At 35.1% G+C, this 144,179-nt stretch overlaps 8 protein-coding genes, 1 non-coding gene and 1 pseudogene across 12 annotated transcripts in view; 2 read left to right on the forward strand and 8 right to left on the reverse strand.

Annotated features, from left to right (window-relative positions):
• Positions 1-1,644, reverse strand: part of LOC113754267 (ribonuclease P protein subunit p29) — a 17,520-nt gene extending 15,876 nt beyond the window's left edge. For all 4 annotated transcript variants that reach the window (XM_027298645.1, XM_027298646.1, XM_027298643.1 and 1 more), the window contains exons 1-2: positions 1,517-1,644; positions 1,234-1,318 (exon numbers count right to left, since the gene is read on the reverse strand). The gene's annotated coding sequence lies outside the window, so the exon portion shown is untranslated. The remainder of the gene's footprint in view (positions 1-1,233; positions 1,319-1,516) is intronic.
• A 38,734-nt stretch (positions 1,645-40,378) lies between these two features.
• Positions 40,379-41,739, reverse strand: LOC113753354 (protein SLOW GREEN 1, chloroplastic-like). The gene has a single exon (XM_027297486.1). The coding sequence runs from the start codon at positions 41,646-41,648 to the stop codon at positions 40,623-40,625; it is 1,026 nt and encodes a 341-aa protein (XP_027153287.1). The 5' UTR covers positions 41,649-41,739; the 3' UTR covers positions 40,379-40,622.
• Positions 41,740-48,200: 6,461 nt separating this feature from the next.
• On the forward strand, positions 48,201-49,472 carry LOC113752178 (annotated as a pseudogene).
• Positions 49,473-65,131: 15,659 nt separating this feature from the next.
• Positions 65,132-66,450, reverse strand: LOC113754322 (protein SLOW GREEN 1, chloroplastic-like). The gene has a single exon (XM_027298705.1). It carries the CDS (start codon positions 66,392-66,394, stop codon positions 65,459-65,461), a length of 936 nt encoding a protein of 311 aa, XP_027154506.1. The 5' UTR covers positions 66,395-66,450; the 3' UTR covers positions 65,132-65,458.
• Positions 66,451-78,005: 11,555 nt separating this feature from the next.
• LOC113752179 lies at positions 78,006-79,075 on the forward strand. Its single transcript, XM_027296309.1, has 2 exons — positions 78,006-78,015; positions 78,123-79,075. The coding sequence occupies exons 1-2, from the start codon at positions 78,006-78,008 to the stop codon at positions 79,073-79,075; spliced, it is 963 nt and encodes a 320-aa protein (XP_027152110.1).
• A 2,305-nt stretch (positions 79,076-81,380) lies between these two features.
• On the reverse strand, positions 81,381-83,899 carry LOC113752180 (zinc finger MYM-type protein 1-like). The gene is made up of 2 exons (XM_027296310.1): positions 82,058-83,899; positions 81,381-81,968 (listed from the first exon to the last, which is right to left on the reverse strand). Exons 1-2 carry the CDS (start codon positions 83,897-83,899, stop codon positions 81,381-81,383), a joined length of 2,430 nt encoding a protein of 809 aa, XP_027152111.1.
• Positions 83,900-89,379: 5,480 nt separating this feature from the next.
• On the reverse strand, positions 89,380-90,984 carry LOC113752181. The gene has a single exon (XM_027296311.1). The coding sequence runs from the start codon at positions 90,982-90,984 to the stop codon at positions 89,380-89,382; it is 1,605 nt and encodes a 534-aa protein (XP_027152112.1).
• Positions 90,985-99,333: 8,349 nt separating this feature from the next.
• LOC113754506 (Fanconi anemia group I protein homolog) lies at positions 99,334-100,347 on the reverse strand. The gene is made up of 3 exons (XM_027298952.1): positions 100,266-100,347; positions 99,968-100,158; positions 99,334-99,858 (listed from the first exon to the last, which is right to left on the reverse strand). The coding sequence occupies exons 1-3, from the start codon at positions 100,276-100,278 to the stop codon at positions 99,349-99,351; spliced, it is 714 nt and encodes a 237-aa protein (XP_027154753.1). The 5' UTR covers positions 100,279-100,347; the 3' UTR covers positions 99,334-99,348.
• A 3,968-nt stretch (positions 100,348-104,315) lies between these two features.
• Positions 104,316-104,477, reverse strand: LOC113754671. Its single transcript, XR_003465348.1, has one exon. It is a non-coding gene; the product is annotated as a U1 spliceosomal RNA (small nuclear RNA).
• A 30,436-nt stretch (positions 104,478-134,913) lies between these two features.
• On the reverse strand, positions 134,914-135,624 carry LOC113752182. Its single transcript, XM_027296312.1, has one exon. It carries the CDS (start codon positions 135,622-135,624, stop codon positions 134,914-134,916), a length of 711 nt encoding a protein of 236 aa, XP_027152113.1.
• Between the last annotated feature and the right edge of the window lie 8,555 nt (positions 135,625-144,179).

Consider the following 144,179-nt stretch of genomic DNA (forward strand, 5'->3'; position numbering starts at 1 on the left):
TTATTGAATTGCAGCTGAACTAAACATTTTAACAACATATTTAGATCTAAACGCCACTGTTTTATTAAACAACATAAAACAGGCATAGCATTTTGGACACCAATAATTGCTATAACCGACAATCAGAAGAAACTGCAAATAGGGGCAGTTGGACCAAGTTGCTTGCAAGCTGCCTGCAACCAGCTTGGTCAACAGCTCAACTCAACTCAGAGTTGACCAAGCTTGAGTTGAGCTAGAATGCAGCTTGAGCATCACTTGAGTTGAGCTCATAATTCATGAAAAGTTTTTTCTATCTATTCTTGAGTAAAACTAAAATCCATTATTCCATAATGATTGAGCTCAATAGGCTTGAACTCAGGCTCAAAAAGCCTTGACTCGTTCTGTAGCTTACTCAAGTTGAGGTGGAGTAAGTTAATTTGTCCTTTTTTAATCAAATCAACCTTGAGCACAAGTTTAGGAGCTCGACTTTGAAAATTCAACTCGAGCACTCCAATTTTGGTACAGTTGACTCGGCTCATTAACACCCATATGCAATGCTAGCCATGGTTAGACATCGGTGCATTCAGCAACATCAAACATCACAAACACAACCACAAATATATATATATACACACACACACACACACACACACAACATAACCACATCTTAAATGTACAAGGAAAAAATAGATCAAAGTTTCTGACATAGCATATACATCAAAAAACCCAGTACACATTTTTTACATGTGCTACTAATTAAAATGGCACATTTATGACATCAGAACAACTAGTTAACACCTAGCCAATGTCGCCTTTGATTTGGATAAAGAAAATAACTTTCCTCTAAGACTTGTTGTACTTCGTAGATAAACAGCTTTAGGTTTCACAATATGAAATTCAACAGATACCTAAAGAACAAATCTCGTAACTGCTTTCAATATCTTCAAATTTATAAACTAACAGGAAAAAATAAACATAAACAAGAAAAAAATATAGAAATTGGAAAAGATACAACAGAAGAAGAAACATCAAGCCAGAGCATCACTCCAGCTTCTTGGCTTCGCCATTTCATTGAAAAGACAAAAAGAAAAAGAAAACTTGAGCTAGTACTTACAAACTAGTAATTATCCAAGTTCAAGCAACTAAATCCATACTTAACAAAAGTACATCAAAATCATAACTTTTCAGAAACCCTTTATAGAATTTAGCAATTCCAAGATAAAAGAACTTGACAAAAAGCAGATGAAGACCTACCTTCTTGCTTTTCAAGTAGGAAAAATTGTCTGATCAGCTTAAAACTGAAGTCTTTTGATCATCTAAGTAAACTTAGCACAAAACCCTGCAAGATTTCAACCAAACATACACAAGTTTAGCACTCTGTAAAGACAGCAATCTTTTTGCTGCTGATGGAACAATAAAAATTCAATCTTTCTGTTTTATTGACAAATAAATGCAATGTTGGGCTCAAGTGAGAGCAGTAAAGAACAATAGCATCAAAGGATATCTACTAGTAGCATATTAACTGAGCATAGATTACCTTATTTCTTGTTTCCTCTTCTGCTTGGACGAAAAATCAAGAGCAAAGTCAAGGGAAAGCAGAGAGCTGAAATTGAAAGAATAGGGGATTTTCAGAAGAGGGAAAGAAAAGGTTTTTGTTTCGAGATAAGAAAGTGGGCGCTTATATGTCTTTGCAGTTCCCACAGTTTCTCACATTTATGGTAGGAGGAATTACTGTTTTAGTCCTCAAAGTTTTGGACCATTTCACTAGGGGTCGCAACGGGGTCGGATCACGGGTTGGTTATTCAGGTATTCTAAATAACATGTTAATCCAAATCCGATTCGAAAATTTAAATTGGTCAACTTTCTTGACCCGAACACGGCTCGTTAATTTAGCAGGTTACCTGCACTAACTTGAATAACCCGTTTATTTAACTTTGTTTTTATTTTTTTAACCTTCTTACTTTGGGAATATGGTGGTTTTTTTTCAATAATGGAGTTTCCATAAGACTATAGAAAATTGCAGCCCAATCTCATAGTAATTTTTTTATTTTTCTTTTTGTACAAAAATAAAATCATGAACAAAAACAAAACGACTATACTTTCACAAATAAAATACCTTATTTTTGCATAATATTCATGATTCTGTTCTCGTAATACTAATTTATAGCCTTAGTTAGTTTTCTTTTTATTTATTTTATGCCTCTAATTTATTAATTAAATTATAAAATCACATATTAAACAGATCAGACTAGTCAAACGGGTCAACCCTTGTTGACCTAAATTTGACTTATTTGCTTAGTGGGTCATTCGAGTTTGACCTGAATTTGATCCGAACTCATGAAGAATAAACCCATACCTATTAATTTCGTGTTAGATTCGAATCGTGTTTTTGGATCGTATCGAAAATTGCCACCCCTATATTTCACTCTAGTACTTAAGTTTTGGTATTTTGGGGAAATGAGTACTTTGAGTCAAGATGTTGAGAAATAAAAAAAGGAGAATGGTAAATAAATGAATAATCAAACCACGTAATCTGAAATTTTATTTAACTAAAAAAGTAAGAAAAGATCTAGCATCCTTCGAAAATTAAAATGATGTAGAATTTTATTTGTTTTAACCTTAATAAACTTTTTAAAATGTTTATTAAGGTTAAAAGGAATAAAATTCTATGTCATTCATAACCAAATAATGTATATGTCAAACATCAAAATATATAGGGAAAAAGCAACCTATAGAACAAAATTTACCGAAAAGCTAAACACTTTTCATGCTAGCATAAATGGTTTGATTGTATTCAATAGGAAAAAAAAAGATTAATTGTGAATACTTTGATTTTTTACTATGCATCAATACATTTATGTTATTATAATCTAAAGAATATTTTGCATTGTAATTAGTATTATTTTTTCCTAAGAGATTATGGTGACTCCAAAATTATGTCATGTACAAATGCTTAAATTATCGATCTTTTTGATGATATAATTGTATAATAAAAATAATTTAAATTATAAAGTCAATTATTGATATCTAATCTTCTTTTAATTGAAATTCTATACAATCTGCATTATTTGCAACTTTAATTTTCTATACTATATTTGTTATTGTGATTAGAGAACCATTAGTGTATGTTTCATAGTGTGATCTATATTGACAAAGAAAACATCGATTGCTCAATAATGATTATTATACACCCTTTTTTTTTATAAAAATTTAAAAATAAACAAAGTGTTCCAGTATCAGATAATGGTTTGATTGTATTCAATAAAAAAAGGAGATTAATTATAAGTACTTTGATTTTTTTTATAGTGATCTATGGTCATTATACACCCTTTTTTATATAAATTTTAAAAATAAACAAAGTGTGCTAGTGTTAGATGATGGTTTGATTGTATTTAATTAAAAAAGAAGTTTAATTATAAATACTTTGATTTTTTTAACCCTCTTTCTACCCTCAACTGTTAGGTGAAGGATTCGAACACCAAATTTGAGAGCAAGAAAAACTCTAAGATCCCTTCCTTAACCACTAATCCGACCCAGTTGTTATAAGTACTTTGATTTATTATTATATATCGATGCATTTAAATTATTATAATCCCTTGATTACTATACACCTATGCATTTACATTAGCAAAATCTAAAGAATATTTTGCATTGTAATATGTATTAATTTTTTTTAAGAGACTATAGTCATTCCAAAACTATATCATGTACATATGCTTAAATTATCGATGTTTTAGATGATATACTTGTATTATAAAATAATTTCTCAATTATTGTTCTCTAATATTTTTTTACTTGAAATTCTGTACAATCTGCCTTATTTGTGACTTTAATCTTTTAGGATTTTTCTAACGGGTGCACATTGGATACTTGTTAATACAGTTAAAATCACATAACCTACCATATAAATACACATACTAACAATTATTACCTTCCTTTGCATTTATATAATTTACCTATTTAATTTTCCCTACCCTCATTTGTTTCTATTTACTTTCCCTAATTAATCTTATATTTCCAAAAGTACGACACCTAAAATATATTTTAATAAGTGTCCAATGGGCATTCATTAAATAGACCCAATCTTCTATATTATATTTGTTAGTGTGATTATAGAACGATTAGCATATACTTCATAATGTTATCTTTATGGTGTAGTCGCCAAAATTGCGATAATTCATTTTTGTTATCTTTATTTTTTACCTTTTATTCTTATTTTAAGTAAAATCTTTCTGTTTGGTTGGTTTTTGTAGGAAAATGAAGGAAAAGAGAAAAAAGAAAACAAAAAGGAAAAATGCAGTTTTTCAAAAAAAAAAAAAAAAAATCGCACGCGCGCTTCATCTACTCCAACAAAAAATGGGAAAAACAAACTCGAAGCTGGAGCAAATTTCTAAGATAGCAAAGTTGAATATTTCTTCTCTTTCTTTTCCCCCAAGCATACCAGTACAAAGTGCCACCTCATTTCTACAAGAATCATGAAGAATTCTCTGGAAACAAAGCCATCAAATGACCCAAAAGACACTAGCAAAAACCTACTTCATCCTCACCATTGACAGGAGGGTTTTGATAGCTTAGGGCCATTTAAAAAGGAAAGAAGGCGTTTCTGGAGAAGGGGGGGAGAAAAAATGGTAGAAAAAAGAGAAAAAATTGAGAGAGAAAATTTTCTTTTTTCTGGAAAAATTTTCCAGAAACAGGCTGGTCATCCGGCCCCCTTTGGCCTCGATACAGCTTCGTCCAAGGAGTTTTTGACTTCTGCATAATCTAGGAACTTGGAAGAGCAAGTTTCGTTTAGAAACTTTTTGGAAACAACGTCCAAAAACCCTTCGAATTTGGCCCTAAAGTTGCTGCTTCGACATTGTTGATGTTTTCCGCAATCACGTTTGAAGCCTCACTAATCCGCTTCCATTTGAGTTTTTCTAACTTCTGTGACACCCCCACTTCTCCCTAAGGCAAACCAAAGGGTATCCGTGGGACGCCTGTTCAACTCTCGCCAGGACTCAAGACAATATCCATTCAAGCTTAATACAATAGTTCTAAAACGATAAGACAGAGTAAAGAAGTGCGGAAGACTTCTTTGGATGATATCAAATACTACATCCCAAGTTCATGATACATGAGTTATCCAATCCTTACATCAGGATCTCCAAAAGATACATTTAAACCCAAAATATGCAACAACCAAAAGTTTAGTCAAGTACATAGCAAACCCTATTACAAAAGTACATCAAAAGGGAGTTCCTTCGAATCTCAAACCATGCCCAATCCTGTTAAGGAAAACAAATCTATAGGGTGAGCAAAACGCTCGTGAGGCCAAGAACACACATGCAAGCACATAGTCCAAGTAGCAAGCCCAAATAACAGGTCAAATGATAAAGTGCGAGTAATTAACAATTTCAATGAAATGTAACCATAAACAATTCAAGAATATAGTAACTCTCAAGAGCTAAGTTCCACATGCTTTGTCAGGGCATTCGTATACCTTCCCGCGATGACTCTCCATCAACCAGGTCGGTATTTCCAATCCGTAGATCTCCACTTACTTCTCATGTCCGTCCACCTTACAACCCCCCACTGGACCCGAACGTCATTTATAAGGTGATACTCCACAAGTATGCCAAACAAGATCTCTTCAATAGATCAAACTTATCATGTCATTCTCATGGCTCACCAAGGTTTCCGACCAAGCCCATGCCGGCTCGAGTTCCAAGGTCGGCCTATGCGTTTGGGCGTCCCCCATGTACATTTGAGTGTCGAGGAGATTCACTCCAGCGACGTATGCAGCCATAGCATACTATTTCAAGTCAAGCAAGCATGTGATATATTCAAGCATTCATGTCATGTCCAGCAGGTCATTCATTTCATGTCAAACAAGTTAATCATGAGTCATTGGTTTCAAATGAGAACGAGTGCGATAAAGTGTACACTCGTCTCCATTTTCAAAATCTCAAGTCATGGATACCAAGTAAGCATGTATCAATTCACAGGAGTTCAAGTAATCATGCACTTCACACTCACCATGTCAACCAAGGAGAATGTTACTTGAAGTTCAAGCGTCTACCGTAGAATCCTCTTGAAGGTCCTCGTGCGAGCGTGAGCAATTAATAATAAGTTATCATTTATAAGTTTCCATTATCATGGAAGATCGTACACATGTACAACCTAGAAATATCGTGAAGACGGGTCACAAATCTTCTTGTAAGTCGAGGGTTTAAAGTAGGGTTCATGAACACAAGAAAATCCGACTTTCATCCTTAGAATCATTGGATGGAAGTAAGTAGATATGAAATCATGAAAATCGTTTTCCAAACGAACGACCGAAGTCGGAATGAGAAGTGCCACGTCACAATCCGGCCAAGATATCCGGCTAGATTTTTGGCCGGATTCAAGGCAGAGAGCAGCTCAATTTTTTTTTCAATTTTCACCACCAACCTGACCAACTATCTGACCAAGAACTGGCCGGATATACGGCCGGATTCTGTGAATATGTTTCCCGTGCGAAAATTTTCAAAAAGCTAAGAATTATTGAATTTATGGGCAATTTTTGGAAAATTCATAACTTACACTTTGAAAGTCCAAAATTGGAAAATTTAGTACCGTTGGAAACTTCTTCCAAAGTACTAAAAGTTCTGAGAATACACTTTTCCATGATTCCAAATGGAAGGTATTCAAAAATTGGCTCAAAGTCGCTGTTTTAAGCTTGCTAGACAGTTTCGAGCTTGATTTTTCGCCAACTTTGGAAATTCGTTGAAATTCACAGAATTTGAACTAGCCTTTCAAATTTGAAACTCAATTAGAGTTGCATTCAAAGTTTAAAACAAATAAAGCGGAACAAGAATCGGAGTTTTGAGCACCAAGTTATAGTAGCTCAAAGTTGCTGAAAATTTGAGACGGTTGGGCAATTTCCAGATTTAAGTTACAAACTTTGGGACTTTGTTTGAGTATCGAAATGGACTCGGAATGGCACCAAGATTAGTAGTATTATACTACCATATAAGGGCTATTCCGCTGTAAAATTTCATAGAAAAATACGCATGGAAAGTCTGTTAATAAAACCGCTAAAGTCCCAAGAAGTTCCAAGGTAAATCTGCCTTGGACTTCCGTTATTCCGTTTTCAAGCATTTGGCTAAGGAAATTCCCTCAACATGGTTCATTGGTGTATAAAAGGTCTAATAAACATTCCAAGATAGGTTTGGTAGGTGATTAACACCAAGAATCTCAAATTTACAAGTCTCAACCAAGTTTAGTAACAATTCTGCCCAAAAGGAGGGTTTTCCTCCAAGAAGTCAGTTTCGAAATATGGCCACAAATCACTCAATTCAACTCGGAATTGGACTTGGTTGATGGCTTTGGAAAACACATTCATAAAGCTACAATTTCTCAGAAGAAACCATTTTCAAAATCTGTCCACAACTAGTCCACATTGGAGTCTCAAGTTGTAGTTCATGTTCTGCCTTTCAGGGAACTAACGAAACAGGGCAGCCAAGTTCAAATGGTTGGTACGGATTACTCATGTGGAATCAGGATGTGCATTTTATACCGTTGGAAATCTGGAAATGTCTAGTTTCCAGTGCCGCAAACGGTACTCGATTTTGACATCAGAGTAAAAAGTTATGGCCGAAAGAAAAGGACTGCCTGGGCAATCCAGGAAAATTTTCCAGTTTTGCTAAACCTTTGAAATCACTACAATTGACCAACCAAATCATGTTATTTTTCAATGAAACTTTCTACACCATTCATATAACATGTATACATCACAAAAAAGTCATTAGAACCTCAAAATTTCGTACCAAAGTGCATGAACATGGCAGGGGTAAAATGGTCACTTTTGTTCATTGCATCTTCCTTGAATTTCTACCAACAACCCAACATTATTCCACTAATTTAAGCACTAAACCAACATTAATAGCATCATCATTCATCAAATCAGTCCATCCAATCCAAGTGGGAGTTCATAGAGCCCACACAACAATTTTTCCAACATAAACAAGCTACCCACATGCATGCATGAGCTTATATGTGCACTACTACTCCCATAAATCAAGATTTTCAAGGTTGATCGTCCATTACCTCTCTTGATGAGCAAACAGAAATTTTCGGCCCCTCCTTAGCCCAAGAAAACCATGGAAAGCAGCCCCCTTTTGTAGCTTAATGTGGTCTCCAAGTGATTAGTTAAGTGTGGTGTGAATTTGAGTTGATTTGTGTAAGAAATGAAACAAGATTTGATAAAGAAAATGGAAGAGTTTCTTGGTTCCTTTTTGCTCTTGATGGCCGGCTGTTTTGGAGGGAAGAGAGAGGGCAAAATCTGATGGAACTAGCTTCTTAAAGGAAGCTTAATGGTTAAGTATTTTGTGCACAAAAGTCAACCGCAAATAGTGCGCGTACGCGCGCATTTTGTGCTCGATTCCTCTTAAATTTGTTGCACTAGTGCACTAAACCTCTGATGCACTTACATTCATATCATCATTATTTACCCTTAGTAGTCCCAAAATAAAAATCTAAAGTCCTTCAATTAATCACGTGCGTAAAAATGCATACTTCTGATTTGTGCATGAAGCGAAATTTCTAAGAAATTCTTATAACGATAGTATAACTAACTAATAATTGAGCACTTAAACATAAAATTACCTATTTTGAGACTAATGTACAAGTTTCCAATTTTTCAAGCTTATTGTATCCTGGATTCAATTATTTATTCCAATCGCGTATTCACTATTTTCACTTAACGAGCCTTCAGAAATTAAATTTTGAAACGAATCACTTTAAAAATCTAACTAAGCTATAGATCCATGTATTTAGGTCTAACAAGATTAGAAAATAATATTCGGGGCAATTGGCCAAATAAATAATTAAATAAGCTAGAAATAGGAAATTAAATAAGTAAATTTTGCGAGTCCTCACATATTCAATCTAGAACGAAAGCAACCTCAAGTACTCGCAACTTTTCCTTATTCAATTCGATGTTCATGCAAGGGGGTTTGAATGTGTTCATGAGAGTTTATGTTCAAGGAGTTTAGATCTCCATTTTTACATGATTTTTTTTAGTCTTGGATTTTGTTTGATATTTGGGTGGGTTTGTAACGCAGTGGGCTTCACGTATATGAAAGATCTGGTCTCAAGGGTTTGAAAAAAGAGGTTCCGATGAGATTCCGACCAACTCGGTCAGAATTTCTCTAGTTTCTTGATGTTCTTGATGTTTTCTTCTATATTTATGTTTCTTTTATTTTTTGTTTTGTTTTGTTTGCTTTTTAGCCTTAGCACGGTGTTACCCCTCTATAAGAAGAAAAATTGAATCACGAATTTTAGTTTCTCATATCCGTTATGTTGCATTCCTCTTCTTTTAAATCATGAATATTTATCTATATATCATAATTTTCTTTTTTTGAGTATCATCTTTTGCATATTCATGACCTCTTCAAAAGATCATTCATAGACATTATAATTAATTTGACTGGCACCAATTAAATTTTGAAAAGACATTTCGCTCTCTCGATACTCTCTTAAGTCTAAATTTGCATCCATATAAAAGCATCCAAATATGATAAGTTTATAGATTAGATTAGGAAAATTTTTGACTAAATCTCGCATGTAGACACCAAATTTTTGTCAATTTTTAATATTTTCTTGAATTTTTTCTATTTATTAAGTTATTTATTTTCTTGCATTTTAATGTGCATTTTTCTCATTTTTTTGCAGGTTTGTTTAGAAGAAAAAGAAAAAAAAACAACAAAAACAAAAAAAAAAGAAAATTAAAAATAAATAAATATCATAATCATTTTTGTTTCACCAAAACCACTATTAACCTATTTTACACTCCATGTTCCTATATACCTTTCTTGTCATTTGATGAAAATCATCATTTTTTGGACTAACAACTCTCCACTTTTACCCTCCCAACCTCACTTTGCTCTCTGGGCACTTGCACACTTGCACAAAGAAAAAACCAACTCCCCACCTTTTCTCCCAAGACATCTCTCGGCTCTCTCTCACAGAACAAGAAGAAGAAAACACTCCCTTCTCTCTTGGATCTCTCCCACACACACAAGCTCCACTTTGGCTACAAGTCTCTCTAGGCTCTCTCTTGAAAAAAGAAAAAAAGACACAAGACAAGAAACAAACAGACACAAGAAAAAAAAAAACTCTCTCGGCTCTCTCTCTTGTCTCAACCGAAAAGAAGAAGAAAAAAAAGAAGAAAAACTCCTCTCTCCCTCTCGGCTCTCCTCTCTCTCAAATTTTTTCCAACACATTTGCACACAACAAGGCAGCAACCGGTTGGATAATTGGAGCTTTGCATCAGAAACTTCAACCAAGGGATTGCCACCTACATTGAGGTAATTTTTAGTTTTGTTTAGCACATTCAATCCATGCTTTATTGTTTAATTTTCTTTTGCTTTTGCTGGTTTCTTTGGTTGTTGGGTTGCTGAGTTTTTGGGACAAGTCATGCACAGAACTAAGAAAAAAGAAACGGGCACATGAATGCATGTCAAGTGTTTGTGAAAATGCCAAAATGAAAAAAACGAATTTTAGGGGCTGTTTTGCTTTATTCTAGTCTCTTTATGTTGTTTTCTTGTCAAATTAAAGTCATAGTAATATTGTATAAGTTGTAAGGAGTGTTATGGTATATTTTTTTTATAATTTTTGGTGAAAGATAGGGTGATTTGAAAAAATAAAAACCGCGGCTGTTCTTTGGCCATTTGACCACTTTTGGGTCATCTTTTGTAAAAACTAACTCCGGAAATGGAATTTACGCGAAAAATGGAGTGCGTAGGTGTATTTTGATAATTTTTTGTGATTGAAAAAAAATCGCCGACGGCAGCCGGCACGACTGCCATGGCTGCCAGAAGCTTCACCCTGCCGGAGAAGGAGAAAGAAGAAACGAGAGGAAGGAGAAGAGAAGGAAAAAAGAAAGGAAAGAAAAGAAAGAAATGAAAAACGGAATGGGCCAATGTTTTTTTTTTGATGGGCTTAAGTTTATTTTTTCGTTGGGTTTTGGGAATGGATCTTTGTTTATTTCTTTTGGGTTTCGGTTGGGTTAGAAGGTCAGAGCCCATGCATGTTTTTAGTCGGGCTCGAGTGATAAAAGGAGGGGCTGAACTGCTTATTTCTTTTGGGTTTCGGCTGGGTTTAAGTAGTTTTCGGCCCAAAAAATAAAAGAAAGGCCCGATGGCCTTTTTCTTGTCCATATCAGAAATCAAAACTTTCACTTTAGCCCCTGATCTTTGGAGTAGTTTCACTGCAGCCTAAAACATTTTAACTTTCTTTCACTTAGGTTTTTAAATTAATTGCACTTTGATCATTGAATTTCATCTTTCATTTAATTTTAACCCCTGAACTTTGGAAAAATATAATTTTTGTCCCCAAAAGTTTTTCAATTTTGCAATTTAATCCCTAGTGAATTTTGACTCTCTTTATTATAATTGTTTCTTTTCTTTAATAACTAATTATGTTACTTTTGAGTATATTTAACTTGTAATTTTAGATGTTCTTAAATTTCTTTACATTTGACTTGTTAAGGTTAATTTAGTATTTTTTTTATCATTATTATTATTTTCAATTAAATTGGTGCCATGATTCTTTTGTTCATTTTAAGTATAAATAGGGTAATTTGACTCCATTTAGTCACCACTTCAAAAGGGAGGTACCCCTATTATTATTTCAATGTCAATTACGTGCTCCTATGTGCTCCTACATGTTCCTATGTGTTTATATATTTTTATATGCTTTGTTTATTTGATTTGAATGTTCATTTAAATATTCTTATGTTTGTTTTAGTTAATTTTATAATTATTGAGAGGCATTTAAATACCTCAAAAATGTAATAGATAAGATAATTAGATTTGTTTTATTTTATTTCCTCTTTTAGATTGTAGTTAGGCGCTCCCCGATGTAATAGGTAGGTTGTGTGTTTATGTGACTTATGTGTTACGTGCCTTACCCGCTTTCCTTAGGATTTTTGCATCTAGATATTATGCTTATGTGTTACGTGCTACGTGCTCTTATTGTTTATTTGTTTTAATTTATGCCTACTTGTCTTTTTATGTATTAAAAATGCATGACGTCACCACACTAGTCCAATGCTAGTTGTGACTTTTCCCCCTCCGCTTACTTGCTAGTCCAACGCTAGTAAAGATTTTTAGAAATGGGTTAGTCCAACGCAAGACTCTTAGATTGTTCATGCGTTAGATTCAGCTTTGTGTGATATTCATTACATTTTCATGCATATTTTTATTTTTAGGATCTTTTCTCATTTGCATGATATTTCCTATTATTTTACCCCTATCCTCTATATGTGTTAATCATATCATTTAGAATTGCATCTCATTCAAGAAATTGTAGAATGTCGCGCCCCACTTTTTGAGTATGTGAAAGTAGTGTGTGGGATATGTATGTGAACGTGTGTAAAAATAAAAGGTCGGGGGATTGTGAAATGCGACGGTTTGGCCAAACAAAGTTCAAAAAGGGTTTTTGAATGGAAAATGGAGTCGCCACTTGGTATAGAGTTAGGGTGTACCAAATCACCCAAAAAGTGATTTTTTGGAAAGAAAAGTAAACAAACCCTTTTTAAAGAACTCTTAGGTCTACGTAACCACAGAAAGGGATCGGGGGTCACATTTGATAAGGGAGAAGGCAAAGGCAAAGCCTAAGGCACTCCCTCATCCTAGCCAAAGCTAGTTGCGTGATTTAGCCCTTTTTTTCTTAATTCTTCTACCCAAAATATGTGTTGCATGTTGGATGTGACTAATGGATATGAAAAAAAATGCAATCCTAAATCTAAGATGTCTCTTATGAGGCTTTTTGGTCCCAATCACATGAGTTGTGATGGCCAATAAGGAAAACTCTCATAGAGGTCACGGGTAATGCAAATGAAGACCCAAATATGAGTGCAAGTGTGAAAATGTAAGAGGAATGCAAAATAAAATAAAATAAAAATACAAATGTAAGTGCAAGTGTGCAAATGTAAGAAAAGTGCATGTGTGCAAATGTAAGAAAAGTGCATGTGTGCCAATTGAGAAAATGAAGGTGTAGGTGTGCAAGTGGATCAAAATATGGTATAATGGTAGTAAATGCATCTAAGTACAATTGGGTGCAATTTGTGCGGTAGAAAATAAATAAGTGATAGGGAAAGAAGAGAAAGTGTATGAACATGGCATGTGGAGTAAAAAATATAAGTAGTGAGAAAATGTAGATGAAAAAATGATATGGTAAAATGGAGGTGCATGATCCTAGAGGAATGCATCAAGTCGGGTACGGGAATGACTTCTATCTTCATGATTTTAATTTTCCCTTTGATTAGAAGGAAGAACTAGCGTGCTAAGGCTATTTTGTAGCCACACTCGCTCGTTTCCTTTACCGAAAGGGGACTCTCAAGCAAATGTACCCTATAACTAGCATGAGGATGCAAAAACCTAAAATGAAGGGGAAAGGATTGGAGGAGCATGCCAAATGCTAGAAAACTAAGAAAAATGTATGAAATGTAATGAAACATGCAAGTATGCACTAACGAGAGGGGACAGCCTATTGGGTCTAGCATTGGACTAGCTCTTTTCTAAAATTTCTCACAAGCATTGGACTTGCGAGAGCTCGAGGGGAAAGACCATGGCCAGCGTTGGACTAGCCACGGTGACGCATTCATCCATCACATTCATCTATGACTATAGAAAGCAAGTAGACATGCCAATCACCTATAAACACGTAGCACATAATACTTAACATGCTCGACTAAATGCAAGAGTCTAAGAAAGCAACTTAACACGTAGCCACAAAAGCAAGCAATCAAGCTAATGAACCTATTACATTTGCTAACTAAAACAAATGGGGAAGAGGAAAAATGAATAAAAATGCTCTCCGAACCCTATCTATTACAAGCCAAGAGGTGTACACATACCCCATAAATAAAAGAATGACTTAATAAAAGCAAAAGTAAATGGAATGAATCAAGGAAAAGCAAGGAAAGCAAGCAAAGTGGACATGCAATTCTCACTTAGCACGTTGGATCACATAGGGGAGAGACAAAAAAGATAAAAGAAGTCATACCTCCCTTGAGTTGATGCCCTAACGAAGTGAAATTACTAATTTACCCTCCAAAAATAAAAGAAAAGGTCAAGACATCACTTTAATCAACAAATAATCGCATGAAATGAAAATAACATGAAGTTGAATCGCTCAAGGTAGTCAAACAAACTAAACAATTCATATTCATCAAACAAGGATCCCATTGAAAGGAAAAGAAAGTTCAAGGAGGGGTCAATTTGATTGGTTTTTCCAATTACTAGGGCCATAGCAGTATAAACCAAAAACCAAGGAGTGGAAATACAATTATTGAAACATTTTTTCATGCAAACCATGCAAATCACGAAGGAAACAACAAGCTTCTGCAACACCCAAAAGGACTTCGGCAGCTAAGGTAATCTATCCATAAAGCTTCATCCATAAAACCTTTAGCAAACAAACTTGCACTAACTCTAATTTAAACATGTCTAAACACCTTTCAATCAAGACAAATCTTAGAAGAAATTCACGCAAATTTCATGCAAAGAAGGAGCTTTTGCAACCGAAAGACTGTTCTGCAACTTCTTACTCATTCGATCGAAAATAACATCCATGCACATAACTCAAACACCCCAGTCATTCAAACACAAAAATGCAAAGACTTAAAACAAATGTAGGGGGAAGATCTAGTAGGCTTTTGAACTCAAGGAAATGCAATAAAATGACCTGGAAGGCATGCTGATTTTGAAGAAAATAAGAACTTCTGCAGCTTTTCGGTTTCTTATTCAAGTGACAAAATTGACTCCTTTCATTTTTGTCATGAGCAAAACAACTTATATACAATCAAGCCATCCCAATGAGATAGGTAAATGAATCCAAAACCCAAATCAAAACATTGCAGTTTTACCTAGTTCGAACATAACAGAGTATGAAAGACAAAAATGAGGAAGATAAAAACCACAATTTCCTTGCTAGTTTCTGGCGGAAGAGAAATTTCTGTTGTTAAAGACATCATGTCCATTATGCACCCATTACATCATGCTACACCCAAAATAAGAAAAAGGACCAATGCGACCCAGGAATAGCAGCGAATATTAAGAGCTGAACAAACAGAAACAAGCTTCAGCAACCCAAGAGAAGGAATAAATCTGTTCGTGTAGCTGCAATATGGTCGAGGATGACTCCTGGCTCTTCTAAACTTCGAGGTAATAACCTAGAAAGGACTCAATGCAAGTCCTAACTTATTTCAGCACAAACACTTGAAACAAAAGGGAGAGGAAGATTCAACAAAGCTCCTAAACATGACATGCGGCAAGGCCATGGAACGGGTTCAACCAATCCTAACCGAAATACGGCAACAATGTAAAATGATATAAACACCTACTTACCCCTGACTCAGGACTCCGAGAAAATATTCTAAAACCCAACCGAGACAACAAGCAAGATACTAAGAATAACATGGAAGAGAAAACAGCAAGAAATCAGCAATAAAACCTTACTACATATAAACAGCAAAGAGGAGATATCGATCAGAATTGCCCAAAAAGTTTTATGCCATTTTTCTGGATTTTGCTTGTTCAACTACACAAAGATCAGTCATGAACATCAAACGAAAGCTTCATGGATTCATCAAAATATCCCCCACAGCTAAACGGGAATCCCTGCCCCTCCAAAGCCCAGTCAAACCCACGCATTAGCCGTAAACCGAAAAAGCAGAAAAACAACGGGAAAGCTGATGGAACTGGAACAACATCAACGACACTTAATCAGGAAACAAACAAAAAGAGACCTTGCTTAACCCATACCCATGGATTACAGCCCTTCTTCTTTCTCCTAAACCCAGCTATACCTACGAATTTTCGCTCCAACCAGATTCGCAAAATAAACCAGCATGGAAGATGAAAAAAGTGTAAAAGGCAAAAATTTTCAGCACTCTAACATAGCCCAGCAACTCATAAGCAACTCCAAAGTGGAAAACCGTTACCTTTAGTTCTTAACTGAGGCTTGATGTGATCAAAAGATGAAGCCTTTACTCTACCTTCAACCGCCAACCAGCTTTTCTGGTTTTTTTCTCCGCCGTTGCCTCCCGGTTCTCTGCTTTTCCTCAGCCGAAGTCCTTCCTCCACTCTTTGCCTTGCCTTCTGGTTCTTCTTAGCCACCCTCAGCCCATTGTCTCTCGTTTTTCTGGCTTTTCTTCCCTACCTGGTTTCACGAAGCTCCCTCTTGCTCACATTCTTGTTTTCAGACTTTCTCCCTCAAAGCCCATCTCTCGGTTCTCTCCCTTTTGCCCAGATTTTCCCCCCGTGAGCTTTTCCTTTTTCCTCTCCAAAGCTGCTTCTTTTTTTTTTCTAAACCCTAGCCATTCTCTGCTCCTTCTATCCTCTCAAACCCCCCCAGTCTTTCTTTTCCTCAGCCGCCAACAGGTCCCTCTCTTTTCAGATTTTCCAGCCGTCACTACCCCTCTTTCTCTAAACCCTTCGCTCCCTTTTATATCAGGCTCCACACCCTAAAACCTCATCTTGATGGTTCATAAACAGCTTCAGGTCACCGTTTCTCTCTCAGCCATCGGATTGGCCACAACTTCTGAATTGTTTTCTGGGCTTGTCGATGAAAGCCAGGTGTAACAGTACTAACATGATCGAAGGGAGCTAAAAGAAACAAGGAAAATAGCTGAAAAGATGCGGCTGCAAACCTGCGACTTTATTTTCTGCTGATACGATATCAAGGAGAAGCAGCGAGCGTGCCTAGCGATTTTTTTTTTTCAATTTCCTTTTATTTTCCCTATTTCCAACAAAATTTCATAAATTGAACTTAAAGGATGAAAGTATATTTTTGTGAGTAATTTTCTCTTTTCTGATAAAAATAAAAAGAAGACAAAAATAAGTAATGATAACTAGCAAATAAAAATGAACTAAAAATTTGGTGTCTACATAGAATAAGTTAGTTCATTTGCTTGTTCATATTAGGAGAATTATTTTTGGACATGGAAATGGGGGATTATAACTTTTTAGTTTAAATACCCATTAATCCTTGTATAAGAAAAGTATATCACGAGTTTTTGTCTCCCGTACCCTTTATGTTGCATTTCTTTTTTTCTTTTTTTTTTCGATCACTTATATCTATGTATATAATTTAATTTCTTTTCTTTTCTTTTAATTTCATCATTTGCATACTCGTGACACCTTCAAGGAATTATTTTGACTTTCGCAATTAATGCGATTGGTTCAATTAAACCCTTGAATGAACATTTTATCCCTTTCGATATTTTTTATAAATTTAGATTTGCATCCATGTAGGAAACATCCAAACGTGATAAAATTAAGGGTTAGATTAGGAAAATTTTGACTAAATCTCGCAACTAGCTTAGACTAGGTTGAAAGGATGCCTTAGGTTTGAGTTAATCGAACCTTTGCCTTCCCTTTCTTCAACCGTGACTCCCGAATCCATTTTCTCTTATTTTTCAAAGACCTGAAGTTGTCGAAAAGGGTTTTATTTTATTTTTGTCAAAAAATATTTTTTGGGTGACTTGGTACACCAAAATTTAATACCAAGTGGCGACTCCTCTTTTTCTTAAAAACCCTTTTAGACTAAATTTTGGACCCAAATTGTCGCATTTTTTTGAAGTCCCATTCTAGGTCCTTTTTCACTTGTTTTAAAATAAAATCACATCTTTTATAAACACTTTACATTATTTATTTTCTATCGCGAAAAATGAGGCGCGACATCGCAATTAGCCTCGGTTAAATTGAAAGGGTGCATAAGATCAAATTTTTTGCCTTCTCTTTCTTTAACCGTGACTTCTGAACTCTTTTCTCTCGTTTTTAAAGATCTAAAGTCGTCTAAAAGGGTTTTATTTGTTTTCATTTAAAAATATATTTTGGGTGAGTTGATACACTTAAATTCAATACCAAATGGTAACTCTATTTTTTTAAAAACCCATTTTAGACTAAATTTTGGGCCCAAACTATCACACTTTCTATGTCCCATTTTAGCCCCTTTTTCTTTATCAAAAACTCATTTTTCTAACACCATTTCATTTTCATCTTTTATTTGGAAAAAATGGGGCGCGACATATGGATACGAGAAACATCCACTGCTCAATAATGGTTTTTACATACCCTTTTCCTTTATAAAAATTTTTAAAAAAACTAATTAATGAACTCATTAAGTATATCACTGGTTCGTTTTGTGCCAAAAAAACACGAAACTTTTCTCATTTTCCATTAAATGAATGCATAGGCATCAACTAATAAATCACCAAATTTGAGATTTTCTTTTTATATAAGCAAAGTAATTTGATTGCAATAAATATGCATTTATGACTAAAAGTAATTAAACATGCAATGAATACAAATAAATCTGAAAATCACTAGATACAACATATGTATGAAATATTAAACAAAAATAGAACTATAAAGTTTCACAAAAAATCTTTCCACATGAGATGAATCACTCCAGGCCAAATATGTGCATGTTTCAAATATCTAAATCTAATGTGAAACTACTCTCTCTCCTCTAAGTGAGAGCATCTCTCTCTAGTTGAGAACTTTCTCCTTGGTGCAGGAGGAAAAAAGTGTCTGAGTTTTAGCAACATTTCAAATTTCAAATCCCAAAAGCCAGTTTTCATCAAAACTTGAACATTCAAAACAATAGTTCCCCAGAAAGTAAACCCAAAATCCTGTGGCAAGGAAGTGCGAACTAATCAACTATACTAATGGAGTAAATGTGTCTGGTGGCCTCTTCCTCTCTCATCTTCAATGCAGAAATTGAGGAATAGCAGTTGGAAAGCATGGAAGTGTAAGCTGCGGGAAATAACACTATTCTTGCCTTAAATCTCTTTTTATTTCGTTTTAGCACATTTTAGTCTTTTGTCTGAATCAATAACTATGTCTTAGCTAACCTTTGTGCCCTGTTTTTGTTAGAATTGTATCCTGTCTTTAACCACACAGGTGCTTGTGAGGTGTTTGATTTTGGGCATTTTTCACGTTTTTTTCAATAGGTTGGATTCATATCTACCTTCATCAGATATTTGAAGACTGTGAAGGGAACACCTTAGTGGCCCTCTAATGGGGGCAAGAGAGACTGAAAGACTAAATCTGAATTGGGGAGATGTGGCAGCGAGCTTGGAAGAATGTAGACTCAGTTTGGTGGGGAGAATCATAGAAGATAAAGTGACAAATTACATACGGGTGAAGAATTTTAACCAACCATGTGTGGGGATACCCAAGAAACAATAAGGTAACTGAACTGGGGCCAAATGTTTTCCAGTTCAACTTTGAGAAGGAACAGGATAGGGATAAGGCATTGAGGGCAGACTGTGGCTTTTGGATAATCAACTGCTAGTCCTAAAGCCATGGAGGGAAGGAATTGAAACAAATCAAGAGATGTTCAACTCCTCCATGTTATGGATGCAAATGTGGCACCTTCCAATCCACTAGATGTGCGGTGCAGCGGGGCTCAAAATTGGTGAAATATTCAACTCGGTAAAAGAGGCAATAATACCATCAAGGGGTGGAAAAGAAGGAAAACACGTGAAGATTCTGGCAGAAGTGGACATGTCCAATCTCTCATGAGGGAAATACCAATGAAACATAATGGTGTCAAAGTCTGGGCTGAGTTCAAGTATGAAAAATGCCTAGATTTCTACTATAAATGTGGTATAATTGGACATGGGGACAAGACATGTAATTTTGAAGAAAAAACAGGAACACCACTTAGAGATGGGTAGTATGGAGCTTGGCTCAAAGTAGGGAAAATCATGGCTTCGCCTATGGAAGCAAAAAGGGAAGAAAATGAAGCAACTGAGAAGGTTAGTAAGGGACAAAATCAACTGAAGTTGCTAACACAAGAGGCGTATCCAAAGATAAATAACCTGGAAGGTAGGAAACAGGCACAGTAGGCAACATACAGAAGCCTGAACAAAGAGGAGAGTTGGAAAAAACAAGAGGAAAACAAATTGGAAAAACAGATAGAAGCAAGGGAGATGAGAGAAGGGATAGGAAAAAGGGAAGAAATGAAAAAAAGAGGTGGAAAGGACCGGAAAAAGGAAGAGATGACGCCAAAAACATTGGACACCTTTATGATTGAGGGGGAAAAGGAATAGGGAAGGACAAATATAGAAGAAATGGTGGTAGATAGTAAAGATGAGTAAAATGTGGGTGACAGTGACAAACAATACATAAGAGTTGTAGGAACCAAAAACAATGTATAAGTTAAGATAAACGGGAAAGGAAAGGTGCGTCAACAAATGAGAATACTGTACTAGGAAAAAAGACCAGGGGCCTTAAAATAATCTCAAGAAGCATGAGAACTCATTTAGCTGAAATCAACTCACCAATGGGGGAAGAGAAGTTGGGAGAAAAAAGAAAGTTCAAGTAAAGAGATAAATCTAATGAAATGCTAATGGACACAGAATCAATGGAACATAAAGGAAACAAAGTGATGAAGGTGGGACAGCAACTAGAAATGTAGCAAAAGGTGACAGAGGCTTAATGGTCCCTCGCCCCCGCCCCGTTGTCCACAACTAACCCCCGCCCCGCCTTGCCCCCTGCGGGAGCAAATAAAAATGTCTCCTATAATTGTATTGTGATCAAATTTTAGTCAAAAATTAAGTACTAAAAATATTAACACATGACTAAAGCACTATCCATTGTAATTTCATAATTAAATCTCATAAAAATAACAAAATAAAAGTTATTTGAATACAATTCAATAGAATGAGATAAATATAACTAAAACAATCAAATTTTCACTTTTGAATTTTAATAATCATTTTATTAAAACATGTAATTAGTCATCAAGTCTTCAATTTCCTCCTTCACATGTCACGATACCTTTTCCGTTTCCTTTGTAAATCTGATAATAAATAATTTGAAACATCATCAAACAACAAAGAAAAGTTAATAATGACAAATAAAAAAGCAAAATTAAGAATGACAAACATCATCATGAACATGTGAAGTAGAGCAACATCATCAAATTTGTGAACATATTCTGTAACACAATCAATATCATCTTCTTCGTCAAACGAAGTGGAATATGAACTCCCTTCTAAAGTAGAGCAAGTAACTGCCAAAAGATAAACAAGTAGTCACATAATTAAGAAATAAAAAATGCTACAGAAATTATACTATTTCAAGATTAAAATTTAAAACTTATATTTACCATTGACTTCATTTCATAACCAAGTGCGAGCGCACATCAATGCTTCCAAGGTATTATGATGAAATCTACATCAATGAGGACCAATTAATCTTTTATAAGTTCTAAATGCAGATGCCGATGCCACACTTGAGACAGGAATAGCTAGAATATATTTAGTCATCTTTTACAAATTAGGATACTTAACCCCATGTGTTTTCCACCAACTAAGAATGTCAAAAGTTGGAACTCTTGGTAATTTTCTTCCAAATAAAAATCTAATTTCGACTTAGAAGTAACATCTAATGAATTGGAAGCCACAAATTGATCAAAAGCAACAAGGAGATCTATTTTAACCTCATTCAAATTGGAACTCCCCAGAACATGCTCATTTCTATTGGAACTCCCGACAATATGTTTACTAGAACGAACTTGATATTCAAGCAACAAAGAATAGTAATTTTGGCGAATTTTCTCAATTTTCATGGAAGATTCAATACCATAAATGATAGGAAAATAATACTCAATCAATTTCACTTTATATTTCGGATCTAAAACCGTAGCAATGCCAAGTATCACATTACAATCTTCCTAATACTTTTGATATTTTGACATCATCTTTTCAACCATCACTCTTATTAAACAATTAGAACTCTTTATTCATTGAGCCAATGATACCTTGACATCACAACTTTTTGCAAAAAATTCATTAGATATACGATATCGAGTGCCAGAAAATATTTCAGTTACTTGATAGAACAATTTCAACTTCACACAAATATCATTACAAACTATCCAATCCTCATCACTTGGCAAACAAGTGTAGTGTTTTTCACGCACTTTAACCCGTGAAAATACATCTTTATAAATTAAATCTGTTTGCAACATCAAGAAGGTTGAATTCCAACGGGCTTTATAGTCTAAGCACAATTTTTTAGTACAAGAAATACGCAATTGACGAGCAGCTTCTTCAAAATTTTCAATTCTAACAGTAGAAGCAGTCCAATACACAATACTATCACGAACTTTCTCAATAGCATTTATATCATATCTAACCCATCTTTTACAATCAAATTTAGAATATGAGCAACACAACGCATTTGAAGCACCAAACCATCTATCATTAAATCACTCACATGCAACTTATACAATAAACAAGTGATCATAGCATCATTGGTGGAACAATTGTCTAAAGTATTTGTAAATATCTTACGATCAACATTCCAATCCATCAAAGAAGATAGCAATATATCACTCGACACATATTTGGTATGAGGGACAAGAACATAAACAAACCTAAGAAATAGAAAAAAAAGAAGTAAAGACATAGTTTGCTTATGTACATTATCAATTAACATAATTTAAGTCTTAAAATTTTGAAAAACATACCTCGAAATTTGAGACTGTAAAATCCAAGAGTCATCAATGTAATGTGCAGTAATGGACATGAAACCTTTCTTGGTATTGTTAGAAGTCCACATATCAGTTGTAATTGCCACCTTGCTTTTGAACTTCTCCGAGAAGTCACAAATTTTCAATTTCTATGATTCATAGATCTTCAAATTTCTATGATTTCAATTTCTTGAAATCACTTTAAAACATGACTGCAAACTATTAACAAATCTTCAAAAACCAATATGATTAACAATAGAAAATGGATATTCGTGCAATATAATTGCTATTGCAAGCTCATTGCGTGACAGTTGTTGATCAAAAACATGATTATGCAATTCTTGTTTGCCATCATCTTTTTACTACTATCCCGGAGTAACATTTGTCTAATGACTTGATTAGGCCTTTTGGCACACCTTTTAAGATGATCATGCAAGTTACTTGTCCCATGAGTACTACCTGTTTTGTAGCTTTTTTTTTTAACAATACTTACATACATCCAAATCAACAATATCATCACCTATTTCTCTAACAAATGAGTCCACACTTTTGATTTCAATTTCCTTTTACCTCCCACAACTTCATATTCTTCTTCTTGAGTGTGTTCTGATTGATGTTCTACATCAATTGGCTCCACATTGATTGATTATGGAGTTGGAGAATTATCTCCTTGTTTGGACTGATTTTCTGGTCGATTCACCATTGTGAAACTTCTACAAAATAGATAAATATGATTGATCAACACTAATTTTACATGAACCCTATATATGGACAGCAAGCATGAAGTAAATTTTGTCAAACTAGAAAAATATTCTACCAATCATTGTGAAAAGGTAAACATTTAAAGCAATGGCATACAGGTTATTTAGTGTCTCTAAGAGATGGTCTAATTGGTTACTTTGATAGATTTATGGTATAACATTTGCAGCTTTCATGCTCCTATTTTAATGATAATGGTAAGTATTAAGAGTCATGAATATGTGATGGAAGCTAACCTTTCTAAATGTTTTACTTGTTAAGAAAAAGAAAAAAAGAAATCTCCTATCACATTTATTTCAACAATTGATAGGATACCAACAAGTATAGTGAGATACACTTGCTTCACCAAACAAATATACGTAAGATACGCTCATTTCACTAGACAAGCAATAAAAAAATAAACCCCCCCTCCTCCAAACCAATTCGCCAATTTCTTCCCAAGGAAAAATACTGCTACATCATATATTAAATCACTAGTACTACCAATTGAATACCTATTACTAACATGTATACTAGTAGTAGTACTTATTATTAACATGTATACTTATTGCTAGTAGTAATAACTAGTAAGTATTACTAACATGTATACTTATTGCTAATATAGTAACTAGCAAGTATTACTAACATGTATATATGTATTAGCTACTCGCAATTTTGCCAAAATGGCCAAACAACTCGAATGTGAGGATAATCATCTGCCAAAATTTTATGTAGAGGAACTTTTGATCAAACCACAATGAATGCTCACAAATATGTAATTATTGGTGTAGGACTTATAAACTTGCTTGTGAAAAACACATGCAAATTTGACAGAGAATTAAACTTAAGGTAAAGCGCTAATAATCAAACATGTTATATGCTTTATATGCTAATTAATGAAACTTGGAGAAAAGTTAGCATGTTTTGGCCAATATATTAACTCGTTTTGCATATATTATTACTAGCACTTTGACTTTGTGCAATGCACATATTCATAATTTGAAAGAACAATAAAATATCTGTATAAAAGCTATTTTTTTAGTATCAATTTATATCAAACCGTGTTATTATAAACAAAAGAAAAGGAAAAAATAATAATAATAAATGTTATTTAAATATAGGCTACATTTTTTTCAATAAAAAAGAAAAAGCTACAGGCTACATGTTAAAAGCTATAGCCTACTTTTCTTAAGGCTGTTATATTCCAGGAATCTCCACCTTAATATGGATACATAAACCAAAAAACTGTAAAAGGAAATAACCTCTTAAACACATTCAAAGACCAAGTATCTTAAATCACAAAATTGCGGTTGTTAGTATGCTGCTTTAATTAATTAAATACATATACTAGGAGTATTAAATTGTCACTTGTCACCTCCACCTTAAATACAATTTATAAGTACCTAAAATTAATTGTTGATTCATAACTTCACTTTTTTATTTCAAGTTTGTTTTTAATCTTTAAAACCTTTTAAACAATACAAAAATCATAAGCTTACTTATGACCCCATTCCCCAAAACACACACAGACACCCACACAAAAAATTATGACTGGATTTTTGTACCTTGAATACCACAGGTCACCGGGGTACTATGACGGACGCTACTGGACCGTGTGGAAATTGCTTCAATAGCTTTGCTGCTTCAATAGTTCAATTGAAAGAGAGGAACAAATGAATCAAAATATGTTGGGGGTTTGTCAGCTTTGGCTGGCCATTTGGAGATAGAGGAAGAGTGCCAGAGGAAGTAAGGATCACTAAAAAATATATCCTCTCACTATTTTAGATTGAGGCCGTTTGTTTGCCAGAGGAAGTAGGGAGGTAGAGCCAAAGTGCCTTTTTGGTTGGTTGTTTTTTGAGGAAGTTAGGAAATTGCGAGCCTGTGAATTGTGAGATGTGAAATTATGGTTAGTCAAAAGTCAATAGTCACTGTGTACTAGTTAGTAATTGGAATAGTCACTGCGAATTGTACTAATTAGTAATTGGAATAATTAGTATTAGTAAATTTAGTATAACTAATTAATAAATAATAATATTTTTAACTAATAATATGTTTATAACTAATTACATTAAATATTATATATTTTTTATTTTTTAATGAGTGGCGGGGCGGGGTTGTGTACCCCTACCCCCTGTCCCGCCCCATCCCCCGCCCTACCCCCAGCCCATTAGCCTCCCGCGGGTACTCGTCCCAATTGCCATCCCTAATGAAGGCAATCCCAGAAAGGCTTCCATTATGTCAATGAAGGTTGCGATGTGAAATTATTGAGGAGCAGGAAGCCCCTTGACAGTTCCCTAACTAAAGGAGGTATCATACTTCCACTTTCCTAGCATTGTCTTTCTGAGTGAATCAAAAAACCAAAAAAAATTCATGGAAATTGTCAAAAAGAAACTACAGTTTGATGATAGTTTCATAGTTAATTCTTCTGGAAAACCTGGTGGATTGGCTTTATTTTGGAAAAATTATGTTAGGATACTAGACATTGAGGCAACTAACTTCTACATAGCTGCACACATATTGGATACATGAGAAAGATATGAGTGGTGCTTCATTGGTATATATGCAAGTCCAGAAGATGCAACTAGGAGGATGCAGTGGAAGGAACTGAAAAGCAAAGTCAGTGGATGGGGGGAAAATGGATGATGGTAGGAGATTTTAACGATATTACCTCAATTGAGGAGAAATGAGGGGAAGAGTAAGATCAATGGAAAGTTTCCAGGATTTTAGAAACCTTCTAAGTAGCATGGATGCAATTGACTTAGGTAATGAAGGAAAGCCTTGGACTTGGATGGTTCACTGGGAAGGACAGGAAATTAAGCGAAGGCTAGATATAGTAGTAAACATAAACTAGCACCAAGCTTTTGAAAGGACAAAATGTATGCACATTGGAGGCCTCTGACCATTGCTTACTCTTGATTGATATAGGTACAAAGGAAAAGAAGACTGGAGAAAGATTCTATTTTGGTAAAAGATGGGGACAAAATGCTGTAGCTCAAAATCTGATATCAAAAGCATGGTCAGTACAGTAGTAAGGTTCTCCAATGTTCAGGCTAACAAGGAAAATTAAGGAATGCAGGTGGAGCTTAATGAAATGGCAGGAAAAAAATCAGAATGAATTCAGGAAGAGAGATTAAGCAATTGAAACTGCAAATTCAAGAAGGAAAGGAAGGTGACTATAACTAGAACAAAGGGAGAATTGAGGAACTGAAACTGAATTGGGATAGGCATGCAAGGAAGAGGAATCCTTTTGGGCACAAAAGGCTAGATGCAGATAACTTCAAGAGGGTAACAAAAACACAATGTACTTCCATGCAAGGGTGATGACAAAAACGAGAAGAAATAGGATAACATCCTTAGAGAATGAGGAAGGGAAATGGTGTGAATCAGAGCAGGATGTTGAGGATGAAATCTGTGGATTTTACAAAAAAAAACTTTTTACATCTTCTCAACTAATAGAATTTGAAGCTGTCACTAAAGGTGTTCCTCGCACAATCACAAATGAAATGAATACAATGCTGATCAAACCAGTTGAAGAGATGGAGGTGAAAAATGCTTTATTTTCAATGCACCCTAATAAAGCTCCTAGACCAAATGGTATGACCTCTTATTTTTTCCTAAAATTCTGGCATGTAATCAAAAGGATATTGTGATTGCTATCAAAAGTTTCCTGCATAGTAGCCACTTCCTTAAATCTATCAATGAAACTATAGTAACCCTTATCCCAAAAGTGGAGCTCCTATTAATATGTCCCAGTACATACCTATTTCTCTTTGTAATATTTTATATAGGATAATTGCTAAGGTTTTGGCTAATTGGTTAAAGAAAGTCATTCCCAAGTGTATTAACTATGCCCAATTAGCCTTTGTTCCTGGTAGACAAATTCTTGATAATGTCATCTTAGCCCAAGAGATAATCCACTTCATGAAAAATAAGAGAAAAGGCAAGAATGGTTTTATGGTCCTTAACCTTGACATGTCAAAAGCATATGATAGGGTGGAATGATAGTTCTTAGGGAGAATGATGATGAAAATGAGTTTTTGTCCAATTTGAATTAGATGGATCATGAGCTGTGTATCTATTGCCTCTTAGTCCTCTAATATAAATGGGCAAAGAACTAGCTATGTCAAGCCTTCCATAGGTCTAAGATAAGGGGACCCTCTTTCCTCTTATCTCTTCTTTATATGTGCCAAAGGAATATCAAACCTAATGAAGCAGAATTTGAACAACAGATTAATTACAGGAGTAAGAATTGAGAGGGGATGCCCTGTGGTAGGGGTGGGCAAAAAAACCCGCCGATCCGAAAACCCGATGAACCCGATCCGATCCGATCCGAAAAATAGGATACCCGATCCGATTTTTCTTAGCGGGGCAGATGAGGGTCGGGTACCCGAAAAATCGGGTACGGATACGGATCAGAAAAATAAAAATACCCGACCCGCAGGGTATATTTTATAAATATTAAAAAAGTAGGGATCATTTTATAATTTTGTAATTTTTAATTCTAAGTGCAAGTGAAGTGGCTCGCAGCCTCATATTCTAATCCTATATGATCTACTCTTCTCATTTTTTTTGAAGAAAGCGAATATTCTCGGTGAAACATGAACAAAATGAAAAAAAAAATTTGTGAAACTCTGTTATAAAAATTGTTCATCCCTTTCATCTTTTTTATTTTTATTCTACCTCCATCGATCTTTCCTGCAAATCTTGCATCAATTCAATCAAAGATTTTTGTTTGGAGTTTCAATTTTCTGTTAGCTAGATAATTAAAATATTTGTGTCATTCATTTGCAATTATATCTCTTTAATTTGTCTCTTTTATTTAGTGTAAGAAATTTATTTTTCTTTTTCATCACCTTAATACCATAAGGTCTATTCCAAAGATGTAAAGAAGTTGGGGAAGATTTTTAACATTATTTTGGTTATATTTTTTTCAAAAATAATTAGTTCTATTCAATTCTTTTCCGAACTTGATTTCACAATTGACTTATTTGAGATGCGGTCTTGTACCATATTATCCTTGGGGAAGTTACCAAATACTTATTATCCTTGTGTTTGTTGTGTTGTAGAAGTATGAAATGTGTGAAAATGGTGATGTACTCAAAATTATTATGAAACTTCGTTTTGTCTATTAGATATTCTAATATGTACTAAATTTATGAGATCGATTTGATTATTGGATGAAATGTGTGAGAATGGTGATGTATGGACTTTAATTACAATATCTCTACCAATATTAATTGGAAAAGCATGTTTTTTTTATTGAAAAACATGTTGATATTAAGTAGAAAATAAATTTTTTTTTATTGAAAAATAGTTTTTTTTAGGGGCGGGTACCCTATGACCCGCCCCTTTTTTTCGGGTACCCGCTATTCGGGTACCCGAAAATATTAGGAGCGGGTTAGGGTCGCAAAATGGCTGATCCGATATATTAGGGTCGGGTCAGCCAAATCATGTTAGGGGCGGGTACCCGACCCGTGCCCACCCCTACCCTGTGGTGTCTTATCTTCTTTTTGCTAATGATTCTTTGTTCTGTTGTAAGGCTAGTACAAGGGAAGCAAGACAAATGAAAGACATGCTGGCCACTTATGAAGAGACGTTTGGACAGATTATAAATTATGAAAAATCTGCTATATTTTTAGTGCTAACACTTGCAGGAACCTAAGGAAGAAAATCTGCTCAGCACTAGGAAATATGACAAAAGCATGGAGTGGAAAATACCTAGGCCTACCAATGATGATAGGAAGATCTAAACAGCAAGTGTTCGGATACATTAAGGATAGCCTACAAAACAAAATGCAGAACTAGAAGAGGAACCTACTCAAGCATACTGGAAAAGAGGTGAGGATTAAGTCAGTTTTCATGGCACTCCCAGCATACACCATGTCATGCTTCATGCTCCCAAAGAATCTATGGAAAGACATATGCAGGATGGTGGCAAGCTTTTGGTGGGAAAAAGGAGGAAAATGTAAGGAAAATACACTGGATTAGTTGGACTAAAATGACCCAAGTTAAAGGCAGAGGGGGACTGAGATTTGGAGACTTGGAATGTTTTAACAAAGCTCTATTGGCAAAGCAACTTCGAAGAATTATCACTTATCCAAACCTGCTAGTCAATAAAGTTTTGAAGTCAAGATACCTTGGGAGAGGCAAAGCTAGAATAGAGAGCCTCCAAAAGCAGCTTCTTGGGGTGTGGAAAAGCTTAATGGGAGGAAAGCAATTGCTAGACAAAGGGACGAGATATAGAGTGGGGGATAGGAGAACTGTGCAAGTGTGGAGAGACAAGTGGATCCCAAGTGATGAGGAAAGAAAGATCAAAACAGTAAGATAGAAAGTGTGCAATATAGAGAATATGGAGGAACTAATACAGGAAGGGGAATGGAATCAGGAGCTGGTAAAAAAATGGTTTGAAGAAGAAGAAGTGCAGAAGATTCTAGCCATCCCACTGAGCTTGATAGGGGGAAGGGATAGAATGTATTGGAAATATACAACTTCTAGACAGTTCACTGTCAAATCTACATATGCAGCAGAAAGGGAAGGAATTGGATAGCAAGGTGAACTGGAAGACAGGGATGGTACTAACTACCTTCAGCAGAGATCCAGAAGGTGGAAAAGCCTATGGTCATTGCAGATGAAGCACAAACTTAGGTATTCTGTATGGAGATGCTTGTTAAACAGCTTACTAGTAAATGAACAGATACACAAAAAATCAGGGAAGCGAGATGAATTTTGTGATTGTTATGGATAAGAGGAGGAAATAGTGGAACATATACTATTCCTTTGTAAGAAAGTTGAGCTCACATGGAGAATTGCCCCAATAACTTGGGATGGGTTAAATGACATGAGAAATAATTTTGTCAGATGGTGAAAAGAGATATTAGATGCAAAACAGAGGGATAGGGGACAAGAACACATTGCTTTAATTGTAAATATTATGTGGTAGATTTGGAAAGCAAGAAAGAGGAAGATATTCTTGGATGAGGAGGTAGATGCTAGACTCATTGTACAAAAAGCATAGAGAGAGTGGGTAGCATTCATGGATGCCCAGAATAGTGGAGGAAAGGAGTACATTGAACAAATAGGAAACTCAAAGTCAGCAACTTGGAGACCACCTGGTAAAGGAGTGATAAGGATTAACACAGATGCTACATTCTCAATAGGAATGGACAAATATGGATTAGGAGTGCTAGCAAGGGACTAGAAAGGAAGGATACTGAAAGCATGGGCAAAATTTGCAAGGGAAACTAGTGAACCACTGGTGGAGAAAGCTGCAGCAATCAGAATGGGAATAATAAAGGCACGGGAAGCTTATTGGAAGAAAGTAGAGTTTCAATCAGACTGCAAAGCAGTAGTGGAAATGATAATGGAAGAAAACATCAAAGGATTCCAGAGTTGCTGTCTTACTAGAGAGGACATACAAAACATGAAAAGTCTATTTGACAAATATACTTTTTCTTTTGTTAATAGACTAGGAAATGGATATGCACATAATATAGCAAAGTTTGTTGTCAAACTTGTTGGAGAAGTAGACTAGGAAGAAAATTTTCCCATGTGGCTGAAAGAGAGCACACAAAAAGACCTTTTGAGTTATGTTTTCAGACTCGGACCGGGGATCAATTTAGCCGATCTTAGAGGTCAGGGGTCAATGTGTTCGATCGTGATTGATAGGAGGTTGAACCGAATGACGTCATAAATACGTCATATATATTAATAATAAATAAACAAAATAATATATAAAATTTATCCTTAAATTAGTGGTTTACAACTTCATTTACATATTTGAATAGTTTAGATTTAGTCCAAAAGGATTCAATTTAAAAAATTTTAAAAATTACAGGTAAAAATGTAACTTGGAAAATATATTAGATTATTCTACACTTTGTTAAAATAATACAGGGCCAAAATGCAATTAACATAAACTTTTAGGGTATTCATCAATGCTAACAATTATTAAATCTAATCCATCTTCTTCCTTATTCTTTCTGGCCGTCAATTCCTCGTCTTACTCCTCTCTCTCTCTCTCTCTCTCTCTCTCTCTCTCTCTCTCTTAATTTTCCTTTTTTCTTCTTCTTTCTCTACACCAAGACAATATCTTTTTCTTTCATGACACACAATAAACAAACATGAAAACTTTCTTTTCTTTTTTCCTCCTCTCTCTTCTCCTTTCTTTTTTCTATTTTTCCTATTTAATATGAAATCTTTCAAGAACTTAAAGAATTTAGAGAATGGAATTTTTCTCTTAATTTGGGTTCTTAGTGAAACATTTTAGATTCAATAAAAAGAACAATTCACCTAAGCCATGAATTGATCTCAGATTCAAGCAAAGAAGAAGGGAGCTCCTCCTTTTCCTCCATATTCTATAAATGACAGCAGAGTTGAGAAGAAAATGATGTGTGTCCATGGCATAAATCATGCGACGATCTCCAAGTGAATTGATTGACATTCACCATTTCATTTGGATTTTTCGGTTGTTGGAAAGTTGCAGAGGTATGAAACTCTCTACATGGTGAAAGAGTCAAAGGAAAAAAAATAAACAACCATCAAGATAGAAAATTGGAAAAATCAGGTTCTAGTCGGTTTTGCCGGTTTTCGGTGAGTTTTTGACAACGGGCTTTTGAGGAAGACTCGGACTGGACACTTGGCCGGTTCGCGGGTCCGACCAGTCCGGTCTGAGTTTGAAAACATGGCTTTTGGGTAGTAATCTCGTTGTAACTGAGCTTGTGGATTCAATAAAAAGAAAATGAAATGTAAAAATGCTAAGACCATGAATCTAATGTGAAATTGTGCCAAGCAAAGAAGAAAGGGAAGCTCCTCCTTTTCCTCCATATTAGATGACAGCAGAGTTGAGAAGAAAATGATGTGTGTCCATGGCATAAATCATGCGACGATCTCCAAGTGAATTGATTGACATTCACCATTTCATTTGGATTTTTCGGTTGTTGGAAAGTTGCAGAGGTATGAAACTCTCTACATGGTGAAAGAGTCAAAGGAAAAAAAATAAACAACCATCAAGATAGAAAATTGGAAAAATCAGGTTCTAGTCGGTTTTGCCGGTTTTCGGTGAGTTTTTGACAACGGGCTTTTGAGGAAGACTCGGACTGGACACTTGGCCGGTTCGCGGGTCCGACCAGTCCGGTCTGAGTTTGAAAACATGGCTTTTGGGTAGTAATCTCGTTGTAACTGAGCTTGTGGTATCAAGTTAGCAAATGAAATGTAAAAATGCTTTTGACGAAGAAAAAATCTAATGTGAAATTGTGCCAAGTCCAAAGTGAAAGTTTAGATATAACAAAAGAGGTTTCAAAACTTCTAGATCTAAGAACAGAAATCCAAGAAATTTTAGATCTAACAAGAAAAATAACAAAAAAAAAAGAGAAGAAAACCAACACAAGGCACCAATTTGGCAAATTTAACGCACCAAGTGTATCTACTAATACAAATAAAAAAGAATTAAGCAATCCTTTAGAATTAAAAATTCTAAGTAAGAATAGCTCTTTGTTAATTTTTGCAGAAGTTCTATGTGATATCAAAAAGTATCTTTTAGAATTTGATGCATCTTTTATAATTGTGAAAGTAAATGAGTTAATTGTCATTAATCTAAAGCTTTGAATTGACTTATATTTAGCTTATCAAGGCTCATCCAGTTGAGCTAAAACCAAAATGAGTAAAATATGCAAAAGTAGTTTTCAATTATCTAATGTTGAACCTTTTTATATATTGTGTGCCAGAAGTAAAAATCTGGTCTCAATACCTCAAAACTAGCAAAACTCGTTCCACTTCTTTCCATATCTTAAACCCCTTTTTTCCATTTGTTGAGAATTTTAACTGTCATTTCTTCCTTTGGGGTAGGCGTGGAATGGAGAGGGTTAGGCTAGTGTATTCATCCATATGGTTTTTCCAAAGATGATTTTTGTGAGACTGGAGAGGTTTAGCAGCTCTTACAGCTGCTAACCCTCTACAAGTGGGAGATTTTTGTAATGATGTGGGAGATTTTGGACGACTCAGTCTATAAGTGGAGTTGTAGATCGGATCTACCCAAGTTTTTGTCCTATTTTTAATCTACAAGTTAAATGACGCTGCTTATGATTTAAGCAAGGTGACCTGAGCCTTCTAAATCCAAATTGGCCCTAGAAAAATATGGGTCGGGTTAACTAAGGCCTTTTCCCCCCTAAAATAGGCTCCAGAAAAAAGGGCCTATTTAATTTTTTTTAATTTTACCCTTCAATAATTCAAAATTTACTTTCTTAAGCTCGATAAAAAAAATGAGCATGTGCAAGTTATGTGATGGATTACGAGTAAAAAGTTGTCGAAAATCTAGGTTTAAAATTTTCAAATCATTCCATTTTCCCAATTTGATTTTGTAAGATACTTAAAGTTATTATTTTAAAAGTAAATGACAAAAAAATTTATTTAGTGAAATGTGAGGAGTGTTATGAATGAATTTCCCTTTTGCCAAATTGTTATATTGTGCTGTGGAGGAGGAGTAGGTGAACTTTTGTCGGAGAAACTAAATAAACAAAAACTCAATTTCAATCCTAAACTTTTGGTTATTCATTTTTTCACCCTTCATGTTTATAATAAACTTAAATTCATTTTATCCTTTAACAACTTTTCTCCTTATTGAATTTAGATCCATCAATCGAAACGGATCCGTAAAATTTTGTATACAAATTAAGTGGCTCTAAATATATTCAAATATATATAAAAAAAGATTTAGTAATCAAACAAGATTACTAGAAAAAGCACTGAATAAATAAATTTTAAGTGTTTTAATGGAATCATCAAACACTCTTTAAGTCTTGTACTTTATTAAAGAATTGTATCCTTTTTCTTGTTGAACTTGTGGAAGTTTTTTATATTTTCAAATCGGGCAAAGGGAAAAGTGTGCAAAAATTCTGTGGGCTGCCCACGAAATTTTCAAACTGATAACATAGAAATAAAAATTTTCTTAGAAGCGAGAGGTAGTTCCTCCACGCCAATGTTAATGGTAAGTTTTGGTCCTTTTGACAACTGTAAGATTGTAAGCTGGAAATCATTACAAAACAATTGATATTGCCTTATTGTTAGTTCATATTTAATCATAATATTTATGATTTACACTATCTTATGATGTACAATTTTTCATCTCACAAATTATTATTTGAAAGTAATTTTGCCAACTCATTAAATGTGTATGTTCGAGGAATTTAGCCTATAATAGCTGACTCTACAACTATCTGGTCATTTGTTTTAGAGTAAATCTTATATGCACTGACATTGTATACATTATCACAGTTGGATGCATGACACATGAGTAAAATTTGAATTTTAAATTTAAATTTAGATAAATTGTCACGCATTCAATAAAGATAGTGTATACACCGTCAGTGTATAAAAAATTAATTCTTTATTTTATATGGGCCATTTTAAAAGTTGTTGCCCCTTAGGTATTTATCTTTTGTATAATTTTCTAAAAAACAAATAAGTCTATCAATTGTGATCTAGCTATGCATTTTTAGGATTCTTTAAAATAGTTTCTTAAGGGTAGTGATTAACACACATCACTGACTATGATGGTTTATCATTTATAACCTCTTATTCAATGTTTTTGAAAAGTTAACACTTAAACTTTATCCAGAAAAAAAAAAAACCTAAATCCCATGTAACCAGTGGTCCAAGGACACTCGTTAGATTAAACGAAGTTACATGGAATGCCTAGAAAGAAGACAACTTTAGTTACTTTTGGATTCTTCAAATTTTAAAAAACAAGTTTTTCATATACAATGTTACAGTAATATAAAAATAAAAACAACTCTAAAAACATTACATCCATACAATATATCAAAAACAATTTCAAATATACAAAAAAAGAAAAATACCACCACCCATCACTCTCCACCACCACCGCTACCACCTTATCGCCACCACTTCCACACCCACGACCCTCCCTCCTCTCTCCTCTCTCTCTCTCTCTCTCCCTATCTTTCTTCCTCTCTCCTCCTCTTCCTTTCTTTCTTTTCCGCTCTCTCCTTCTTCTTCCTCCCTTCTCCCTTCCCTTTCCCCACCCCCCATTCCTGCTCCCCTCCACTGATAGCAACCTTCCTGGTCGTGACCAAATCTGATCACGACCAGAAAGGCCGTGACCTTCTAGCCGTGACTCATGGCTTCTGGTTGCGACCTTTCTGGTAGCGACCAAGAAGGTGGTGGCTAGAGTGGTGACTAGAGTCGCAGTCACCACTCATGATTGGGAGAGGGGTTTGGGGTTGGGAGAAAGGAGAGAGGGAGAAAGGAGATGAAAAAGGGAGGAGGAGAAAGAGGAGGAGGAGGAGGGGGAGGAAACAGAGGGGAGGAGGAGAGGAAGAGAAAGGAGAGAGGGGGAAGGAGGACAGAGGGGGTGGTGATGGGTGGTGTAAAATTTAAAAAAAAATCCCAAAAAAGTTGTAAATTATAAACATATCCCAAAATATATTTTAAAAATACCTCTAAAAACAATCCAAAAAAAAATCTGCAATAAAAGTTTTTGATATACACAACTACAGTAAAGTTTTTGAAAAACATCTTCAAAAACAGCTAATCCAAACAGAGCTAATTCTCCTCTTTATGTCTTTGACTTCAAAATAAAAAAGAGTTACTCAGCAATAAAACATTCTTTCTACTCAACCGCATGCTATGTAAGTCCATTTATAAGTTCCTAACTCCTTAGTGAACCAATTAATATATCAATGAAGTACAAAAGTTTACATGATAAAAGTACAAATGTTTTTGATCATGTAATCAAACTACATACCAGATAAGTAAAAAATTTAAGTAGGAAGATTAAACATAACAATCACACCACAGCTTATTTGAATCCATCAGTTGTGACAAATACAAGTTTTTTTTTTTTTTTTTACCTTAGGGTGTCCTAACCTTAGGGCTAGACTAATTTCCTAAAACTGTGTAGAGTTTTGCCTCAAGGATATACAACAAGTCAGCATATAGGATTAATCACGGGATCTGCTGGTAACTATTAGATTACAGAACCCGTCGAACTACCCGTGGGGGCTGACAAATGCAAGTTCATTAATTTGATTAAATTTGCATCCACACCTAAAGCCTTCATAAAAAATAGTAATTAAATCACACGAACACAGCTTTAGAATGAAATAAGTTCCATTGTCGAATGTCAATAACCTCAATGCATCAATATTATCTAGAGCACGAAAAGGGCAGGAAAAAGCACCACATTAACAAAAAACTATCAAAATTACATGCCCCAAATTTTCTTCCATATGCTAAAATTAACAAATAATAGTTAATATGGCGACAACTCACTCGAGTGCACCATTTACGTGATAAATAATTAAATGTCTTTTCTTCTAACACCACTGTCAATGGATTTTTAGAAAAATCCAAGTACAAGAATTTTTGGTGTCTATTTACAATTTCAGGGACATCTTCTTGGCCAAATCATTTTTCTTTTTTGCTTATTTCACATAAATGACCAATATTTCATTTACATGCATCATCACAGCTCCTTGTGAGATTAGAGAAGTTACAAGAAGGTAGATTGTGAGATGTGATGCACTATCCCCAAATGGTCGTATTCTGACTTCTTAGTGAGTAAAATACATCAGAGAAATCCCATTTTAACTGAAACAGTAGTAAATTAGCAGGACAGGGTGACAATGTTGGAACTTGTGAATCCACTTTACATCTTAAAGCACAACATTTTTGGTCTCTTCACTCCAGTTAAGAAAAGCCACAAAAAATGGATATGCTGCTGCATTCAGCAGAAACTCTCAAGTAAAATAATCTATCAGAAAAACGATAACTATGTGTTGATTAAAGATACGTTTATCGAATCATCTAACAGATATGTTTAAGGAATCATCTAACACTGTTAGCACATTACAGACAAATCAAAAGAAGCACTCATTGTCCCCAAATGTGCCTTTTAATAAATGCCAGGAAAAGTTGTTAAACTGGGGTGTCTTCAGGGTAACTTCTGTGACCCAGAAAGAAAAAAGAAAGGGAAACAAAATGCAATCCAACTACTTTCTGTTGGGATATCAAGTGTGAATCAATATCTCACATCGGAAAGAGATGAGTAGAATGAGGAACATATAAATGGGAATGATTCATAGACCCAATGCCTTAAGGTTTTGGGTTGGATGTGGTGTCAAGCCCATGGTTGTGGTTCTCATTCTAACTCATGGTTAAATTCTCCCCGAGTTTGGCTCTCTCAGAGCCCAACAAGTGGTATCAGAGCCGATGATTCGGTTGGGCAGTGACTCCAGGATAAAAAGCCAGTGGGAGTGGTAAGGCGTGGTTTGGATAAGAGCAGGAAAAAAAAATCATGCAGACCTACAGTGAGGCAAGGGCATGTGGGCTCTTGAGCAAGAATCGTACACTCCAGATTGAAGTGGGCTTGATGGAGTGGATGGTCTAGGGAGAGAGGTCCGATGTGGAAGAGATTCACAATTGAGGGGGAGATTGTTGGGATATCAAGTATGAATCAATATCCCACATCGGAAAGAGATGAGTAGAATGAGGAACATATAAGTGGGAATGATCCATAGATCCAATGCCTTAAGGTTTTGGGTTGGATGTGGTGTCAAGCCTATGGTTGTGGTTCCCATTCTAACTCATGGTTAAATTTTCCTCGAGTTTGGCTCTCTCAGAGCCCAACACTTTCATACAATTGTTTCAATTAACAGGACAGCCAAAAAAAAAAAAAAAAAAATCTTTTCCTGCAGAAATTTCCCTTTAACAAGCGAGTCCTTCAAGTCATTTATTTAAGAACCAACTCTATAGAAATACAGGAGAAGAAACAGCATGCATGTTCATGTTCAAACCATTCCATGTGTCAACAACAATTATGTAAGACTATTTCTCGTCTTTATGAAAGTTAAATCGGTGCAGCAATCGAGGATGGAAGTTGGACTGTCCTAAATGACAAAAACAATTTGTCATTACCACACAAACCAGCTCCATACATGGACGTTTACCTCTCAGGAACAGCACAACTTGTGCATGGTCAACTGCCTTAACATCCACAGGGTATATTTTAACTGATCCGTAGGTTAGCAGCTACACCTACAGTGAAATTCTGAAGCTGCATATCGCAGTGCATGAATACCTGGAAGTTTGCTTGTCTGAGCTAGCCGTTCCATTTTGATGCTGATGGACCACAGAAACGAGGCCCTCTCTTTAGTACAAATTGAAAATAATAGAGACCAAAACTTGTACAGAACGATAACAGATGGTAAGATCAGGAGCCGAAAGGTCATTAGGATGAAAACCAATGTATGAAATGCAGCGCATTTGCCAAGTTTGGTCAATTCACTTAACTGCACGTTGCTAGCACAGGATGAACTGTAGTAAAAACAACTTGATTCTCTAATCATGATAAATAAGAGTACCAATCAACTTTTATCAGTGTCATGTGTAAGCAGCACTCATGTATGTACTGCTTGCCAAAATTCATGACCAAACTGAAAACTTGAGAGAGGAGAAGAAAATCAGATTCAATCAGGGACAGCAGGAGTTTTGAGAATTCCAACTAATGAATCTGTTGAGAAATTCGTCTCTGGAAAAGCTACATCCATCATCATTCACTTTACAAAAATTAATGTACTGTTATCAAGGTTCAGGATGCTGTTTATGCATATAAGAGAAACTATGTAATTGTTCATAATTTTCACTTCCAATAGTAATCGCAAATGACTGACACTTCTTAAGAGAGTCAAGTTGTTTCAGATCTTCAACCACCTTGAACCCACTCCCCAACTGGACTCAACATCTCAAAAGAAACAAAGAAAATCCAAGACTCATTCCAACAGACTCTAACCCTGGCAAGCACAAGCTCTCTGACTCTATTACACTACCTGTAAGTGATTACCTTATGCAGCAGCAGATATTGCAGCAGGCCATAGCCACCCATCACAGACAAGGAGAGCCAAATACATTCGTGTACTGGTAAAACAATTACTGTTCAATCTAGACATAGGTTATAAAGTATCAACACAAATTCATACAATTTTGTCCAAATGATTTTAGCTATAGCATAACTATTAAAAAGAATTAATTAAAGAGTTTCAATTTCCAATTGAACAAAACCTCAATATTTCTATGAGTTCATCTTAATTTCTGATCTATATCCATGGTACCAGCATGGAATGCATCACCAGTGCGTACTCATGACTGCAATACCCGGAATTAATGACCAATGACTCGTGATATTGTAATAGAAAGGCAAGAAAACAACAAAAGCAAGTGAGAAGGGAAAACATAAATAAAATTTGCTTGCTTGGAGTCAACAAACTGAAGTTTGAGTTCCTTCAAAACAAGAAACAGAATAACCGCAATTTCCATAAACCAGTCCTGATACTACATATGTCCTTTTCCTATACTTTTTTGTTCTTTTTAGTTTTGCTTTACCAGTCTTCTTAACGAGAAACAAAAGTAATGTTACATGTAGTAGACTGCACAGTTGATTTATTTGTCTAGCATCCTCAACTATATTGTTACTCAACCCCGTTTTGGCATTTTGGAAAGTTTCATTTGATGACATTTTTTCCTTTCATTTATGGTTGGGAAAACAGAAATTTCTGGAAAATATACCAAAATGCTTTTCAGTCAATAGGCAAGGCAAATTGTAAAGTCACTCAAGGCAAATTGTAAAGTCACTTATAAACGATGAAATGAATAAGCAGATTGGATCTAATGTTTCTTAGAACCCTTTGCAGGATCATTTTTCACTAAAACCAACAGAGATAGAAAAGCAGGATCATCTCTAAAATTGTAAACTTTTGCACAGAATGTAGTGCTTGCTTTGAATACTTAGAATCTAAATTATCCACCAAATGCACAACTTCCAATTACTCAATTGAGACCATGGGTCTGAACTAATTAGACCCCAGCCTATCAATTTTAACAAAACATGACAAATCAATAGATGAGACAGAGCAGGAAGCAAGTCTGAATCTAAATTATCCACCGAATGTACAAACTTTCAATTGCTCAACTGAGACCACGGGTCTGAACTAATTAGGCCGCAGCACACCAATTTTAACAAAACATGAGAAATCAATAGATGACACAAAGCAGGAAGCAAGTCATCCTGGTCAATTCTGTCAGCTGACTTGATCTAATCATCAATTCTAAGCACAATAGGATGGACAGCAAATCAAAGTAAAGCACTGATTCTTATGTTACTTATTTCATTTAAACTACAAAGACTGTATCCATTATTCATCTCATCAAAAGCATCTCTAGCTTACAGTTAAGCGACCAAATTCGCTAAATTTCGTCATGAACTTAAAAAAAAAAAAACTCCAGCATACCCTACCCGATCAGTTTCTGGCCTCCAAGTTGGCAGAGAACAGAACATACAACCAATTCATCAAAACTCTGAATCAGAAGCCAAAAACTCAATTCTCGTTCTCATCAGTTCCAAAAAGCTTCATCCTTGATAATGGAGTCCTCAAGTAGCCTTCAACCTCGAATTTCTTAGGTGAAAGCTCGCGATACTTGGCAAATTGTTCTCTAGCTTCTTTATTCCTATCCAGCAAACTATAAATCATCCCTTTACAAAAGTAAGGCCTAAAATCTGTAGGGTCCTCCTTCTCAAGCTCCTCGTAGCTCTGTAATGCTTCCTCCACATTCTTCTGCAAGAACTGTACTTGTGCCATTATAAACCTCACATCTCTAGCCTCTTTCACCTTCTTCTCCTCCTCAGCTATCTTCAATGCCTCCTCTAATCTCCTCAAAACCGCGGCCCCTTCTCCACACCTGTCCATCAACAACGCATTTTCAAACAATGCCTCAAACGACAATGGGTTTCTCGCTAAAATCTCTTCAAAAACCTCTCTTGATTCTTGAGTTTTCCCCATTTCATTCAACAGCCTAGCCATCAAAAACTTCCACTCTGTATTCTCCAGCTGTGCTGAGCTTAACTTCCTCAATATCTTCAACCCCTCCTCATCCTCGCCCACCTCGATTTTCTCCTGGAGCAAGCTTTTCAAGGCCTCAACAGCCTCAGAATTGGATTCCAAAAACTGGGTCAACGGGGAATTTTCTTGATCTTCTTCAAATCTTCCCTTATGGGCTTCTTCTTCCAATATCTCCTCTTGTTTTTCAAGAGTTGGTGGTGGTGCTGGAGGGCTGGCCCTGGCCGGCAACTGGTGGAACTTTCCAAAAACTGCGGCGGCAAAAACTATGGCTGCAGTGCTCGTTTTCAGACTGGAAATTAAAGGATTTGGATTGGAGGGATTAGAACTAGAATTTGAACTTGAACTACAATCTGAAGAAGCTTTGATAATGGTGAAGTTTCTACTGTTCAGAGGCCTAGAAGAAGGGTGTTTGAAATTGAAAACGGGTTGATACAACTTTGAGGTTAGATTATGGTGAAGGAAGGAAGATGGTGATGATGATGCCATGATCAAAGTTGAATCCATTGATGAAAAAAATATTTTTTTTCCTCTGATTTTGGGGGAAAGGTTTTAGAGGTTTTGCAGAGTGAAACTGGAAAGGAAGAGGAAAAGGGTTAGGTAAGAAGCTGGAGTTTTTGAATGAGGAATGAGGAATCAGTGACCGGTTTTGGCATTGACGGTCTGACCGGATTTCAGCTCTGCTGATCAGACCGGACTTTGAATGATTTGCTCAAATGTTAAAAAATTTTTTTTTTAATTTGGTTGAAAACATGAAATATATTAACTAAATGTTCATCCACGTGAAAAAAGTGGAACTGAAATCCTTTCAATGTCTTTTCGGAATAGTGTTTGTGAAAAATCTTATTTAAGGAAATCATAGTAAAAGTAATAAAAAGTAATTGACTTTTTACTTCATTCAAAAATATACACATTTCTAAGGCAGAAGTGAACATAACGTGAGAAAGAGCATTATAAAGATGAAACGCCGATTCAATAAAAAGCTCATATGCATGCAACTGAGAACCGAAAACTAATACCTAAAGAGCAAAAACATTAAAACAAGAAAATCGTTCATATAATAAAACATAATCATCAATAAACATACTTTTTTGACTAGTTTTGAGCAAATTGTCCAGAATATGCCAATCCTAGCCAAAGCTGGAACTAAGCTCAAGGGGCTCAAGTTTTGGTTCCACATTAATACTTAAAAGCTTGTAAAACTCCAAAAGTCCTTTAAAACACTAAAATTTAAGCGTCATTTTCACTAAACAAATGTTAGAGCACAAAGCTACTAATAGCATTCTTGCCACTAAATTCTGAATCTGGGACCATCTCCATCAAGTCCACCTCCTTTCTAAATGAAGGACTGGCTTGATTTATCATCGCTGTCTCGAAGTTTTCATGTTGCTTGGGTCAAGAGGAGTAGTTAAGGCATTGCCTCCATCTAATATATGAGAGAGATAGAGGTCCAAGTACATACCAGCTGACTGATTATTTTCATGAGATCACCTAAATAGGATTTGGTCGGCAATGGAAAAAGCCCATAATCCCAATTTCCACCAAAACACTGATTATTACCACTAAAGCTGCTATATCCAAAAGGATTAAATGTAGTGGAACACTTGTTCTTTCGATCAATCTCAATGTCTAGAGGAGCCTTTCCTTTATTGTTCTCACTGAACGAGGAGGCATTGAGATTATTGCTCCCAAATAAGTTTTGCATAAAGTTCATCTCATCATTGTAAGAGTCTTGAATTAGATAGGATGAGGAATCCAATCAGGGACTCGGGGCACGGACGGTTGCAGGTGCAACCGTCCCAGGCGGTTTTGGTCATTATCAACTGCGCGTAATTTTCTTTATACATCGCGTAACTTTTTTTTCACAGGATGTATTTTCACAACAGATAGTGGTGGGCCCCACACTTGGCGCGAAAATCGAGTTACATGGTGTAATCTCAGCCGCACAAAATTTTGCGGACAAATCTTGGCCCTTAACCGTGCAGGGACGGTCATACTGATGACCGTCCCTGCCCCAAATCCAATCATCAGAGGTGGACTCAGAGAGCTCTGGATAAAGCAGATTGAAATGAGTTGATGTGAATAAAGCAGATTGAAATGAGTTGATGTGAAGTCCTTCGGTAGAACAAAATTAGGCAGGGTTGGATAGGTGGTTGCACTGTTGGCTGGTGTTACAGTGGTGGAGTTACGGCCTGCGCCAATGGCGGTTTTTTTTTTTTTTTTTTTTAATCTTCTCCATCAGCCCACTAACTTACCCATTCTATACTGGGATTGCTGTGTATTATTACTTGCTAAATTTTATTGTAAAAAAAATAGTGGTGGATCTGAAAAGTCTCATCTATGATTTGTACCAAGGGCGGATTTACACTGGGGCAGTGGCGGTTGTTAAATTTCTATAATACACGTAAAAATTTGATATAATTTCGAGTGTGCTCCCGAAATTTTGTGTATTCATTGATTTATATGCTCCTAAAATTGCCTTTAATTTTATCTGTTGTTACAGCTACCGTAGAAAAAGTTTTTCAGTTATGAATATAGTGAAAAATTGATTACGAAATAGAATGGAAAACACTTAAATGAATGATTGTTTAATTACTTTTATTGAGAAAAATATACTTCGTGAAATTCAAAACGAAAAAGTTGTAAACTATTATCAAAATATGAAAACTCATCATCAGCAATTGTAAATGGTTTAGTTTGCTTTTTGAAATAAAATTATTATTACATTAATAATTTTGAATTTGTCTTTTTATGTTTTTCATGGAATAAATGCATCATTTGTACTTGTTGGTGAATATTTTTTTTCTTAAAAAACTAGAAAAATAGTAGATAAAAAATTTAGAGTTATTTTTGCCCCCATTGAAAATTTTTTCTGGCTCCGCCACTGATTTGTACTCTGTTTTTTGGTGGAATTGAGGTGTTCTAAGTTTTAATAAGATTTTAATTTAATGATTCAGATTTTATTTGATTATGAATTGGGCTTTTTTGTGGGAAGTTTGGGAGTATCAAAATGAAAGATTTTTGTTCTTTTTTTTTTTATTTTACGTGTTAATTGTAGAAGAAGTTGAAAAACTAAAGAAGAGAGAGAAGCCAGGTCGAAAAGGTGGCGGAGCTGGGGAGTCTGGCAACTAGCGGGTGGTGTGGGGCACGGGAGAGGAGAAAGCAAGCAAAGACGACGGCAGAAATTAGTTGAAAATATTACTTAAATGTTGGCTTCATAAGGGCAGTATGGTTATTTAAACCAAAAGTATAGTCTGAAGGTAAAATTATTGCTCTGGAAATCTCACCATCCGTAACTTCAGAGAAACACAAGACGAAAGACTTCTTCTCATGTTCCTTTATTTGTATATTCTTCGTGTTGAGGTTATTTTTTCGCCTTTGTAATTCTTTTTATTTAATTTCTAATTACTTGTTCTATGAGTCATATCCTTCTTTTATTTTTTTTTTCTTTTTGTCAGTGAAGAATTCATCCACTTTGGAGAGTGAATTTTGATAATGGATTCATGGAGATTCGATGGCTGATTATCTAAACATTTTCAATTTTAATTTTATTTTTAAAATTTATTTTTTCAGTAGAGAAAGGGTGGAACTTAAGAAATAAGAAGAGGGTAGGGGGATTTCTAGTTTCATTTGATTGATATGCTTCTCCAAATCTAAATGATATAATTAGATTGAATTGAGAAGTTCTTCTATTATTTGTTTAAGAAATAAAAAACTTTTGATAATCCATTTTTTTGTTTCTTTTGAAATTGTTAGAAGTAATTTTGTTTTTCCTTTTAAAATTTTTAGAGCTAGAAAATATCCCCTTTTAACTTTATAATTTTTGTCACCAATTACTTAACAATATTGAACTCAAAAAATGAAGATTGTTTTATGGGAGAACAAACGGAATAAGTTTACACTAGATACCTTATTATAGCTTTACGTACAAGAAAGACAAAATTCAAATATCAGATCATTGGTAGGGAGCATTGGTTTATATAGTAAGGTGAGAGAAATTATAAGTAAGAAGTCATGGATTTAAAATCTCTCAATTAAAAAAAAAGATATTAAATCCTTGACATCAAATCAATTACAAAACAATTTTTGTCTCAACAAAATACTTCTTCCTCAAGTCAAACCCTTTTTTTCTTCTTTTTTTTTTGGGTGTTCCAGGCATTTACAATATTTCAAGTGAAGACATCTAAAGAGTTTATCTCTGACCCAAAAAATAAAAATAAAAATAAAATTCAGAAGCCACTCGAGGGGAAAAGAAACAAGAGAATGATGTAAAATTCAGGCTGTGGTCTAAGATACCTTTGGATATAAAATTTTCATGGTACTTGAGTATGAGAGTGATTTTATTATTTATTGTCTTCTATATTCTTGCTAATCTAGACATGCTTAGACAATACAAAAGAAGGTTAGAGGACAATCAATGGATAAATCCTGACCGAATCTTCAAACAGACTGAAGTCAATCCATTATCTCATTGTTTGGATTGCTATTTTTTAGGAGTTTTCATAGAAAAATGTACTGTAACGATTAGATACATGTGAGGTAAAAAGATAATTAGAAAATATATTCTCGCGAAAAACGTTAAAATTTTTTGAGAAAAATGCCTTTCCAAACATGCACGGCCAAGTTGCTATATTCTAAGCTCATAAAAACATATATATTCTAGCCACGGCGGGCCATATTGCAATAGCAATTCAAGACCTGGTACCAGAGAGTTCATTTGAAAGACAAAATAACCATTACAATGCCCATGATATTGCAGCAAAGTATGAGCCAGCACAACCAATTGTTTCTGTTAATAAGCTTTAGGAAAATAACAAAGTTGCAAACGTGTGATTTTGGAAGTTACAATATGACTGAACTCCGTGCTTAACCTCTCAGGATGTTTTCTTTCCTTATTCCTATTCACCTCCTATTGTTTAAACACTTGAGCTTATATAAATATCATGGTTAGAAAGTAATACAAGAATTTGTATGTATTTCAATTACTAAGTATGTTATAGCGTCTATGGTAATACTTGTAGGAAATATAAACCAAACTTTAGTTATTATTTGTTTAGTTAGTATGATGAGGGCCACGTGGAATTTAATTCGCATATGTAATAGAGTATTAGTCATTTTGGGTAAGAGCCAAAAGGGCTTATTTAGTTAGTAGCCTCCAATTTCTTGTAAAATTAGTAGGGCATAAGTTTTGTCACCTTGGGGAGTCATTTGAAGTATCTGTTATAAATTCCCGCAGCTTGGTATTGTGAATAGAAGAAAATTTTCCTTTGCCTTTTTAATTGATTTCTTGAGTATTTCCTGTGGGTTTATATTATTGCTGATTTGGGTCAATCAGAGTGGTGTCAAAGCAATGGTAGATTGAAGTATGATAAATCCTAGTTCCAATAATATTTGCAATATCCAAAAACTTAAAATGAAGGCAGAGTTTAATTTTTAGCAATGCATGTGAGTTACATCGATATATTGAAACAACACTTAGGATGTTAGAGAAGATGAAAAGATGAAAGATAGTTTGATATTGTCGCAGATTCATCAGGCGAATGGTATGTTAGTTTTTGAAAAAATTGCTACAATTGACATGGCAAAAGAGGCTTGGGATATTTTTGAGAAGACATACAAAGGGACTATTAGGTCTAGTAAAATAATATGATAATGTTGAAGGGAAATTTGAACTTGTGACGATGGAATCTATTGAATCTTATTTTTCTCGTTTGTTAGATTTTAAAATGAGACGGCACTTAATTAGTATGACTTCTCTATCAGAACACTTGTTGAGAAAATTTTTAATATCCTACCCATGAAATTTAATCATATGACAGTTGTGATGCAGGATCTTCTCCGACTACAATACATGATTACAAATGAAAGGTATTGAGAACTTAAGAATAAAGAACTTGAAAAAATCACTTGGCTACTATCATGTGGGAATAATTTTTGTTTTGTTTTGTTTTGTTTTGGTTTTTTGGATAAATTACTTTTAACCCTCTTGCAATTTTATATAATGCCAGGTGAACCTTCTAAGGTTTCAAAATAATCACATAACTTTCTTATAATTTTATGTAAAGTGAAAAATGGACGGAATGTACAATTAGTTATGGCGTTTATACCAAATGCGCTTTAAAAGTGCGTATGATTAAATTTTAATTTGTATATAATCCCTTATGATTTGTATAAATATTCACCTTACTCCCTATGATTTTTGCATTTATTCATGTAATCTCCTTATACTTTTATATATGGTAGTTAAATCGTCGATTGATTTAATATTTAAGTAAAGACATTATTGATATTTCAATTAACAACGTTACACAGGCTATTTTTCATAAGATTTCAACTTTACATAAAATTATAAGAAAATTAAGTGGATATTTTAAAATATTAGGAGAGGTCATGTGATAATAGACGAAACCACAGCGGAGTTATATATAATTTATCCATTTTCTGTTACAAACTTAGGTGCAACCGTGCGACAAACATGTGGGCCTCATACGTGGATCCCACATGTAGGGCCCACATATTTTGTCTGAAATTCATTGGGCCTGAACAGGACAGCAAATATTAGGCGGTATTTTGCCCCTGCCAAAACTCAAAAGCTGTTCTGGCGAGAAATAATTTGCCTTGGCAATTGCACAGCGAAAATGATATTAGTATATTTTTAGCCCAAAAATCAAGGATGCCCCAATGGCACAAGGCTTGATACATTTCTCATTATTGCCCAAAAGAAGACAGAAACGATCAATTCATAAGTCAACAAATGTTTGCCTTCATCTCTTTATTGCTGAGTTAGTCACCAAATTCCATTATTGACTTGCAGTATACTTCGAAAGTTTTAGGTGACATTTGTCTCCACATAAACACAAATGAAACCTTCCATGCATGGAAGTTTCTGAAGTCAAACTTAAGCTCCTCGAGATGTTGTTATGTACATGAAATGTTGCTTCTGCTACCAGTGATGCCCTTGACAACTGGGATTTAAAGATGTCTATATAATTCAGTATGCAGAAGTGAAGGAAGCAGCTGTAAGTACAGGATTGAGAACATTCTGGTCAGAGACGGAAGATGCTGACATTAGATGCTCAGAAACGCATCGTAATGGTAATCCCATTCCCATTCCAGGGGCATGTGACACCAATGCTTCAGCTTGGGAAGATTCTTCATTCAAATGGGTTCTCAATCATAGTAGCAGTCACACTGATTTCAACTCTCTGAATCCATTGGATCATCCTGAATTCGTTTTCCTGCCCTTAGCAGACGGGTTATCAGGCTATGACGTCTTTTGGCAACATGCTAGCTGTAATAAAAGCTATGAACACCAATTGCAGAGGACCTCTTGTTGTATACTTGCTTCAGATAATGAAAGATCCTGAGGTGTTTGGTCAGGTCTCCTGTATCATATATGATTTTATCATGTATTGTGGTGATGCCGTGGCCACTCATCTAAGCCTTCCAAGCATGGTTTTCCGCCCAGGCGCCGCTAGTTATATGCATTCTTATCATGTTATTCTCCAACTTCAAGCAGAAGAGTATTTTCCCTTGCCAGGTATAAATTAATGTTCAACCGTGTACTTCTCAGTGTTGAAAGATGGATTTTTTTCCGTTTCTTTTAGTTTGTATTCCTTTGGAAAATCCTAGCGCTAAAAGTCAGTCTCAAAATGATTAATCAAGTTAGCTTCTCTAGTACATTGTTCTTCATGTTGACCTTTTCACATTGCAATTACAGAGTCTCAGCTGCGTGATCCAGTGCCCAATCTCCATCATTTGAGGTTTAAGGATTTACCCCTACTTGTATCTTCTAAAATATCAGATGGTCTACTAGAACATTTTGCTAATAACATCAGTATAGGCAATATTGTGGCGGTTATTTGGAACACAACAGAGGATCTGGAACATTTATCATTATCACAACTTCAAGAATTACACGAAGTTCAGTTTTTCCCAATAGGTCCAATTCACAAAATGACTTCAACCTTATCTACCAGTTTGATGAAAGAAGACAGAAATTGTATGATGTGGCTGGATAGGCAAGCTCCCAATTCTGTTCTTTATGCAAGCTTGGGTAGTTTAGCAACCATAGATGAAAAAGAGCTAGAGGAGACTGCTTGGGGACTGGCCGACAGTGGCCAACCATTCTTGTGGGTGGTTAGGCCATCTTCAGTTAAAGGTTTACAATGGATAGAGCAATTACCCAAAGGCTTTAGAGAAGTAGTCGGATAAATAGGTTGCACGGTGAAATGGGCACCTCAGAAGGAGGTTCTGGCACGTTCTGCTGTGGGAGGATTTTTCAGCCACTGTGGTTGGGATTCAACACTGGAAAGCATTCAAGGTACCTGAGTTATCGCAACGGATGGAAGGCAGGCCTGGAATTAGAGAATGCCAAGGACAGAGTTGTTATTGCGATAAGTTTTTTGTTAGAAAGGGGAACTCGCAGCCGCTACCCGATAGTGCGTATTGGGTAAATTCCGCTCCGTGCAATAACCCGCCAACCACACGGAATGATAAGACGCACTAGGTAAGAAGACTGGTGTTGAGAATGAAGGAAAAGAAATGAGGCAGAGAATGCTTGCCATGAAACAGAAAGTACAAGCTTCTTCGCGGAAAGATGGTTCTTCATACAATTCCTTGAATGATTTAATAGCATTCATTTCCTCATTCCCATGTCATACGAATGTCAAGGCCACCTTAGAAAGGAAAGTGTCCGGTGAAGATTTTTAACAAATTGGCACATTAAGGGCATATGTCAAATTGTGACTGTATCACTTCCTCCAAAGAGAAAATTAAGGTGATTTCATTATGCATTCATTGTCAAAGCTTGTAGCTATACTTGTACCAAGAATTCATAAATAGAATCTTTAACTTAACCATTGTCTCTCTATTCATTCGACACCAGAACAGGATCCACATATTGGCTAAATTAAAGTAGCCCATGTTTGTTGTGCCTAAGTAATAATTTCTTGTTTCTTAGCTTATTCAGCACTAATCACTAAAGGAACAAAACAAAAACCAAGAGAGAGAGAGAGCTTATGGTTTAACAATTGGATCATTCTTAGTGTTCAAAGAAAAAAAAAAAAAAAAACGTGTGTACCAATCATTGGGTCATGAACTTCTTTTAGCCGAAATTGCTCGTCCTAGTGAACTAGCAATTTGTATCTCAGAAGTTACTCAGCCGTTTGGTAAACATTCCTCAATCACAATCAATATGAATATCATTAACCCCACTATGAGCATGGGTTTTGATGATTCCACCTAATAGGTTTGGGGTTTGATGATTCTCCCTCATATGTTTGGTTCGATAATAGAATGGGTATCATTATAAAACTATTTGTTTGGTTTGCTTATATTCAAGAATGGGATCCAAGCAAATTTTTTTTGAAGTTTTTTTTAATAAAAATGTTTATTTGTTTCCAAGCATTATAAAAGTTTTCCTACTCTAAAAAGGGATAAGTCAAAATTAGCTAGTCGGCACATTGCAAAATCATACACAATCAGCATTTTCTAAAATTCTATTCTTGATATAACCTTTACTCTATAGGGGAACTAGTTTTGTACCCGTTCGTTGAACGGAATCGTCAAAAAATAATAAACTTTAGTCAATTTATAAAAATGTCGATATAAAATACATATTTAATGTATAATCTATTATAACTTGTCTTAAGTATATTACTATATGCGCATTGTAATGTAAAGTATTCTTATAATATAAATTTGAACATCTAATTCAGTGAATAATAATTCAAAAATAGAAAAAATAACATTCAACAATACCATAACATTCAAAAACTTGAAAATAAATAAAAAGTGCAGTAAATAGTATCAAATAATATTCTACTATTCAGAAACTTGTTTTTGTTTTTTTCTGTTTGAATATTCTCCTCGATTTGTCTGTGCAAATCAGCATTTATTGATTTTCTATTATCACTGCATGATAGCAAAGTAGGATAACTAAGTATAAAAAAAATAAATGATTTATCGCATTCAAGTTTGTGTATAACAATACGTAAAGATTATAATTAAGTAAACGGCCAGAGTCTTTTAATTAACTAATGAATTTGCAGATATATCTAATAGAGATATTTATGTCTCTTGTATTTATATCGCATTACTTTCCAGTGCCTTTGTTTTTGGTTGTTTTTCCTGAAGGCAAATTAACAAACATCGTAGTATATGATCACAAAAATCAATTAACAAACATGTTAGAAAAAATCCTACAAAAATAACGATGAAAGTACTTGTTTAAATCCTATGTCTTCATACAAAACAAATAGAAAATAAACAAAAAAACAAAATTCAAGATATGTTACTAAGCTCTTACAATTGAAGATCAACATGCCTTTTTTATATATATATATATATATATATATATATTGAAAGAAGATGTACCTGATAATCAAGAGGAGTGGAAACCCAAAATCGATACTTTAATATGCCAACCGCTTGCACTGGAAATACCTAACCATGAATTTGATGCTTGAAATCAATATATTAGAGGCAATATGTAGTGTAGACATAGGAAATAAGAATTGATAAGAATACAAAGAGATATTGATAAGAACATTAAAAGTATGTTTATCTTAATTTAAGTTGCTTAAAGTACGTAACTTTGGGTAGGAATAAGAATCCTATAATATTAAGAATTCTTATAGGAAATAAAACCATAATCGTCCAAATAACTTTGGGTAGGAAATAAGACTTTATGTGACTCGTACTATGCACGTATATAAACCTGTACGTAATAAATTTACAAATACATTATTAAGATAGATTTTACCGACCTTAAAAGACCACCTCCACTATATCGAGTCCTTTAAGTGCATGGACTCCTATGATGTGGGTCCACACACGAAATACTCCCCACCATCTGGGTAGAGATGTATTGTGATTAAGGAATTATTAGCAGAAATATATTAAAAAAAAGACGGGCGGAGGACACTACGGACGGAGGCCTTTCTCTTGGATTGGAGGACACTACGGACGGAGGGTCGGGTAGGGGCTTCGGGGTGCAAAACTTCAACAAATATCTAATGTTTTATCTCATCTTTCTTTAGCTATGATAATGGGATTTTATTTCTTTGGTTGATGACACTCCATTTTCTTTATGGACTTTTCCAGAATTTTTCAATCAGATGAAGTGCCATTTCTCTTTGTACATCAATTATGCATGGGGACTGTGAGTCTTGTAAAAACTTTCTCGAGCTAACTTTCTTTAATTTCCATGTCTAGATTGTTTGTATGTTGTTCTATATATGGGTAGATTATCTTAAAATAAAAAGGATCTATGATGAAGCTGTTAAAAAAAAAGAATAGGACACTATAAAAAAATATATTATCATTTATTCCTATATATCTAATAGAGGAGATTTATGTCTCTTTTATTTATATCGCATTACTTTCCAGTTCCTTTTTTGGGTAGGAAATAAGAATCATATAATATTAAGAATTTTTATAGGAAATAAGAATTGATATATATCCAAACAAAAAAGGAGCAAGCCACGTAGGAAACTACTTGCCGTCTCGTTAAGCCACGTAGGAAAGAGAAAATATGAAGGGATAAGTATGAGAATACGACTTTATTATATATATATATGATTACATGAAGCTTTTTTTTTTTTAATGGCAAAACCTCGTACATGAGGGAGAAACGCCACCCTTTTATTTTATTAAGTATCTATATCTATATAAATTTGAGAAGGGATTTTTAGGAACAAGCCTCCACAACCCTTCCCACTCTCAACTCTATTTTCCTAGCATTTCACATTTATCTTATTTCGTAAAAAATATCATGGGCACATTACATCCCCACGTTTCCCTCAAATAAGGAGTTAACTTCAACTAACACTCCCACGTCCCCTCAAACAAAAATTTAACTTCCACTTACATTAAAACTCTAACACTCCCACGTTCCCTCAAACAAAAATTTAACTTCCACTTACATTAAAACTGTTTCCACTTACCCGTGCGTCAGATGGTTGTAGTACCACTACTGATTCCCATTTTCCAGTGAGTTGAAGAGCATTGACGAGAATAAAGATAGCCCATAATTCAACGGAATTGAAGATAGCACATGATCTTTTCCAACTGCCACGAAGCAACAATATACTTGGTACTACTTTTGGGAATTACTCTTAAAACCCTTCCAATCAACTTCCTTCTCGAACCTCTCAAATTAACTTCATAATGGAACATGGCCGTTTACAGGCATGTCAACAATGCCTGAATTTCAAACTCGCAAGATTGCAAAGGAGGAAACATCTGCTAACAAAACGAAAAGGACGCCACAACAGTCCCGCACAAGAATTGGAACAGTTCCAACAACTTTGCGTCGACGAAAGAGAAATCTCACATCAACTACGATGGATAAAATCTCGACTACACCGACTCAAACGCCGCGCCAATCAAATTAGAAGTTTCGGTACTATTTATTCTTTTAATATTGATATTTTCATTGTATTTTCAATTATTAATAATATTCTCAATATTGTAATATTATTGTTGTTTCCATACTAATCCTTGCTGGCTCAATCAACAAAGTATGGTACTATGGCTTTTATGTGAGTTTAGGCATTTAGACATATAGTTCTCATTGTATTAGTAATTAATCAGATTAGTCCCAGAACATGGTCATAGCTTTGATTAGGGAAAACGTTATTTTTTAATTAAATGTCTTCCCATTAATGCTATTATTTCTACGCACAAAGCGCTAAAAGTTTAGAACAAAAATGGAGATTAAGATATTTTCTCCAGTCACCTCGAGTGACTATCCAGACTTAGAGACAAATAGCTTGGGAAACTGATGAGGGACTAATGTAACATTCTTTTTTTTTTCTTTTGAAAAAAATATAAAAGTAAGGTAATGTGAATTAACTAAAACATTATACTGAACAAGGAATGCAGTTTGCATTTATTGCAGAAGTTTTTGGTGGAAGATCATGCTTAAAGTGCTTCACTATAGCCCTTTAAATTTGACAAAGATAATGAGTAATTCCCAAAAGTATACTACGTCCCATATTATGCTGAAAAACTGATCATATCATGAGTTGTGCTCATGATGTGACTTATGTAGGTTTTTCCCCAAACTGTTAATATGGTAGCATATTGCTGTAGTACTATTAATTCTGCTCACGCAAAATAGTAGTACTATTAATTATGAGTTGTGATCTTTGGAGTTTCTTCGTTTCTTTGAAATAAGATGTTCTGAAGGTTGGCATTAAGAGATTACTACTAGCGGGTAGGTTCGTTTTTTGTGTTTTGGTTTTTTTTTTTGGCAGATTTTGTGTCTTACTGCATTACATGTCCTTGGGCTGCTTAAATCTGGATTATGCTGTAATTTTGCTGTGGAAAGTTGGAATCGTGTAAGTTTTTGTTGACAATCGAGAGAAAGAGCAAAAAAAAAAAAAAAAAAAAAAAAGGGAATAGATTCAAAAATTAATTCTTGCAAAAACATATGAGACAATGGCACCTAAGAATCTTGCAAAACATTGCTTACGAGAACATATGAGACAATGACACCTAAAAATTAATATACTTTTTAGGTGTAATCTTATGGACAGTAATCTTATGTATCAAAATAGAAGTTTTGGTACTATTTATTCTTTGAATATTGACATTTTCATTGTAATTTCAATTATTACTAATATTTTCAATATTATAATATAATTGTTGTTTCCATTGTTTACAAGTTTCGGTACTATACTTCGCTCTTCAAGACAGGCATGCATGATTCATGTTTCGTTGTGATGCTTCTTATCTTAGAGATTTAAAAACAAAGGTATACATTATTTATATGTATATTTTTTTACACAATATTATTTACAAACTGTCTAAAACAAAAGATAATTTTGAACTATGTATGCTTTTAATTGTCAGAAAAATGGAGGTGCATTGTTCGACCAACACATTAATTCATGCAAAAATCGCGCATTCTCATTTATAGTGTGAACTCCACAAAAAACAACAGAATTAATTAAACCCCCAATACTGACGTTCGTACTCAGAGTTGACTGGTGTGAAGAATGTTCACACCTTCGTAGAAGATTATCAAATCAAAGGCAAAATGTCTGTAAGTATTTCATTTACTTATCAAATTAAATATTCAATTATATTTAATTGGACCCTTATGTCGTTCAATTTATGATATAGATTTCTATTTTTTTTTCAGGATCCAACCTTCATCGAAATGATCATTTATAAATAATGGAGATGTTTTTTTCATATATTGAACTATTGTTACAAAGTTTCATTTTTTTAAATATACTTTCATGTGCCCGTGATTATAATATTTTTAAATTCTTCCATAGATTATAATTTTTTTTAATAATGTAGGCACCGTGCGTAGCACGGGTATTCACACTAGTTCAAATAAATTACAGAAGGAGATTGTTTAGTTTACTGTGCCTGAAGTGCTTGAAGATTAAGAATAGGTAGTTTCGGGTCAAAGCGCTATTCGAAGATACGGAGGAAAGATGATAGAACTCCTCGTACGTCTTATCTGTTCATGAGAAGTTTCGCAAAAGGTGCATTTTTGAACTACTGGGATGCACAATCGGACACTTCAACAAAATCTTTAACTATTCAAAGTGTATCCATAACGGACCATCAATGCACTAATTGGCGGAGGGAAGATGGAACGCTCGAATACCATCTCAAAGATATGAGTTGCAAAACCATCATATTTCAGCTATGAGGACAAACGATCGGAAACAAGAAAAACTACTTCAACCGTCCTAAAGCCCTATCAAGATGATTCTACCCTGGATACCTTGGGGCAGAAAGGACGCAAATTAGGCCGTACCATGATCATCCAAACACGGTAGCGACTAGTTAGTCCATCATTAATTTCAGAAGTAGTTTGAAAGCTGTAAAGCTACTTTTTGCTTTGTATAAATAGTTATTGAGATTAAGCCTGTAATAACAGCCATGAGCAAGTGATTAGTAATTGCACTAAGGGTCCGTTTGTTTCGGGTGAAAATCTTTTCCAGAAAAATATTTTTCTAATTTTCTGTGTCTGTTTGCACAATAGTTAATGAACATATTTTACTGTGTAAAAGATTTTCGCTCATCCCGTGGAAAACAATTTTCCTTCCAAACTTACTGAAATTGTTTTTCGTAAATACATCCATCCTGCTTACTAAATGTATTTGTCAAACTTTCAAAGCTTGTAGTATGTTTAAAATTAAAAAAAGGCCTCACCTTGCTCACTCCACTCTTCGACTTCGATGAGTTTGCCTTTGATGCTGATGAATTTGCTGGTGACGGCGACACTGCGAATTTGTTAACAATTTGGATTATTATCAATTTTCATTGTCTTTCTTCAGTCATTTTAATTTTCTTTGCAGTGTTTTCTTAATCAAAATTATGTATATTTAGCTCAAATTTGCCTTGATTTTAATGCCTTTGAGGTTGTGGTTTGATCGCTGGTCTATGATCTTTAAACCATCATATTTCATATACGAGTCAATAAGAGCACTAATCATATGAAAAAGAACAGAGCCTATTTCTTCAACCTGAGAAGATATTCATGCCTCCTCTTCCACTTTCATTGATTAACCTTAATCACCAGCCATTTCATGGTCTTGATATGTCTAGCTTGGTAATGTCTTCTATGGCACCAGTAGTTATGAGTCAAAGAATTGTCCTTATACCTGACTTGAATTCTTCCATTTTGAGTGGTTGTGCTATGTTTAGTGGTAGGAACTAGGAAGATTGGTTTTCAGTGGTGGAAGAGAAAAGTGGGTGGCGGAAGGAGTTGAATTTTGATGATAAGAATGTAGTTAAAAATTTCAACCAAATATCAGAAAATATTGAAAAAGGTGAATATTTTCGCGGAAAAGAACTTCTGTGGAAAATATCCGTTTGGATTAGTTGTTTTTTGGGGTATTTTTGAAAAATTTTGCTGTAGCAGAGTTTTTAGATTATATTTTGGTATATTGTTAGAAAATATTTTGGGATATTTAAGAGTAAAAGAGTTTCTAGAATATATTTTAAGATATTTTTTAAAATTTAAAAAAAAATTAAACTAATTTTTAGATTACCTTTTAGAGTATTTTTTAAAAATTTTTACTATTTTTGAAAAACACTCCCATCCAAATATAGTTCTGATTGAAAAAGCTCTTCATAGTGAGTTTGTTTAGTTTTCGAACTTACAATTCATAATCTTTCCAATATCTATCAAATTCCAGTTGTACTAACTTTACTTGCAGGAATAACCTCTCAAGTGCCCAGCCAAAAGTTTAAATTTTATAGTGTTGTCTTATTTGCTGCACAACCTAATTCAACCGCCTCTTAGGTTGCCTTGCTTCTAACATCTTCTCTGACTTCCCCCATGACTAAGTGGAGAAACTCAACATATGAGCTATAAACTCTAATAACATAATGGTTGGACCCTTTATTGGCAAGTGCATCTGCAGGATGATTTGCCTCTCGGAAGCAGAGAGTGAAACTGATGAATGTGGGAACGAAGACTAGATATCTCATCAAACGCCGGCTGAATGAAACATGGGTACAGATAAAGGCCCTCATCAAGGACTCAGACTCAACACGAATAAGAGAATAGCCCCTTTTCAAGCAAAGGTGAATACCGAAAACCATGGCACGTGCCTCTGCCTGAAGACTAGTAGCGATTCCAAAATGACATGAAAAAGCCACAATTAAGCTCCCTCGGTCATCTCTTAAAATGCCACCACCTCCACTTATCCCTGTATTTCCTTGGAACTACTGTCAATATTTAGTTTAACCACACCCTGCATGAACGGCTTCCATTGAACCACTTGAAAAGAACAAGATCTAGTTGCTGTCAAAATGGAATCCAAGAAAATCTGCCATGACTCTCTCTGCATATTGATTCGCCCAACCTGAAGAGAAAATGCATCCTTAACATCCTGAAAAGTCTACCTGCACAATGTGTCACCATTAACCAATTGTGCAGAAAAAATGAAGGCATTACAAGCCTTCCAAAGATTCCGAGTAATGAAGATTAATTTGCAGAATATGCACAACAAATTTAACAAACTTGTTATTGCTTTGAGTCAACCACCAAGTGATGAGTCGGACATGTAAACAAGATTCTAAAGCAGCAATCCCAACCAAAGTTCCAAAATAATTCCAAATCAAATGAGACACATCCCCACAGCTCAAAATATGATCTCTGGGGACCCTAGGACATATGTCTCTTCCAGCTGGCCTAAGTTTACATCATCTGCTAACAAAACACAACCTGATGGCTAAATAAGAGGGAAACCATAATACGCATAAACAACATGAGAAATATGATCAAAAGTAGAAAATTTTATATTTGGTCTTTTCCATACGTAACATTTGAAAAGCTGCTGTTTTGTTCATGCCGCATTACATAAAAGTGAGAATTGTCAAATTTTCTTCACGTTTTGCTAGGCTGATGATTTATCATCCAATACAGGAGGTCTTATGTTGAACTAAAAGTGGAGAGAGGCAGGCAAACTTGGACAAGTCCATGGCACTAGGTATTTAAGAGATCCAACTGCAGGGCACAAGAAATGTTTTTAAGATTTTCAGTCATGGTAAAATCCCACACTGTTCATTCCAGCCTTCTGTACATGTTTAATCGATAAACTAGAGCATTTGATGTGAAAGCACTAGCAAGTATGATCACAACCACACTGCCAGGACAGCCTAAGTTACTACCTTGAAAATGAGAATTCTAACCAAGTTGTTTCAGATCTTCAACCACCCCAAACCCACTCCCTTCTGGACTGAGCATCTCAAAAGAAACAAAGAAAATCCAAGACTCGTTCCAGCAGCCTCTCTAACCCACGAGCTCTCTGACTCGATTACAATCTACCTGTCAGTGATTGCCTTACTGCAGCAGCAGATATTGCAGCTGGCCATGGCTGCCCGTCACAGACGAGAGCATATATTCACGAACTGGTAAAACAAATACTGTTCAATCTGGGCGTAGGTTATGAAGGATCAACATGAATTCACACAATTTTTTCCAATTGATTTTAACTATAACATGATCATCAAAAAGAATCGATTAAAGAGTTTCCAATTGAATAAAGGGATAATTTCAGAAACCTCCCCTGAGGTTTCTGACAGTCTCAATCACCTCCCCTAAAGTTCAGAAATTCTCATCTACCTCCCCTAAACTAAGTAGATAGTATCAGATTCAACCCAATTGAGGTGGACAATGAATATAAAATATGTATCAGGAGAAAGAAAATAAAGAAATTCCACCTCTGCCCTCAAGATTGTCATTAGTGAGGATGTTTATGTTGAATAGTATAAAGGCTTCTAGTTCCTTTGAAATTTTAGGGGGTGTATGTGAAATTGATGGAAAAAGGCAAGGATGACTACAAGAAATTGTCATTTGCTTCATGCCAACGACTCTTTGTGCAGTTGTTTGTAACGGTAAAAAGAAACAGTAGTCTTGCTTTGGAGCTCTCTATAATTGCAAACTGGAGTTGCAACAGAAAGCATTTGGCTGTTGTTGGGTTGTGGCTGAGGTAAAGCAAAAGTGCTCATACAAGTATAAGCTGAACTAGCTACAAACAGATGCACATGGCTTCTTCAAGCCTGGTAGATTCATCATGGAATTCTCCAACTTCATTTTCAATAAGAAACAGATATTGCCATTGTCATCGGAAAGCAACCATTAAAATTTCTGAGAGCAAGAGGAATCCAAACAAGCTTTATTTCTGCTACTCAAATTGCAAATTCTTTCAGTGGTTCAAAGGGCCTGAAGATGGTGAAGTGAGCAGCCAAAGAACAGATCAACGTTCAAGCATGCAAAAGGAGGATCAAGTGCAGTTTGCCAAAGTAGAGCAGTCGAACTCCATAGTGAAATGACTGCTTAGAATGAACCTCTTATTCATAGCTATTTATGTTTTTATGTTGATATTGTTTCAGTGGTTCGAAGGGTCTGAAGATGGTGAAGTAAGCAGCCAAAGAGCAGAAAGACATTCAATCATGCAAAGAGAAGATCAAGTGCAGATTGGCAACGTAGACCAGTCGAACTCTATAGTGAAATGGCTGCTTATAATGAACCTTGTATTTTTAGCTATTTATGTCTTTATGTTGATTGTAAAAGAGATTAAATGAGATGTAGTTTATAATAGTAAAGAACCAGATTCTGCAATGTATCAAATTCTAGTTTTGCTTATTGAATACCACAAGCATTGATTACACAAAAACACAGTCTAGAAGTAATACTGCAAATGAAACTTCAGTTTTTGTTCAACAACCATTTCATACTACTTAGTTGCAGCAATACAAAAGCTTTGAGTGGGCTGGAATTTATACGTACAACAGGCAACAGCCAAATGGCACCACTCAGGCATCCAGGTTGATACAAAAAAAAAATACATTTCTCCAAAAGATCAGATACCAAAATGAGATCACCAAAAGATCATATATCACATTTCTCCAATGTTAATACCACATGATCAGATATTATGTATCTCTGTCATCCAAATAACAAAAGACTCTTAATCAGAGACTACTAAAAGGTGAAGCTGCTACTGACATTGTGAGTATCATGAGAAGCTGAAGCATTGATGTTGACAACTATTTGTACTTCAACACTTCCACTGGGATGTAGTGCAGCAGTAGGCTGAACTGCAATTGGTTGAGGTGTTGCTGTTGAAGTTTTCCTTTTGGGGTTATATGCAGCAGATGGTGCAGATTTGTTTGAAGGCCATCATCTCTGAAATTTTGGTCGAAGCATGTATTAATATACAGGCATGTATATTAGCCAAATTAGTGGAGATATGATGTAAAAGGGATTAAGGAACAAATACTTTTCTCTTAGTAGCATTGGTTGTTGTTTGCAAATTTAACTCAGCATTCATTGCAGTAGATTGAGTTGATGGACTTGGGTTGCTGCCTTGACTAGAAACCACAATAGGCATATTGCCATCAGCATGATCCTACAGAAATCACCCATGCATTAGCAAATTGTGCCCTGTCATCATAGGAAAAGTCTCTATGTGAATCTAAAAGAATTGTAACCCATTGAACAGATCCTGCAAGCCCTGTATTTGCAATTCCCTTTCCTGGTTTTCCTCTATTTTGTGTAACCTGACATGAAAATTGATAACAAATTACAAGCTTGCTTAGCAAAATCATTGCTGTCAATTAAATCACTAGACTGAACCTTGTTCGTGCCATTGCTGCTTGTACTCTTTTGTCTCACAGGTGTTCTTTGACATGTTCTAGTATTATGGCCAAAAGCTTTGCAGTTTCCACATCTCATAGTGGTTGACCTTTTTGCTTGAGATTGGCCTGGCTCATCAAGCCCTCTTCTTCTATTAACTCTTGGATGACCTGGAGCTCTTCTCAATGGTGGTGGAAGGACAGTTTTTGGTGTGACATCAAGTAATGGAGGCCATCTCTTCTCGTGAGGAATTGGATGGATCATTCCACTGTATGTCTTGAGATACATTTCTGTTGAGAAGCAAGGATCACAATATGTCTCCAATTTCTGTCCTCTGTATATAATTCCAAGTGCAGCATGTTTGCATGAGAGTCCTGACAATTGGAAAGCTCCACGGTCACATGTCTTCTAGTTCAAATTCACTATAAATGCTCTGTCACCATCACTAACTTCAAACAAATCCTCACTTGCTATCTGCAATGAACATCTCCTAGAATGTATTGCAATTTCCTTTAGCTTTTCTATAATGTTTTTTGGATAGCAGACATCCATGTGCAAGCCTTTTGGTATCTTTTGTGCAATTTTTTCATAAATTTTTTCCTCAAACCTTCAACAAGCGTCAGTATTAGTTGGCTCCTTAAGTATCCAATCCATGCCTTGAAGGATTCCGTGAAGTTGTTTGTGACATGGTCACATTTCATCTCTGTTGAGAATGCATGCCTAGCCCAGGAAGAAATTGGAATCTTGGATAAGTACCTCCATACTTCTATATTCATGTCCTTGATACTCTGCATTGCTTCATTAAATCCAATTGCATCATAACTCTTAGCAGCTTGCCAAAAGAAGCTGGTCAGTAACATTCCAGGAAACTGAGATTTGAAGTTACTGCATATATGTCTGCAACAGTATCTTCCAATCATAGATGGCAGTAGCTGTTCATATGCAAGGTTCAGCCCCTACATGAAAAGCAAAACCAGTCAGCAGAGGATACCATTTCTACATAGCAGGTTGTCCAAATTTTAACAAGTTCAGTGTTTAATAATACCTTTTGTCTATCACTCATACAAGTTAAGGGAATATTGTTATGAAGTGGTTCAAAGAATTCTTCAAAGAAATGAAAGAACCAACTCCAAGTCTCTTTGTTTTCGACCTCAGGAATAGCAAATGCAATTGGAAATATGTTGTTATTAGCATCCAATGCTACAGCAATCAGCAATACTCCACCAAAACTACCTTTCAAATGACATCCATCAGTGCTGCTCTAAAGGTATCAACGTTAGTGAATAGTTGTCCCTTCTTGAAATCTATGTCCTCCCTTGGATTGTAAGTCCACATCTTTGATCTTAACACTTCTCTTAAAGGGTCAATTTCTTGCTCAGATTCAGAATCAGGTACAATTTCTGCTACATCATTATCATCAAATTTTGGAAAATCTTCATCACTGCTATCACTATCGGACTGTGCCATAAGCTCATCACCTATATCATCTTCATTGTCATCATCAAATCCTTGCTTCCATGGTTCATCAGAGCTAGATTCACAACCATACCTCTCATCCTCACTGTCAATAACATGAACATTCTGCTCATCTGACCATGCAAAATGTTTGTTCTGAATTTCTATGTGCTCATGGTCACCATCAATCTTTCTGTTCAACAACATGGTAGGTTGTTCAACAGGGATAATGTCCATGTTGAACACCTCTATGTTTATGACTAGTTGACCTTCATACATGCAGAACATATCATGGACAGCTTCATCATCATTCATATCAATGTAACCTTCTGTTCCAGGTATTGCACATCTCATATGTATAAGAAGATTAACATTTCCAGGCATTTCATGTAATGCCTTCTCGGCAACATCATTCAGCAGATTAATGAAGGAGTAATTTTGAGGATCTATATTAGGAATTCGTACTTTTGTCCCTCCACAATGGAGTACAATGTCATGAACATCACCAGTCACCATCCTACAATGTCAGATCACCATTTATGAACTTCAATGAACACAAACATATAATACTAGCTCAGACTAACTCTTCCGACCTCATGCAAACCACTTTGTATGATTCATATAAACAGCACCATCACATATGCATGAATACACATTCTAGTTTATAACTATTATAACCAGAAATAATGAAAACATTGTCATAAAATCAACTTTAACACAAGCAGACACGCAGAGCAAATGCCCAAAAATAAGAAGACATGCTCAATGACACACGGTCAATAACATCTTCAGCCATATGCTACGTAGTATCTAACCTTGCTTTGCTTCAGATGCTCTCAGAACAGCAATACTTCACCCTTTCCAGCAATACTTCACCTCAATTTCTTCAACTCTCTCGCTTCTCCTGGAGCTCTCAAATGCTCTTCTCATTCTTAGTATCGCTGATGAAGGTTTATTCCTCACCAAAACAAACGATCAGTCAGCTCTCATTGTCACATCAACAACCAAATGGGCGCCCATTTTTGGTGCCTTTTCTCTTAACCGAAATTAGGAATTCATTTTGCATCCAAATTCCAGTTAAGTTAGTTAATCCTATGTATTACTCATTTCACTAATTAAGCCGTCCCATTATCAGAATATATTACTTCAACAGCAGGGATATTTCTGTCAATTCATCATCCATGATGTCATATTTGGGGCCCAATAATCTGACAGGGGAGGTAGATGAGAATTTCGGAACTTCAGGGGAGGTGATTGAGACTGTCAGAAACCTCAAGGGAGGTTTCTGAAATTATCCCTTGAATAAATCCTTGATATTTCCATGAGTTCATCATAATTTCTGATCTATATCCATGGTACCAGAATGGAGTGCATCACCAGTGTGTACCTATGACTGCAATAACCGAAATCCATGACCAATAACTAGTGATCTTGTCATGGAAAGGCAAGAAAAACAATTAAAACAAGTGAGAGGGGAAAAGATAAATAAAATTTGCTTGCTTGGAATTTATGAACTGAAGTTTGAGTTCCTTACTTCAAAAGAAGAAACGGAATAACAGTAATTTCCATAAACCAGTCCTGATACTACATGTGTCCTTTTCCTGTTCTTTTTTGTTCTTTATAGTTTTGCTTTAGCAGACTACGTAATTGATTTATTTGTCTAGCATCATCGTCGACTTCAATTGTTATTGAACCCTTCTTTTGCCTTTTGGAAAGTTTCATTTGATGACGTTTTTTCCTTTCATTTACGGGTCGGAATCAGGGGTACGGATGGTGCATGCAGGAGTTGATTGGAGACGGTGAGGCTAGTTTATTCTTTCCGCATGACTGTTATTCACAGTTTGAAATTCTGTAAAGCGTAGATGGAATAAGACGTGATGCCATTTAGAATCTGCACTTAATACATTTTAAGCACAAATTTTCGAGGTAGATACCCAATTTTTACCTAATAACAAGAACAGGGGCAATACAGACTTCAAGAAAACGAAGCAAGAAGAGAAAGAAACAAAGAACCTTCTAAACTAATTCTAGAAAAAACAGATATTTGTGGAAAATTTACCAAATTGCTTTTCAGTCAATAGATGAGGCAAATTGTAAAGTCACTTAAACGATGAAATCAGTGAGCAAATTAGTTCTAATGCTTCTTAGAACCTTTAGCAGGATCACTTTTCACTACAAGTAACAGAGATTAAAAAGCAAAATGTAAACTCTTGCATAGAATGTAGTGCTCGCTATGAATGCTTCAGACTGTAACTTATCCACTAAATGTACGAACTTTCAATTACTCAACTGAGACCACGGGTCCGAACTAATTAGACCCTAGCGTATCAATTTTAACGATACATGAAAAATCAATAGATGAGACAAAGCAGGAAGCAAGTCATCCAGGTCAATTATGTCAGCTGAGTTGATCTAATCTTCATTTTTAAGCACAATAGGATGGACAGCAAATCAAAGTAAAGCACTGAGTCTTATGTTGCTAATTTCATTTAAACTACAAAGAATGTATCCATTATTCATCTCATCAAAAGCATCCCTAGCTTGCGGTAAAGCAGCCAAATTTGCTGCATTTCACCGTCATCTTCAAATAAACAAAAAAACCTCCGGCATACCCTACTGATCACTTTCTGGCCTCCAAGTTGGCAGAGAACAGAAAATGCAACCAAATTATAAAAACTCTGAATCAGAAACCAAAAACTCAATTCTTGTCCTTATCTGTTCCAAAAGGCTTCATCCTTCATTATGGAGACCCCAAGTAGCCTTCAATCTCGAATTTCTTAGGTGAAAGCTTGCAATACTTGGTAAATTGTTCACTAGCTTCTTTGTTTTTATGCAGAAAAAACCTATAAATCATCCCTCTACAAAAATAAGGCCTAAAATCTTTAGGGTCCTCCTTCTCAAGTTCCTCGCAGCTCTTTAATGCTTCCCCCACATTCTTCCGCAAGAACTGTACTTGTGCCATTATAAACCTCACATCTCTAGCCTCCTTCACCTTCTTCTTCTCCTCAGCTATCTTCAATGCCTTTTCTAATCTACTCATAACGGAGGCCCCTTCTCCACACCTGTCCATCAACAACGCATTTTCAAACAATGCCTCAAACGACAATGGGTTTCTCGCTAAAATCTCTTCAAAAACACGTCGTGATTCTTGAGTTTTCCCCATTTTTTTCAACAGCCTAGCCATCAAAAACTTCCACTCTGTATTCTCCGGCTGTGCTGAGCTTAACTTCCTCAACGTCTTCAACACCTCCTCATACTCACCGTTCTTGAGCATCAGCATGAGAGAGCTTCGGAAGTCCTCAACAATGTGAGGATCGGATTCCAAAATAGGGGTCAATGGTGAATTTGCTTGAGTTGGTGGTGGTGCTGGAGGGCAGGCCCCGGCCGGCAACTGGTGGAACTTTCCAAAAACTGCGGCGGCAAAAACTATGGCTGCAGTGGTCGTTTTCAGACTGGAAATTAAAGGATTTGGATTGGAGGAATTAGAACTAGAATTTGAACTCGAATTACAATCTGAAGAAGCTTTGATAATGGTGAAGTTTCTACTGTTCAGAGGTCTAAAAGAAGGATATTTGAAATTGAAAATGGGGTGATACAACTTTGAGGTTGGATTACTGTGGAGGAAGGAAGATGGTGATGGTGATGGTGATGATGCCATGGTCAAAGTTGAATCCATTGATGAAAAATTTTGTTGTTTTTTTCTCTGTGTTTTTAGGGGAAAGATTTTAGAGGTTTTGCAGAGTGAAATTGGAAAGGAGTGGGGAATGGGTTTGGATGAGAAGCTGGAGTTTATGAAAGAGGAGCGAGGAAAGAAGGACCGGTTTTTTGGACCGATGGTCTGACCAGATTTCAGCTTTGCTGGTCTGACCGGACCTTGAATGATTTGCTCAAATGTAAGAATTTTTTTTTTTGATTTGGTGAAAGCATGAAATATATTAACTAATTGTAAAAGGCCGACTTTTCAGCCTCTCTTACTTAAGCCATTTACTTAACTAATATTATTAACATGTTGTCCAATCTGCCCTTACTTTTAAAGAAAATTACATTAGTTTGATTACTCACCTCCTTACAACCACTCCATATCTATTGAATTAATTACCACTCTTCTAACAAAAAAAACTACCACTATTTAAAACTATCACAACAGTTTAATTATTTTAAATTAATATTTTCCAACCAAAAATAGTACTAATTATTTTTAATATCTTTTCATTAGTAGTACACACATTGGATGTAACTTAACCACTAGTTATTAATTATTTTACTTGTAGTTTACTTACTTAATTTATTTTTTTAATGGTTGATGTTAAGGTCCTATCCTATCTCAATCACTAAGGGATAGTGGAAGTTGAAAACTAACTAAATGAGTAACTTAACGTGCAAATTTAATAGATATCATGGGAAAGAAAGTGAGGATGGACGTGAACTAGTGGATATTATGGGAGATAAAGTAAAAGATGGAAATTAATTTGAGTGGTAGAGTTATTTTAGGAAGAAGCAGCTTCATGTGAACTAACTCCAACTATCAGGAGTCTAATAGCAGTTGAATTTCTACGTTTCAAGAAGAAAACCATAAAAACAGAGAATAAGAATTTCAATTGAATAAAAGTTGACATCAAAAGATTGAGCAAAGGGAGAGAATACAAGAATTCGACTCTTCCAACAATGAATGCGTAAGGCTGTGAACTCTTCTTCAAATATTCCTTAGTTTCCTCTTTCACCAACCAAAGATTTTCATTCTTAGGAGCCCTAAAAGATGTCTGAAATATGAGGTACAAGTTTTGTCAGTTTTGATAACTTGGGATTTGGTTAGAGAATAAAGGGAAATAGAGGCTTTAGAAACCTCATATTTGGTTTCAGAAACTTGGGATTTGGTTAGAGAATAAAGGGAAACAGAGGCTTTAGAAACCTCAGATTTGGTTAGAGAATAAAGGTTAGAGAATAAAGAAAACAAAGGCTTTAGAAACCTCGGATTTGGTTAGAGAATAAAGGGAAATAGAGGCTTTAAAAACTAATAGGAAACAGAGGGAAGGAAAGCTAAAAGATAAAAGGGGAAAATTTCTCCAATAAGCTTCTCTAAATCACAATAGGAAATTATGTTTAATTTGCAGATCTTTGTGGCTATATTTCGGTAAAAGACGTTAACTTAACAATAGAATATTTTGGTAATTTTAATGGATTTTATTATGTACTCTTGGCCAGAAACGGTATAACATTGTGCATTAAATGGTCCAAATCTAAGTTACAGCTTTGGACGGGAAAAAAAAGAAAGAAAGAAAAGCAAGATGAACCAATATTATTAGAGTAAGAGAAATGGTGCAAAAGAGGTCAATGCAGACGGTTTCTTGAATACTAGTGACGATTTGACAGTTTGATGGTAATTAATTCCCCCCTAAAAGACACGCTTGATTTTCAGATTTGGTTTCAAAATATGTTATTAAGGCAAACTAACTCCTGAATTTCTAAGAATTAAAGTATTTAGAAAATTCCTTTACAGCCCAAAAGATTTGATATTGGACTGGTTTTGAATTAACTAATCCTATTGGTTAAATTGAGTTCAAAGTGTTTTGAAATTAAACCCGCGAAATATAATAATATAGTGAAATTTCGTTTTCATAAATTGGATTATTTTAAAAGCCCAAATTTGTAGCAATGACCCAATATTAATTAGACACCTTAAAGAATTTATTTTAAAAGTCCAGTGTTGTTATAAAGACCCAGTTGTGAATAAATGAACTCAAAGACTCTTTTAAGTGTCCGTCAAGTCTAAACTCAAATACATTTTGAACTAATGTAGGCCCGTTTACACTAAAATAGGAAGTTTCTTTATGAATATATGAATTTAGACATTTTCTAAAAGGAAAAGTTTTCAAATCAGGGAACCTCCTAAAAATTAAAAACTTTCTAAATTAGAATACTCTCAAAAATGGGAAGCTTTTCAAATTGGAAAACATTTTAAAAAGGAAACTTTCTAAATTAAGAAACTTTCCAAAATAGGAAAATTTATCTTCATAAACTATTCAAGTACATTTTAGAAAATGTCAAAACACACACATATATATATATATATATTATTGATTATAGGTTTGAAGCAAGTTTGAGGCCATGTTAAGAATCACTTCCAGTGAGTAGTTGAAGTAGGTGGTGCTTGTCCTTCTATATTTTTAAAATGCTATATACATATTTTTTCAAATGAAAGACTTACTTGTTATATGTAAAATGGATCATGTAGGCTTATTTGAAATTCTTTTCTATATTATCAAGTATGAAATGAAAGAAATATGCATGTAATATGTGAAATGAATTTATATTGAGAAAAATTGTAAACCGTCATGAAATAAACGGTAGGAACTATAGTTGTGATATGTTATGATAGTCATGGTAACTGTTGTGCTAGACCGATGGACTCATGTTATATTATGTGGTCAAACAGTAATCTAGAAACCTTTTGATTGCCCTCCTGGAAGGCGTTTGATTTCTAGATTTAGTACTCAAAAGTCGGATATTATGTGTACTTGTTTATGAGTTATGCCTTGTGAAAGGAAATGACGTGAACGGCATGTTATATGATTTACAAGAATTTTCTACAAATATGATCATATCATGTTACTTGTTTCTATGTTGTATTCGACGGAGGCCACCTCTAAAACCTAGGAATTGAGTGCCATATTGAATGGAGGTCACTTATATGTATGCCACCAACTTTTCAATAAAATATGTATATGTAATATATGAAACAATGCTAAAGGTTTTCATGTTGATATTTGCATATGGAATTGCGTAACTAAATTTGTAAATATGTAGTATGTATATAATTACATGATCCATAGAAGAATGTGTACGTCATTCAACCTACATTATCTTTACTTTTCTTGCAGATCAAGAAGTGAAGAACGATTAAGTTTAGCAGATTAGAGAGCGATAAATAAACTGACAATCAACTCAAGGAATTATAAAGTAAAGTGTTTAGCATGCGTATTAAATGAAGTGCTCATACTTAATTTAAGAGTTTGAAATTCGCATGCTATAATCATACCGATTAGTATAGATGACTTGAATTTTTATTGGTTTTAATATTGGCGCTGTTATCAATGAAGTAACTGTAAGTTTTAAATTTTAGTGAATTTTATAAGTTATAATTAAAATGCATAGTATTTGTGAGAGTAGGATTTCATAGATATGGTGTGCCACATTATAAAATTGGTCTAGGGATCCGGATTTAGGGTATCACACTAATCATGTCCATCCATGTGAAAAACGTGGGATTGAAATCCCTTCAATGTCTTCTTTGAGTAGTATTTGTGCATCACTTTGCTCAATGGTAAATTTTGAAAAAAATTATATTTAGGGAAATCATACTAAAAGAAATAAATCTTACTTTGTAAAAAAAATAGGATTTTTATCTTGTATACATATTAGTGAGTATAAACACGTGTTATGTAATCTCAATTTGAATTTAATCTTCAATTTTTACATATGTGACATACATCAATATTTGCTAGTGCATACATTGTCAATATAAAAGGGTAATATGCATCTTTCTAAGGTAGAAGTGAACATAATGTGAAAAAATGCATTATAAGTTTCCTAAGCAAAAAGAAGACGATTTTAACACACTATTAAAAGTTTTAGGCATTATACATTTTACAAAAAACTAATCCCAATTTCAAGTTCAAGTAGCTAGTAATGGTAAAACATGAAGAGAGAAACAATCATCGGTTGGGCTGAAATAATAAGTTTAGTCCAGTCAAAAGCAGAATATGGCATCGATGGAGCTCATTCAACAAAGTATTAAGAGCATCTAAAGTGAAATAATCCCGCCCGCTGATTGAGGGAATCATGATGCTTCTTTTCATTAAAAAGTTCAAAGACTGCAGTGGTGCATCTTTTGGGTCTGATGCTCACCTTCAACCTCATAGAAGTTCATTTGGACTCCTCCCTCCTCTCACAGTAAAGGAGTGGAGTAGATTATTCACGTTCGACAAAAAAAAAAAAAAATCTAAAATGGGACAATATGATTTACTAAGTAAGCCAAATCATGGTAATTAATATGGCAATGGTGATTAACAATTAGTGAAAAATTTTGCTTAAAAAAAGCGTAAATAGTAGGCAACAATAGGAAAAGTATTGGCACATGACACGCGTTGTTGAAAACATAGGAAACACCTCTAATAACATACCAAACACCAAAGCCAGACCTGTAGGAATCAAAAGTTTCAATTTGTCCCTCCAAATAACATAACTAAATTTTTGATTAATTTGTCCTTATTAATAAGATAGCTATTGGACTAATTTGCCCCTATTTAAAAAGCAAAACTAGAGAAAGGATCGTTTAGGGTTACGGTAGTTTACTAAAAAGTGCTTCACCAAAAAAGCTTTTAATAAAAGTACTTATTAAGTGCTTAAGTGTTTTTAAATATATTATTTAGATACACAGTTCAATGAGTACTTATTGTATTGGATAATATATAATTTGAAAATTTTAAATGTATTTGTCCCTCTATTTAGCTCATAATATAGGATAAAATTATTAAATTTAATCTTTTATTTATTAAAATACAAAAGCTATTCTAAAAGCACCAAGTTTGAGCTTTCACTAAAAGTACTTTCAATACCTAAAGCTCTATTCCTAATTTTATGAAACGATATTTATCAAACATCTCAAAAGTACTTTTACCACCTAAAAGTGTTTTTTTTTATCAAAAACACCGCAACTCCAAACGGGGCTAAAGCAAAACACGAGTTTGGACTAGTTTACTCCTACTAATTAATTATATAACCATATTTTCCTAACCAATTTTGGTTTATAAAAAGGTAGACATATAAATTAAGACTTGTGAACTAGAGATTTGGTGAGTTTGAACCCGGTCCAAAATAAAAAAAAATTTGCATGTTGGCTTTAGCCTAAACTGCACAAAGCTCACATATGTAAGGGCTCGATCTCAATCTATTTGTTAATATCGAGTTCGGGTTGATATTGGACTAATTTAGATTTAACAAGTTTACATTTTATATATACTAGTTTTTTGGCTTAGGCAGTGCATAAGCTTGCCTAGACTGCTGCCCAGGTTATGTGATTTTATTGAGAATGTAAGCTTAATAATGAGGGATAGATTGGGGAGGATTCTAAAATAAAAATGATCAAGAATAAAGTACTTGGACAAACTTTAAATAGTTGGAAATTGAATGCACTATATATTTGACTCCATGACTTGCTTCATGAATTGTTGGACATACTTTTTAGTACCATAAAAAAACCCTTTCCCAGTAAATACATGAAATGGTGAATTCTTTTCTGTTTATTTTATGAAAGCTAATTCATAGTCTTGCTTCATCAACCACTTTGCTTGTTCTAAACTCATCCACCTATGAGATCACAAGTATAGAGAAAACATAATTAAAATCTCACACTCTAGATGTCTTAATTATGCTAAGAATGAAAACGACATATAAGTCTGCAAATAGACTTTAATATTAACACTCAAAACCTCAAGGAGATAAGAAAGCGTTACAATCAAAGTTTGGATATGAATTAGATAACACCTCTAAGTTTCTAAGTCGTTAATTTCTTGTACAAGTAGCTTGGAAATATTTCATAACTAGCAACATCTAAAATAAAATGTATTGAACATTTGTAAATCCAATCTTCCAATATGTTAACATCTTGGCTGTGCACCTTATAGTTCATAACACGAGCATTTTGCGAACAAATATGAATATACGCCAAAATTGGTTTAGCACTTCAAAGAAAATAATTGAAAGATCCACAGACTATCAAAGTATGGTAAAAAGTTGCTTTGTTTTATTAAACAATTGTAAAGTCAAAATTCATATATTATCTTCACCTTTTTAAAAGAGTGGAGACAACTAATAAAATTGTGATTAATTATTGTGAAATCATTCCGAATATTGGCAAACACTTGCATCATGTTTGTTGATTATTGTCTTACGTGCATCTCAGATATTGTCACAGAAGATGGAAGGATCTTAGAAAAGACTCAACTTTGCTCCGCAAATTAGTTGGTTTTAGGTGATTTTGTCTAAAGATGCAAAGCATCCAAGTGATCCTGCCACGGAATACTTCATACAAGCACACTCTACAAACATAGCGTTACATTGTAGGCTTGAGTAGTATTGCATGATTTACAGCATTGATGTGTGTTGTACTATTAAATGTGTGTTCTGCAATACACTGATGATTAAACTTTTCTTTTTTTCTTTTTGTAAAAGATTAATCTATAAAGTTGTACTACTGATAACTTGATGAGTGATGATGAATAAAGAAGGACTATCTTTAGGTGCTTTGAAGCGCTTATAAGATTGGTGGTAACCATTCCTGTTTATAGTAAAATGGGAATGACTTCTCTGATAATGATATCCTCCTCTTCGGCTTCCCTTATAATTTCTCTGCCTTAGTGTGGGAAACTAAGGAACATATGGCGCTAGTAATTCTTTTTTTTTTATATATAAGAAAGGTCATTTCATTCAAACAAATCTACACTAATAACAGAAAATATATTAAACAAACATGACACAGATACATAAAGAAGCAAAATCAATCAATATAACAGATCTATATGTTAGTAATTCTTAGTCATAGCATGATGAAGTCAGATTGTTCTTTGAATCTAAATCCACGCATTGCTGCCCTTATGAATGATTTCAATCGCTTCGCAGCCATTTTGAGACTCGGAGTTCTCTTCAATTTCATAAATTAATCATGAAAATAACCTCTCAAGAAAGTTAAATCCAACTCTAATTAATAGGATTTCAACGTGTTTGCCTGAAAATTAAACTAACAACAACGCTAATTAATTCCGCTAAAAACTAAGTAAAGTCCAACAAAAATTCAATTCTAAATCCAGTGCCACCACATTAAGGCACTCGCAATTATATAATTAGTGTGTTGTTGCATCTTTTTTGACATTATGTGTTCATGTTATGCACTTAGGAGGAGCATTAATAGACAAATCATATTAAATTGAAATTAGAGTTTCAGCAACAACAGCAACAACAAAAGTAGCAAAAAATAAACACTCTCGTCTCCACACATATATACCATCACACAAAAACAATGGATATAATTATGAACTTTGAGAAAAACTGAAACAAGAACAAGAATTAGGGATTCAAACACTATTAAATCCGCTGAGCATTCCTTCAATTCAACATGCAATTTACATCAAATTGAAAAGGCGAAAACATAAAAATTCATTGAACTGGTCAAGAATTTTTAGTTATTAACCAAAAGAATAAAACTTTTTTTTAAAAAACTTGAAAAGAGTAAGAAAAATCAATTTGATAGCAGCAGTTAATGTTTCGAAATATAACTTTAAACTTTCAAAGTCTAACCAGAAAGCATACTCATGAACTTGTGAGTGCCTGCTGACTATTATGCTATTACAATTTCTGTTTAGTACGAAATAATGCAGAGAAAAGGATGATTCGGCTCAATTGCATAAACCTAGGAACGGCAGTCGAATGTAACTCAACCTGCTTTTTGTCGAAATAAACCTGGGATGCAGCATATACAAGCTTGAAGATTTCTTGTTACCTTCCATTGTCCTTTTCTTCAAAACCCAAGTAATTTTCTTCCAATCAGAATCAAATTTCTCTCGAACTCTAAGCTGTTCAGCAATTTTGATAAAAGAAAATGAAAGACAAAGTATGAGCCAAAAAGAGGCCACCATTAGATTTGAAGGCAGGTTCAGAACTCCAAGGGAAAGGGAACAGCCTGTAAAAGACATTTTTGTCCAAAAAATTTTTTGTTTTTCATGAATTACATTTTTCAATTATCTTTTTATTTTACGTATATCAAATCATTATAATTAAATTTTGTTTTTACAAAACTCCAGAAAATAACAATCCAAATGGCCCCTAAAATTCCACTTACCAAATTTTCAGCTCCACCTAAACTGACCACAAGCATTTTTTCATGTACAATGTATGTGCATGGGGAAAACACCCAAAAAAGATTTATGCCAACAATCCATCTCCGTTTTAAAATAAAAAATGGGAAAGATGGTGGGCAAGTGTAATATGGTGAAAAAGAATAGATGTTGCTCAACAAAATCAGATTGTTGTTGGAGGTCAAAGATTGTCACCGAAAACTTCAAATCCAGAAAGGCCCCAAAAGCAATATTCATCATGTAACATTGTAACTCTCTCATGTATAAGTTAACAAATGATAGCTTATGCCAAAAAAGAAAAAAAATCTTATGCATTTTTTTTTTCTTTTGAAGAGAAAAAAATGAAAAGCCAGGATTAGAATTTAGAATTCAAACATAATTAAGAGTTTTAATCATTGCTTACATTCAACAAGAGAAAAAAATGAAAAGCCAGGATTAGAATTTAGAATTCAAGCATAATTAAGAGTTTTAATCATTGCTTACATTCAACAAGCAATTTACATGAAAGTGACAAGGCCAAATGCCAAAAGAAAAAAAATTCATTAAACGGATAAAGAATTTTTAGTTATCATTGCTTACTGGATAAACTAATATGACTCATTCTTTAAAAAAAAAATTTTTTGTCGGGAAGTAGCCGTTAAGGTCTCAATATAGGAATTCAAAATTTTCACAATGTAACACATTTGCGAGCCTGTGCTGGCATTTTTGCGGGATCTCTGAATACAAATCATGAATTAGAAATATTTTTCATCAATTTCTTCCACTCTTAACTTATATCAGGTTAGGGCCAAAAAATAAAAAAATGGGATAATTTCAGAAACCTCCCCTGAGTTTTTTGATAATTTCATGTGGCTCCCTTAAGGTTTCAAAAATTACACCTACCTCCCTTACCCGTTTAAAATGACAATACTAACCTTAATATTTTAATAAAACTCTCTTGTTTCCATGTCTATACAAAGGATGGATTTTTATAATTTTTTCTTTTTCCTTCTTATTCATTTCTCTTATATTTCATTAGAAGTATAAAACAACTATTAATATTGTCACTAATATCTATTCAGGTCAAACGTTAAACTAGTATTTTTTATGACTTTTAATATTATCCAATTCTTTTATAGCTCTTTTTTTTATATCAAAATGAAGAATAAATCAACAATAATTAAAAACAAATGGCTCAAAATCACTACCAAACTATGGTAGTTCCATCACTAAACTAGTCCATAAACTTTTATTAAAAAAACTCCATAAATTTAAAAAACACAAGGTAATACTTTCTTCTCTATCTTAAAAAGAATCTATATTCCCAATAAAGCACTATAAAAAATAATTTATCATAGCAAAAGATTTATTGTTATAGTTAATTATTAAATAACAAATATTGGCATGACAAACTTGTGACTCTTATTTTTTATATAATTGTGTCAAATTACTTTACAATTGTTTAGAAGAATGAATTGAACTTTATAAGATAAAGGCATTTTAGGATATTTATTAAATTTTTGACCTTATTTTAAGGTTTGGTTACCGAAGTGTCAAATCAATGGAGGTAAGTGTAATTATAAAAACTTCAAGGGAACTAAGTGAAATAGTCAGAAACCTCTCCCTAAAAAATTTATATAAATAGCATGACTAATTAAATTTGGTCTTGACTTTCAAGTATATTAAGGGATCCACTCATGCACCATTTACTCTTTCTCCCATTCCCAAACAATTCACATCTCCCTGAGCCCACCCCCCGCCGCCGCTGGTCATAAGTCTGCAGGTATTCATCCTCTTCTACATGGGAATTTTTCTTAAGGAAAGAGATTAATCACAAAATAGAAATATCCAGTCTGGCATTGAATTGGTGCGAATGTCTCAATTTTATTTAAATGTTGCAGTTGAATTTCTTGATTTTTTGAGATTCCACCTCGATTGTGCTTAGGTTGCCTGCATGCCATTCCCATTTGGTAAGATTAGAATTGATTTTTAGGATTTTATCTTGATTGTTTAGGGGTTACAGACTTATATGACAAAATCCTAATTCAGATAAGTTGTGCATGTATTGGATTTCGATTGAAATCCAATTCCCACTGTTTGAAATACATTTCTGCGCATGATTTTTTCATAGGATCTATTTATCTTCATCTGTTTGTGATTGTTTCTGCACATGATTTCTTATAGGATCTATTTATCTTCATCTGTTATGTTGATGTTTGTTATGTTGATCATTGTGGCAGAGAATCTTGGTTTTGCTAAATTAAGACTCCTGTTTCATTTCTTCAAACACATTTTTTAAGCCAAGTTTTACTTGTTCATTATTCTTCCCTCCTGTTTCATGCTGTAATCTGTAACTGTACCTGTACTAGTATAAATCTTGGTGTTGTTTTGGGAGTTTCACCGGAGAAGAATTGAAGAGGAGAAATAGAGGGATTTCTAAAGATCCTTTGTCGGAGAATAAATATTTTATTTGTTTATTTTGTCGAGCCTTTGAAAAATGCGGGAAAAAAGATCATTAGTTTAAATTTGCGGATTTCCCAACTTTGCCCTTGCGGAACTATTGGAATATGGTGCAAAATAAAGGGAAAAACGAGTAACTTCTTTTCTTTTCACAGGCAAAATAACGAAAGGAACTTGAATTTGTTCTCTATCCTAAAGGATCTAAGCTCCCAAATAGATGAATTTTGATTAGATGGGAAGGGGAAATGAAAAATTGACAAAACCAACAAATGAATAGTGGTATAGATTGACATATAATGACGTAGTTTTTCTAATTTTTGAATGATCATAAATAATTGTAAAAAATCAGTTTACATTCTTGAAAAATGACTAGTGATAAGGGCGCAACTGATGTGTATAATTTAGTAACAATCATTTTTTATATGAAGGAATTTAATATAAAATTTTCATAAACAAAAAAAAAGACTTTGATATTTTAAAAGTTTTTTGAATGGAATTTTAATTAATTTGGTGGTTACAATATTTGTAAATGGTTATGGGTGAAAATTAGTGTGATTACATTGGTTGGTAATATGAATAATATGTAATTAGATGGTAAAGTTATAATTTAATGATTGTGAAAAGTTAAAAATCTAAAAAGTGACGAAAAAAGTTTACAGCAAATTCAATGCTCTCCCTTTATATATAATATATAGTATAGATAGATTTTCGGCGTTTACATGATTTTCCAAGTCGTGATTGCGCCATTCTACACTACTATTTCGAATAGATGTGGATAATTTTATTTTTTAGAACATTTTTCTTGCTTTGATTTCAACTTTGCTTTTTTTTTTTGAAGAAAAAAAAGTATATGTAAACTTGAATTTTAAAGATCTTATTTAACGTTATTCTTACTAATGCAGGAAGTGTTACTAAGGTTTCTTTTGATATTTGTCCATCATGGAACAAGGTAGTCTTTACGAATTCACTGAGTTCTTTAACCAGTACCGGTTCATTACCCTTAGACACGGACGTCTAATTAACTCTCATTAATTTCATTTTGTTGGTCATTGACAGGGAACAAGGTGCAACCTAAGACAAGTCGGAAGGATGCGAACCTTAATCACTTCTCTCGGCTGTCTGATTCAATCATTTATCACATCTATTCGTTTTTACCCACCCGAGATGTTGCCTGTACTGCCATCCTGTCCAAATCCTGGTATCGTATTTGGACCCTTTATTCATTTGTTGTCTACCATTTTATCTGCACCATGTGGGACCAAGACAAAGAACCAGAAGAAAAAGGAGTAGGATGGGTTCAAGAATGTGGTAGAGAGGTTCCTGGTCCAACGTTTGACTGTACTGGCAGCAGCAGCAGAAAAGACGATTTCCTGTCAATGGCAGGAAAATTCATCGGACGACGTTTTATAGAAAACTTAAATATACAGAGATTCCAATTGTACATTGACTTTCCTAAGATGGGCTCACTGGCTCAAAGATTGAATATATGGATTGATTATGCAATGATGAGGGTTGTGCCAGAGCTTGTTCTTCGCATTGACTGCTTAACCCGTGATACAAAAGTTGGTCATCGCATTAACACTTCATCAAGTCGTCAAAGGCTCCATTATGCTATACCTCAATTTGCTGTTGAAGCTAGGTGGCTAAAAATTTTGGGCTTGAGTGGTTGTAGATTTGCGACTTGTTTGGACATCAAACTTCCCCAGCTACAGAGCCTTTCATTATGTCATTCCTGCTTTGATGATAAGTCTCTATTGGAAAGGTTTCTCCTTGGATGCCCACTGGTTGAGTATGTGAAGATATCATGCTGCAATTGGATGGACAAACTTCTCTCTGTCCCAAACTTACCTGAATTGAAGCATTTTGAGTGTTTGTTCTGCGATATGGTTGATATGATTCAAATTAATGCAGCTAAGCTTCGTACTTTCTCATTTGCGACATTGAAAGAAGTCAAACAACTTTGGCCAATGACCATTGACTGGACAGCCTATGCTACAGCACTGGAGTAGTTGAAAATATATGCGAATGGTGCCGCTGACATTGATATGTTAGAGACACCGATATCTCAGCTTCTCTTTCTTGAAACATTGGATATACACGGCTGCAAAAGTTATGCGGGTTTCAAGATCTCAAACCAAACTCTTAAGAAATTGATCTTGAGAGATTGCAGTCACATGTCAACTACTCAACTTGATGCTCCAAAGTTAGAGTTGCTTGAATTCAACAACTGCGATAAACCTTTTCTTCCTTGCAATGCCTCGAATAAACTTCAGATTAACTTTAGTTTAATCTTTAGAGGACATTCAATTGAGTGGCTTTTGCGATTGAAGTATTTTCTCAGGACGTTAAAGCATTGGGAAGATTAAAAACTGATCGTCTATCCTGAACATCACATACTACACTTCTTTCTTAACCACTTAACTAAGGTTTTATGAATTTTTTTTTGTTGCTTTACTTGGTTTGAGAGTTATATGTGATGCTATTCGACAATGGACGTAAAAATCTTGAAATTATTTACTCCCCTTGTCACGCCCTGAGTCCGCACGTGCTAGTCACGTGACATTCCCGTATCCTCAAGTCTCGCTCAAGAATACTTGGCAATATCAGACTATACTAAACTTTAAAAGTATTAAATAATACAACTAGATAAAGTGCGGTACAAATCTCGTATGAAGGATAGTCTACGAATATCCAATAAGTTCGTACATTTATTCTCCGGTTGAAACAGCGGAAACAAAAGTAAATAAAACTAACAACTAGAAGTAGCTAGCTTGCTAACTTCTATTCACTTCGAAACTAATAAAAGTCGTCCTCAGGGTCTTCTACGTAAATCAACTCATACTCTTTAGAATCTGCAAAGATGGTAAAAAGTGGGTTGAGCGACAAGTCGCTCAGTAGGTAATATCTACTCTTCTGTTGGACCATGCATTCATAACGTTATAGGTACACATATAGATATAAATCAAATCATTTGCACACTGTTCACATCCATAATCATGAAAGTAATGTTGTTTATAAAACAATCAGTAGTAACGAGTGACAAGTAATTTAAAAGCATCTTATTGATAACTATATATGAAAAATCATAAAGTCATAATCATTTCATATTAATTCATAAGTCTCTTCATATCAGTTCATAAATCATTTCATATCAGCTCATAACAAGTACATGTAATGACCGGTTATTGAGTATTTAGCCTAGAGATTAAACCCCTTCTAGGTGGGCGACCAATAGGTTTCATGACTACCGATTGGTCTCATTACATACATGTTCAATCGCCCGGATTTTATATCAGACTACCATGACCTTATCAATTGGCCGGACTCTATACCAGACTACCATGACCATTAGACAGGACTATAGCCCCTACCGTCTATTCCATGACTGTTTTGAGTTTTTCTTGACATAAATTCATTTCACATGTCACATGCATAGTTCTGGATTTCATAAAAGATACAGTTCATTTGGTATATAATAACATATTAAAAAGTTTCAAATAAGTCACATGGTCCATTTTTCTGTATAGTCAAAATAGAACTTGCTTAAACAATCAAGTAAATCATTTAATAAAAAACAATTCAGATTAACACGTAAAAATATAATCGATGACAAAAATTTTACTTTAAACTTTTGAAATCTCAGAAGGGTAAGTATCACCTACCTTTGTCTGGTTGCTCAAGTGGAACTACCTTAGACCTTCTAAACTGGTGTCGTACAGGTCTAGGCGCTTAGTTGTCTGCTTGTTCGACGACGACATCTTCTCCTTCTCCTCTATTCTTAGTCGATTCTTACTCTAAGGGAGGCAGACAAGGGAAATGTAGGAATAGTGTTATTTGTCTCTCTATTGTTTTGATAAAAATCCTAAACCCTAGCACTTCCCACTAGTAGGTGGTTTAGATAAGAATCTTAGTTTATTATGAACTCTTATCCTACCTTATCTCCTTACTAACCCTAATTACTCCTCTACCCTATCCTACTAATAAATTTATATTATTATTTTTTTTCACCTAGAGTAATTTTGCCTTTTTAATTAATTGAGCAAAATAAACTAAAAAAATGGGCAAGGACATGGGTTTTTACATTCTACCCCCCTCACAAAAAGTTTCGTCCTTGAAACTTACATATCTTGATAAAAAAGATAGAGGTATCTATTCCGCATATCCAGGGACGGAGCCAGAAATTTATTTTTGGGGGGGCTGAAGTGTATTAAAAAAAATTTTTTGTGACGAAATAAATATATTTAATAAGTAAAATTTAGAATCAATAATTATAAAAATAATAAAAACATATAATTATACATACCCAAAAATTTGTTATTGATTAACACTTGAAGTATTGGTAGTTGTTGCATTCGAATAACGAAGAGGAGACAATTGCATTCTACGAGTCTTCATCCGTTGAAAACGCTGCAATATTTGCTCATTTTCAATTGTTGCAAAAATATCCTTCTCGATGTATACAACCAGACAGTCATTCATCCACTCGTCTCCCATTTTGTTGCGCAAATCAGTCTTGACAATATTCATTGCAGAAAATACTCTTTCAACAGAAGCAGTCGCAACTGGTAGAACTAATGCCAACTGGATCAGACGATAAACCAATGGAAAAACTGTATTTTTACCAGTTTTAACCATTTGTTGAGCAAGACTTCCCAAATCTCCAACTTCTGAAAATTGAGGATCGCGTTGCACATTATAAATATAATTTCGAAGTTGAGACTCAAGATATAAATAATCGTTACTTGAGAAGTCTTCAGGATATAAATCAGCAAGACGGAGTAGTTTCTGCACATTGAATTGAGAGAAAGAACTTTTTGGATCAAGACATGCTATGCAACTAAGCAATTCCGTGCTAACTTCCGAGAAACGATTATTCATCTCTTGTATAATTAAATCAACAACCTGACATCACAACAATAATAAAATTAATAACTAAGAAAATCTGCTAACAAGTAACAAATGTAATGAAATAATAATTTCAAAAATAATACCTCACAAAAAATTTCCACGCGATAATGATGAAAATTAGTGATGGTTTGACCTCTGCGACTGCGCCTGGCATTGCCACGGATTGCTATACTGTCTTCCATATCAATCACGGGAATCATATTCAACTCACAAAAATTGTTGACTTCATCTAAAATTATTTGCCATCCCTCTTCCCTAAAGTCTTGCAATTGAGATTTCATAGTATCAATCAAACTCATGGCTTGGACAATATTTTGATCCCTTTGTTGCAAAACAAGTGACAAGTCATTTGTGATTCCCAATAAATACTTCATCAGGTGCAATGCAAAAACAAACTCATAATCATTCATTCTATCAATCAAACCCCTGGCCATACCTCTATTGTCAGAAGTGGTGGCATCATCTTGTATATTTCCCAATATTCCAATCACCGAAGCCCACATAGAGGATAGACGAAGTAATGTTAGATAGTGTGATCCCCAACGAGTATCCCCTGGTCTTGCTAAACTAGTTTCTTGATTTTTGCCTTTTCCACTAATAATATCTCCACTGTCTAAAAGTGTAACAATCTTATCATGTTCTATTTGTCTTAATTGATCTCTCCTTTTACATGATGCTCCAGTTAAATTGACAATCATAGAGACATAGCCAAAGAATTCACTGACAATGATATTTCCCTTAGCAACAGCAACAATAACTAACTGGAGTTGGTGAGCAAAACAGTGAATATACATCGCATAGGGATTTTCTTGTAATATAAGGGCCTTCAAACCATTGAACTCACCTCGCATATTTGAAGCTCCGTCATATCCTTGACCTCTCAATTTGGATAATGATAATCCGTGTTGCGCGAATAAAGAATCAATTGCATCTTTCAAACAAAGAGATGTGGTGTCAGACACATGTACAATTGCAAGGAAACGTTCAATCACATGCCCTTCTTTGTTCACATATCTCAAAACAACTCCCATTTGCTCTTTCACTGAACTGTCTCCAGACTCATCAACAACTATTAGGGAAAAATAATTGTCTCCAATATCATTGATTATAACACTTGTGATCTCTGAGGCACAAGCATGTGCCAGATCTTTTTGAATCATTGGAGAAGTTAGTTGATTATTTGCAGGAGCATTTTGATTTACAACCTCAAAAATCTCAGTATTTCGCTGGCTATACCACTCAAACAATTCAAGAAAATTGCCTCTATTTGAAGAACTAGTTGACTCATCATTTCCACGAAAAGCCAATCCTTGCTTCAAAAGAAAGCGGGTCACATCCAGAGCAGCAGTTAAACGGGTGCGATATGCAATATCTATTTCGCGCCCACAAGATCGTAGCACATTTGACACACTATGCCTTTGATCTTGAAAACTTTCAAACTGTATTCTAGCATCATTATGGCAACTATTCACAGCTCCAATATGTTCATTAAATCTTTCCATTGCCTTTTTCCAATTATTGAATCCCGTTTTTGTAAAGGCATCCTCTGCATATTGACCTCCCTTATTTTGTGCTTTGAAAAGAAAGCACCAAAAGCAAAACGCCGCATCTTTCGATATGCTATACTCTAACCATACAAACTTTTGATACCAACTATCTTGGAAACTTCTATGTTGTTTACCAAATGATGTTTTTGGATACATATGGCCAATCGGTTGGCAAGGTCCCTTAGTCAAATACTCTCTTCGGACATGGTCTCGAAGAGAAATATCAAATTTCTCAACTGATTTTCGTAATCCCGGATCACTAACAATATCATTTAAATTCAATTCCACACAAGATTGATTTTGAACTGGTTCACTAATATTAGGCTCATTTGAAGATTCACCACTACAGACTCGTTTAGGTTTAAAGAATCTCTCCATTTTCTGTCACAATTAAATAATTGTGGTTAAATTCAATAAAATTATGCAATTCAATAATCAATTAATTTAAAATTCATATAAATAATTCTTTAATTTAATAATAAATTCATATTACTTATATTTCTCAATTTATAAAATTCATTATATAAAATTATCAAAAAGTTAAAATAAGGTACAACTAAATACCCATATAATCTCTAATTCAATCTCATAAAATTTTGAATTTATATTTACATTCAAAATTTCTAATTCATATAATTAATTCTTAAAATTTCAAATATAAAACTAACAAAATTTTAAAAACTAAATACAACCTAAAATCTATACAATTTCTAAACTAATTTCTAATTTAAATTTAATATCATTAAATTTTTTAATGTAATCTTGCAAATTCTTAAATTACATTAACATAAACTAAATAAAAATTAATCTTAATCAAATTAATATCAAGATACTCAAAATTCAAAAATAATTTAAACATATAATTAACAAAAATATAAAGATGAATATTGTAATTTAAACCAAAAAACTAACCTAAAAGATTTATGTGAATGGAATGGTGGAGAGTTGGAGTCTTGGAGCCTTGAATTGAAGGCTTGAAGCAGGATGGTAGAATCTCAACTGAAGCTTCTTGGAGTTCTTGGAGCCTGGCGTCTTCTTCTTGGAGTTGGAGTCTTGTTTGCCCTTTGGCACTGGCGGCGTGCTTTTGCATCAGATGAAGCCCCCTCATTATACAAAACGACGTCGTTCCACTAAAAGTGAAACGACGTCGTTTTGTATTTAGAGGGCAAAAAAAAAAATTCAAAATGAAATGGGTCATCTTCTTCCTCAGCAGTCAGCACGGCAGCGGCTTTCCAGCTCTTCTTCACTTCCTCTGCAGCATTCATGGAGCCATGGAGGATGGTAGATCTGGATCACCGTGGGGGGGCTGGGCTGGGCTGGCCGCCGAAATCCCCTATATATAGGGGTTTTCCGGCGGCTTGGGGGGGGCTTAAGCCCCCACCAGCCCCCCCTTAAATCCGTGGCTGCGCATATCCTTCTCCAACTCCCACGTTGCCTCTCGCAGTGTATGATTCGTCCATTGCACCTTGACATAGGGTATGGTCCTTCTTCTTAAAACTTGGTCATTCCGATCCACGATTCTTAAAGGAACTTCCTTCACTGATAAGTTCTCCCTCACTTTGATGGGTTGATCATCCAAAATATAGCTCGGATCCGATACATACTTTTTCAGTTGGGAGACATGAAAAACATTATGTATCATTGACAAAGTAGGCAGGAGAGCCAGTCGATACGCTAGAGGTCTAACTCTATCCAGTATTTCGTAAGGCCCTACATACCTCGGACTTAACTTGCCACTTCTTCCAAATCTCATCACTCCTTTGGTAGGGGATACTTTCAAATATACCTTTTCTCCCGGTTGAAACGCTAAAGGTCTCCTCTTGGAATCCACCCAACTCTTGTTTCGGTCCTAAACTACTTTTAATCTTTCTCGAATAATCTTAATTTTTTTCAAAGTTCTTTCTACCAAATCAGAGCCAGTGATCAGCTTCTCATTTATTTCATCCCACTATAAGAGGGATCTACACTTTCATCCATACAACGCTTCAAACGGTGCCATACCTATACCGCTATGATAGCTATTATTGTACGAGAACTCCATTAGTTTCACCAACCTATCCCAACTATTCGAGAAGTCTAGAGCATAAGCTCTAAACATGTTTTTCAGTGTTTGTATGGTCCTTTCCGATTGTCCATCCGTTTGAGGGTGGAAGGCGGTACTTAATCTCAGGTCAGTCCCCATAACTTCTTGATAGGTCGACAAAAATCTAGACATGAATCTAGGGTCTCGATTAGACACTATACTTATTGGAACACTATGAAGACATACGATTTCCTCCACATACATCTCTACCAACCTCTCCATTGTTACTCCATTCAACATTGGTAGAAAGTGGACAGATCTGGTTAGCCGATCGACTATAACCCAAATGGCATCGTTATTCCTAATTGTTCGAGGCAATCCCACCACAAAATCTATTGCCACATGTTCCCACTTCCATTGGGGAATTTTCAGGAGTTGCAATAAGTCGGCAGGTCTTTGATACTCGGCCTTTATTTGTTGGCATACCAGATACCTTGCTACATATTCCGCTATTTATCGTTTCATCCCATTCCACCAATAACCTTTTCGAGTCTTGATACATTTTAGTCCCATCAGGGTGAATTGAGAATCTCGAATTGTGTGTCTCCTTTAGCAATTTCTGTTTCAATCCTTCATTCCTTGGCACACATAATCTACCATCTTTCCACAAACTCCCAACGTTTTTCAATTTCCTATCGAAGGGTTCCACTCTAAGTTTTTCTTTAATCTTTGCAAACTCGTCATCAGAATGTCGTGCTTCTTTAATCCTATCTATTAAAATAGGCGTGACCACTAAGACAGCTAGCATTTGAATCGTAGAGTCCACCATTTCCACTTCAAAATTCTCCATTTGATCCTTTACCGTGGGTTCTCTTAATACCCTTGACTTCCTACTGAGGGCGTCTGCTACCTTATTTACCTTACTCGGATGGTAACTGATTGTCAAATCATAATCTTTAATCTATTCTAATCACTTTCTCTGCCTCATGTTTAATTCCCTTTGAGTAAAGAGATATTTGAGACTCTTGTGATCGGTGAAAATCTCACATTGCACACCATATAAGTAATGTTTCTATATTTTCAACGCAAACACTATTGCCGTCAATTCCAAATCATGCGTGGGATAATTCTGTGCGTACGGTTTTAGTTGGCGGGAAGTATAAGCAATTACTCTCCCATTTTGCATCAAAACGCATTCTAAATCATTTTTAGAGGCATCACTATAAATCACAAATCCTTCCGTTCCAGAGGGTAGGGTAAGTACTGGAACTGACACTAGTTTCTCCTTTAACCTCTAGAAACTCGTTTCACATTTATCTGTCCATTCAAATTTTGCTCTTTTTTGAGTCAACCTAGTAAGAGGCATAGCAATGGTAGAGAATCCTTCTACAAATTTTGATAATAGCCGGCCAACCTTAAGAAACTCCTCACTTCAGTTACATTAGTGGGCCTTGGCCAGTCTACAATTGCTTCCACCTTCTTTGGATCAACGGACACCCCTTGAGCTGATATCACATGTCCTAAGAAGGCCACACTCTTCAACCAAAATTCACATTTACTAAACTTAGTGTACAATTTCTCTCTTCTTAGTATCTCTAAGACTTCCTTAAGGTGGGCAGCATGAATTTTTTCATTTGGAGAGTACACTAAAGTGTCATCAATAAACACCACCACAAAACGGTCTAGTTGCAGTTTGAATACACGATTCATTAGATCCGTAAAGGCTGTCGAAACATTGGTTAATGACAGGTGTCGAGTCTGTGCAATAATAAATACCTGCTCAAGAAAAATAAATTTTCTGTCTATAGTAGTGAGCAGGGTCGAATCCACAGAGATTGAGAAAAATTCGATTCTTTTCAAGTTCGGGACACGGGGGATTTTTATTAGAAATAAACTAGAAATAATTAAACAATTTAACCAAAAATAAACAATTAATTAATACGAATGTAAATAGTAATTAAATAAATAATAAATAAATTCTAGTCAAGGATACAATTACGCAGACACAGTCCATTCATCCGATCATTGATACAAAGAAAGTTCACTTAATTTTATTAACAGGTTAGTTATAGTCGCCGATAAACTCTGACGACCAGTTTTTCCTTAATTTATTGATAACCAAGGTACGACCGTTGATTACTCCTAACCAGGAAATACTCCTAGGTACGACCGTAGGAATTAATTTCCTAATTGCCTTAAAAACTAGAAAAGCCTAACCCAAATTAATAACATGCTACGAGGGTTATTTAAATCAGATTGCACGTTTCCCTAGTATGTGAAAATACTAGTTGCCACTAATATTAACCAATTCAACAATTACGGATTTAATTGATTAATTTGATAGGAGATTGATAAGTCAAATTGCACATCGGGCCCTTGATATCCAATTAACAAAATAATCTCATGAAAATTAAAATAGAAAACATGCAAATATTAACAAATTAAGGAACACGTAAAATTAATTAGATCTCACATATATTTGGGACTGCGTTTTCGCGTTGATCCTTGACTAGATGAGAAAATTAGCCACGCCTCATAAGAAAATTTTCACGTAATTCAATTGAATTCAAAGACATAAATAAGTCACTAATATTTTAGAATGAAACTTTGAGTCTCCGTAGACTCTTTGAAGAAAAACCGCACACTACACGACAAGAGAAGGAACAAGTTCTCTTCTCCAAAACCAAGACTCCTATTCTACTTTGTAGTCTCCTCGGAGAGAAAAATCTCCCTCATGCCAGAAGCTCCCCAAACATAAAAACAAGCCAATCTATAAAAATTCACACCCTTGTCCACAAAAGAAAACATTCTTTTTCTACCTAATCAATCCCACCGAAAACAAAAGCAAAAGCCAACTTTTGTTTGTCGGGCTTCCTTTGACCAAATGCACATGACCACAAGAAAGCAAACAAAAGGCACATCATCTTTAGACAATAACTAATTCTTCGCGGTCCTTACCAAATTGAGATGTTGGCTTGCCAAATTTCTTATTTTCATTTCCTATTGCTAGTGAACTGCATCATAACAATTCAATTCTTCATAAGCACAAGGAAACGAAATCCGTTGGTTTTGTACCATGTGGGCCAGTTGTGTAAAGCTTTTAGAATCTCAAGTGTGGAGTAATCTTCTCAAGAAGGTTTCTGCTCCACTTTCTGAAATTGGATTCAAATACCAAATATAATTATATGTCACAATTAAAGCAATATTTGGCAAGGTCACAGAGAAAATTGACAATAAAATTACTAACAATTGACACCCTATCAGTTAATCCAAAGGGCATCACCAAAAACTCATAGTGCCCGTATCTCGTACGAAATGCACTTTTTTGGATGTTTTCGGCTTTAATCTTTAATTGATGGTATCCAGATTTCAAATCTATCTTAGAGAATACTTTAACTCCCTTCAGTTGGTCAAAAAGATCATCTATCCTTGGAAGGGGGTATTTGTTCTTTATTGTGATTCGATTCAACTCCCTATAATCGATACACAATCTCAGGCTACCACCTTTCTTCTTTACAAAGAGTACTGGTGCACCCCAAGGGGAAACACTAGCTCTAATGAATTTCTTATCTAGTAGTTCCTGTAATTGCTTCTTAAGTTTCTTTAATTCTGCAGGCGTCATTCTATAGGGGGCCTTAAATATAGGAGTCGCCTCAGGTATAACATTTATTTCAAACGCTATTTCTCTATTCGGAGGTAGACCAAAAAGGTCTTCTGGGAACATGTCAGAAAAGTCCTTCACCACCGAAATCTTTTCTAAATGCATCTCCTCTTTTCCCGTGTCTAGAACATAAGCCAAATATGTCTTACACCCTTTTCTTATTGCCCAATACGTTTACATGGCAGATAGAAGAGGTAACTTATAAATTTTTCTGTCACCAACATTTCCTTGATAAGAGAAATCCTTCTCATTCGATTTCATGAATAACACCCTCTTCTTCCTACAATCAATTTGTGCAAAATGTCTAGTTAACCAATCCATTCGTAGGATAATATCAAAATCACTCATATTTATTTGTACTAGATCCACTTCTAATCTTCTATCATCCAATTTCACACTACAGTTTGGATACCTAGTATGAGACACTAAGATTCTATTTCTTGGATCAGCCACTCGATAGGGGTGGTTCGTCCATTCAAGAGACATGCACAAGTACTTTGTAAAAGAGAGACTAACTCCACAATCAAATAGCACGTATGCAGACACGGAATTAATTAGAAGAGTATCTGTGACCACGTCGCCTGCCACCTCCGCCCTAACATCGGTCATGGCATGCACTCTCGCGTTAACTTTTGGCTTCTTATCAGTGAGATTACCACTCTTATCTCCTTCTACCTTCCTATTTGGACAATTCATATCCCTATGCCCCTGCTGTCCACATTCAAAACAAGCTCCTGCTCCAACTCGACATTCTCCTCGGTATATCTTCCCATAAGTTTTACACGTGGAAAAAGTTGTCTTAAGCCGGCATTCTCCCCGATGCATCTTTCCACAAGTTTTGCACACAGAAAATGAGTTTCCTCCAGTTATCTTCGGTGGTGGCCCATGACTTTTTTTAATTAAGCGAAACGGTCTGCAAGGTTTCAGTGCTCTCACCACTGCAAGTTCATTCCCTAGTTTAGGTCTTTTATTCCTACCCTCTTCATCTAATCTTTTGCAATCAGCCTCAGCTTTAACGCTGGCGTCCAACACATCATTAAACGTACGAGTATAAGAGGTGTTCACCTTAGTTTGAATTCTACTCGACAACCCCCTTATAAACTTATACGTTTTCAACTCCCCATCTGCCATTATTGATGGGACAAACCTTCCTAATGCCATGAATTTATTCGAATACTGCACCACAGAAATTTCTGGAGTTTGTTTCAAATTTTCAAACTGATATATTTTCTGCATCCGTACAGCCGGTGGAAAAAAGTATTTCAGGAACTCCTCTCTAAATTTTGTCCAACTTACTGGTGGGGCGACGGTAGGTTCCAGAGTTGCCCACCACTTATTGGCTTCTCCTACCAAAAAGGGTTTGATGATTAGGTGTTTCATCTCCTCCGGCACTTGCAAAAGTGCAAAATTATTTTCTATTTCATCTAACCACTTTTCTGCTAAATTCGGGTCAGGAGTTCCATCAAAGATAGGGACATGGACCCTTTTCATTTTCTCATAATATGATTGAGTTCCCCTTTGTCCATGATTCTGGGTTTGAATAGTTTGAATCTGTGCTAATTGTGTCTGGGTTTGTAATGTTTGGGCTACCCCGGTTAGTGCAGTCACTAATTCTGCGGGTAACATCAGGTAAGGTTGATGCCGACTTGATCCAGCCCTTTGGTAACCCATATTCTGATTATTATTTCGTTGATGTGGTTCTTGGTTACGATTACCGTGGTCGTTCTCACCATTAGGGTTGCTATTGTGATTTCCGCCACGTCTAGTATTTGGTGCCATTTCCTAAATCAAACAGATAAGTTTCACACTAAAGTAAGTATTCTATTCTTATTTATTATTATATATATATATGAATATATATTTTTAAGACGACACAACTAAAGTTATCTACTTGTATATTTTATGCATACTACCTCATAAAATAAAATAGGTGAATAAATAAATTAAAAAAATTTAAAACAGAGATTTTATTCACTAACTCAAGATGAAAAGAACAGTTGACTTCTTACACATCGAAGTCAATATTCTAACTTATTCTAGAAATATCTAACGAATCTAGTGTCCAATCCGTCTAATTATAATCTACGATTGGATAGAAAGACTAATTAATGCGAACAATCACTCACCAACCTACTAATGTTCTTGAAATAGTATCCCCTAAGACTAATAAAATAAATGAATCGTTAAATAGAATCTCTCTTAGACCAACTCTACGGCTCATCCGCTGGTGGGTCTGCATCCACAACTGCTCCGTCTCCTACACCTCCCTCGGCACCGTCCTGATCCTCAACTCCATTTTCCCCCTGATGGTTTTCTACGGGCATGTTCTCAGGATCCTCTTCGGGGTCGACATCTAGTTCCACGTCACTATCAGGCCACAGGTGATTCCACCCAGGCATTTGGGGTGCAAGGGGTTGGTGGTCATCTATCCAGTTCATCACACGCCGCCTCCTTTCTTCATATTTCACTGCTAAAGTTTGGTACTCCGTATCTCGATTTTGAAGTAAGGAAGTTACTTCTTCAGATCCTTCATTATACATATCAGCTAGTTCCTTCTGCATTTCTATTTCCGCTTTCAATTTATTGACCTCCTCCTGTAGACGGAGGGCCTCCCCACGCCAACCTTCCATGTTCTGTCTCATGTGTTCCCTCAACACTATTAACGTCGAGATCTCGTGCGTTTGGTTAGCTACTCGATCAGCCAACGTATGAGCCTTTCTAGCTCTATCCATGGCTATCTCTAACTCCTCAAGGTACCTGTCCCTATAGAATCTCTGTCTCTTCCTAAGACGGGCCACATCGCATCCTGTCACATGAACTGGACAGTCGCAATCCTGATGCTCATCATGTACCGGTTCGGCCATCTCTTACAAGGCCAGATGGAACACTATTATTCCTGATTTCTTCTTCTCTAAGGTACACAAATCTTTTCAAGCTTAATTTACTAATTACTACTATTCATTTTTTAAACTATTCTATCTTATGGTGTTATTTCGAACCCAGGCTTTGATGCCACTAAAAATGTCATGCCCCGAGCCCGCACGTGCCAGCCACGTGACATCCGCCGTATCCTCAAGTCTCACTCAAGAATACAAGGCAACATCATACTATACTAAACTTTAAAAGTACTAAATAATATAACTAGAAAAAGTACGGTACAAATCTCATATGAAGGATAGTCTACGAATATCCAATAAGTTCGTACATTTATTCTCTGGTTGAAATAGTGGAAACAAAAGTAAATAAAACTAACAACTAGAAGTAGCTAGCTTGCTAACTTCTGTTCACTTAGAAACTAATAAAAGTCATCCTCAGGATATTCTACGTAAATCAACTAATACTCTTCAAAATCTGCAAATATGATAAAAATTGGGTTAAGCGACAAGTCGCTCAATAGGTAATATCTATCCCTCTGTTGGACCATGCACTCATAACTTTATAGGTACATATATAGATATAAATCAAATCATTTGCACGCCGTTCACATCCATAATCATGAAAGTAATGTTGTTTATAAAACAATCAGTAGTAACGAGTGATAAATAATTTAAAAGCATCTTATTGATAACTATATGTGAAAAATCATAAAGTCATAATCATTTCATATCAATTTATAAGTCTCTTCATATCGGTTCATAAATCATTTCATATCAACTCATAACAAGTACATGTAATGACCGGCTACTGAGTACTCAGCTTAGAGATTAAACCCATTCTAGATGGGCGACCAATAGGTTTCATGACTACCGATTGATCTTATTACATACATGGTCAATCGGCCGGACTTTATACCAGACTATCATGACCTTGTCAATCGGCCGGACTCTATACCAGACTACCATGACCATTAGATAGGACTATAGCCCCTACCGTCTATTCCATGACTGTTTTGAGTTTTTCTTGACATAAATTCATTTCACATGTCACTCGCATAGTTCTTGATTTCATAAAAGATACAACTCATTTGGTATATAATAACATATCAAGAAGTTTCAAATAAGTCACATGGTCCATTTTTTTGTGTAGTCAAAATAGAACTTGGTTAAACAGTCAACTAAATCATTTAATTAAAAACAATTCAGATTAACACATAAAAATTTAATCGATGACAAAAATTTCACTTTAAACTTTTGAAATCTCAGAAGGGTAACTACCACCTACCTTTGTCTGGATGCTCGAGTGGAACTACCTTAGGCCTTCTAAACTTGTGTCGTACTGGTCTTGGCGCTTAGTTGTTCGCTTGTTCGATGACGACGCCTTCTCCTTCTTCTCTATTCTTAGTCGATTCTTGCTCTAAGGGAGGCAGACAAGGGAAAGATAGGAATGATGTTATTTTTCTCTCTATTGTTTTGATAAAAATCCTAAACCCTGGCACTTCCCACTAGCAGGTGGTTTAGATAAGAGCCTTAGTTTATTATGAACTCTTATTCTGTCTCATCTCCTTGCTAACCCTAATTACTCCTCTACCCTATCCTACTAATAAATTTATATTATTATTATTATTTTTTCACCCATAGTAATTTTGCCTTTTTAAGTAAATCATTTAATAAAAAACAATTCAGATTAACACATAAAAATTTAATCGATGAAAAAAATTTCACTTTAAACTTTTGAAATCTCAGAAGGGTAAGTACCACCTACCTTTGTCTGGCTGCTCGAGTGGAACTACCTTAGGCCTTCTAAACTTGTGTCGTACTGGTCTTGGCGCTTAGTTGTTCGCTTGTTCGATGACGACGTCTTCTCTTTCTTCTCTATTCTTAGTCGATTCTTGCTCTAAGGGAGGCAGACAAGGGAAAGGTAGGAATGATGTTATTTTTCTCTCTATTGTTTTGATAAAAATCCTAAACCCTGGCACTTCCCACTAACAGGTGGTTTAGATAAGAGCCTTAGTTTATTATGAACTCTTATTCTGTCTCATCTCCTTACTAACCCTAATTACTCCTCTACCCTATCCTACTAATAAATTTATATTATTATTATTATTTTTTCACCCATAGTAATTTTGCCTTTGTAATTAATTGAGCAAAATAAACTAAAAAAATGAGCAAGGACGTGGGTTTTTACACCCCACCCTTTTCTCTATTCTCTGTGCATGCGTTTTTGAGTTTCAATTCTTTTGCAGACGAAGATTACGGATGAGCTACCGGTCGAGGTTTGGTCTTCTATCCATCATCTAGTTCAATAAATATTCTTTTGAATCTATAATCTCCCCTTTAATTTTTCTTTTCAAACTATACCTCCTAATGGAATTATTCTTGTGCAGGACATGGCTATTCATGACAGACAGAGTAAGGTAAGCTGTTCTTACCTATTAATATATAAATTTAGTGATACCCTCTTTATCGATGTCTTCAAACTGCAATCATGTGGACGTATGATTTGTAGCATGCAAATTAAATAACTTTTGTGCACATTAAAAATATTGTTTGATTGCATAGCATATTTACGCAGATTAACTCGACCAATGTACTAACCTTCCTTTGTTGATCATTTTCTTACCTATATATGTCAATTCGTACTAGAAAAGGCTAGGGAACTTAGCAGTAGTCTGGGCAAAGACCAGCGGCTAATCAGTTGCGAGCTGGATACCTCTGAAGCAGTTGACTGTCCACCAGATCGAGGCGCAGAAGTCTTTAATGTGAAACACTCAAGTCCGGGCAGTAAGGCTTCTAAAATAACATTTATGTGGAAGTATGACGCGTCCCAACTGAGGTGATAGCAACAGAGGTATGACGCATCCCAACTCCCAACAGAGGTTTATACTGTAGTCCAAATACCATTTCTCCATGGTGATAGCAATTGATGTAAGAATAATAGCTTGAAATAAAAGTTTGATCAAAAGTTGCTCATTAGTAATTTTTGATCAATCGTTGATGACTGGCACTCAAAACTTTGGCTTAGAATTTTTGGGATTTGAACTTCATTTTTCATCTTGTTTTGATGTTTCATCTTTAACTTGTGTATTTAAGTTTTCTGGATTGGTACATCAGTTTTCATATCTTTCTTTTGATGTTTCATATTTGACTTGTATATTTAGACATAAGTAGAGGTAGCAATTTCTATCCATATCCATTTAACCATCCATATCCATCTCACTTAAATGGTTTTGGATTACTAAAAAAATTTAGATGGACATTAATGGACATCCAAATAAAACCAATTGGTTTGATGGTTTTAAGTGGATAACCCATGCAATCCATCTAAATCCATTTAAGAAGGCAACGAGCAAACCCAGCATGTTTTGGTAGTACTACTGTTTCTTATGATGCTGAGTAAATACTCACTACAAGAAATATATTTTTCAGTGACAAAAATTTATGTGACAACAAAAATCTTGTCACAGATAACCTAATTCAGTGACGACATTAGGTGTCATCACAGATGAGTACAGCACAAGCATAATCAGTGACAACATTGGAAGTTGTCATTCTCAACTCGTCACGAAATAGTTGGCGCGCATCTCATTTGATGCCGTGGGAAATGAATTTATGACAACTCAAGTAAAGTCGTCACAAACGCTCTCTCTACAGTGACAACATAACTTGTTGTCATTGAAAGTCTACCCGATTCCAATTTTGTGACAACTTTTTGCATCACTGTATACTACAGTATTTTCATCAACTTTCACTAATTCTACTATGACACCCTAATTTTATTTTTTAGCCCCCAATTCTTTTATATTAGCAAAAGCACCGAAGATATGACACCCTAATTTTATAATTTAGCCCCTATTCATTATGTATTAACAAAATGCAAATGATATAATAACAAACTATTTTTAGATATTTGTAATTTTTGCTAAGTTGACATAATAGACATGTCTGAGCATAAAAATTTTTTCATGAATTGTTTATTATTACTTATAACAACCCCCAAAAATCAATAACTGAAATAATTTGAAAAAGTGTAATTGAATATAATTTGTAGTCTAATGTTAGCACTGTGAAAGATTAGTATAACGTATAATACATCATAAGTAATAATTATTTTCATATGGAATGGGTATATACGAAATTAAAATTATTCAGTAAAATATCTGTCGTGCAATAAGATTGAGAGTTGTAACACATTTAACAGAATATTTGATTACATGTTTCTTTTAATTTATTATAAAAACTAAGTAATAGACAAAGAGTAAGATAAGCATGAGTAAGAAGTGCTATACTGTATATAAGCAATTCTATAGTATTTTCATCAAATTTCACTAATTCTACTATGGCACCCTAATTTTATTATTTGGCCCCCAATTCTTTTATATGAGCAAAAGCACCGAAGATATGACACCCTAATTTTATAATTTAGCCCCTATTCAGTACGTATTAGCAAAATGCAAATGATATAATAACAAACTATTTTTAGATATTTGTAATTTTTGCTAAGTTGACATAATAGACATGTCTGAGCATAAAAATGTTTTCAAGAATTGTTTATTATTCCTTATAACAACCCCCAAAAATCAATAACTGAAATAATTTGAAAAAGTGTAATTGAATATAATTTGTAGTCTAATGTTAGCACTGTGAAAGATTAGTATAACGTGTAATACATCATAAGTAATAATTATTTTCATATGGAATGGGTATATACGAAATTAAAATTATTCAGTAAAATATCTGTCGTGCAATAAGATTGAGAGTTGTAACACATTTAACAGAATATTTGATTACATGTTTCTTTTAATTTATTATAAAATCTAAGTAATAGACAAAGAGTAAGATAAGCTTGAGTAAGAAGTGCTATACTGTATATAAGCAATTCTATAGTATTTTCATCAAATTTCACTAATTCTACTATGGCACCCTAATTTTATTATTTAGCCTCCAATTCTTTTATATGAGCAAAAGCACCGAAGATATGACACCCTAATTTTATAATTTAGCCCCTATTCATTACGTATTAGCAAAATGCAAATGATATAATAACAAACTATTTTTAGATATTTGTAATTTTTGCTAAGTTGACATAATAGACATGTCTGAGCATAAAAATGTTTTCACGAATTGTTTATTATTCCTTATAACAACCCCCAAAAATCAATAACTGAAATAATTTGAAAAAGTGTAATTGAATATAATTTGTAGTCTAATGTTAGCACTGTGAAAGATTAGTATAACGTGTAATACATCATAAGTAATAATTATTTTCATATGGAATGGGTATATACGAAATTAAAATTATTCAGTAAAATATCTGTTGTGCAATAAGATTGAGAGTTGCCACACATTTAACAGAATATTTGATTACATGTTTCTTTTAATTTATTATAAAAACTAAGTAATAGACAAAGAGTAGTATAAGCATGAGTAAGAAGTGCTATACTGTATATAAGCGATTCTATGCATGTTAAATTTTTGAAACATGTTTTATTGTGTAAGTTTTATTGTAAGGTAATTTCTTAAATAATTTGTATATTGAGTTGTCCAAACCCAAAAAGATGTATATAGACACAAACAAGCACACATATATATATATATACATGCACAAAAAAGAAACCAATATCAAATAATTTATTTGATATTTATAGATGAGATTAAGGAAAAAAAAAAGAGATTAAGTATGAAAAAAGAAACCTGAAAAAAAAATTTGACCAGGGAAAAAAAAAAGAAAAAAAATGTATGAAGCTAAAGGTGTGAATCCTGGAATCTCAAAGATGTGCTTAGATGCCAAAAAAAAAAGAGCGCCAGTCTGAAATCTGAAAGAGGCGCGAGGCGGGTGGCTGAAATCTCTACAAAACGACGTCGTTTTTGGTTGTTCACACACAAACAAAAGTCTCGCCGCTTCTCTCTTCCAACACTTAGACAAATTTCATTCTCAGTCTTTCCTTCCTATGGTGAACTAACCCTTCCTTCCCGTAGATTCGAAATGCCGCTCGCCACCGTTAGCCGCTGAAGTCCGCCGCTATCCACCACCATCAGCCGCTGAAGTCCGCTACCCAGCAACTTGAGCTTTATTCTTCAGCCTTTCCTTCACCACTGACGATAACCCTTTCTCCCCTATTGACCCGCAACCGCGTCGAGCTCTTTAGTACCAGCTCAGGTGAAGGAAAATAGAGGAGGGCTTTGGCAGTAGAACAAAACAGAGGGAAAAGAACAAAACAAGAAAAAAAGAACAAAATAGAGGAGAAAAAAAGGGCGGCGCACAAGTGAGCAAGAAAAGCTGAGGGGGAAGCCTGAGAAAGGGCGGCTAGGTTTTAGAGGAGAAAAAGAGAAACAGAAGAGCAGAGAAGCAGCTAGGGTTCTTGGAAGGGAGGCCTTGAGCGTGAAAAGAAAAAAAACAGAGTGAAGGAAGAGTGGCGGCTGACGGGAAGATCAGGAGAGAAAGACACGGCAACGGACAGAGGAGGAAGAACCAGGTCACCACCAGTCCGCGTCCGCTCTGCTGCTGTCTGCCATCGCCAACACCGCGCACAACCTCCTGGGCTGCTGCCGTTCTCTGTAACACTAGATGAAGGCTCTCGGACGAAGTCAGACCTAGTCATCTTCCAATTCCAACTCACCGTCTTCGGCTTCGTCATAATCGCCGTCGCCACTGCTCAAGTAAGAGCACTATAAGTCGCCCCTTTTTCTTTGAATTTCAGTTCCTTCCCAAGTCCTCTAAGCATGTCTGCCATGGCTTCGTTTATTGCAATTGCCCCGTTGATTGTTCAAATTTTAGCATGCGCATGTTATATCATGATTGAATTTGAAATCCCTTGTACTTCTGATGATTTTGGGGCCAACCGTGGCTTCATTTGAGCAAAGAATTGCTGGAATTTTTCATGTTCGTTTACTGTTTGTTGAAATGCCCAAGTGGTCTAACAGCAGGCCGTAACAGGGCATTCGTTCAATGCTCATTGCTGCATTTTATCTTTCCCTATCCCTGTCTCAAGTTTTGGTTGATGAACTTGTAAATCTGATTAGCATATCAGGACTGCCTCTGAATTTCATAGCTTTCTTTCTAATAACTTCAAGTGTTTTGACTTTACATGGATTATCGAGAAATTGTAATTATATATTTTTTTTCCCTACCACAGATATAGTATTGCGTTTTCTGGTCTTTTGATGAAAATGTATATTTCTTGGATGGGTCCCAAGAATAACACCGGCATTTCCTATTTAGCACTAGTCATTGTGAATATGAATGCTTCATTGTTCAATTTCCATCTTAAAATGCTAAACTTTGGCCTGTCTCCATCTCTTCGTCTGAGGATGATTCCTCTACGACCCTTCTCCTCTTCGATCTTTGTCCATTTGAAAGGCCTGCTTCATCTTCACCGTCTGCTCCAGAATCCGCTGCAGCCTTTGGAACATCATGTTCGAGGGATAATTCGTTATTGTTTGCTCCACCATTTCCCTCTTCTCCTTCTTCTTCATCGCCCGATTCTTCAGATGATTCACTCTCTGCACCATTGCCCTCATTCTCTTCTGTTTCATTAGTAGGATCACCTTCTTCTTCTTCTTCTTCTTCCCTGACGAAGTCTTTGGGGTCTAATATCTTGAAGTCCCTCGAAGTACTCCGCTTGGCCTGCCTCAATAAATTCAGTTTGGCTGCCTTGCCGAGTTGAATGAGATACTTTTCATAGTCCTCTATCTGGAAAATCAACTCTGGGATGCATTTGTTTTCCCTTTTGATTTTGCTCGCCATTGCTTTGTTGTTCCAGCTCTCTTGCTGATCCTGCACAAGTTTGTCAATGACATAAGATGACCCAATTTACTGAAAGCTCTGTAGTCTTAACAACCAGAAACTCAGAATGTAAACGCTTAACTAAGTCAGTGCCTCGTACCTTTTGTAGCTGTTCCATAAACTTGTAGAGAGGAGCTGTCAGCTGCCTGCAGGTAATCTCTACCAGCTTCTGATACTTGAGGCTTGGCAAAACTTGCTTTGAACCTCTAGGGGCTATAAGGAGTTTTGCCATTCGAGCTAAATCCTTGTATAGTTTTGTAGACAATCTCAAGAAATGTTCTGCTTGAGGATCTGCAGTAAATGGAGCAGGATATCAAATTTATCAGCTTGTGAAGAGAGATTATCGATAAATATTAAACTGTAAGTGGTAGTTCTCTTTCCCTAGTCGATTGACATACCTTTTAGGTTCATCAATACAAAATTAGACAAGACCTTTATAATAGCTTCCACTCTGCAATAAAGAGTCTCTTCCAATACCAGCCCAGGTCCAAGACTTTTATCGGTTTCCAGAGATATGCCTTTCATGAAAATGCAGAATAATAATCACAACAATGTTGTTTGATTTATACTTTGGGTAACTTTCGAGATTTTATAGTTGTACAAAGTTTAATAGTGCCTTTATCAAGCTACGCTTTTATTCTTGGTCCACAAGAAAGATTCAATAGAGAAATAGATTAGTTGTATACTTTCGTAGTACGCAATTAACTGTCAATGGTTTGTTCTTGCTTACTATTCAATATATATAATTTCACTTTATTTTTGTGTTAAGCAGTTTACTTAGATTGCTATAATTTCAAATTAGAGTGACATTAGTTTTTATAATATGGTGCCTATCTAGAAGTGTAGTTCCAGTTTTAACACCAGTGCTCATTGCTTCAATTTTGGTAACGTGTAGGTTCTAACACGATTCCCAAGAAGAAGAAGCCAGTCATTGCTATGAAGATGGTTTTTGAATTGAAGACTACAAGGCCTATCGTGCTCATGTTTTGTTCTAGATGGGAATCGTGCTCATATTTTTGTATAGAACTTTTACTACTCTCTATTGTGGATGGGAAATCACTAGTATTGTAACTGAATGGCTTATTTTGGATTGTGCATGGTTTATGACTCATTTGAGGCAACATTTATATATATATATATGTATTTGGGTTGATCTTCTATTGGAAATGAATGTTGGTTTTCTTTTCGTATGTTGGCTTTTTTTTTCTCCTTGCTACTCAATGAACATTTTGTGATTGTTGGCAGCTATGTTGCGTAATTAACATTAGCTTATTGCTTTTTACAAAAAATAAATGACAATAAAAAAGTTGTCACTGCCAACAAGTTTTACTAGTGACACTAGAAAGTCGTCACTTTTTATGGATGGAAAACAATGACAACAAAAATCGTCACTGAACGGAAGCATAATGTGACAACTCCAAGGGTTGACTATGACAAGAATTTAGCCAGCTTAGTGACAATAAAAGTCGTCACACAATGTACAACAATGAGTGACGACAAGAGTCATCACAAAAGCGAAATCGTTTGTGACGACTTTCAAAAGTCGTCACATGGACCCCCTTTTGTGACATAGAACTAGTGACAGCTCTGTGACAGCAGTAAAAGTCGTCACTGACTTTTTTTGTGACGACTTCTGAATTTTTAGTGACGACTTTCGCCTGTCACATAAACGCAATTTTCTTGTAGTGACTCCAAGTCCAAAGACGCTATTCAGCTCTTCCAACTCATGCGGTCAAAGGTTTCTTCTCAATCCGCGTATTCCAAATTTTTACATGCTTTATTTATTTTCTTTTTCCATTTTTTCTGTTTTTATTCTTCTTAGTTATCAAAACTCATCCTATTAATTAACTTAGGAGTGTCATTTTAAGCTGCGTGTTAGTTAAAGAAATTAGTTGTGTTAGTTAAATGAATTTTAAATGGAAAATTGGATATCCATCATCCATTTGGATCCAATCCATATACAACCATTTATTATATGGATTCAAACGGATTGGACCATTTAATTCATGATCCATTTATATGAAACCAATTATGATTCATATATCCATTTTGCCACTTCTAAATATAAACACTAACAATTCTTCATTTCAAAGTTGTATGTGTTGGTATTGATGGTTGAAAAGAAATAGTTTAACATTGGGGGATTAGCAACAGTAAGGCATGGTTTGCTCCATAAGTGCATGTAATTGTCATATATTTTGTCCATCCTAACAGTTATTGTGCTACGGACTTTTACAATCAGCTCTAAGTTGGTGCCTAATAATACACAAGTTGTGGCATGGGCTGTAATTCATTTAGGTTTTGTCTAGACCTCAGATGAGGCACCACTCTAAATTTTGCTTTGTACCTCACCAACTTTGTTCATTGGCTCCAATATATATATATATGTGCGTGTGCGCCTCTAGATAAGGTTTTATTTGGATTTGGATCACAGAATATTAGACCGAATCCAAATCCAAAACTTTCTTACCTACAGATAGAATTTGACTCCGAGTGAAATCTAAGTTTGAGAAATTAAACCCAGATCCTATCCAAAATACATTGGATCTGGGTAAGATTCGATCGATTGACATATTTAGAGGTAAGTATGAATTAAGTTAATTCCGAGTTGCGAATGCCTTTTGATCCTATTTTATTTTGGAGTTGTATTGATTAATGCTGAGTGCCTGATTGCCTACAAATTGAATGTGAAGGCTGGAACTGGACCAAATGATGGACTACGATGCATACCCTCTTCATTTCTGAACAGTTCCTTCTTGATCTTAGTCGTGATTCCATCCGCCAATTCCTTCATAACTTATATGAAAGATTTGAGAATCCACCAGAGCCACCGAGATCTTTATTAGGGATGGATGTCACGGGCGTGATTATTTCTACATTTGTAGCTATTCAATTTTAAATGGGACTTGGGTTTCTTGTAGTTTGTATTAAGGACCTATGGATTTCAAACCTTTACCATATGTTGTCTCATCGTGACGTGATCTGAGTGTTAAAAAGGTAGACCTCCAGACCAAATGCATTCGCTGGTATTTCCCTTGGGATCTCTAGTAAGCATCAAAAGGGGATTGATTATTCCTAAACTTTAACTCTACTATGCAAAGAAGCAAAAGGTCCTTAGATTACCAGGATATTTTGATTTTTGTTATTTAATATATCTTGCCTTGATGAAATCATATTGAATAAGTTATGGCATATAGATTGTTACTTGGTTAAATAATTGACAAAATAGAATAATGATATTATTGGTTTTTTCTTGTTAAAGCTGCCTTCCATGTGTGCTCTCCGACATCTAAACTCACATAATTTCTTCCAACAAGAAATTGATATCTATACTCCCTCCATCCCATTTTGTAGACTTCTTTTCTTTTTACATTCATCTCAAATTATAATCCAATCTTCAATTGAAAAATATTGATGTAGTTAATTTGTAATTTCTCTAAAATGCTCTAGACTTGTTTTCCTTCTTTGATAAACTTGTTTTCCTTCTTTATCCATCTTAAATTGTAGTCCATTTTTCAATTGATGAATATATATGTAGTTAATTTGTAATTTCTCTAAGATACCCTTATTTAATGTAGGTTATTATTGAATATAACCTAATTTATTTACTGTAAAGCTAAATAGTTATACTCCATTTAATGTAATTTATTTACTGTAAAGCTAATTAATCACTAATCATGCTCTTTTAATGTATTTAGTCATACTCCATTTTTTCTTTTTCCTTCGGTGGGTATCCGGATACATTGGCACCTGACTAATCCCACTGGGCCCTGGCCCCTGCCCCACCAAGAAGCCAGAGAAGTTAACAGAGGCAGATTCGACCACACGACCTGGGGTCTAATGAGGTGATCCCACAGCCAGCCAACCAGTACCCGAGGGGCTCATACTCCATTTAATGGAAGGATATTTTGAGAAGGAAGTAATTAACTCTCATGATTTGGAGCCATAGGCTCTCCCAGGCAATTAAGAGCCTCAAAGCCCACAAAGTTACAAGAAAATATTTTAGAATTAAGAATTGGGCATGACCTGGGGTCTAATGAGGTGATCCCACAGCTAGCCAACCAGTACCCGAGGGGCTCATACTCCATTTAATGGAAGGATATTTTGAGAAGGAAGTAATTAACTCTCATGATTTGGAGCCATAGGCTCTCCCAGGCAATTAAGAGCCACAAATAGTTCATGGGAGAAAATTGAGTTATTTGGGCCCTGGAGGACTAACAGGGCGAACTGCTAATTTTCGGATACGAGATATCCATCCCAGTCACTATGGGCGTATTTGCCCAATTGACACATCTGAAGGAATTAATGTTGGACTTATTGGATCCTTATCAATTCATGCGAGGATTGGCCATTGGGGATTTCTAGAAAGCCCATTTTATGAAATTTCTGAGAGACGGGTGCTCAAAGCCCACAAAGTTACAAGAAAATATTTTAGAATTAAGAATTGGGCAGGAGCCGCGCGAACGCAGGCCCCCTCTACTACAAATTATGACGTAGGCTCAACCAACTTGGGCTGACCTTAGGCGGGCACCCCTCCCAAGTGCAATGGAGGTCACCAACTTAGGCCATGGGGCTTCTTGATCACCCATTGACCCCGTCCAGGTAAGTATGTTTCCAAGTAGTTTCCATGGATATTTAAATATGCATTACAAGGCTTGCCGTCTCCTGTCTGTCCCGATGTGGGATAATGCTTTCTTCAATGCTTTTGTCATTCTATTCTTTATTGTGGGTCCTAACTCCTAGCTAGTAACGACTAACAAGATAAAAAGAAAATCAAATTAATAGTCAATAAATATACATAAGTTGCAATTTTATGGAGATTCTATGGCCCCTTTCAGGTATCACACTCACAAGCAATAGAAGTGTTATGGACCATTAAATTAAATATAATTACATATTTAATATTTAAACTATTATATTTAATGAGAGATACAAACTGAAGGAATGGTAGTCAAAAGGTATCATAGGATTTTTTACAATCAATCTTTAAGTGTTTTAAGATGTCTAATTGCAATGACCTTTTCCCTTTCTCCTTTTTCATTTTTGTCTTGTAATATAGTACAGTGAACTTTAGAAGAGGAAAAGTTTCATTTTAGTAATCAGGACTCAAAAAATATTTGCAGTAAGTAACTGTTAAAGTTTCTAGATAGGACTTTTAAAAAAGCTGGGTGTGCATTACTGCATAGTGAAAGAAAAATCCAAAGCCATCAAACTTTTACACCCTGAATGCAAAGAAAAAGTTAGCACAATTTTTCTTCAATTTCTGCTGCTCTTCACTCCTCTCAGATTTTTTCCAAAGAAATAAATAGTTGTCGTGATCAATCAATCAAACTCAGAATGTAATTTGTAAACTTTCAAGTATATTTCTAAAGCTTTCACTCTCACTACATATTCTCTCCTTCTCTAATTTCTCCCATCTGATCAGACAGACAATTCACACCTCCTCTCTTGGGCCACCCACGGCTTCTTCTGGTCACCGCATCAGTCCTTGCAGGTATTCTCTTCTTCATCTGGATTTGGAAAACTTTTGGTGTTTATTACAGAATTAATCCATGAGCAAATGCAACCTAAGGTGATAACGTAGTTTGCAGATAACTATATGTTGCTCGTCTTGATTCGGATTGGAAAACTCGTATTTAATTACAGAAATTAATTCATAAACAATGACATGATGGGATTCCTCAACGTCTTCAACACGTCCTCATACTCACCGTTCTTGAGCATCAGCATGAGAGAGCCTTGGAAGACATCAACAATGTCAGGATGGGATTCCAAAATACGGGTCAATGATGAATTTGCTTGAGTTGGTGGTGGTGCTGGAGGGCAGGCCCTGGCCGGCAACTGGTGGAACTTTCCAAAAACTGCGGCGGCAAAAACTATGGCTGCAGTGGTCGTTTTCAGACTGGAAATTAAAGGATCTGGGTTGGAGGAATTAGAACTAGATTTGAACTCGAATTACAATCTGAAGTAGCTTTGATAATGGTGAAGTTTCTACTGTTCAGAGGCCTAAAAGAAGGATGTTTGAAATTGAAAATGGGGTGATATAACTTTGAGGTTAGATTACTGTGGCGGAAGGAAGATGGTGATGGTGATGATGCCATGGTCAAAGTTGAACCCATTGATGAAAAATTTTATTGTTTTTTTCTCTGTGTTTTGGGGGGAAAGATTTTAGAGGTTTTGTGGAGTGAAATTGGAAAGGAGTGGGGAATGGGTTTGGATGAGAAGCTGGAGTTTATGAAAGAGGAGCGAGGAATGAAGGACCGGTTTTTCAGATTGATGGTCTGACCGGATTTCAGCTTTGCTGGTGTGACCGGACCTTGAATGATTTGCTCAAATGTAATAATTTTTTTTTTTTATTTGGTGAAAGCGTGAAATATATTAACTAATTGTAAAAGGCCGAATTTTCGGCCTCTCTTCCTTAAAGCCATTTAATTAACTAATATTATTAACGTGTTGTCCAATCTACCCTTACTTCTAAAGAGAATTACATTATTTTGACTACTCACCTCCTTACAACGACTCCATATCTATTGAATTAATTACCGCTCTTCTAACAAAAAAAAAAAAACTACCACTGTTTGAAAACACTACAACAGTTTAATTATTTTATATTACTATTTTCCAACCAAAAATTATACTAATTATTTTTAATATCTTTTCATTAGTAGTACACACATTGGATGTACCTTAACCACTAGTTATTAATTATTTTACTAGTAGTTTACTTAGTTAATTTATTTTTTTAACCGTTGATGTTAAGGTCCTATCCTATCTCAATCACTAAGGGATGGTGGAAGTTGAAAACTAACTAAATGAGTGACTTAACGTGCAGATTTAATAGATATCATGGGAAAGAAAGTAGGGATGGATGTGAACTAGTAGATATTATAGAAGATAAAGTAAAAGATGGAAGTTAATTTGAGTGGTAGAGTTATTTTAGGAAGAAGCAGCTTCATGTGAACTAACTCCAACTATGCATGTAATATGTGAAATGAATTTACATTGAGAAAAACTGTAAACTGTCATGAAATAAATGGTAGGAACTATAGTTGTGATATGTTATGATAGTCAAGGTAACTGTTGTGCTAGACCGATGGACTCATGTTATATTATGTGATCAAACGGTAATCTAGAAACCTTTTGATCACCCTCCTGGAAGGTGTTTAATTTCTAGATTTAGTACTCAAAAGTCGGATATTATGTGTACTTGTTTATGAGTTATGTCTTATGGAACGAAATGACGTGAATGACATGTTATATGATTTACAAGAATTTTCTACAAATATGATCATATCATGTTGTTTCTATGTTGTGTTCGACGGAGGCCACCTCTAGAACCTAGGGATCAAGTGTCATATCGAATAGAAGTCACTTATATGCATGCCACCAACTTTTCAATGAAATATGTATATGTAATATATGAAACAATGCTAAAGGTTTTCAAGTTGATATATGCATATGGAATTGTGTGACTAAATTTGTAAATATGCAGTATGTATATAATTACATGATCCACAGAAGAATAAGTACTCTCTATTGGGCGTACGTCATTCAACCTACATTATCTTTACTTTTCTTGCAGATCAAGAAGTGAAGACGATTAAGTTTAGCAGATTAGAGAGAGATAAATAAACTGACAATCAACTCAAGGAATTATAAAGTAAAGTGTTTAGCATGCGTATTAAATGAAGTGCTCATACTTAATTTAAGAGTTTGAAATTCTCTGTTATAATCATACCGATTAGTACAGATGATTTGAATTTTTATTGGTTTTAATATTGGTGATGTTATCAATGGAGTAAATGAAAGTTTTAAATTTTAGTGAATTTTATAAGTTATAATTAAAATGCACAGTATTTGTGAGAGTAGGATTTCATAGATATGGTGTGCCACATTATGAAATTGGTCTAGGGATCCGGATTTAGGGCATCACACTAATCATGTCCATCCATGTGAAAAACATGGGATTGAAATCCCTTCAATGTCTTCTTTGAGTAGTATTTGTGCATCACTTTGCTCAATGGTAAATTTTGAAAAAATTTATATTTAGGGAAATCATACTAAAAGAAATAAAAAGTAATTGGCATCTTACTTTGTAAAAAAAAAAAGATTTTTATCTTGTATACATATTAGTGAGTATAAACACATGTCATGTAATCTCAATTTGAATTTAATCTTCAATTTTTACATATGTGACATACATCAATATTTGCTAGTGCACACATTGTCAATATAAAAGGGTAATATGCATCTTTCTAAGGTAGAAGTGAACATAATGTGAAAAAATGCATTATAAGTTTCCTAAGCAAAAAGAAGACGATTTTAACACTCTATTAAAAGTTTTAGGCATCATACAATTTTACGAAAAACTAATCCCAATTGCAAGTTCAAGTAGCTAGTAATGGTAAAACATGAAGAGAGAAACAATCATCGGTTGGGCTGAAATAATAAGTTTAGTCCAGTCAAAAACAAAATATGGCATCAATGGAGCTCATTCAACAAAGTATTAAGAGCAGTAATTGCCTTTTGGTTGTATCTTGTGGGGTTAATTTAAATGTTGTTTTTGAACTTCTTGTCAAAAAAAAAAAACAAAGTATTTAGAGCATCTAAAGTGGAATAATCCCGCTTGCTGATTGAGGGAAACATGATGCTTCTTTTCATTAAAAGGGTCAAAGAGTGCAGTCGTGCATCTTTTGGGTCTGGATGCTCACCTTCAACTCCATAGAAGTTCGGTTGGGCTTCTCCCTCCTCTCGTAGTAAAGGAGTAGAGTAGATTATTCACGTTAGACAAAAAAAAATCTTAAATGGGACAATATTATTTACTAAGTAAGCCAAATCATGGTAATTAATAATGCAATGGTGATTAACAATAACTGACAAATTTTGCTTAAAAAAAAACCTAAACAGTAGGCAACAATAGGAAAAGTATTGGCACATGACATGCGTTGTTGACAACATAGGAAGCACCTCTAATAACATACCAAACACCAAAGCCAGACCTGTAGGAATCAAAAGTTTCAATTTGTCCCTCCAAATAACATAACTAAATTTTTGGTTAATTTGTCCTTATTAATAAGATAGCTATTGGACTAATTTGTCCCTATTTAAAAAGCAAAACTAGAGAAAAGGGTTTGTTTGGGGTTATGGTAGTTTATTGAAAAGTGCTTCATGGAAAAAGCTTTTAATAAAAGTACTTATTAAGTGCTTTTAAATATATTGTTTAGATACATAGTTCAATGAGTACTTATTGTATTGGATAATATGTAATTTGAAATTTTTAAATGTATTTATCCCTTTATTTAGCTCATAATATAGGATAAAATTATTAAATTTAATCTTTTATTTTTTAAAATATAAAAGCTATTCTAAAAGCACCAAATTTGAGCTTTCACTAAAAGTACTTTTAATACCAAAAGCTCTATTCCTAATTTTATGAAATGATATTTATCAAACACCTCAAAAGTACTTTTACTACCTAAAAGTGTTTTTTTATGAAAAATACCGCAACTCCAAATGGGGCTAAAGCATAACACGAGTTTGGACTAGTTTACTCCTACTAATTAATTATATAACCATATTTTCCTAATCAATTTTGGTTTATAAAAAGGTAGACATATAAATTAAGACTTGTGAACCAGAGATTTGGTGAGTTTTGTTAGGAAATTGGCTTAATTTCTTTTAGGTAGAATTCTTGTTTTGTATGGAAGTAACTAGTTTTCTAATTGGTTTTAGTTACTTGAATTAGTAGTCAAGTAAAGCTGTATTTAGCTAGATGTTATTTCCTACTCTATATGAGTTTAGGAAATAGTATTGGTTTCCAATTGTTATTTGGTTTTTTGGCAGTAATGTTCTCTATAAATAGGTAGGTTGGCATACTACAAAGATACACAAGAAAAGAGTGAGAGAGTTCTTAGTGGGTGAGAGAGTTATACAAGAGTTGGGGCTTGGGAATCAAGTTGTAATCTTGTGGTGTTTTTTCTCTCATAGTAAGAACAAGTATTTCTCTCCGTGGACGTAGGCTTGGTAATTAAACCGAATCACGTTAATTCTTGTGCGTTGCTCATCGTTCGTGCTAGATATAGTTTTCTATTAAATTGTTGGTCTTTTCCTTTTTCAAATAATTGGCCTGATACCCTAACAAGTGGTATCAGAGCTCCGTTGGGGTTTTGGTTAATTATTTGAAATTGAGTGGGTGGTTGTATACCATGGGGTTTGGAACTATACAGTTTCCAATTCAATCGTTTAATGGAACTACAAGTTTCACTCTTTGGCAAAGAAGAGTGAAGGATGTTCTAGTTCAACAAGGCTTGGCAAAAGCATTGAATGGAAAGAACAAGAAGCCAAAGAGCATGAAGGATGATGAGTTTGAGGAGTTGGATGCAAGGTGTGCGAGCACGATTCGACTCTATGTGGCGGACAACATCATAAATAATGTGATAGATGAGGAAGATTCTGCAGCAGACCTCTGGAAAAAATTGGAAAAGCTTTATCTGGCTAAAAGCTTATCCAATAAGTTGCATCTAAAGCGACAACTTTATGTACTAAAGATGGAGGAGGGTGGTAGTCTCATGGATCACATGAATACATTCAACGAAATTTTGGATCAACTCCAAAAGGTTGGCGTGGATATTGAGGAAGAAGATAAGGCCCTTTTACTTCTTACCTCAGTCTCTGATTCTTACGAAAGTGTCGTGATGACCCTATTATATGGGAAGAACACTTTAGAGTTCGAGAATGTGCAGTCTTCTTTGTTGGATCATGAAAAACAAAGGAAGGCAAACCAAGATGTGACACAAGAAGCTGCTTTAATTGCTCGAGGTGAGAATAAAAGAGGAAAACAATTTGGCGGTGAATCTAAGGCAGGTGGTTCAAAGGCCAAGAGAAAGGGTGGAATCCAGTGTTTTGGTTGTCATGAGTTTGGCCATATCAAAAGATATTACCCTCATCGAAAGAAAAATGATGAGAATGACTATGATAATGTTGTTGGATATGCATCGGGTGGAGATATTCTCACAATCTCCAAAGGTAATAATACTTTTTCTCGTGATGGTTGGATTTTAGATTTTGGATGTGTTTCACATGTTTGCTCCAGGTTAGATTATTTTGATACTCTCCAAAGAAAGAAGGCAGGTTTTATGTCCTTGGGTGATGGATCTACTTGTCAAGTCAAAGGTGTTGGAGTGGTGAAAATCAAAATGTTGAATGGAAAGATTCGTTCTTTGGGTGGTGTGGCTTATATTCCAAAGTTACGAAGGAATCTAATTTCTTTGAGCCAGTTAGACTCTGAGGGTTACCATTTTTCCACTGCAGGTGGAGTCTTGAAAATCACACATGGCGAGACGGTCTTGTTGATGGGAAAGAAGTATGATAATTTGTACCATTTGAATACCTCAATGGATTGGGAGCGGAAGGGGATCCAGGAATGCTCTCAAATTACAAATGGTGGTGAGAGGAAAAGTCTTGCTATGGGAGAGGGTGAATTGAGGCCCCTCTCACGAGTCAACTAGATGTTAGACTCGGTTAGCTACACACGTTCATTTGCCGATTGAATCAGTTGAAAACAAGACCATCTTGATTCGGGTGTGTAGCTAGGCATCAAGGTACTTGGTGGGAAAAGGCAAATGGAGTTTTTTTGGATGGTTTGCTGTGTTTGCTAAAAGAAATTTTCGCCAAGGTGGAGATTTGTTAGGAAATTAGCTTAATTTCTTTTAGGTAGAATTCTTGTTTTGTATGGAAGTAACTAGTTTCCTAATTGGTTTTAGTTACTTGAAGTAGTAGTCAAGTATAGCCCTATTTAGCTGGATGTTATTTACTACTCTATATGAATTTAGGAAATAGTATTGGTTTCCAATTGTTATTTGGTTTTTTGGCAGTAATGTTCTCTATAAATAGATGGCATACTACAAAGATACACAAGAAAAGAGTGAGAGAGTTCTTATTGGGTGAGAGAGTTATACAAGAGTTGGGGTTTGGGAATCAAATTGTAATCTTGTGGTGTTTTTTCTCTCATAGTAAGAACAAGTATTTCTCTCCGTGGACGTAGGTTTGGTAATTAAGCCGAACCACGTTAATTATTGTGCATTGCTCATCGTTCGTGCTAGATATAGTTTTCTATTAAATTGTTGGTCTTTTCTTTTTTCAAATAATTGGCCTGATACCCTAACAAGTTTGAACCCGGTCCAAAATAAAAAAAAATCTACATGTTGGCTTTAGGATAAACTGCACAAAACTCACATATGTAAGGGCTCGATCTCAATCTATTTGTTAATATCGAGTTCGGGTTGATATTGGACTAATTTAGATTTAACAAGTTTACATTTTATATATACTAGTTTTTTGGCTCAGGCAATGCATAAGCTTGCCTAGATTGCTGCCCAGGTTATGTGATTTTATTGAGAATGTAACCTTAATAATAAGGGATAGATTGAGGAGGATTCTAAAATAGAAATGATCAAGAATAAAGTACTTGGACAAACTTTAAATAGTTGGAAATTGAATACAGTATATATTTGACTCCATGACTTGCTTCATGAATTGTTGGACATACTTTTTAGTACCATAAAAAAACCCTTTCCCAGTAAATACATGAAATGGTGAATTCTTTTATGTTTATTTTATGAAAGCTAATTCATAGTCTTGCTTCATCAACCACTTTCCTTGTTCTAAACTCATCCACCTATGAGATCACAAGTACAGAGAAAACATGATTAAAATCTCACACTCTAGATGTCATAATTATGCTAAGGGTCTGTTTGATAACATAAAAAAGTGCTGAATCTGAACTTTTTCAGACATTCAGATGTTTTGAATGTTTGATAAATGAAAATCCATTTGCTGAATTTGTTAAATAGTGCTGAACTTATGTGTATTTTTTTCAGCACAAGAATCCTAACTGAATGCTTAATTCTGATAAGAATCAATAGAATTACTTCAACTATCTTATCTTATCTACCAAATCTTATCTTATCTAATTAAACAACTTAATATTCTCTATCTAATGATTTTCTATTTCTCTTTTCTGCCTTTTTAATGACTTTCACATATTCTCCATACTTATCATATAATATATTTCATCTTTTATATTAATTTGATTTAAAAATAAATATTGTCATTTTCATACCTAAAAATTTTAAACTAATTAAATCATAGGTTCTATTTCTTTTTTGGATGAAAAGATATAAGGGCAAAATTGTTAAATTTAACTTATTAAGTATTCAGTTATAAATGTTTATCAAACAGTATAAATAGATTCAACATTAAAATTTAGACATTCATATACTTCTTTTCACTGATTAAAATTCAGTAAATTAATTATTTCAGTATTCAGATTTCAGAATTCAGACTTCAGAATTCAGATTCAGCTTTATCAAACGGAACCTAAGAATGAAAGCGACATATAAGTCTGCAAATAGACTTTAACACTCAAAACCTGAAGGAGATAAGAAAGCATTACAATCAAAGTTTGGATATGAATTAGCTAACACCTCTAAGTTTTTAAGTCGTTAATTTCTTGTACAAGTAGCTTGGAAATATTTCATAACTAGCAACATCTAAAATAAAATGTTTTGAACATTTGTAAACCCAATCTTCCAATATGTTAACATCTTGACTGTGCACCTTATAGTTCATAACACAAGCATTTTGCGAACAAATATGAATGAATATACACCAAAATTGGTTTAGCACTTCAAAGGAAATAATTGAAAGATCCACAGACTATCAAAGTATGGTAAAATGTAGCTTTGTTTTATTAATCAATTGTAAAGTCAAAATTCATATATTATTTTCACCTTTTTAAAAGAGTGGGGGCAACTAATAAAATTGTGATTAATTATGAAATCATTCCGAATATTGGCAAACACTTGCATCTAGATGCAAAAATTAGCAATGTCAAATATTAGCAAACAACTGCATTCAGATGCAAAAATCAGCAATGTCATTCACAAAAGCCAATGACTTGCCTACTTTACATTATCACTTGGTGATATTTGGATGAGCGTTCAGAAGGCGCATGTATCAACAATATCCACTACAATATCATATCATGTTGTTTTTCCTATTTCCCTAAGCATCGATCAAATTTATAAACAAATTGATTGAGTGTAAATGCCTCCAATTACCAATAGAAAAGGGATATCAATCTACCTAGAGGCGAAAATAATAGATAGCAATCTTTACCTATTTGCCCTGTTTTGGGATTCCAAATGCCTAAAGCAAGCCTCTTTCGAGGTTTTCAATTTCTTTGTCCCAGCCTTTGGTGCATAAACCACAGCAATTAAGTTGGTTTCTCTCAACGCTAAATACATGAAAATTTCATCAACCTTAATTTGAAGAAAAATCAAGTAGAAATTCTAACAAAATATCGTCACAAAACCAAATTTGCTCACAAACAAGAGGGAACAAGAAATTTTTGAAAAGTTCGAGAACTATGTTAGCGTACCTCATCTGTATTCCTTATCTTGTTAACTATACAATGAAGATAGAATTAGTCTTTGTGTTCGTATATAAAACTAGTTGTACAATAATACTCCAGTACGTCTAGGAGAATTAGTCTAGGAGTTTGCTACTTAGACTAGGAGTCCGCTACTTATTCTTTATATAAACTTTCCGTTGTACTAGAGCACTAACAGGTTTTTTCAATGAATAAGATTACCGTTTCTTGTCATGGTATCCGAGCAATGATCCTTCTTGCTCTACTCTCCATATTTTGATTCTCTTTTGTGTTTCTTCTTGTTACGTTCTTGGAATAATAGCAGAGCAAATCAAATCACAGAATCTAGGATATTTCTCGACTGGTGATTTGTTCCGTGATCCAAGCTCCTCGTATTTTTTGACCTTTGCCGATTACACCAATGGTTTGTTAGTCCCAACGTTGCTTGACGGTGACAATTATCAATGGTGGAAACGAAATATTTTGAATTCTTTGAGAAGCAAAAATAAAATCCCATTTGTGAATGGAGAATTGCCACAACCGAAAGTTTGGAAGCCGTGAAGCATTGTTTTGGAGTAAATGTGATGGGCTTGTTCTTTCGTGGCTTATCAATTCAATTAGTCCGGATCTGCATGATTCAATCACTTATCATAACTCGGCTAGGGAACTTTGGGTGGATTTGGAATAATGTTTTCGTCAAAGCAATGAACCCAGAATCTATGAAATAAGAAAGGACATTGCTTTGTCTACTCAAGGAACAACTTCGGTGACCACTTTTTACTCCAAACTTAAGGCCTTATGGGATGAGTTAAGTGCCTATTCAAAACCTCCAAATTGCTCATGTGGGGGATTGAAAGAATGGCTGGCTGAAAGGGACAAAGAGCGCTCACACCAATTTTTGATGGGATTGGATGAAAAATTTAAAACCATTCGATCTCAAATATTGGCAACTGAGCCTCTCCCTTCACTTAATCATATATTTAACATGGTTAAGACTAGGGTTGTAATCGAACCGAGCTGCTCGCGAGTTCGATAAGGGTCAAACCGAGTTCGAGTCGAGCTCGAGCATCCAGAAGAGATGCTCGGAGGCTCGACGAGGCTTATCGAGCATATTAATTTTAATTATTTAATATATTATTATTAAAATTATATATATTATTTAATATATAAAATTACCATTATACCCAAAAAAATTGTCGAATTTACGAAATGTTTCAAATTATATAAAAATTTTAAAAGGGCAATAATGACTTTTCACTCAAAAATTATCAAGAAAATGAAATTTAATAACTCGAGCTCGATAGAGCTCGATAAGGCTCGAATGCTCGAATGGACTCGAGCCCATGCGAGTCGAGCTCGAGTACTGAGAGCAAGTTTCGAGTTAGAGCTCGAGCTCCAATAATACTACTCGCTCGAGCTCGAGCACCTCTATCTCTATGTCGAGTCGAGCTCGAGTATGGCGATACTCGGACTCGACTCGACTCGATTACAACCCTAGTTAAGACGGAAGAGAAGCAACTGAGTCTTCTTGGTCCACAAGATTCTGATGGGGTAGGAGTTTTCTATGTTCAGCAGCAGCAGCCACGATCTAGTTCTGTTAGATGGCAACCATCTCAATACGGTTTTGAGATGCTCCTTGTTCGGCGAAAGCAAGGCCAACCACGTCAGAATGGAAGTCAATCTTCGAAACAGCCCAAATTATGATGTGATCGTTGTAATAAGGCTGGCCATACAATGGATAGGTGTTGGGAGCTTATAGGGTATCCGAATAATTGGCAATCTTCAAGGAAAAATCCCACCGCTGCAAATGTGTGCTCGGATAATACAACAAATTCTTCAATTTCCACTACTTCAGTTAATGGTTTGACAGCCGCACAGTATGAGCAGCTCTTGTCATTGTTGAATAGTGACAAAAATGCTGGCTCGGTTAATTTTGCTGATAACGTTACCCATCCTTTAACTCCAACTTCCTCATCCTCTTGCTGCACTTGGCTACTAGACACAGGTGCTACTTATCATTTTATAGGTAATAAAACTTTCTTGTTTGACCTAGTTAAATCAAAAAAATCCACTAATATATTCCTACCTGATGGCACTGTGAAACAACTCTGCGAATATGGTAGTCATCATTTGAACTCCCTGATTACTTTGCATAATATTTTTTATGCTCCGAGTTTTCACTGTAATCTTATTTCTGTCAGTTGTCTCACCAAAGAACACAATTGTGTTGCCTTATTTTTTCCTGCTTTTTGTGTTGTCCAGGACCTACACTCGAGGAAACTGATTGGGATAGGTAAGGAACGGGATGGTCTTTACTACTTCACCACAGACTATGCTGAGTCACGTCATGGCAAAGCTAATACGGTTGCAGGATCAGCTGTTCTCTGGCATCAAAGGCTAGGACATCCTTCACACGACCGGTTGGCGTCAATACCCAACTTTTCTCATATTCGTTCTAATAAAATTTGCCAAGAATGTACTGTGTACCCTTTGGCAAAGGCATCTAGACAAGTTTTTTCTCCAAGCATTCATAAATCTGTGACTCCTTTTCATTTGGTTCATATTGATAAATGGGGACTCTATCAAACACATTCAAGTTCTGGGGCTCATTTTTTCTTAACTCTTATAGATGACTGTACTAGAACAATGTGGACATATTTATTAAAACACAAGAATGAAGCTTGTCATGTTTTTCAAAATTTTCATTCTTTGATTCAAACTCAATTTGGATTTCAAATTAAACAAGTCAGAAGCAATAATGCACTAGAACTTACTGAAGGTGCCATGGCATTATTCTTTAGAAATAAAGGGATTGTTAATCAAACTTCTTGTGCTAGTACACTTCAACAAAATGGGGTTGTCGAAAGAAAACATAGAGACATCCTTAATGTGGCTCGTACTCTTAGGTTTCAGAGTAACTTTCCCATTAAATTATGGGGGGAATGTATTTTAACTGCTACATATATTCTCAATCGACTTCCCACATCAGCACTTGGAGGTAAAACCCCTTTTGAAGTTCTTTTTTACAAGCCACCAAATTATAATTATTTTAGAGTATTTGGTTGTTTGTGTTATGCTGTTAATCCTTTACAACTTTTGGACAAGTTTCAACCCAGGTCAAGGCCCTGTATGTTTGTAGGCTACCCTCAAAATAAAAAGGGTTTCAAAGTTTGTGATTTAGAGACAAAAAGATTTTTTTTCCCGTGATGTACGCTTTCATGAAACCTTTTTTCCTTTCAAAATTCCTTCTAGTACATCATCTTCGACGCTGTCTTCTGCTTTAACACCTAACACTCCCTCACTTGTTCTTGATAATGATGATCAATGTGTTGATTCTCTTTATAATTCTGGTCCTGAAGTGCATAATTTCGATGCCACTCTTTCCTCAAGTCCCAATCATGAGCTCTCTGCTACGGATAATCGTGTTGAAGAGATTCAGACTTCCCCACCACACCAAGAACAGCAGATCCGAAGACCACCTGTTTACCTAAAAGACTATGTCTGTGATTATCCTAATAGTTCCTGCCACTCCAATTCTGTTTCCACTTCCAGAGCATCAGGTACTTCCTATCCTCTTAATCCTTATCTCTCCAATCATCGCTTTTCTCCATCCCATCAAGCTTTTCTAGCAGCTTTATTAACCGAGATTGAGCCTTCTACTTACTCTGCGGCTAGTCAAGATGAAAAGTGGAGGTCTGCCATGCAAATTGAACTTGACGCCTTAGCTGCAAATCATACATGGGATCTTGCACTCTTGCCGACAGGAAAGAAAGCAATTGGTTGTAAATGGGTGTATAAAATTAAATATAAATTAGACGGTACTGTGGAGCGTTATAAAGCTTGGTTAGTGGCCAAAGGATATACCCAAGATGAGGGACTGGATTACACTGAAACATTTTCTCCTGTAGCAAAGCTAACTACAGTGCGGTGTTTAATGGCTGTTGTTGCGGCTAAAAATTGGGAATTACATCAACTTGATGTGAATAATGCCTTTCTCCATGGTGATTTAAATGAGGAAATATACATGATCCCTCCCCCTGGATATTTACCATCTGGTGACAAGAGAGTTTGCCGACTTCTTAAATCTCTTTATGGTCTTAAACAGGCATCCAGAGAGTGGCTTTCTAAATTAACTCTTGCTCTCAAACAATATGGTTTTATTCAGTCTCAAGCAGATATTACTTTATTTACCCTGAAGACTAATACCAGTTTTCTTGCAGTTTTGGTGTATGTCAATGATATTATAATTGCAGGAAATGATTCCTTTCAATGCCAAAAATTTAAACAATTCTTTCATGGACAGTTCCATCTGAAAGATCTTGGCCCCCTTAAATTCTTTCTCGATCTTGAAGTTGCCAGGAATCCTGAAGGAATTTTTTTGAGTCAGCGGAAGTATGCTCTAGATATTTTAACAGATACTAGTCTCAGTGGTGCAAAACCTAGTTCGATTCCAATGTCTCAATAACACCAATTGGGGCGTTCAACTAATACGCCCTTGGCTGATCCCTCGTCTTATCGTCGTCTTGTGGGTCGACTTTTGTACCTCACCATCACACGCCCAGATATTCTGTATGCTGTCAATATTTTGAGTCAGTACATGCATTCCCCTACAGTAGATCATCATGATGCAGCAATGAAGGTTATTTGATACATTAAGAATTCTCCAGGCCAGGGATTATTTTTTCCTTCTTAGAACAATTTGCAACTCACAGGTTATTGTGATGCTGATTGGGGTGCTTGTCCTACGACGCGACGCTCTATCACGAGTTATTATATTTCTCTTGGGAATGTGCCTATCTCCTGGCATACTAAGAAACAACCAATTGTGAGCCGCTTGTCCGCTAAAGCTGCCGAATATCGTGCCATGGTCGGTACCACTAGTGAATTGTTATGGTTACCAGCTTTATTATTTGATCTCACCATTCCTCATTCGCAACCGATGCATCTGTTTTGTGACAACCAAGCTGCACTTCATATTGCTGCCAATCCTGTCTTCCATAAGCGTACCAAGCATATTGAGATGGATTGTCACTTTATTCGTGAACGGATTCAGTCCAATGAGCTTTGTACCCATTTCATTCGTTCAGAGGATCAACCTGCTGACTTGTTCACCAAAGCGCTTGGTTTTAGTTCTTTTCAATGATTGTTGCTCAAGCTTGGTGTTTCGTTCCTCCACACTCCAGCTTGAGGGGGGCTGTTAGCATACCTCATCCGTATCCCTTATCTTGTTAACTATACAATGAAGATAGAATTAGTCCTTGTGTTCGTATATAAAACTAGTAGTACAATAATACTCCAGTACATCTAGGAGAATTAGTCTAGGAGTCTGCTACTTAGACTAGGAGTCCGCTACTTATTCTTTATATAAACTTTCGGTTGTACCAGAGCACTAACGAGTTTTTTCAATGAATAAGATTACCGTTTCTTGTCAAACTATCAGACGATATTTCAAAAGGAAATATTCAAGGACTATGAAACATGAAAAACCTCAAAATATTTAAGGCATACGATGAAGTTGAAGCAGCATAAGGGGGAAAAATAATTTTTAGCAATAATCTAGACAAAAGTGAGTAGAGATACCCTATTTTTAGCAATAATTTATACTTTTTTTCTGCATTGTTTCTCTTATTTATTCTTGACATGTTTAACTCTTAATGCTTCTGCAGAACATGATTATTCACAAAAAATTGAGTTGAGATATGCTTTTCTTCTCTCTACCATTTAATGCATCCGACATGTATATGCATATCATCGAAGAGCTACAAAGATCTTTTGGATGAATTATTTCCATCAGTGTTCCCTAAATCGTTATTTGCCATGTACTGTAGCACCAAAATGATTGAGGTACATCAGCTTGCATTACCCTTTGGTGTCGCTTATATGCAAATTTGCCAATTGCTTGTGCATCAGTTTGGTAATATATTTGAACCAGTATTTCATGTTTGCTGATTATTGTCTTATGTGCATCTCAGATATTGTCACAGAAGATGGAAGGATCTTAGAAAGGACTCAACTTTGCTCCACAAATTAGTTGGTTTTGAGGTGATTTTGTCTAAAGATGCAAAGCATCCAAATGATCCTGCCACAGAATACTTCATACAAGCACAAGACACTCAACTGCTCGTTTCAAGGTTGCCACAATTATATTAAATTGGAAGTATAATGTCTACAAACACAACGTTACATTGTAGGCTTGAGTAGTATTGCATGATTTTACAGCATTGGTGTGTGTGTTGTACTATTTAATGTGTGTTCTGCAATACACTGATGATTAAACTTTTCTTTTTGTCAAAGATTAATCTATAAAGTTGTACTATTGATAACTTGATGACTGATGATGATTAAAGAGGGACTATCTTTAGGTGCTTTGAAGCGCTTATAAGATTGGTGGTAACCATTCCTGTTTATAGTAAAACGAGAATGACTTCTTTGATAATGATATCCTCCTCTTTGGCTTCCCTTATAATCTCTCTGCCTTAGTGTGGGAAACTAAGGAACATATGGCGCTAATAATTCTTTTTTTTTTATATATAAGAAAGGTCATTTCATTCAAACAAATCTACACTAATAACAGAAAATATATTAAACAAACATGACACAGATACATAAAGAAGCAAAATCAATCAATATAACAGATCTATATGTTAGTAATTCTTAGTCATAGCATGATGAAGTCAGATTGTTCTTTGAATCTAAATCCACGCATTGCTGCCCTTATGAATGATTTCAATCGCTTCGCAGCCATTTTGAGACTCGGAGTTCTCTTCAATTTCATAAATTAATCATGAAAATAACCTCTCAAGAAAGTTAAATCCAACTCTAATTAATAGGATTTCAACGTGTTTGCCTGAAAATTAAACTAACAACAACGCTAATTAATTCCGCTAAAAACTAAGTAAAGTCCAACAAAAATTCAATTCTAAATCCAATGCCACCACATTAAGGCACTTGCAATTATATAATTAGTGTGTTGTTGCATCTTTTTTGACATTATGTGTTCATGTTATGCACTTAGGAGGAGCATTAATAGACAAATCATATTAAATTGAAATTTGAGTTTCAGCAACAACAAAAGCAGCAAAAAATAAACACTCTTTTCTCCACATGTATATACTGTCACACAAAAACAATGGATATAATTTTGAACTTTGAGAAAAACTGAAACCAGAACAAGAATTAGGGATTCAAACACTATTAAATCCTCTGAGCATTCCTTCAATTCAACATGCAATTTACATCAAATTGAAAAGGCGAAAACACAAAAATTCATTGAACTGGTCAAGAATTTTTAGTTATTAATCGAAAGAGTGAAACTTTTTTTTAAAAAAACTTGAAAAGAGTAAGAAAAATCAATTTGATAGCAGCAGTTAACGTTTCGAAATATAACTTTAAACTTTCAAAGTCTAACCAGGAAGCATACTCATGAACTTATGAGTGCCTGCTGACTATTATGCTATTACAATTTCTGTTTAATGCGAAATAATGCAGAGAAAAGGATGATTCGGCTCAATTGCATAAACCTAGGAATGGCAGTCGAATGTAACTCAACCTACTTTTTGTCGAAATAAACTTGGGATGTGTGACAGCCCCACCTCTCCCTAAGGCGAACCAGAGGGTTCGGCGGGCCGCCTGCCCAACTCTCGCCGGGACTCAGTCGCTCACTACAGTTCTCAAACAAATATAAGATAAATCTCAATATAACTCAAATGAATTACAAGATAAATCTCAAATATTACATCAAATTCTCCAATAAATAATTACATATCAAAAGCGAAGTGTCCATGCTTCCACTGCGCCACTCTGATCCATGATCCAACTATTATACAAGAGGAAGTCCAAATTCAAAGTACACATGAGATAATTCATCCGATCACAGGAATAAGTACTACAAGCCTTCCTTCGCCTTGAGCCCTGTGGAGGGGAATAAAATATTTTTGGGGTGAGCTAGAAACTCAGCGAGTAACCAGTAAAATCAGTAATCAAATCGATTTAACAATAGTTCATTTCAATGATGTCATAAATCGATGATGTCATAATTCAAATGATAAGTCCAGAAACAATTACAACATTTACAAAACATTAAATATGGAGTATCAATAATTCAAGAAACATTTACAATGGAGAGCGATAGTAACATTCATGAAAAGGATACGGGCCCACATGGAGCCAAATATTCGCGTGCTCGCTCGTTCTCCTGCCATTTCCCCTTATTCCTCCAATTATTTGAAAATTTCATTTTGTGAATAAACCCTCATTTGTTCGTTCATTTGTTCATTTTATTCACCCTTTCCTGGACATTGTCCAGGCTCCACCAACCTCCACCAACCTACAAAGGTAATACTCGAGTATACCAAAACGTTCACCCAGGTCACCATATCGTCCGACCGAATCCGCTTCTGGCTCGAGTCGATCGGTAACAAGGGGCAGTGGCGAGGCTTACATTCATGCGCAACTAGCATTTAATCATTAATCATTGAAAATTTCACATTCATTTAGATCGAGTGCGATAAAGTACACACTCGCCTAGAAAACTCGTTTTAACAATCATTGAAAGCACTTAACACATTATCAATCAATAATAACAAGCCAATAAGTCAAGGAAATATAACAAACCAGGAACACTCACATGCAAGCACGCATGATATGCAAGAAAACAGTTCAAAAGTAAATAATGCAGGAAAACAGTTCAAAAGTAACTTTGGAAACAGTTCAAAAGTGAATAATGCAAGAAAACAGTTCAAAAGCACATAATGCAAGAAAACAGTTCAAAAGTAACTTTGGAAACAGTTCAAAAGTAAATAATGCAGGAAACGGTTCATAAATAACTTTAGAAATAGTTTGAGGTCACTCACCTCCATGGCTCAGAAATCATCCATCATATAACATTGCCTTGCGCAAATCCAAATCTTAGATCACAAACTCAATGCAAACAAATCCCTTCAAAGTTTGGACAGCACTTCCCCTAAATTTGCTAACTTTTCCAGCCATCATGGCTTCATTATTTCCTTAGCCAGTCCCAAAGTCACACGAAATATAAATTCTTCACAACGGCCGTTCAATAGGCTCCAATAGTACAAGTACAATTCAAACTCTAAAATATTTCAATAAGCACAATAAGACTCGATTACAAGTCATAAACGAATTCCAAATACCACCAAAATAGGGCTCCATAAGAATGTATAAGCACTAGAGTAAATCAGGAAAAATCCGGAAATGATTTAGCTTTAACCCTGAAAAAAATAGTTTTTGACATCATTTTACGGTAATGGCACCAAAGGCGCTACGATTGTCGGATGAAGGTGCAAGATACACCGTTTCGAAACTAAGAGATAGGGCTACAATATTGCAGAAGGTCACTCAACCCAGTTTCGAGTGTAACCAGGTCAAAAATACAAGATACTACACCAGAACCGCAAAAACAGATTCACAGAACGCATTCTAGCGGAAACATCATAAATCAGACTACCTAAGTCCAAATCCAGAAATTCCAAAACCAGCTGAAAGTTAAGAAACAGGGCTACATTTCATCAGAAGACCTCAACAACCAAGTCGGAAGCAATTCCAGCCAAAACACCCAATTACAGGCGCAATTCTTACATTCGGGTAAAACCAGGACAGCAAGGGTAATTTCAACTTTTCTCATTCTACGCTACTCCGATTGACCTGAAATTTTGTAGGCACCTCTAAAATGTCATTCCATACAACTTTCATGTTTTAAGCCAAGGCCAATTCGGCCTCTATCTAGGAGCTATAAATTCGGGCAGAATGTATTCATCATAACCCTAACTTTCCAAAATTTCTTCCAAAACAGAAATTGGTTGCAATTAACCACTTTTCCCACCTCCTAGAGTTATTATATACCATTTCCAATCATCATAGATAGCCACACAATCATGCTCATATTAAAACAGAAAAATCCCCAAAAATAATAAAACTTCATCACTTCAACCACAAATCAAGAAATAATTCATAAACTTGCATCTCATACTACCACTAATCATGATTTAAGCATCAATTAAGGGAGGAGGGTGGTTCTTCACAACTCACCTTAGAAACAAGAGAGAGGGGGCAATAGGTCCTCTTAGCTTTCTAAATAACTCCACAAATCAACTCACAAACACTAAGTGAAGAGGTTTTATGGAGAGATTGCAAGATTAAATGGTTAGATTGTTGAACTTGAGCAAGATTGAAGCCAAAAATTGAAGAGTTTTCTTTCTTTTCTTGCCTTGAAGAAGTCGGCCAAGAGGAAGACAAAAATGAGGAATTTTGGTGAATTTTTAGTTATTTAAGTCAACTGGTAAGACATGGAATATTAGTCAAATGGTCCACCCAATAGCCAAGTGACACTTGTCACTTAATTTAATGCTTGCCTAACTTTTGTCTCTCTCATACCAATCCACTTAGCATCCTCTACTTATCTCTTAACACCCGATAAATTAATTCCAGTATCCAAAACTTAACCTAGTTGGCCGATTTTTTCCGAACTTTTCGCACTAGTGGATCCCAAGTCCGATATATGCTCTTAATTTCTCAAAAACTATCTGATACTAGAAAAATCATCCAAAAACTATATTTACTCATAAAAATTATTTTCCCAATTTCTCACATCAATAAAATGTGGAAAAACGTGCAGTTATAAAAAAAAATAAAACCGAGTACTTTAAAACAAAATTACAGGCTCCCACACTTATACTTTTCGGGGCGTCACATGATGCAGCATATACAAGCTTGAAGATTTCTTGTTACCTTCCATTGTCCTTTTCTTCAAAACCCAAGTAATTTTCTTCCAATCAGAATCAAATTTCTCTCGAACTCTAAGCTGTTCAGCAATTTTGATAAAAGAAAATGAATGACAAAGGATGAGCCAAAAAGAGGCCACCATTAGATTTGAAGGCAGGTTCAGAACTCCAAGGGAAAGGGAACAGCCAATAAAAGGCATTTTTGTCCAAAAAAATTTTAGTTTTTCGTGAATTACATTTTTCAATTATCTTTTTATTTTACGTATATCAAATCACTATAATACATTTTTTTTTTACAAAACTCCAGAAAATAACAATCCAAACGGCCTCTAAAAGTCCACTCACCAAATTTTCAGCTCCACATAAACTGACCACAAGCATTTTTTCATGTACAACGTATGTGCATGGGGAAAACACCCAAAAAAGATTTATGCCAACAATCCATCTCCGTTTTAAAATAAAAAAGGGGAAAAATGGTGGGCAAGTGTAATATGGTGAAAAAGAATAGATGTTGCTCAACAAAATCAGATTGTTGTTGGAGGTCAAAGATTGTCACCGAAAACCTCAAATCCAGAAAGGCCCCAAAAGCAATATTCATCATGTAACATTGTAACTCTCTCATTTATAAGTTAACAAATGATAGCTTATGCCAAAAAAAAAAAAAAATCTTATGCATTTTTTTTCTTTTGAAGAGAAAAAAAATGAAAAGCCAGGATTAGAATTTAGAATTCAAACATAATTAAGAGTTTTAATCATTGCTTACATTCAACAAGCAATTTACATGAAAGTGACGAGGCCAAATGCCAAAAGGAAAAAAATTCATTAAACAGATAAAGAATTTTTAGTTATCAAGTGATCTAATATGACTCATTCTTTAAAGAAAAAAAAATTTGTCGGGAAGTAGCTGTTAAAGTCTCAATATAGGAATTCAAAATTTTCACAATGTAACACATTTGCAAGCCTGTGCTAGCATTTTTGCGGGATCTCTGAATACAAATCATGAATTAGAAATATTTTTCATCAATTTCTTCCACTCTTAACTTGTATCAAGTTAGGGTCAAAAAATAAAAAAATGGGATAATTTCAGAAACCTCCCCTGAGTTTTTTGATAATTTCATGTGACTCCCTTAAGGTTTCAAAAATTACACGTACCTCCCTTACCTATTTAAAATGACAATACTAACCTTAATATTTTAATGTCTATACAAAGGATGGATTTTTATAATTTTTCTTTTTCCTTCTTATTCATTTCTCTTATATTTCATTAGAAGTATAGAAGAACTTTTAATATTGTCGCTAATATCTATTCAGGTCACACGTTAAACTAGTATTTTTTATGACTTTTAATATCATCTAATTCTTTTATAGCTCTTTTTTTTATATCAAAATCAACAATAAATCAACAATAATTAAAAAAAAATGGCTCAAAATCACTACCAAACTATGGTAGTTCCATCACTAAACTAGTCCATAAACTTTTATTAAAAAAGTCCATAAATTTAAAAAACACAAGGTAATACTTTCTTCTCTATCTTAAAAAGAATCTATATTCCCAATAAAGCACTATAAAAAATAATTTATCATAGCAAAAGATTTATTGTTATAGTTAATTATTAAATAACAAATATTGGCATGACAAACTTGTGACTCCTATTTTTTATATAATTGTGTCAAATTACTTTACAATTGTTTAGAAGAATGAATTGAACTTTATAAGATAAAGGCATTTTAGGATATTTATTAAATTTTTGACCTTATTTTAAGGTTTGGTTAACAAAGTGTCAAATCAATGGAGGTAAGTGTAATTATAAAAATTCAAGGGAACTAAGTGAAATAGTCAGAAACCTCTCCCTAAAAAATTTATATAAATAGCATGACTAATTAAATTTGGTCTTGACTTTCAAGTATATTAAGGGATCCACTCATGCACCATTTACTCTTTCTCCCATCCCCAAACAATTCACATCTCCCTGAGCCCACCCGCTGCCGCCGCTGGTCATAGGTCTGCAGGTATTCATCCTCTTCTACTTGGGAATTTTTCTTAAGAGATTAATCACAAAAAAGAAATATCTAGTCTAGCATTGGATTGGTGCGAATGTCTCAATTTTATTTAAATGTTGCAGTTGAATTTCTTGATTTTTTGAGATTCCACCTCGATTGTACTTAGGTTGCCTGCATGCCATTCCCATTTGGTATGATTAGAATTGATTTTTAGAATTTTATCTTGATTGTTTAGGGGTTACAGACTTATATGACAAAATCCTAATTCAGTTAAGTTGTGCATGTATTGGATTTCGATTGAAATCCAATTCCCACTGTTTGAAATACATTTTTGCGCATGATTTTTTCATAGGATCTATTTATCTTCATCTGTTTGTGATTGTTTCTGCACATGATTTCTTATAGGATCTATTTATCTTCATCTGTTATGTTGATGTTTGTTATGTTGATCATTGTGGCAGAGAATCTTGTTTTGCTAAATTAAGACTCTTGTTTCATTTCTTCAAACACATTTTTTAAGCCAAGTTTTACTTGTTCATTTTTTTCCCTCCATTTTTTCCCCTGTCATCATGCTGTAATCTGTAACTGTACCTGTACTAGTATAAATCTTGGTGTTGTTTTGGGACTTTCACCGCAGAAGAATTGAAGAGGAGAAATAGAGGGATTTCTAAAGATCCTTGGTCGGAGAATAAATATTTTATTTGTTTATTTTGTCGAGCCTTTGAAAAATGCGGGAAAAAAGATCGTTAGTTTAAATTTGCGGATTTCCCAACTTTGCCCTTGCGGAACTATTGGAATATGGTGCAAAATAAAGGGAAAAACGAGTAACTTCTTTTCTTTTCACAGGCAAAATACCGAAAGGAACTTGAATTTGTTCTCTATCCTAAAGGACCTAAGCTCCCAAATAGATGAATTTTGATTAGATGGGAAGGGGAAATGAACAATTGACAAAACCAACAAATGAATAGTGGTATAGATTGACATCTAATGACGTAGTTTTTCTAATTTTTGAATGATCATAAATAATTGTAAAAAATCAGTTTACATTCTTGAAAAATGACTAGTGATAAGGGCGCAACCGATGTGTATAATTTAGTAACAATCATTTTTTATATGAAGGAATTTAATATAAAATTTTCATAAACAAAAAAAAAAGACTTTGATCTTTTAAAAGTTTTTTGAATGGAATTTTAATTAATTTGGTGGTTACAATATTTGTAAATGGTTATGGGTGAAAATTAGTGTGATGACATTGGTTGGTAATATGAGTAATATGTAATTAGATGGTAAAGTTATAATTTAATGATTGTGAAAAGTTAAAAATCTAAAAAGTGACAAAAAAAGTTTACAGCAAATTCAATGCTCTCCCTTTATATATAATAGATAGTATAGATAGATTTTCGACGTTTACATCATTATCCAAGTCATCATTGCGCCATTCCACACTACTATTCCGAATAGATGTGGATAATTTTATTTTTTAGAACATTTTTCTCGCTTTGATTTCAACTTTGCTTTTTTTTTTTGAAGAAAAAAAAGTATATGTAAACTTGAATTTTGAAGATCTTATCTAACGTTATTCTTACTAATGCAGGAAGTGTTACTAAGGTTTCTTTTGATATTTGTCCATCATGGAACCAGGTAGTCTTTACGAATTCACTAAGTTCTTTAATCAGTACCGGTACATTACCCTTAGACACGGACTACTAATGAACTCTCATTAATTTCATTTTGTTGGTCATTGACAGGGAACGAGGTGCAACCTAAGACAAGTCGGAAGGATGCGAACCTTAATCACTTCTCTCGGCTGTCTAATTCAATCATTTAGCACATCTATTCGTTTTTACCCACCCGAGATGTTGCCTGTACCTCCATCCTGTCCAAATCTTGGTATCGTATGGGAAGATATCATGCTGCAATTGGATGGACAAATTTCTTTCTGTCCCAAACTTACCTGAATTGAAGCATTTTGAGTGTTTGTTCTGCGATATGGTTGATATTATTCAAATCAATGCAGCTAAGCTTCGTACTTTCTCATTTGCGACATTGAAAGAAGTCAAAGAACTTTGGCCAATGACCATTGACTGGACAGTCTGTGCTACAGCACTGGAGGAGTTGAAAATATATGCGAATGGTGCCGCTAACATTGATATGTTAGAGACACCGATATCTCAGCTTCTCTTTCTTGAAACATTGGATATACACGGCTGCAAAAGTAATATGGGTTTCAAGATCTCAAACCAAACTCCTAAGAAATTGATCTTGAGAGATTGCAATCACATGTCAGCTACTCAACTTGATGCTCCAAAGTTAGAGTTGCTTGAATTCAACAACTGCGATAAACCTTTTCTTCCTTGCAATGCCTCAAATAAACTTCAGATTAACTTTAGTTTGTTCTTTAGAGGACATTCAATTGAGTGGCTTTTGCAATTGAAGTATTTTCTCGGGACGTTAAAGCATTGGGAAGATTTGAAACTGATCGCCTATCCTGAACATAAGGTACTACACTTCTTTCTTAACCACTTAGCTAAGGTTTTATGAATTTTTTTTGTTGCTTTACTTGGTTTGAGAGTTATATGTGATGCTATTCGACAATGGACGTAAACATCTTGAAATTATTTACTTCCCTTGTCACGCCCCGAACCCGCACGTGCCAGTCAAGTGACATCCGCCGTATCCTCAAGTTTCGCTTAAGAATACAAGGCAACATCATATGATACTAAACTTTAAAAGTACTAATAATATAACTAGATAAAGTGTGGTACAAATCTCATATGAATGATAGTCTATGAATATCCAATAAGTTCGTACATTTATTCTCTGGTTTCAACAGCGGAAACAAAAGTAAATAAAACTAACAACTAGAAGTAGCTAACTTGCTAACTTTTGTTCATTTAGAAACTAATAAAAGCCGTCCTCAGGGTCTTCTACGTAAATCAACTCATACTTTCAGAATCTACAAAGATGGTAAAAATGTCATGCCCCGTGCCCGCACGTGCTTGTCACGTGACATCTGTCGTATCCTCAAAATCTGCAAAGATGATAAAAAGTAGGTTGAGCGATAAGTTGCTCAGTATGTAATATCTACCCCTCTGTTGGACCATGCATTCATAACTTTATAGGTACATATATAGATATAAATCAAATCATTTGCACACCGTTCACATCCATAATCATGAAAATAACGTTGTTTATAAAACAATCAGTAGTAACGAGTGATAAGCAATTTAAAAGCATCTTATTGATAACTATATATGAAAAATCATAAAGTCATAATCATTTCATATCAATTCATAAGTCTCTTCATATCAGTTCATAAATCATTTCATATCAGTTCATAACAAATACATGTAATAACTGGCTACTGAGTACTCAGCCTAGGGATTAAACCCCTTCTAGGTGGGCGACCAATAGGTTTCATGACTACCGATTGGTTTCATTACATACATGGTCAATCGGCCGGACTTTATACCAGGCTACCATGACCTTGTCAATCGGCTGGACTCTATACAGGCTACCATGACTATTAAACAGGACTATAGCCCCTACCGTCTATTCCGTGACTGTTTTGAGTTTTTCTTGACATAAATTCATTTCACACGTCACACGCATAGTTCTAAATTTCATAAAAGATATAGCTTATTTGGTATATAATAACATATCAATAAATTTCAAATAAGTCACATGGTCCATTTTTTTGTATAATCAAAATAGAACTTGCTTAAACAGTCAAGTAAATCATTTAATCAAAAACAATTCAGATTAACACGTAAAAATATAATCGATGACAAAAATTTCACTTTAAACTTTTGAAATCTCAGAAGGGTAAGTACCACCTACCTTTGTCTGACTGCTCGAGTGGAACTATCTTAGGCCTTCTAAACTTGTGTCGTACAGATCTAGGCGCTTAGTTGTCCGCTTGTTCGACAACGACGTCTTCTCCTTCTCCTCTATTCTTAGTCGATTCTTGTTCTAAGGGAGACAGACAAGGGAAAGGTAGGAATAGTGTTATTTTTCTCTCTATTGTTTTGATAAAAATCATAAACCCTAGCACTTCCCACTAGTAGATGGTTTAGATAAGAGTCTTAGTTTATTATGAACTCTTATCCTACCTTATCTCCTTACTAACCCTAATTACTCCTCTACCCTATCCTACTAATAAATTTATATTATTTTTTTTTTTTCACCCATAGTAATTTTGCCTTTTTAATTAATTGAGCATAATAAACTAAAAAAAATGAGCAAGGATGTGGGTTTTTACATTCTACCCCCCTGACAAAAAGTTTCGTTCTCGAAACTTACGTACCTTGATAAAAAAGATAGGGGTATCTATTCAGCATGTCCTTTTCCAACTCCCACGTTGCCTCTCATGGTGTATGATTCACCCATTGCACCTTGACATAGGGTATGGTCTTTCTCCTTAGAACTTGGTCCTTTCGGTCCACGTTTCTTAAAGGAACTTCCTCCACTGATAAGTTCTCCCTCACCTCGATGGATTGATCCTCCAAAATATAGCTCGGGTCCGATACATACTTCCTCAGTTGGAAGACATGAAAAACATTATGTATCCTTGACAAAGCAAGGCGGGAGAGCTAATCGATACGCTAGAGGTCCAATTCTATCCAGTATTTCGTAAGGCTCTACATACCTCGGATTTAACTTGCCACTTCTTCCAAATCTCGTCACTCCCTTGGTAGGGGATACTTTCAAATATTTCTTTTCTCCCGGTTGAAACGCTAAAGGTCTCCTCTTGGAATCCGCCCAACTCTTGTTTCGGTCCTAAACTACTTTTAATCTTCCTCGAATAATCTTAATTTTCTCCAAAGTTCTTTCTACCAAATTGGGGCCAGTGATCAGCTTCTCGCCTATTTCATCCCAATATAAGGGGGATCTACACTTTTATCCATACAACGTTTCAAACGGTGCCATACCTATACCGCAATAATAGCTATTATTGTACGAGAACTCCATTAGTTTCACCAACCTATCCCAACTATCCGAGAAGTTTAGAGCATAAGCTCTGAGCATGTCTTCCAGTGTCTGTATGGTTCTTTCCGATTGTCCATCCTTTTGAGGGTGGAAGGTGGTACTTAATCTCAGGTCAGTCTCCATAATTTCTTGATAAGTCGACCAAAATTTAGACGTGAATCTAGGATTTCGATCAAACACTATACTTACTGGAACACCATGAAGACATACGATTTCCTTCATATACATCTCTACCAACCTCTCAATTGTTACCCCATTCGACATTAGTGGAAAGTGAGCAGATTTGGTTAGCCAATCGACTATAACCCAAATGACATCGTTATTCCTAATTGTTCGAGGCAATTCTACCACAAAATCCATTGCCACATGTTCCCACTTCCATTGGGGAATTTTCAGGGGTTGCAATAAGCTTACAGGTTTTTGATGCTCGGCCTTTACTTGTTGGCATACAAGATACCTTGCTACATATTCCGCTATTTCTCGTTTCATCCCATTCCACCAATAATTCCTCTTCAAGTCTTGGCACATTTTAGTCCCACCAAGGTGAATTGAGAATCTCGAATTGTGTGCCTCCTTTAGCAATTCCTGCTTCAATCCTTCATCCATTGGCACACATAATCTACCATCTTTCCACAAACTCCCATCGTCTTTCAATTCCCCACCGAAAGGTTCCACTCTAAGTTTTTCCTTAATCTTTGCAAACCCGTCATCAGAATATTGTGATTCTTTAATCCTATCTATTAAAGTAGCTGCGACCACTAAGGCAGCTAGCATTTGAACCGTGGAGTCCACCATTTCCACTTCAAAATTCTCCATTTGATCCTTTGCCGTGGGTTGTCTTAATACCCTTAACTTCCTACTGAGGGCGTCTGCTGTCTTATTTGCCTTGCCCGGATGGTAACTGATTGTCAAGTCATAATTCTTAATTAATTCTAACCATTTTCTCTGTCTCATATTCAATTCCCTTTGAGTAAATAGATACTTAAAACTCTTGTGATCAGTGAAAATCTCACATGGCACACCATATAAGTAATGCCTCCATATTTTCAACGCAAACACTATTGCTGCCAATTCCAAATCATGCGTGGGATAATTCTGCTCATACGGTTTTAGTTGGCGGGAAGCATAAGCAATTACTCTCCCGTTTTGCATTAAAACGCATCCTAAACTATTTTTAGAGGCATCACTATAAATCACAAATCCTTCCGTTCCAGAGGGTAGGGTAAGTACTGGGGTTGACACTAGTTTCTCCTTTAACCTCTAGAAACTCGTTTCACATTTATCTGTCCATTCAAATTTTGCTCTCTTTTGAGTCAACCTAGTAAGAGGCATAGCAATGGTGGAGAATCCTTCTATAAATTTTCGATAATAGCCAGTCAACCCTAAGAAACTCCTTACTTCGGTTACATTAGTAAGCCATGGCCAGTCTACAATTTCTTCCACCTTCTTTGGATCAACGGACATCCCTTGAGCTGATATCACATGTCTTAAGAAAGCGACACTGTTCAACCAAAATTCACATTTACTAAATTTAGCGTATAATTTCACTCTTCTTAGTATCTCTAGGACTTCCCTAAAGTGGGCAGCATGAGTTTCTTCATTTGGGGAGTACACTAAAATGTCATCAATAAACACCACCACAAAACGGTCTAGTTGCGGTTTGAATACCCGATTTATCAGATCCATAAAGGCTGTCGAAGTATTGGTTAATCCAAAGGGCATCACCAAAAACTCATAGTGCCTATATCTCGTACGAAATGCTTCTTTTTGGATGTCTTTAGCTTTAATCTTTAATTGATGGTATCTAGATCTCAAATCTATCTTAGAGAATATTTTAACTCCCTTCAATTGGTCAAAAAGATCATCTATCCTTGGAAAGGGGTATTTGTTCTTTATTGTGATTCAATTCAACTCCTTATAATCGATACACAATCTCAAGCTACCATCCTTCTTCTTTACAAAGAGTACTGGTGCATCCCAGGAGGAAACACTAGGTCTAATGAATTTCTTATCTAGTAGTTCTTGTAACTGCTCCTTAAGTTCCTTTAATTCTGCGGGCATCATTCTATAGGGGGTCTTAGATATAGGAGTCACCTCAAGTATAACATTTATTTCAAACTTTATTTCTCTATTTGGAAGTAGACCAGGAAGGCCTTCCGGGAACACGTCAGAAAAGTCCTTCACCACCAAGCTCTTTTCTAAAGGTGTCTCCTCTTTTTCCGTATCTACAACATAAACCAAATATGCCTCACACCTTTTTCTTATTGCTCTATACGTCTGCATGACAGATAGAAGAGGTAACTTACGAATTTTCTTATCACCAACATTTCCTTGATAAGAGAAATCCTTCTCGTTCGGTTTCATGAATAACACCCTCTTCCTACAATCAATTTGTGCAAAATGTTTAGCTAGCCAATCCATTCCTAGGATAACATCAAAATCACTCATATTTATTTGTACTAGGTCCACTTCTAATCTCCTATTCACACTACAGTTTGGATACCTAGTATGAGACACTAGGATTCTATTTCTTGGAGCAGCCACTCGGTAGGGATGGTCCGTCCATTTAGGAGACATGCACAAGTACTTTGTAAATTTCTTAGCAACAAAAGAGTGACTAGCTCCACAATCAAATAGCACGTATGCAGGCACAGAATTAATTAGAAGAGTACATGTGACCTTGTTGCCTGCCACCTCCGCCTCAACATCGGTCATGGCATGCACCATCGCGTTAACTTTTGGCTTCTTATCAGTGAGATTGCCGCTCTTATCTCCTTCTACCTTCTTATTTGGATAATTCATAGCCCTATGCCCCTGCTGTCCACATTCAAAACAAGCTCCTATTCCAACTCGGCATTCCCTTCGGTATATCTTCCCACAAGTTTTTCACGTGGGGAAAGTTGTCTTAAGCCAGCATTCTCCCCGATGCATCTTTCCACAAGTTTTACACACAGGAAAGGTGTTTCCTCCAGTTATTTTCGGTGATGGCCCACGACTTTTCTTAATTAAGCGGAACCGTTCGCCAGGTTTCAGTGCTCCCGCCACTGCAAGTTCATTCCCTAGTCTAGGCCTTTTATTCCTACCCTCTTCATCTAATCTTTTGCAATCAGCCTCAGCTTTAATGCTGGTGTCCAACGCATCATTAAATGTAGGGGTATAAGAGGTGTTCACCCTAGTTTGAATTCTACTCGACAACCCCCTTATAAACTTATACTTTTTCAACTCCCCATCTGCCATTATTGATGGGACAAACCTTCCTAATACCGTGAATTTATTCAAATACTGCACCACAGACATTCCTGGAGTTTGTTTTAAATTTTTAAACAGATCTATCTTCTGCATCCTTACAGCCGGTGGAAAAAAGTATTTGAGAAACTCCTCTATAAATTTTGTCCAACTTACTGATGGGGCGACGGTAGGTTCCAGAGTTGCCCACCACTTATTGGCTTCTTCTACCAAAAAGGGTTTGATGATTAAGTGTTTCATCTCCTCCGACACTTGCAAAAGTGCAACATTATTTTCTATTTCATCTAACCATTTTTCTGCCAAATCCGGGTCAAGAGTTCTATCAAAGGTAGGGACATGGACCCTTTTCATTTTCTCATAATATGATTGAGTTCCCCCTTGTCCATGATTTTGGGTTTGAACAGCTAGAATCTGTGCTAATTGTGTCCGGGCTTATAATGCTTGGGCTACCTCGGTTTGTGCAGTCACTAATTCTGCGGGTAACATCATGTAGGGTTGATGCCCACTTGATCCAGTCTCTTGGTAACCTATATTCTGATTATTATTTTCTTGATATGGTTCTTGGTTATGATTACCATTGTCGTTCTCACCATTAGGGCTGCCATTGTGATTTCCGCCACGTCTAGTGTTTGATGCCATTTCCTAAATCAAATAGATAAGTTCCACACTAAAGTAAGTATTCTATTGTTATTTATTATTATCATATATATATATATATGAATATATATTTTTAAAACGACACAACTAAAGTTATCTACTTGTATATTTTATGCATACTACCCTAAAAAATAAAATAGGTGAATAAATAAATAAATAAATAAAATTTAAAATAGAGATTTTATTCACTAACTTAAGATGAAAAGAATGGTTGACTTCTTACACATCGAAATTAATATCCTAACTTATTCTGGAAATATCTAACGAATCTAGTGTCTAAACCGTCTAATTATAATCTACGATTGGATAGAAAAACTAATCAATGCGAACAATCACTCACCAACCTACTAATGTTCTTGAAAATAAATGAATCATTAAATAGAATCTCTCTTAGACCAACTCTACTGCTCATCCGCTGGTGGGTCTGCATCCACAACTGCTCCGTCTCCTACACCCCCCTCAGCACTGTCCTGGTCCTCAACTCCATTTTTTCCCTGATGATTTTCTACGGGCATGTTCTCAGGATCCTCGTCGGGGTCGTCATCTAGGTCCACATCACTATCAGGCCACAGATGATTCCACCCAGGCATTGGGGTGCAAGTGGTTGGTGGTCATCTATCCAGTTCATCACGCACTGCCTTCTCTCTTCATATTTCATTGCTAAAGCTTGGTACTCCGTATCTCGATTCTAAAGTAAGGAAGTTACATCTTCAAATCCTTCATTATACATATCAGCTTCTCCCTTCTGTACTTCCATTTCTGCTTTCAACTTATTGACCTCCTCTCGTAGACGGAGGACCTCTCCATACGAACCTTCCATGTTCTGTCTCATGTGTTCCCTCGACACTATTAACGTCGAGATCTCGTGCGTTTGGTCAGCTATTCGATCAGCCAACGTATGAGCCTTCCTAGCTCCATCCATGGCTCTCTCTAACTCCTCAAGGTACCTGTCCCTATAGAATCTTTGTCTCTTCCTAAGACGGGCCACATCGCATCCCGTCACATGAACTGGACAGTCGCAATCCTGATGCTCACCGTGTACCGATTCGGCCATCTCCTACAATGCCAGATGGGACACTATTAGTCCTGATTTCTTCCTCTCTAAGGTACACAGATCTTTTCAAGTTTAATTTACTAATTACTACCATTCGTTTCTTAAACTGTTCTATCTTATAGTATTATTTCGAACTTAGGCTTTGATACCACTAAAAATGTTACGCCCCGAGCCCGCACGTGCCAGACACGTGACATCCGCCGTATCCTCAAGTCTCTCTCAAGAATACAAGGCAACATCACACTATACTAAACTTTAAAAGTACTAAATAATATAATTAGATAAAGTACGATACAAATCTCATATGAATGATAGTCTATGAATATCCAATAAATTCGTACATTTATTCTCTAGTTGAAACAGTGGAAACAAAAGCAAATAAAATTAACAATTAGAAGTAACTAGCTTGGTAACTTCTGTTCACTTAGAAATTAATAAAAGTCATCCTCAGGGTCTTCTACATAAATCAACTCATACTCTTCAAAATCTGCAAAGATGATAAAAAGTGGGTTGAGCGACAAGTCGCTCAATAGGTAATATCTACCCCTCTGTTGGACCATGCAGTCATAACTTTATAGGTACATATATAGATATAAATCAAATCATTTGCACACCGTTCACACCCATAATCATGAAAGTAACGTTGTTTATAAAGCAATCAGTAGTAACAAGTGAAAAAAAAATTAAAAGCATCTTATTGATAGCTATATATGAAAAATCATAAGTCTCTTCATATCACTTTATAAATCATTTCATATCAGCTCATAACAAGTACATGTAATGACCGGCTACTGAGTACTCAACCTAGGGATTAAACCTTTTTTTAGGTGGGCGACTAATAGGTTTCATGACTATCAATTGGTCTCATTACATACATGGTCAATCAGCCGGATTTTATACTATACTACCATGACCTTGTCAATCGACCGGACTCTATAAAGGCTACCATGACCATTAGACAGGACTATAGCCCCTACCGTCTATTCCGTGACTGTGTTGAGTTTTTCTTGACATAAATTCATTTCACACGTCACACGTATAGTTCTTGATTTCATAAAAAAATATAGCTCATTTGGTATATAATAACATATCAAGAAGTTTCAAATAAGTCACATGGTCCATTTTTTTTTATAGTCAAAATAGAACTTGCTTAAACAGTTAAGTAAATCATTTAATAAAAATCAATTCAGATTAACACGTAAAAATATAATCGATGACAAAAATTTTATTTTAAACTTTTGAAATCTCAGAAAGGTAAGTACCACCTACCTTTGTCTGGTTGCTCGAGTGGAACTACCTTAGGCCTTCTAAACTTGTGTCGTACAGGTCTAGGCGCTTAGTTATCCGCTTGTTCGATGACGACATCTTCTCCTTCTCCTCTATTCTTAGTCGATTCTTGCTCTAAGGGAAGCAGACAAGGGAAAGGTAGGAATGGTGTTATTTTTCTCTCTATTGTTTTGATAAAAATCCTAAACGCTAGCACTTCCCACTAATAGGTGGTTTAGATAAGAGTTTTAGTTTATTATGAACTCTTATCCTGCCTCATCTCCTTACTAACCCTAATTACTCCTCTACCCTATCCTACTAATAAATTTATATTATTATTTTTTTTCACCCATAGTAATTTTGCCTTTTTAATTAATTGAGCAAAATAAACTCAAAAAAATGAGCAAGGACGTGGGTTTTTACACCCTTCCCTTTTCTCTATTCTCTATGCATGCGTTTCTGAGTTTCAATTCTTTTGCAGACGAAGATTACGGATGAGCTACCAGTCGAGGTTTGGTGTTCTATCCATCATCTGGTTCATTAAATATTCTTTTGAATCTATAATCTCCCCTTTAATTTTTCTTTTCAAACTATACTTCCTAATGGAATTATTCTTGCGCAGGACATGGCTATTCATGACAGATTGAGTAAGGTAAGCTGTTCTTACCTATTAATATATAAATTTAGTGATACCCTCTTTATCGATGTATTCAAACTACAATCATGTGGACGTATGATTTGTAGCATGCAAATTAAATAACTTTTGTGCACATTAAAAATATTGTTTGATTGCATAGCATATTTACACAGATTAACTCGACCAATGTACTAACCTTCCTTTGCTGATCATTTTCTTACCTATATATGTCAGTTTGTACTAGAAAAGGCCAGGGAACTTAGCAATAGTCTGGGCAAAGACCAGAGGCTAATTAGTTGCGAGCTGGATACCTCTGAAGCAGTTGACTATCCACTGGATCTAGGCGCAGAAATCTTTAATGTGAAACACTCAAGTCCTAGCAGTAAGGCTTCTAAAATAACATTCATGTGGAAGTATGATGCGTCCCAACAGAGGTTTATCCTATAGTCCAAATACCATTTCTCCATGGTGATAGCAATTGACGTAAGAATAATAGCCTGAAATAAAAGTTTGATCAAAAGTTGCTCATTAGTAATTTTTGATCAATCGTTGACGACTGGCACTCAAAACTTTGGCTTAGAATTTCTGGGATTTGAACTTCATTTTTCATCTTGTTTTGATGTTTCATCTTTAACTTGTGTATTTAAGTTTTTTGGGTTGGTACATCACTTTTCATATCTTTCTTTTGATGTTTCATATTTGACTTGTATATTTAGACATAAGTCGAGGGAGCAATTTCCATCCATGTCCATTTAACCATCCATATCCATCTCACTTAAATGGTTTTGGATTACTAAAAAAAATTAGATGGACATTAATGGACATCCAAATAAAACCAATTGGTTTGATGGTTTTAAGTGGATAATCCATGCAATCCATCTAAATCCATTTAGGAAGGCAACGAGCAAACCCAGCATGTTTTGGTAGTACTACTGTTTTTTATGATGCTGAGTAAATACTCCAAGTCCAAAGACGCTATTCAGCTCTTCCAACTCATGCGGTCAAAGGTTTCTTCTCAATCCGCGTATTCCAAATTTTTACATGCTTTATTTATTTTCTTTTTCCATTTTTTCTGTTTTTATTTTTCTTGGTTATCAAAACTCATCCTATTAATTAACTTAGGAGTGTCATTTTAAGCTGCGTGTTAGTTAAAGAAATTAGCTGTGTTAGTTAAATGAATTTTAAATAGAAAATTGGATATCCATCATCCATTTGGATCCAATCCATATACAGCCATTTATTATATGGATTCAAACGGATTGGACCATTTAATCCATGATCCATTTATATGAAACCAATTATGATCCATATATCCATTTTGCCACTTCTAAATATAAGCACTTACAATTCTTCATTTCAAAGTTGTATGTGTTGGTATTGATGGCTGAAAAGAAATAGTTTAACATTTGGGGATCAGCTGCAGTAAGGGATGCTTTGCTCCATAAGTACATGTACTTGTCATATATTTTGTCCATCCTAACAGTTATTGTGCTACGGACCTCTACAATCAGCTCTAAGTTGGCGCCTAATAATACACAAGTTGTGGCATGGGCTGTAATTCATTTAGGTTTTGTCTAGACCTTAGATGAGGCACCACTCTAAATTTTGCTTTGTACCTCACCATCTTTGGTCATTGGCTCCAATTCCATGATCCCTAATTGCCCCTAATCAGGTTACTTTTAGGTTGGATGTCTGCGACATGTAAATCGTTTTGCATTTGCTGCTTATGTCTGTCTAAGGATATTTTGACATATCATACAAGAATTTTACTACGATCACTATCAGGATGGAAATTTAAGGAGCGGAGCCATGCAATAATGTTTGTTCCAGAGGCCAGTGCCTTATTATTCTTGTGCTTTACTTGCATATTATGAATTATCATACATGCATGTCTACTTGCATGCTTCCCTCCTGTGCATTCTGTCAAATTAGCAAGGGAATGTCAACACGACAATGCATAGTATATTAGTATTTAGAGTCGATGTGTGTTTATTTCAAAGAAAGGTTTAAAATTATGAAAGATTTGTGATAACTAATTTTATGCAAATGATAATTGTACTAATTGTTGATATACTGATAAATTGTACACTAGTGAATCTCATGTATACATTAATTAACCTACTACATGTACTGTTGATGTAATAAAGATTAAACCATCAAAGTTCTTCCAACAAAAATAATAATAAAGTGTAAGTTTAGAACTTTCGAACGTACGCAATAGGTAACGTTGATCTCATCAATCCTTGGAACAAATTTCTAACGATCACTGAAGGGAAGAAATATGTGGATTCTATCTCCCTTGTATAAGCGATTGCAACTTACCAAGTTATTGATTCTTTTCTGCAACCTTTTCATGCATGTTCCATCGGCACAAAAAGTAATTGTTGATTTGATAATCACTATAGCTTAATAGACCGAACAAGAATGTAACAGACACTGTCTTTGGCCTACATCACAATATCTGTTTCTCAAGGATTACACTATATATTTTGATCTCCATTTAGATTATTCAAAACAAGACCGCAATCCATAGCTACCACCAATAGGTGAAAGTTCTGGAACAACCATAACCAAATAGTTTTCAGTTTGGGAGTCATTTTCTTGTGTTGTGATGAGATGTTATATGGATTCTTGATCATTTTGGAACCATTCTCGTCATTTTATCTGGGTGGCAACTTGCATGGAGAGTAATGGTGGTTATAATTAATGCACAACCTGGCTATTGTGAACTTGTATCCCTTTCCATCGACTTGCTTTCCAGTTGATTTCCCTTTTGCTATCAAATGCTATTGATTTTCAGTGGATATATATTCAACTTGCTGGAGTAGACGAGCCTGGCTAAATCGGGTCTTGGTTCACAAAATATTGGCCACTTTTACGTAATTAAAGGTCAGAAAATTAGTCAAGAAAAGTTCAAGATATTAAGCCATTGTGTCAGCTCAAACACAAGGAGGTGGGTAGGCATGTTAATGGGTAGGATTTGAATTAGATCCCTTTGATCTAAATCCAAACCCATTAAATTTAGTTACACCCAAACCTAGATTTTGAAACCCTTATGGGTTTGAAAAATAAATCCGAACCCAGATCCTCGTGAGTTTAGGTATCTAATGGGTATTCGTAGGTATTTTTCTAAACATACAGTGAAGAATTAAAGTAAAAATATTTTAAAATATACAGAGTTCAAAAATAACATAAGTGTCATCTAATTTTGTTTTCAAGTAATAAAATTAACATTCAAGAAATTGAAATGAAATAGAGAGGGAGACAGAGGAAACGGAGGCGAGCAATAGATAGGTGAGATTAGATGGTTTTTTCTTAGATTAAGAGCATATTATTTAATCTAATAGTCATGAAGTATTACTATATTCGATCCAATAGTCATAGGATATTAGATTATTTTATATATATATATATATATATATATATAGGGTTGAAAACAAAAAAGTCCCCTGTGATATACCTAATACACAGAAAAACCTCCCGTGATTTTAAAACATACAAAACGACATCTTATGTTTTGAATTAAATTGTAAACTAATAAAATTCGTTAAACTTAATGAAAATGATGACAGTCTCGGTCGTTAAACTTACCGGATTCCGTTAAATTTACTGGATTCTATTAAGTTGTCCGTTAAATTTACCGGATTCTGTTAAGTTTAACGAATTTTGTTAGTTTACAATTTAATTCAAAACATGAGGTGTCGTTTTGTATGTTTTGAAACCACATGGGACTTTTCTGTGTATTAGGTATACCACAGGATTTTTTTTGTTTTTAACCCATATATATATATATATATATATATATATGTATGTATGTGCCTCTAGATAAGGTCTGATTTGGATTTGGATCACAAAATATTGGACCGAATCCAAATCCAAAACTTTCTTACCTACAGATAGAATTTGACTCCGAGTGAAATCTAAGTTTGAGAAATTAAACCCAGATCCTATCCAAAATATATTGGATCTGGGTAAGATTCGATCGATTGACATATTTAGAGGTAAGTATGAATTAAGTTAATTCCAAGTTGCGAATGCCTTTTGATCCTATTTTATTTTGGAGTTGCTTTGATTAATGCTGAGTGCCTGATTGCCTACAAATTGAATTTGAAGGCTGGAACTGGACCAAATGATGGACTACGATGCATACCCTCTTCATTTATGAACAGTTCCTTCTTGATCTTAGTCGTGATTCCATCCGCCAATTCCTTCATAACTTAAATGAAAGATTTGAGAATCCACCAGAGCCACCGAGACCTTTATTAGGGATGGATGTCACGGGCGTGATTATTTCTACATTTGTAGCTATTCAATTTTAAATGGGACTTGGGTTTCTATGTAGTTTGTATTAAGGACCTATGGATTTCAAACCTTTACCATATGTTGTCTCATCGTGACGTGATCTGAGTGTTAAAAAGGTAGACCTCCAGACCACATGCATTCCCTGGTATTTCCCTTGGGATCTCTAGTAAGCATCAAAAGGGGATTGATTATTCCTAAACTTTAACTCTAATATGCAAAGAAGCAAAAGGTCCTTAGATCACCTGGATATTTTGATTTTTGTTATTTAATATATCATTGCCTTGATGAAATCATATTGAATAAGTTATGGCATATAGATTGTTACTTGGTTAAATAATTGACAAAATAGAATAATGATATTATTGGTTTTTCCTTGTTAAAGCTGCCTTCCATGTGTGCTCTCCGACATCTCAACTCACATAATTTCTTCCAACAAGAAATTGATATATATACTTCCTCCGTCCCATTTTGATAGACTTATTTTCTTTTTATATTCATCTCAAATTATAATCCAATCTTCAATTGAAAAATGTTGATGTAGTTAATTTGTAAGTTCTCTAAAATGCCCTAGACTTGTTTTCCTTCTTTGATAAACTTGTTTTTCTTTTTTATCCATCTTAAATTGTAGTTCACTTTTCAATTGATGAATGTATATGTAGTTAATTTGTAATTTTTCTAAGATACCCTTATTTAATATAGGTTATTACTGAATGTAACCTAATTTATTTACTGTAAAGCTAAATTAATCATTAATCATACTTTTTTAATGTATTTAGTCATACTCCATTTAATAGAAGGATATTTTTGGAGGGAGTAATTAACTCTCATAATGATTTGCCACAGTAACTCTCATAATAATTAACCCTGTGGGGTTTTCTATCCCACATCGGTAATGGGGGGGTTGGGGTTTAGGTTTATAAGTCCCTCACAGGACTCCAAAAGTTACCGGCTTTTGGAGTTACTGTGGGGAGTTAGGTTTATTTGCCAAAA

Source organism: Coffea eugenioides, chromosome 11 (assembly GCF_003713205.1).
Source record: "Coffea eugenioides isolate CCC68of chromosome 11, Ceug_1.0, whole genome shotgun sequence".
NCBI classification, from domain to species: Eukaryota; Viridiplantae; Streptophyta; class Magnoliopsida; order Gentianales; family Rubiaceae; genus Coffea; species Coffea eugenioides.

Excerpts from the sequence above, each read along its gene's own strand:
- LOC113752182 (XM_027296312.1), bottom strand. The coding sequence starts at position 135,624 with ATGAAAAGGGTCCATGTCCCTACCTTTGATAGAACTCTTGACCCGGAT.
- LOC113752180 (XM_027296310.1), bottom strand. The coding sequence starts at position 83,899 with ATGGAGAGATTCTTTAAACCTAAACGAGTCTGTAGTGGTGAATCTTCA. Across the intron at positions 81,969-82,057 it reads GCGTGGAAATTTTTTGTGAG|GTTGTTGATTTAATTATACA; the intron begins GTATTATTTTTG and ends TTGTGATGTCAG.
- LOC113754506 (XM_027298952.1), bottom strand. Across the intron at positions 99,859-99,967 it reads TTATGGAACAGCTACAAAAG|GATCAGCAAGAGAGCTGGAA; the intron begins GTACGAGGCACT and ends AAACTTGTGCAG.
- LOC113754322 (XM_027298705.1), bottom strand. The coding sequence starts at position 66,394 with ATGGATTCAACTTTGACCATGGCATCATCACCATCACCATCACCATCT.
- LOC113752181 (XM_027296311.1), bottom strand. The coding sequence starts at position 90,984 with ATGGCACCAAATACTAGACGTGGCGGAAATCACAATAGCAACCCTAAT.
- LOC113753354 (XM_027297486.1), bottom strand. The coding sequence starts at position 41,648 with ATGGATTCAACTTTGATCATGGCATCATCATCACCATCTTCCTTCCTT.